The 144,179-nt window shown below is 43.8% G+C and overlaps 4 long non-coding RNA genes across 7 annotated transcripts; 3 read left to right on the top strand and 1 right to left on the bottom strand.

The window, feature by feature from the left end:
- Positions 1-33,076: 33,076 nt before the first annotated feature.
- Positions 33,077-92,743, top strand: LOC135910177 (uncharacterized). Its single transcript, XR_011507413.1, has 4 exons — positions 33,077-33,113; positions 84,923-85,009; positions 89,685-89,780; positions 92,548-92,743. It is a non-coding gene; the product is annotated as an uncharacterized lncRNA (long non-coding RNA).
- LOC139047990 (uncharacterized) lies at positions 51,165-60,397 on the bottom strand. 4 transcript variants are annotated; one of them, XR_011507411.1, is made up of 3 exons: positions 60,281-60,397; positions 59,147-60,144; positions 51,165-51,183 (listed from the first exon to the last, which is right to left on the bottom strand). It is a non-coding gene; the product is annotated as an uncharacterized lncRNA (long non-coding RNA). The 4 variants fall into 4 exon arrangements; XR_011507410.1 differs by lacking the exon at positions 51,165-51,183 and adding an exon at positions 52,403-52,542; XR_011507408.1 differs by lacking the exon at positions 51,165-51,183 and adding an exon at positions 58,745-59,015.
- LOC135910179 (uncharacterized) lies at positions 60,898-75,021 on the top strand. The gene is made up of 4 exons (XR_010566929.2): positions 60,898-61,247; positions 62,786-62,872; positions 68,984-69,197; positions 74,825-75,021. It is a non-coding gene; the product is annotated as an uncharacterized lncRNA (long non-coding RNA).
- An 18,454-nt stretch (positions 92,744-111,197) lies between the features above and the next one.
- On the top strand, positions 111,198-117,821 carry LOC135910137 (uncharacterized). Its single transcript, XR_010566918.1, has 4 exons — positions 111,198-111,279; positions 113,658-113,744; positions 116,951-117,058; positions 117,660-117,821. It is a non-coding gene; the product is annotated as an uncharacterized lncRNA (long non-coding RNA).
- Positions 117,822-144,179: the final 26,358 nt, after the last annotated feature.

Here is a 144,179-nt window from a genome sequence, read left to right as displayed (position 1 = left end):
ATGAAGCAACAAATGCGATGACAAGTTTGAATATCGCATAAAGTGGAAGAGTCGCAGCCTTAGTGGCAGTATGAATGTAAGCATACTTAAGCTGACTAAGCGAAAAACGAGCTGTTGTACTATGGTTCCTCTGTTTGAATCCTGCAGTCAGACAACTTTATTTATGGTTATCAGCTAAGCCAGCGTGTTTCTGAGCGACATCACCATAATTATTTTTTGAATCGGGTATGTTTCAAACCTCTTTCCTCTGCCAATCCCGGAGGCGCTAAACCTCGCCAAATGAGTTACCTCATCTTTAGGTTTGACTTCTGTTATTGTTACGCATTTCAGTTATTTAGGTCTTAGTACATTTAGGATAAAAGGCATGCGCTGTCCGTGTTTTATTTCATGGCAATTGTCTGTTGGCTGCTATTCCCAAAACATACAGGATTAATTTTTTCAAGAATGTGAAACCTGCTATGAGCAACATTAGTGATAGAATAGTGAGGCATTAAAACCAACATATGCCGCTTGTCATACAGCACGGCATGGTATATAGCACGCATATGCCTAAATATATACGTAACCTAACAGCGACGCCTAATTTGCTTACAGTGTTTGCAGATATAGAATTGCTATCCCAGTACAAATAAAAGTATGAATATGAGTGCGTTTATAACAAGGCGATGCTGCCAGCTGAACCATGGAAGCAGTGCAAGGGTACTTTTCTCTTTGTCAAGTTATTAAAGGAGTAGGAGGCATGGCAAGAAAGTTTTACAAAAAGCAGACACTGGTTAAAAAATTCACTCGCCATCCCCGACCGAATGCTGTTCTGTATCGTGTATACGCGATTCCGAAGAATGCATGCACTTTTCGTTCACTTTGCTGAGTGCTTGTAACCTGCTTCACTTCCACCGCACGTCAGCCGGGCGTTTCTGGACCTCCGTGATCGGCTCACTATTTTGCCCACGAACACCGACAAGAAAAATGCCGACCAACGAGGGGCTAATAGGTGCGCTGTAACATCTTATGGCTGGCACATGCAACGATTACTCGCATAAAACTAGCTACGGGGGGCCATGCGCTTCTTTAGCGTTCATCGTTTGCGGTTCGTGCGTTGTCGTGAATTCATCATCTATGTCGTGAAGTCTGGCAGGTTGTCCAACTTCTTCAAAAAAAATATATGTATATATGCAGTGAGGGCGTTCTGCAAGGCCTGGCCAATAGGACATAAACTTAGAGCATAAGAATGAAACTTACAAAGGTTCAATGCCTTCGCAGCAGGGGACCGAACGACGAAGTACATGTATAAGTGTAAAAAATGGTGACACCGTAATGTTGATCAGATAAGGAACGGCTACACCTAATAATATATTTGACCTAAAAGCAAATAATTGCTCTTCGCAGTGAAGTACGACGTAGTGTGCTTAAGAACTGCTGCATTAGATTTTAAAGAAATGTCGCTAATAAAGAAACCGTACAATCGAGTATCTAGGAAACCCATTTATCGCTATTTTTTTTAAATCTGCATCCATTTGATTGAGTTGGCTTAGACAACACTAGCATTAGTTGGCGTCAATTGAAGATGCTTTGTTTTGCACCAACTTCGTTTAATAGTGAGACAAAGTGGAATGCTAAAATTCTTTAGCCGCACACTTGTATGTTGAAACGCATTTTAGCATGCGCTATATTGCCCGTTTAAAAAAAAAGAAAACTCATGAACCCTACCCCTACCGAAAAATGCGCGTAAGCGAAGTTTGTCGTGCGTGCACCTGATCTTTGTTACGGTTAAGTTACCCAGAATTAAAGGTGCCGAATGGCTTCGGCCTCCCGCTTCCTAAGCTCGGCATCTTCTCGTTGTCGAATTGCCTGGACTTGGGCGGCTCTAACTCGGCCGTGAAACAGCGAGCCCTTTCACGGGCGAGCTAGAGCCACCACACGTCCAACGCTGCGTGTTCCTTGCGGGAACTCACAACGCGTGGGTGACCAATTCGTTTTCCTAGACTGAACTTAACGAAAACGAAGCCGGCCCAACGCGCGTGATGCCCTTCCTGTCCTTTGACTTGCCTGCTTGGCGGTTGCTGCGAATCTTACAGGCAGCAGCAGGTTTCCTGTGGGTACAGTTCCCAGTCTGTAATGGGGACAGCGCCAGCAAATAAGTAAGCTGAATTGGTGGTGAACATGCTATATAACTACATCATTGGCAGAAGACAAGCTGAATGATGGGATATAAAAGCGTTGTAATTAAAAGAGAAGTTTGAAGCATTTGGCAGTTGGCAAGCACAGTTTTCCCAACAAATTATTATTAATTTGGTGCTAAGTGCACGTAGCTATATCCTGCCGCTCATAGTGACATACTGCATCACAATATGTTATGTTTTTTCTTTCTAGAACTTGCTGGCTGCAACGTGCTATCATGCCCCTGTGGCAGACTCGCCTGCTTGCAGTATGGGGACTTTGGTGCTGGATGCAAGTGCAAATGCTGTAATTATGTGTTCCTTATAACTAGCGCATGCTTTATTGCCAAACGTATGAATGTTATAGCATGGACATATTCAATCTACACATTGTTATGTTTCTGATCGACATGGAGCGGATAACTAATGCAATAAGTGGCATTACTTTAGTAAACAGTTGTCGTACCGTGTTCGAAATTACTAGTCACGAGGGTCTCATAAGGCCAAATTCATTATTTATTTATCTGCTAGAGGAATATAACATGATAAACTATTATTATTATTATTAACACACCAAAAAGCAATAAATTATAGTTAGTGGTTACATGTAGTCATGTTGTAGCGTGGGTTGTTGCTTTGAAAAAGGCTTGACTCAGATTTGATCTTAATAAGCAGCTGCTACTTGCTAAGATTCGCTATAATAATGAATATTTCGAGTCCTGTTCGAGTGATAGTAGGAAGGTATGGAAAAAGGTCAATTCGCTACCCAGTCGTTCACCTGATGCCCTACTCCCTGTTGTTATTAAGAAAGACGGGGTTGATATTAGCCCTGAAATATTACCTGATGTTTTCAATGATTATTTCACCAATATTAATACGTTACCCACAAAGAGCAGTGCTTGCCGTCGTAATAAAGCCGCGCCTCATGACACCGTTTTTCTCCGACCGACTGATGAAGGTGAACTTATATGTATTTTTTCAAATTTAGAATACACTAGCACGTGCGATATAGATAACTTGCCGATGAAACCTGTTAATTATGTTCTCGATGTAATTGGCCCAGTGCTAACGCATATTTATAACCTATCACTCGCTAGTGGTGCCTTTCCACGTATAATGCAAGCTGCAAATGTCTTAGCTTTATTCAAGAAAGGTGACAAAACAGCGATGTCCGACTACAGGCCAATATCCATACTTCTGATCTTTTCGAAAGTGTTAGAAAAAAATATTGCCGTGTATCTAACTTCCTTGAAACTAAAAACCTCCTCACTGACTCGCAACATGCCTTTCGCAAACACAGATCGACTCAGCTTGCACTTCTTTAGCAGAAAGAATATATTTTACAAAGTTTTGAGGACTGCCAGCTTACTTTAGGGGTACTTATTCACTTTAGTAAGGCATTCGACTCCATCAGTTATGATCTATTAATAAATACACTTAACTACTATGGTACCGCGGTGTCGCCTTAAATTTATTTCAGACGCACTTGCAGCACAGATGCCAATATCTGTTCATTAACAACAAACCGTCCAAAGTTTATTGTATTATGGCAGGTGCTCCCCAGAACAGTATCATTGGGCCTCATTTTTTTTAGTCTTTATATCAATGATCTCGCTAATATTGATCCCGATACCAAATTCATAATTTATGCCGACGACACCACTGTCCTGTTTTCATCCAATAGTGCTCCGAAGCAAGTAACGTGGCTAACTCTTGTTTTGAAAAAAAGAATTTATGGTCTCCAGAAAATTATCTCAACATTAACGCTGATAAAACAAAGGCACTTTTATCTCGAGCGAAGAATAGGAATATCGGTCTTTGTAGGGACCTGGTGTTAGGGCCTTCTAAAATTGAACTCGTCCTTTCTGTAAAAACACTAAGGTTCTTTTTTTTTGATGAAAATATGAGCTGGAGCTATCACATTGATTTTTTTTTTTTTGCAGGCAAACTCTCCTAAATTACTGGACGCGCATTCTCTATTCGCTACATGCCTCGGAAGGTTAAAATGTTAATTTACAATGCTTTATTTGCTAGCCACCATCATTACTGCTGCCTTATTTGGGGCACATCTGTGACAAATATTAACCGTTTGCTTCTAATACAAAAGAAAATTGTTCGCGGTATTAGTAATATGCCCTTTCACTCCCCATCTGAGCCTCTATTTAAAAAACTTCGGGTAAAAAAGCCAGTGATATGTTCAACTACCGCCTTGCTCTTGGACACCTAAAATGAACCAAACAGTACTTAAGCCTTGTTTCATCTCTGACTAGATTAGAACACAACATCGCATTTTATAATACCAGGTCCCCTGAATACTGGCATGTGTTGCATGTGCGTTCAATATGGTAACGAGATTACTTGTTACACTCTCCCTACTTTGCTGAATAATCTCAGATCTGCGTCCATCGATGTATATAATTGTTCTGGCAGAGAACTGTGTAATTTTTATCGCCCCACGGATTGGGGTTTACCATATACCTAATCTTCTTTATTTAAGGGATGTGTGTATCCATAAATTTTTATTGTTTGTTGTTCGTGAACTGTTCGATGTGTGAAGTACATTTGCTTAAATGAGATTCTATTCGCTATATGTCCTTTCCTCTCTCTCTTTTCGTTCTTCCTCTTTCCTTTCTTTTTCTTCTTTCCTTTTTTTTCTGGCTTATTCCTGTCTGCTGCCTTTTTGACCTTCTGGTTATTAGGACAAGTGAAGTTGCTCTCTCTTAGCAACTTTTTTCCTAATGCCATGGCACTTTGTACCACTTGTTTTCATCAATAAATGTATTATTATTATTATTATTATTATTATTATTATTATTATTATTATTATTATTATTATTATTATTATTATTACACGTATGCTGCATTTTGAAAGCCATAATATTTGCAGCTGCTGATTAGCTGCTCTTCAACTCTTAAATTATGCTTAGCCCACCATGATGTGAAAGAAAAATTTAAACAATGTCGCAGTACATAAATTGTTATTGTAGCTAGATGCAATGAAACGTTATTCTTTGGAACGGAAAGTTGCTTTTAAGAGAGCTTGAATAAGATTTGAGATTGTATTGCATTGATGCTGCACTTTCAAAGCAATAATATCCGCAGCTTGTGATTAGCTTCAGTTCATTACGTTGCACATGCTGAGTGCAACCAGGAGGAGAAAGCAAAATCGAAACAATGTGGGAGTGCTCAAATTGCTATTGTATCTAAAGGAAATGAAAGAAATAATCAAAAATTAAATACTTCACCGAAGAAAAAGAATGATTCGATTGGCATTACAATGTGAACCTTATCGCTGGAAAACATCCTGCACAACGTTGAGAGCAATCAGAACTTCGGCATAGCGTAAGTCAAACGTCAACGCACTAACACGAATTATCATGTTGGTTCATATGGACACCACCACAGGGCAATCTTTTTTGCTTTGCTTTGAGTAACGTCGCTCTCTATAAATGTAGTTAGGGTAGCGCATAGTCTCATAGACGCGTGCGTTAGACATGGCAGGTAAACTAGCAAGATGACAAACGCGTTTGTCAAAGTTTATTGTCAGGACAGGTAAACCAATATGCTGCTGGGGGTGAGATATTACAGCTATAAATAGCCCCAGATATAGTGAAGAAGGAAACATATGTCATCTTCGCTGAGGTACAGAACGTAGTCTAAAACACCTGGATGCTGGTAATACTGACGAGGCTTATTGGAGTCGTCGAGTGATAGCCCGAAACACAGAGGCAGCTACGATAGCCCACAGCTAGACGAACTAACTGGCCGTGTGACACGCGATGGCGATGGAACTGTCTAGTTCCATTCTTATTGCTTGAATACTAATAACTTTTGCTTTCGAATTTACCACTCGTACTTTGTTCGCAAACGTTCCTAGAAATCACCGAAGGTTCTGACGAAGTACGACACTTGTCTCTAGCCGTCCGTTACAATGGCAACGTTTTCCTTAAAGAAGTGTGTTCCGTGTTTTGCTGATACAATTGGCCCACTGCTCAGCAAAGCTTTATCATAATAATCTCGGCATATATGTTATTCCGCATATTGTCACTTTGCAACCCTCGTACTTGTACACTACTCATTGGAAATGCGATCAGACGGAAGGTGGGTCTGGGTAATGTGCTGGCCATTTTAAATATGTAGCAGGCCCTTCAACGTTAGTTTGAACTAACATTACAAATCCGACTAGATTAAGACCATTTCTCTTAGTGTTGAGATATACTTGTACAAGTTTCAAACTTCGTAAAAGATTGCAATAGAATAAACTCTTCTATTCAGCGCAACCTTCTCGTCCCCTTTAGTGTGACCCCGTAAACACCAGTAATTTCTCTCTTGGTACCGAATAGCAAAGAAAACATCCACTAGAGTGCCATTGGAAAATTCCGAATCGAAGTGATTCTTCGACTTTGGATTTTGAGGTTATCAGTGCATTAGACAATGTTATTGCGCTGATTATTGCATCCTTCTTGTTCAATCAATTATTTCGCTCAATTACAAGTGCCCTAGTTTGATTATCATGTTTCTTTACAGTAACAAGCTCGGAAAACTGCAGTAATAGTCCTTTTGGTTTGTATGAGTGTACGCACTACTGCACTCCAGGCCCTCTTTGTATGTGCAGGTGTGGTAAGTGCGGTTTGCTCTTCTGCTTGCAAGTGCAGTATTAAGATATATCTTTGATTAGACACATAGCAGCTAATCGATGAGTTCGATGCGATGGAGCGGTTACACATTAGATAGCATTTTGTGATGAAGTGACTACCCGTGTCAACTGCACTTCCTCATTTGCTCTCTTGCATCTAATTTTCAAGAAAAATTAATATTCCATACAGTGAGCCAATATTTGTTTATCATTTTACCCTTTTCCTGTTTTGAAACTTAACTTGGATTATTTTCTTGTAAAAAGTATTGTCGCAAAAATGAGCGCAATCCGGGTGCATTAGAAATCTAACAGATAAAATTTGTGCTTTGGGCATTCCGTAGAATTCGCATGGTCATACATCTAGTTGCTAAAGGCCACAATCTAATGGTTCATTTCGTACCATACAATCCAAAGCTGACTCAGTATCAACTGAGATGATTGGACAAAGCATAAAACACCATTACACTTCAGACGTCCAGTGAAACATAAGCTTGGAATTTGTAAAATTAAACAAGTTGGACATCCTGTGAGCCTTGGCTATTCAGTTTATGTACACCACGTATCCACTGAAGCATTGTCACTGGCGCCACATAACCCGTCGTGGATGCTTAGTGGCTATAGTGCTGCGCTGTTGATAACGTGGTTGCGGGATTGAATCCTGTCCACGGCGGCCGCACTTCTATGGATGAAAACACCAGCCTAATTAGATTTAGGTGCACGTTAAAGAACCCCTGGTGGTCTAAGCTATTCCGGGGTCCCCGACTACGTCGCACCTCTTAATTGAATCGTGTGTTTAGCAAGTAAAGCCCGACCATTATTTTTTTTTTTCGGCGTCATATACGACTGCACAAAATGTGAGGAATCATAGCCGGTGACTGAGGTTCTAAACGGAGAACTCGTGCAGGCACTGCTTGCCTGCCATACAGGCAAGAAAGGCGCAGTGTTGATCATATTCGCGTCAGTACGCCCTTTCGCATTGTTTAACACGGAGTTTTTCTGAAGGTTATTCCCAACGAGCCCGCATCGGTACCAAGACACCGATGCGATGCGCCCGATCAATAACATGATGGTTACACCAAGGTTAACGCAGTGAGGCCATGATGTGGTTCCTAGCATGATGAATGCCTCATGCCATGCCATCAGGCAGACTAATAACAGTGATGCAACTGTATATATATATATATATATATATATATATGGTCACCTGGCTACTATCTAGCTTTCCCAAATTAATACTCAGCGGCATAAGAGCAGATAGCATGCCGTAATTAGGCGTGAAAGAAGTCAAATGCGGTAAAATGACGGTTATTCTGCACTATACTGATTAAACACGACCTTCTATAGCAGGATCCAGTGTCCTCGGTTTTAGGCCGTTACTTGCAACGTTTCACACCTCTAACCTTACCGTTTCTTCACGAGGAAGATCGCGTGTCTCCAGTACAATTATCTTGTTTAATGAGCAACACATTACCGTATCAATACAATGTTCTTATTGCTCACCTTCGTTTTCTTCAATATGGCTCATTTTGAACATACAACAACTGCACCTCTTCGCATTGGTAAAAATGTTTCTTGGTAGCTTAACATCAACATTCTGCTACAATTAAAATAATGTAGACCTTAAATACTTTGACAATACGTTAAAATACCTTAAACAACGAATACTTCAGCTGAAATTCCAGCGCACACCTTCTGTGCATGCCGTAAGCATGAAGGCTTATGTAGTGATCAGCCTTGCTATGATGTCAGTTGTAACCACTGTGATTTCCTGGCTAATTAGTCTTTTTTTTAGTTGTAGTATAGCCTTTTACACGTTGCATTTGCTGAACAAAGGTGGGCGGATGAGATTAACAAGTTTGCGGGGACAACATGGCCACAATTATTACATGACCGGGGTAGTTGAAGTATGGGAGATGAACTTGCCCTGCAATGGGTGTCACTAGGATTATTATTATTATTATTATTATTATTATTATTATTATTATTATTATTATTATTATTATTATTATTATTATTATTAACAAACTGGTCTTTTTATTACCCGATTTTGCAGTTGCTCCACCGCCATTTCGCAAACCTGAGACGACATGCTGCAAGCCGATCAACGTGTAATAGTTGACTTCTCACAGAACAGATGAAAGTCGTTTGCTTTGGTTAGCAGAAAATAAACAATTTACCAAGCACTGAATATCTCATCTCAATATAGGTATGGGTGTAATGTCTACGAATGAGTCATTTCATGTATAACCTGTCTCGTGTTGAGCAATATTCGTAGCGTATAGCCCCGAAAACATGCCTACCACTTACTGAGAAAATGTAGATCTCCCTACGGTTGACGGTGTCTTCCGACCGAGAAAACAGCGCAAAAAATAGTGACATAAAACGTTCCACAACGCAAATTTGGTCTGTGTGCTGTCCGGTGTTATTTGATATTTTGTGAATTTAAATGAACGAATACCCACTAAAAATATTCAGTAATTGTGTTTCAGTGCGTAGCACTAAATGGAACTTTCTCTAAATGATAGTCACTAACAGTAAACTTTCCCTACCGCATCTTTTTTTATCTATATATGGTGGCGGTGGACTTCAAACAAGCCAAAAAGAAAAAAAAACTAACATAAAGCTTTGTTTATCATGTGCCAAGCCCTCTGCCCACCACTTTCTTATATGGAATGGGAAACTGTGCAGAATGAGAGAGCGAGGATACAGTAATAAAAGTCTGCAATACGCACTCGGTCTATACATAGTCTCAAAGGGAAAGTAAGCAGAAGGAAATAAAATATCGGATCTTTAGCCCACGAGCATATAAAAAATTTTAAACATTCGTGCATGCAATCTTACCATTTTGCCATTTATGAAATAGGTGCATCTGTCAACTGTGCCCACACATGTCAGATCGATCTGTTAACATAAGTTCATTTGAGTATTATGTAGTGAATGTTGTCATTGTTAGAGGTATGACATGTTCTTAAATTTCAACAGAATCCTAGGCACAGAGATCTGCTCTTAAATATGTCCAAAGATTCATAAGAATACGAGAAGTACTTCTGTATTTTTTGTGTATGTGTAGGCATTTGTCTTTTCATTTTGTCTTCTTTTTGTCTGGTCTATCGCATTCCTTTCCACCTCCCCTGGTAGAGGGTAGCCAAGAGGAGCTGTTATCTGCTTACCTTCCCGGCGTTTCCTTTTCCTTTCTCTTGCTATCACTCAATTTATTTCATTAACACCAACGTGTGTCAACGTCCTTAACCTTTAGCGTTCTCACAACAGAAGGCATCCCTAAAACTCTTATCAGTTGCGGCTATGTAGGGTTTCAGCCATTGTAAAGGGGTGCAGACAATAAATTTCGACATGAGAAAAGCGGCCAGCAATACTTAGGTGAAATACAAACAAAACTAAAACTTTAAACTCTAATGCACATACAATGAGCGACATTAGTCGTTCAATTGCCATAGATATGCTTATTACATGGCATATGCGTACGTTCCACCGTTTACTTTGGTGGTCATCATTTTGCATTTTTGAGAAGTGCAGTGCAGCTGCGTTTACTTCTCTTGAGCTTTGCAGTGCAGAAATTTTGACTGTAAAGTGGCATAATATTTTTAAAATCGAAGCTTTTCTTGGCGAACCTCGCCAAGATTTCGCGTCCGTGCGTGGTGTGTGGTGGCACTCTAGCCGCATAGGCCAACTAATCACATCGGAGGACGCACGCGACATCGCTACTGAGCTCCTTGCACAACACCAGATGGCGCTCGCCTCCGAAAATCCACCTCAGGATGCCTTAGAACACGCACTCATAAGGCGAGATATAATAAGAAACAGAAGCATGTGCTCGCTGTAGTTAAGCTACGGAAACAATGGAGGTTGTTGCATTAGAATGTGAAGATATCTGCCCAGCCGTCGAGTTAGGAATCACTAGCCCCTTTGAAGTCCTTCGGTTTAAGCGAGAGGTGATGAAATGTGAACATGTCAATAGAGATTAGTAAGAGGCGATTGGAAAATTGGTCGAAGTAGGGAAAAGACAAACAATGGAGGCGTACAAAAATAGAGTTCACAATAGGGGTTCAGAAATTTTGGTTACGAGAATCCATCGTGGTATTTTTTTTCCTTTTCTTTCTTTCTTTTTTAACGTAGGTAGGACAAAAGGCAATAACATAACAAAAGCTTGGTGGCGCAAACCTCCAGCCCGTTCCCAAGGGGACGTTCATAACATCCATCCATCCAAGGCGGTGGTGGCGCAGGGGAAAGAACAAAAATGTTCGGCAGCATGTTACACTCCTGTTATACATGAATGCAAAAGCCGGCGGCACACTTGGTAATGCATTAGGTTATACGATTGGAGGGGTCAGACTTCTTGCAACACAAAACGCAAGGACAAGCAAGGACAAGGACAAGCAAGGACAGCCGCAAGGACAAGTACACGTGTGACAAACCACTCTCTGCGAGTTTGGGCCTTCTCTTTAAGTTGCCGTCTTGCATGGTCGCGTTGCTGCTTTCGCATTTCGGACACTTTGACTCGGTTGCGACGCTTGTATAGCGGGGTCACACTGGCGTCAATGACGTTTGTGTTCGACATTGCGTTGCAATCTTTCAGCCGCGCTCGCGGTCGAACGCCTTGCTCCCGCCGCTCCGCACGGCGCAACTCGTTTCTCACTTGGCGAGCAAGATAGGCCATAGCATACTTCTGAAGGGGGTACACAATGCTTTATTGGCTTGTAGAATGCTTGTTTTGAGCTTGATCTTTATTGAAACGTATGATGTTGTGTTTGTTGTACGGATGATTTCAGTGAAAATATGAGCCACTGCATTTTTGATTGCTTACGGAGGTATTAGCCTTTGCAGCTGCTGATAATTTTTGTACTACTCGACTGTAGATTCGCACTTTCACGAGCACCGAGGCAACCCAAATATAGAACTGGATCGGCCCTTCACAAAAGCAGAAATTGAGAGGGCCTTGAGCAAGCTCAGTCGCAATACGGCGCTGGGGTACGACAGAATAAACAAGACACTCTGGAACCTTGACGGATCATCTGTAGACGCACTCTTAAAATACATGAACGATTGCTGGGAACAGGGTAAAGTACCACCGGAATGGAAACATGCCGAGGTAACCACGATACCGAAACCCAACAAGCCCATCAGCGTGCAGAACCTTCGACCTATATCCCTCACCTTGTGTGCTGGAAAGCTCTATGAGCACATGGTGGACAACCGCATGATCGAACACCTCGAAGATACCGGACACGTCCCAAACACCATGTTCAGATTTAGAGCTCACCTGTCCACGTCAAAAGTCATCGACAAACTTGACACGCACAGCAAAACAGGCATTCTCGCACTTGACGTGATAGGGGCTTTCGACAACGTGTCACACGAAGCCATATTGCAACAACTCAACGTATATCACTGCGAGAAAAAATATATATATAATTACATCAAAGCTTCTTTGAAGGAACGGACAGCCACAGTGGGGATAGGCAACTTATGCTCTGAGAAATTCGACATACCACGTAAGGGAACGCCACAAGGCTCCGCCATTGCGCCGATGCCATACAATCTGGCGATGAGCTCGCTACCCAAACAACTGAAGCAAATAGAATGGATTGGTCACGCAATATATGCTGACGACCTCACCATCTAGACTACGGGAGGGTCGGCAGGTAAACAGCAAGATGCTCTGGAAAAAGTGGTTGACGCAACGGAGAGGTACCAGGAAGCATGTAGACTGACGTGCGCACCAGAAATGTCAGAGCTCTTGGTGCTAAGAAAGCGAACAAGAGGCCGACAACCACAGTAGATACCAGACCCGGAAGTAAAGGTGGGAGGTATCATGATTCCGCAGGTAACGACGCTCCGCATCCTCCGACTCCTGATTCAAAAGGTCGGCGTCGGGGGAGCAGAGTGGGAAAAAATTCAGAGAACAGTACAACAAATAACCCACCTTATCAAAAGAGTGACGCGCACACTCAAGGAGGAAGACTGCACAAGAATGGTACAAGCGCTGCTCACGAGGATCGTCACCTACGGTACCCCATACGTTGACATGAAGAGCTGTCAACGAGACAAAGTAAACGCCCTAATAAGAAAATCTTACCAAATTGAGTTTGGCCTATTCCCCTCCACGTCCGCAGTGAAACTACTGAAAATGGGAGTTCACAACACCTGGGAAGAGCTCGTGGAAGCACACGTCAACCAACTGGAAAGACTAAAGATAACAAAAATGGGAAGAGCCCTGCTCCAAGATCTGGGCTACCAAGTCGAGTATGAGAGGCACCTACCTCAGCGTATCCCACACGGATCAGAGAGAAGCTACAAATAAGTACCATTCCCAGAAACATGAATCCCGAGTACGAGAAGGAAAGACAGGCGACAATACAGGCGCTCAAGCACACACTGGAACGCACCAACAGCAAAGAAGAAAATGGGAGATACACGGACGCAGCTGCGTGCAGAACAAACGACCGATTGCAATCAACGTAGTCGACGAAAAGGGCGAACAACTTACAGCCAACTCCATACGTGCCAAGGACGCGAGCACAGCGGAAAAGCTGGGCATAGCCCTGGCCATCGCAACGTGTAAGAAGACCCTGGTTACCGTGGTCACGGCTCCGCAAGAAGCATGCAGACGGTATGTGAACGGAAGGATCGGAAAGGCAGCACTTCAGGTGTTGATCAACACTGAGATAGAAACAGCACAAATCATCTAGACGCCGGGAGACGAGTCTCTGCGGGGAACCAGGTGGCGCACGCCGACGTTCGAGATCATGCACGCCGAGCCATCTGCAACATGCAGAGAACACGGACCAACGACTGTGACGAGGATGACAAGCGAATATCTAAGATGTACTCTGATATCTTGGCTCACTAAAGGAAGCAGAGGCGTCGCAGCCCGCACCCGCATAAGACGATGAGTAGGGAAGAAGTGGTAACCTGGAGAAGACTCCAGGCTGGAACCTACCCGAATGGAACACTGCTACACGCCATGCATCCGGGCACCTACGGGCGAGACTGCATGTCCTGCCCGGCAGACTCGCCCAACACCTTGCGCCATATGGTGCTGGAGTGCAGGAATAACGGCGAAGTACCACCGTCATCATCACCACCAGGCGATAACATGCAGGAAGAAGCGGATTCAGAGGAAGAATCAGAAGACCAGTGGGAGGCTCTGCTGCTGACGCAAGACCCTGACAACTAGCTACGGTTGGTGAACAGGGATCGGGCGGTGGCAGCGAGCCATGGCTACCTGGACTGAGGAGGCCACCCACCTTTGTGCTCAAGAAGCCTGGTCTAGCAATAAAGTTTATCTCTCTCTCTCACTCGAGTAGACGACCCCTTAACCCGGTATGAACCATTGCAAAGAGCCACTTAAGGTTTCGCCTTGAAAATAAACAGTAAGCTAGCCTTCGTGTTGCAGTAGCAGCTACGGCGGCATTGAACTAGCCTCTGTAAAACGCCTAAATAAGGTCTTTCATGTGACACTGTGCGGACATTCAATAAATGCAAGCTCCTGTTTCGACCACGTATGGGCTCACACAAAGATTAGCTGTTCATATATTCCAACTCATTGGATCTGCTGCAGTTTCATTACTCGCAAGTGACGTAATTTCACAACGCTTCTTATTCACTTTTCGTGGCGTGCTAAGAAAGTCTGCCAAAGCATTCTGTTACCGGCGACATTGTCGCCCTAGTTGCGAAGAGCGCTGAAAAGTTAGCGGTATAGTTGTAATACGAGCATGCACTTAAGACTTGTCCAACATCTGCGGTAATTTCTCAGACGCGGCTGCATAAGACAAAGTAAACATTGTCATAATACAGATATAAACTGCAGCGTATATACGCAGGTGCAAAGACGACGTTCGCAGCGAAATAATTCCTAAATAAAGAGCAGATGAGGTTCAGTTTAGGTCCGTAATAGTCACTGAACTATACGCAGGTGCAAAGACGACGTTCGCAGCGAAATAATTCCTAAATAAAGAGCAGATGAGGTTCAGTTTAGGTCCGTAATAGTCACTGAACCATACGCGTCCTGAAGTATTACCACAATGTGCAGAAGTTTGAAAGGAGAGTGCGTAATAACGAGACCAACCCATTATCAACGGCTTGCGAATATGAACCACTTGCAAAATTTGAAAAGGTATTTCTCAATATTCATTGTGATCAGTAATAAAATTGATTGCAGATCAGAAGCACTGTAATAGACGTAAGCGCAGCTTTTATGAGACAACACAGCACGCCAAAAAAGAAAGCTGCAGCAATTTTCGGCAACGAACACGTCTGGTAACTCAGCCGTAGTGTCATCCTTTCTTTCGCAGTCATGCCAGAGTAATCACGCTGTCACCGCCATTCGACAGTTTTCATTGCTGGTCGTCTGTCCTTGCCATGTCATCATGATCATTCTAATAATGTCATTCCAGAGTGGTCATCGCATTGTTTTCATGTAATTGTTACGCTATTGTCTTCATTGCATCATCGTCATATCGCCTTCGCCAGTCGTCTGTCGTCCTGATCGCTTACTGGTTGTCATGCGACTGTTGGCATGACTACAAAAACTACGGTAATTTACTATCATCATTCTAGCATGGTGATTACATGGCCCCCATACTTAGGTCATTGTCCTAATGTTACATTGCAGTAGTATCATTTCATTGTCGTCAAGCCATCGTCGTCCCACCCTAATTATAATTCTAGCACATTTATTCGCTTTACGTCACCTTATATTTGTCATTGCGTCATCGTCATGCTATCGTGCTTGTTCTATCGTTATAGTTTTGCCGCAATGGTTTTTTGGTTTTCTCAAACAATTGTTGACATGGCGCTGTCATCAAAACTTCTAATCTTTGTTATCCTTCCGTCCTCGTCATTTCACATGCTTTATGGATGAGGTCCGTATGTTGTAGTGCCACGAGTTCGTGTTGAGTGATGCGCGTCGGGGTAAATATGTGCCCACCTTGGTCGTTCGGTCAATACTTGGAGATGATCGCCACACAAGGGCAGCGTTCTTCGCAAACGCCAGTGACACGACTGTACTCCATCACAAACAAAGTATTAGGACTGGAGAATTCACGTGTAGATTACACACACACAGCGCTTGTGCTACGTGTGCCTGGTCGCCTTCCGGTGCCTAATCTGCGCTGGAAGTCGCTCGTTCCAATATGAGCAACCAACAAGCCCATATCACTGTTACAGATCAATGTTTTCCTTTAACTGATTCCTGCTGAACATCGGGTCCGCATAATTTGCTTGGTTATCTACAAAAAATTTTGTCTTAGAGGTACCCTAGCGCGGCACATACAATCTGTAGAGCAACAGACAATTTCAAACAAAGCACCTATGGATATATGTTTGTATTTTTGTATGGCATGTGTGCGTAGTCCTAACACTGAGAGCCAGAAATAGAGCATCATGTATTGTTCAGCAGGGACGGCTAGAACGAGCGGACTGCAAACCGTTAAGCAGATGAAGTCTTCAACGCCGTCAGTAGAACCGCTTATTTAATGGTATGCGTTGGCAATAGCCCCGAGTGCCAGGTAAAAAACAGGATATTTATTTTTAGATTAACCATTCTGCATTTCGCGCCTCGTTTATCTCTGTTCCTGTCTCGGCAATATCCTGTGACAACATGCGAAGGCAATAAAAGAACAGGGAGTGCGAATAGCCATTGTGCTGGTTGATGAAAGCTCAGCACAAGCATGATCGCATGTGCACCGATTCCAGCAAACAAGAAAATTGCCACTAACTAAAAATAAAATGATTTCCCAACAGCTTCACTGACGTTATCGCACTTGCGCCTCGGGGTTAGAGGATAAAGAACGATGTGCGAAAACATGCCATTATACATTATTCTAGCCGGCACTGCAAAAAAGAACATCTGACATGACACACCTTAGGAAAAGTATTTTCTTTCTTTTTTTGCCACTCCTGTACAGAATGGACAATGAGACTTTAAAGAGAGGAATCATAAGTAGAACAAAATCTTGACACACTTGCAAGTTGCCGCATATAATCTTAAGTGCAGAATATCTGAGACCATTTTCGCAGCGCATCGAAAGCATTCTAAAGTATGTATAACCTAATTGGCCCCTAGATATTTTAAGATGCTGGAATTAGGTACTAATTCAGCTGGTGTTTTGGACAATTTCATGTCATCATATCATTTGCACCTTGCGAATTTGTTTTCTATTGTCAGTGCTGATGCCCTAGATCCTTTTGTTCGTTGCTCACACACAAGACTACTTCCTTATTTCCAACGTACACGCTAAATATGCTTACGTAATTTTTTTAGTTGTTGAAATAACGCAAAATTAGGAAATTGTGCGTGGAATATTTCTATTTCTAGCAATTTGGTAAAAACATTGACGTTTTGTTTTGAACTTGTGCATTTAAGGTTGTTTTGTTGACAAATACATACCTGAATGTGTAAAGTTTGCAGCCACAAACTTTTACTAAGGCGACTTCTTCATTAATTAAGTAACCCTTTCGAAATAAGTGTAACCGTATTGCTGAACAACACAAACTCCCAGTATTCTTGTAACAACTGTGGAAGGTGCAGCTCTTTACCGTTCAGTCGTCAGCCTGACATCTTTACGACAGACGATGCTGCATCGACGTGTTCCAAGACATACTTGTACATTTGAGACACCGCGTTCGTTCATCACGCATAAGCTTCTCGCGTCGGCTTTTATTCTGCAAGGAAATGCCTGTCGTCTGTATGACTCAGGCTTCAGTTCGCATGCCGCACACCAGCAATCGATACCCTCGTATGCATCTCTGGTCCCGTTGTCTAGCTGGGTGATCTCTCTAGGAGACCTTCTACATAAAGAAAGAGGAAGTCGCCCTCCAGAATAAGGAAGCTAGCATCATAAGCATGCCTCACTTCTCGTGACAACTTAAAGCCATTCTGCACAAGGCGGCCTGCATATAATTATTAAGTGCCTCTATATATTGTTTGAGCAGAACGAACAATAATAAGTCCCTCTCTTTCTTTCGTTCAACCACATACAACTGCTGAAGCGCATGCGCCTCCAATTCGGGCACATGTTAGAAAGGGAACCCTTGCATTAGTCCGAATTTCCTGCGGTCATCAATTCGGGACAAGTGAGAAAGACACCTCTCTGACACTGAATGACTCTACAGTTCTTGAAATTTGCCGAACGCCTTGAAATATACTGCTTAACTTACTCACTCAAGGTAATCGGACAGGCGACACATACAGTAGATTAATTAAAGAATGCTAAAGTAATTATTTCATAAATCCTGGAAACATAACGCAAAAACTGGATTTAAAGTGGGTAAATACATTCTAGGTCACATAGACTTCCATAAAGAATGTGACTCAGATGCCTTTCTTTGTAACCAGGCAAAAAACAATAGTTCCAGAAGAGAAATCGTCTATGGTGCTTGTTGGCTGCAGATCTAGAATAGCATGAAATGCTCCTTATCAGTGCGTAAGCGTTACGCACTTTTCAACCACTCAGCCATCATTGACATCTACAAGCGAAAATTCTGGAGTATTCCTCTCGAAAATCATAATAGATAATGAGGCACGCCGAAATAGGGAAAACCAGAATCATTTTGACACTCTGGGATTCTTTAACGCGGACCGAATGCAAGGTACCATGGGCATTTTTGCGTTTCGCCACCATTTAAATGCAGCCGACGTTGCCGGAATCTTATCCCGCGACCTCACGCTTAGCATAAGTATGCAAATGCCACCAAGCAACCACGCGCGGTTGCACCATGTATTGAATCTGTTTTACCTAAAGCGCCAATAGCTTTATATCATTCTTTGATATCAGTTACAATGAGAATTCAGGAGCCAATAATGTACACAGTTTTCATGTGGAATGCCACGTGTCACACTATGACGTGTTGATCCTATTGTGATGTGTCTTTGCTGTTTGGCTTTGCCATTGAAACTGGCTCACCTCCGGCCCTAATTTTTTATGTGTAGAGATATTGTGACTGCACAGCCGAGACATGCTGACTTGCATTGCAAAAGAAAACATCATGCTTTTCTAGACACGATGTATTTTTTGCAGCTATTTCTATTGCACTGTTACACTCCAAGGTAAAATTGGGTCCATTGCTATCGAAGGCTTGGACGCCAACCCTTACCGAGAGTGATAAAATAAACATCAGTGTTCGGAAATTCAGAACAAGAGAGTTTTAGGTGAGCGGTCCACCTCACACATAAGTGGTGAAGGAATGGCAGTAAAAGTATATGAAAGTGTGAAACGTGGTGAGCGTCGGCGAGCCTGATACATGTACAGTAGCTGTACGGAGTGATTCGGTTGCCCCATTTACACCTAGCATGACGCCTGGCTTATAACTGGGGTCTAATGGTGTGGATTTGCATTGTTTTCGGTGTTGTGTGCGATTATACCATACAAATTGCACTACCTAATAGAGGTGCTCACCATGTGCATCGCGAGCTAGGGATTCAGCCAGCTCCTTTCTTCGCATCAGCTCTTGTCGTGTACCAAACGTAAAATGTATTTTTGTGTGTGTGTGTGTGTGTGTGTGTGTGTGTGTGTGTGTGTGCGTTTGTGTGCAGGGGGGGTGGGGGGGTGGGGAGGGGGTGTGTGAAAATTAAGCTTTGTTTGGTCGAGGAGCACTTTGTGTTCAAAAGGTGGTTGAGGGCTGCAGATGTGTCAAAGACGTACACATTGAGAGGTGCTGGTAATGTCTCCTGTATTCAGAATAAGCATCCTTGAGACGGTGGAGCGCATGTCGTGCCGTGGAGTGGGTTTGTAGAGTGGGCTTGTGGAAGTACTGATCGGAACCTAATTCACCTAATGTTGGTCAATGGTAGAGATTTAACAGGAAGCAGTGCAAATGGGAGAGTGTCATTAACGAGGGTAAAAAACATTGTGAGTTCTGAAAAGCAGGCGCTCTCAAAATACTGGAGCGATTCCTTGAGACATAGTACCCAATATTAAAGATTTACAGGACAGACCTGCATTGGTTGCTGTTATCAAAAGAGCCATACGATAGCATGCGGATGCATTATTAAAGCGTAAGAGACACATATTCCTCTCTTCCATCACGCACATCAGTTGTCCTAAGATGCTAGACCAGGCCACGGACATTCTCAGTAGCGGACTCTCTTGTGCCATCAAGAGTGGGATCACGTTTTCAAGCAACTGGTCATCAAACCATTTGTCCCTCAGCAGGCCTAATGAAAGGCGTGAGTTCGGCGTTAACTGAATGGTCGTAAAGGTCCAAGTTAGAGCGTGCCTGGAGAGCCTTGACGCACCGACATCCTGGGCACACCCAAGAATTTCATACACTGGTCCGGCGACCATGTGTAGAATGTCCCTTGAACTTTTACGGCTTTTAATCCTTTAACCAGGCTTATAATAACAAGTCGGATAATGCTTGCAGCTGCAGCATATGAACTTTATAGTACCTCAGACGTAGGCTTACGGACAACGTCTAATTTTACCTAAAGCCCATGGATCTCCTCAAGGTATCGACCACTGCTGGCAGTGCACCTTTGGTTGTGCCAATATTGGATTGGCAATATTGGAAAGCCCTGCAGGACGCACGTCAGCGCGCGGTGGGCGTCTCCCACGCAGAGACCGACAGGGAGTACCTGCCGGCCGCTGCGCGAGCCTGCTGGACGGCCCATTGCTGGTCTTGTAGAAGCGGACTTCGTATGGTCTTCTCCCACTTGTCGGAGGTAGAACCGGGCGGAGCGTTCCTGCCCTCCCAGAGTAGGTGTGCGAGTGTCGCCATGGCCCCACACGGGGGGCATGCTTCGTCGGGGTAAACGTACCGATATATGTGTAAGGTGGCTGTGGATGATGTGTAATGTAGCTGGGTTTGGATAAGTATGTGTCTGTAACAAGTGTAGCGTCAGCACCTGCAGCCTGTTCAGTTTGGTGTGCGGGAGCGGTAAGAGACGTTGTCCCAAGTAAAAGTGTTTGGTGATTTCATTATACGTTACTGGGGCATCCCCGTTCGCCTCCAACACGCCGAGTCGTGGTCGCCGGGGGTGAGGGCGCCGTCGGTAAGCGCGCGCGCAGCGTCGAGGGCTCTCTCGTTGAGGGTGGGCGGGGCGCCCGGGATCCGTCATGGAACCGTCATCTGGTTTCCCGCCCACCTGGGTACGGTTGTGCCAAGACATAACTATTAGTTTGCGCAAAAGCTAAGAGCACCGCTACTATAAACAGCTTTATGACACTTGGTGGCAAATCCCGAAATTAAGTGTCTCTTTTAAAGGCATTCCGTTTGTTCGTTTTGCGTGAATAACTGGAGAAAAACCACGAAACTGAGAAAGTCGTTATCGCCTTAATAAAACAATATGATATCGAAAGGTACGTCCGGATGGGCGAAAACCTGCCCCTGTTGGGAACTTAAAATTATGCACGCGAGGTACGTGTTATTTTTCCGTTCCATCTGGCCCAAATCAGGGGACACGCTGGAGTTAACGTCGAATCCCATATCCTTGGTTGCGCGATCAAATCCTTTTTCTACATTAAGAACATCCCAGTGCTTTTACGTTGCAGGTGCCAAAACTAGAAATAGGGGCGTAAAGAGTAAACAGCAAAATTTAAGCAGCGTGCTACGGTGAGGTTCAGTGGGTGGAGTGCTGCGGGCGCCGCACTAAACAGTGGTAGCACTTCTAGCGCAAACCGCTAAACAAAGAACCGGAGCTCCGCAGAGGCTTTGGAGGGAACGCTTTTAGTGGTTGCCATCGTTGATTGTAAATTTGCAGAATGCATTTGAATGCTTGTTCGCTGCAAAATATGACTAAACTATTGTCCTTGATTAATAAATGCATTTCATGACTTCGGAAAAACGCGTTGTAGAACCGTTTTCGGCAACGTTTCTCAGTGTACGGAGCAAAGTCTACGTTGCACAAGGTTTATATGTGACGCTAACAAGCAGTCCGTAATTGGTTCCGTGAAGGCAACATTCAAAATCTTTCGTTACTTACAGCATCTGCCGTGAGATACGTATGCTATTATTCCTGAGAATCTATGATTGTGTGGCACAAATTTGCCATGCATTTTTGAAACAAACCACTTCTAGTTGTGCAACATCTTAAATTGTATGGTTTCTTTACTTTCCACTGAAATAATTATTACGATTGGGTTGTCATCGTGAAAGATCGCACGTGTCATCTTCTCATGTTTTTGATTCAATCTAATGTAGACTTATTTTGGCCACTTTCTTCATAAACAAATACATTTAGTTTTCCTGATTGCAGCCAAAGAAATTTCAAAGACAGCGTTTCCCCCTTTGACGCTTTTAGACTTCCAAACAGCACATGCGCTCGACCTACCAAATTATGACAACGCAGTAGCTTTCAGACCATCATTCAATAATGAAGGTGTGGTCCTCTTTACAAACTACTCGAGAGCTGCATTCAGAAATTATGTATTTATATCGTCATTTTATTTGTAGCTGAGTGTCCGGATTATGCTTTCCGGTGCAATTACGGTTTATAACACGACGGAGGTCTGGAACGATGAAAATATTATTCATATTTAACGTGTGCCGGAAGCATTGTATATAATCATCCTGACAACTCACCACCTCCAAAATTACCCACAGCTGCTAGTATTGAGCTCGTGGCCTTGTGGCCTGTAAGAGTGCCTCTACACCTTGAGCCAGCAGGCTGGCTAGTATCAAACCTGACACAGGCAGTGTTTGTTTTTCCCAATGGACTCACGTTTCACATTTTTTATTCCCGAAAGATACAAGAACATTCATGACAAAATTTACTGAGGGTATCTCGGCATAGTGAAGTTAGGTTGACGAAATAAGGTGTAGAGCTGTGTTTTTCTTTAAGAATATATATTCCTTTATGTCACTGAGTTTTACATAATCCCAAATAATGTTCCCATTAAATACTATGTTTCACTGTTGTCGTTTTCTGCAGGAGACCATCAAGATGAACCAATTTATCTGCATTAGCCTTCCACTCATGCTCCTCATCTTTTCTACAACATGCAAGTATATTCTACTGGCAATATTAGATAACACATATAACGATTGTGCTGAAAGGCACTAAACCAAAGCGTTAGGTAGGTATTTTGGTTCCCTGGACATGAGAAGGTAATGTTTCCTCTAAAATTGTGCCCTAATCACACCTCCCAGGGAAGATAAAAACTAAGGACATGATTCCAGGACAACCTTAAACATGCGTTCTACGCCAGCGCGTTTTCATCGCACAGTTTTTTTTTGTGTTTTTGACTGTTTCCCTGAGTTTTCGGGTGCTGACTGTTGGCGTCTGCTATCTCTATGAAAATAGAACTTTGCTTCCAGGCTATGTGCCATTCGGTTTGTGCCTCAATAAAGAACCTCTCACTGGGTATGTATTCGTGGTACGTCACTCTGCACGTGTTAACATTCTTAGCCGATCTCACCAAATGTGTGTGGGTCATTGACAGGTGCCCAAATTGGCAGGCAGAATGAGAGGAAAGAAGTGGGGGTGATAAAGTGGGCCGCGAAAAATTGCAGAAGTTGTGAATAGAGACTTGCAGATGCACATAATAGAAACAGATGAGCGAGAAAAAATAATGTTTGGTTCGTGTATGTTTTGTATGTGCGTCATGCACTATGCATATCAATTGATTTTTCATCACACCTATCTGGATGGAGTAGCATGCTTGGAGTGCTATTAGGCAAAACTCTTGGTGATAATTATATCGCTTATCTTTCTGTCTCTTATCGAAATCAGACCAGAGCATGCATTTAGCGAGGAGCATTTTGCGGAGTAGAAGTGAGGAAGGAGAAAATTAAAAGACGACAATGTACCATTCAGCATAACAATACTGCTTATAACGGCAGTAAATTACAAACTTATGGGACTTCTAAATGTGGGACCGGTTATATGGGGTGCAGTGAACCAGCTTGTTGACCCTCAATGTTATACAAAATATAATATTTAGCGTCATTCATGGTTATATATACTTCGTATATATAATAATATATATGAAGTACACATGCCCTTACGCTTCCTTTCCAATAAAGATGTTAGTAGCGCATGTGAAATGTTCCGTGTCCCTTCTTTGCAACTGTGCCTTCGCGGTACATTGTGTCGGTAAGTGTTATTCATGTGTGTGAGCTTTACGGCGATATCCTAAATCTTTCTCTCATTATTCAAGAAGACCTACTTTGCAAACTGGGTACATCTGTACACGATTTTTACATTTGTTGCAGGGTCTCTTTTATTAGACAACTGCACACACGATCCTCTAAAATGACAAACATACACTTAGAGCGCCTTGTCATATGCTACAGAGAAACAAATCGCTGCTAACCAGAGCACTCGATAAAGATAGACGAATTCAGATTGTTCAATACAAGATGAACGAGACTCGAATGACAAACTTCGTGCGCATCGGGAAATGCCACGCCCTGCTGTACTTACTAGCAATTGTAAAGTAGCATACCGGAGTATATTGCATATAGCTGAGGTAACAAATCATGGGCAATAAGCACTGCAAACATGAAATAAACGTAAGATCGAATATACGATGTGTTGCTGTGTCGCTTGAATGATAATCGCATTACCGTCGACAGAAATGGTGACATGCGTTCTGCCATAATTTCTTGCATCGCGACCGAAACTAGTATGAATATCACCAACCATTTTTCAAGAGTGCAAGGTCTTGTGTCGTTGAAGTTAACTATCGCAAGTATACTACTAAAGATAAACCCAATAGCAACAGCGGGCTGTTTGAGCGCAGCAGCAGCTACATAAAAGCGTGTACAAGTGCGTGCACTAAAATGTTATAACAAAAAGGCATTATTAAAGTTAGGTGTCTTCGACTTCGGTCTACTACTACATTCACGACTATATCTAGAGTAAGCTTCGATATATTTACGCAGAGATTTGGCCTAAAACATATGTCTGTTGTTGTTCCGGAAAACCGGTGGTGTGCTCTTAATATTCATAGGCACTGTTGCCACAAGCCCAGATTTAAAGTGGTGATGTCTTTGAAACAAACCTCCGAGCCTTATTGTGGCTGGAGACGTGAGTCACATTGCAGGACTTACATAATTTATAGCATGCCGGTTGAAGCATGCCACGATACCGGCCGAAACAGGTGTAAATTGAACTTTATTAACACAGCGAATTAACACAGGTGCTTTATTGGAAACATTCCAAATTATTCCCCAGGTTAGCAAAAGAAACATAAAAGTGCGATGCGCTATGAGCCATTTCATAGGAGGTCATAATGCGCCAGACCTACGAGAGCGGGTAAAAGAAGGCTGTTGAAATATGTAGGAAACACTTGATGATAATGATGTGCAGTAAATTACTATCACCATCAATATGGATGGCACTTTGATCTCTAGTTTGAAGAAAAGTGAGGCGCAAGGTGCACAACAAAGTCTTTTACCGTGTCCTTTAAGCGCGAAATCTACAAGCATTATGCATGATGCGTTGTAAATAATATAAGGCAATAGATTTGTTAAACGGTCAATTCTGTTTCGAAAGCGTTTCCAAATTTCATTAGGGGGCCTGCGTACACGTCCTAAATAAAGCTATGTGCAGTCACTGTGCAATGAACATGTTCGGTGTCTGTTTAGATCGACGAAGAATATTTTTACATAGAATAAATTTTAAAACGTTGCTGGTTTCCTTTTCATCAGAACATACTATTATACGCTTTTGATGCCAAAGAAACGTGTTTTTTTTTGTCAAAAACTCGTAGTTCATATGTCACTACCATGAATGTAAGTAAATATTGGTTAGATAATATAGGGTGCGTAGATTTGTTATGCGTTGCATTAACTATAAATTGCTGGTGCACTGCAGCTTCGGGTTCTTGCGACGACACGTTCGCATATTATAAATACACATAATATTATACCGTGGGAAATATTTATATAACTATGTTACGACAAAAGAAACATGGACAATTTCTGCTAGTTTCATTACAACTTTCTGTTAATAAAATTTTGCCTGTGTTTTCTCCTTCTAAATTTTACATTGTAGCGGCAAGCCCGTGCTCAAGGAGACTGATGTGCGGCTTCAGGGAGCAACCAATTTGCGCAAACCCCCAACGCCCATGTAATTGTACATGTGGTAAGAATTTTCTACACAATTTTATAAGTCATCCATGCCTAGTAGAAGCACCGCGCAATTCTATATATGATATATGTAAAATTCTCAAATCTCAAATCAAATCTCAAATCGTACATAGCCATCCGACTTTTAAGCCTTAAAGGGACCCTGAAACGCTTTTGACGATTTTCTACAAACGTACTGAGTCGTTAGAGTAGGTCCTTCTGATCATTAATTGACACATCTAAGTGCTCTGCGTAAAGCGTGTAATTTATTATAAGGTTTTAAAAATGCACATCGCTGCCGATCGCAGCGCACTGCTCGGCGGAATTTTAAGCCGCCCCTACCCATATGACCGAAATCACCCATATGACGTCAGTGGGGCGAGCTATCCGATTGGCTGACCAGGGCGCGTGATCGATAATTTTTCCAACTTTACGGTAAAGAAATGATCTTCGTAATAGTTGGAATGTTAGTTAATTTGTTTTATAAAGCGAAAGTAGCAGAAAGAGAATGCACAAGAACAATTTTTCAGTACACTTAAGCACTTCCGGCACACAGCGAGTGTCGTCTGCTTGTGTTACGACGTACTCCATTTTGACGAGAGCTCCGTGGTCAGAGTTGGTCTCAGTCTTTTCGCGAGCCCTATGATTCGACTTTGTTGCCTTGTGTACTGCAAACGTAGCGACTGGCAATATGTCAAGCTGCGACATCGTGTCCCTCTGCAGGGTAGCGTACGAGCGAACTGGCTGCTGCGCATCGGACTGCCGCTATCCGATCGGCGCCAGGATTTGCACGTTTGTGGCAGTCACTTTACACCAGAAGATTACTAACGCACTAGCGTTTCGCGAGTCCCGTATTAGGGCAAACGTGAGCGCAAGAGGACAGGGTCTGGCCGCTTGACTGTGCCATAACGGGATGAGCCGAGACGAGCAGAAGGGCAAAGGTGAATGGTCTGCACGGTGCAGCTACCTGGTGGCATAGAGCTCAACCATACACAGTAGCAGCAACGAAACGTATTCTTTTTTGCTGCTGGTGCGTATTTTTCGCAGGAGTGTAATCACCAACACGTTGTTTTTATAAATGTTTAAAATGTTTTACACTTGGTTAGAGCAATATTAGCGCTTTGTTTGGCTGGTTAAGCGCTGCGCCAACAAGTGTCTGGACCGTGCAGACCGATCAGGCCGCTCACGTACGTCTGCCCCAAAGTTCCTTCATCAGCTTGAGTTTATGTCTCCAGTCATTTGCCGATATGACCAGCCTACCTGTGGCTAACGGAATACCAGACACGTTCGGCGCTACGACAGAATGCTCGCAAAGCACGCTGCTTCGATAGCTCTCGCTTGGGGTCGACAGCCAAGCGGCTAGCGGAGAGGTTTCGCGCGGGCGGGGGCGGGCTTCAAAACAACCGGAAGTGGATGATGTGACGTGGCATCGTGACGCAGGACCAGTGAAGGTGGAGCTTAGCCCCGCTCGCTCGGCGAACGAGTTGAGGAGGAAAGGCATGGTTGGGGAGGAAGGTAATTTCTAATCGCTTGTAGCTCCATTAATACGTAACGCTTCACTTAAATTGTGGTGCGAATGTTCTACTTAAGCTGTACCCTACGCGTCTACAAAATTTGTCCGAACCGTTTCAGGGGCCCTTTAAACAGTATCATTATCGCCGTATGACTACATATGTCATCGAAACTTCGTGCTGTGGCAGAGTTTCCTAAACTTAAGACACTCAAGGAACTCCGTGCCTTAATCGGCATCTGTTCTTAATTCAGACGCTTTGCTCGCAATTTTGCGTGGATTGTGTCACCTCTGATACAACTCTTCAGTGGCGCCAACGACCTATCCTCCTGGACTCCTGCGTGCAACACCGCGTTCATGACCTTGCGCCGTATCCTGACGTCTCCGCCTATACTGCGACACTACGACCACACCGCCCCAACTGAAGTGCAGACCGATGCCAGTGGTATTGGTCTTGGCGCTGTCCTTGCGCAGCGCAAGGCTGAGCTACTCCGAGTACGTCGTTGCTTACGCCAGTCGCGCGCTGACTAAAGCGGAACACAATTACAGCGTCACAGAAAAAGAATGCCTGGCCATGGTTTGGGCACTCAAGAAGCTTTGCCCTTATTTAAATGGCAGGCTTTTCAATGTGGTTGCTAACCATCATGTCCTTTGTTGGTGATCCTCTTTAAAAGACCCGTGTGGACGCCTTGCCCACTGGGCTCTGCGCATTCAAGAATACGACATACACGTCATCTACGCTCAGGTCGCAAGCACACTGACGCTGACGGGCTGTCTTGCTCCCCGCTTCCAGCCAACACGGCTCCCCTCTCCACCATTGAAACGGTATCCTCGGTCGACATCGACGCCTTCGCCTCAGAACCGCGCAAGGATCGTTGGGTGGCGTTTCTTTTGGATCGCTTTTCTGGCTTGCCTGCCTCTCGCATTTCCCGCTCCCTGCGTCGCCAGGCTGCCCATTTAGCTGTCTGGGATAACCTCTTGTATCGACGCAACTACCAGCCCGATGGTCGCAAGACGCTCGTGGTTATCCCTATGACTTTGCATTCCGACATGCGCGCTTCTTTCCATACTGACCCACAATGTGCACTCGCAGGCGTTTACAAGACGTATGAGCGTCTGTGGCAACGTTACTCCTGGCGAAGAATGTTTACATTGTCCAAATGTTTTTGAGCTCATGCTCGCAATGCCAACGCCGCAAATCTCCGCCTCATCCGGCCCACGGTTTATTCGAGCCGCTTCCGTGCCCTGCTCGTGCCTTCGACATTGTGGCAAACCTGTACGGGCCGCTACCACTAACACCCGCTGGCAACCGATGGATTATTGTCGCAGTTGATCACCTTACACGCTATGCTGAAGTGCTCAACCTGTACCGACCGCAAGTGACGTTGCAACCTTTCTGCTCCATCGTTTCATTCTTCGTCATGGCCCACCTCGGGAGCTGCTGAGTGACAAAGGCCGTGTGTTTTTGTCGCAGGTGGTTGAAGCTCTGTTTGCTCAAGGCCGCATAGTTCACCGGACCACCACGCCGTACAATCCTGACACTAACCGGCTTACGGAGCGTTTCAATCTCACCCTTGGTGATATACTCGCCAAGTATGTTTCATCGGAGCGTACAAACTGGGACGTCATCCTCCCATTTGTCACGTACGCTCATAATACGGCTACACAAAGTACTACAGGATTTTCTCCATAGTTTCGTCTCTACCATCGCGATCCTTTCCATGTCATTGATAGGGTTTTGCTTTATACACGAGACACGTCAGAGTGCGTTCCGCTTTCCACTGTCGCCCGATACGCCAAGGAATACCGTCAATTAGCCAGAAAGCTCACCTCCGGCGGCCAACATTGACAAAAAGCCAATCGTCATGGCGACGCTACGAATCCGAACGTCGCTCCCGGCAAACTTGTCTTGTTGTTCGTGCCTTTTACCAAGACTGGACTTTCAACAAAACTTCTCTCGCAGTATGATGGACCATACCACATCGTCGAACGCACCTCTCCGGTCAACTATGTCATAGAGCCGCTTACACCGACATCCAACAAGCGCCGCCGTGGACTGGATGTTGTTCACGTTCAGCGCGTGAAACAACTCTATGACCCGCTCGTCTCCACGTCGTAAGTCACCAGGATGACTCCGCTTTTGTACTGCGGGTAATTGCAAGTAAAAAGAAGAGCACAAGGACAAGGCCAGCCAGATTGCATGTACCATGCCTGCAGTGCAACCAGTGGGCCAGCCGGATCACCAGTGCTTAGCACGGGTGTGAGCCGTTCGGGCAACCAGCCGTTCCTGCTCCGCGTCGCCTGCCTTCTCGGCTGCGAACAGACGCAACCATCTGAACTGTTGAATACACCCCATTACAATATATATATATATATATATATATATATATATATATATATATATATATATATATATATATATATATATATATATATATATATATATATATATATATATATATATATATATATATATATATATATATATATATATATATGTATGTATAGTGTAAGGAAGAGAACGAACGTGCGCACGGAGTCAGCAGCATGGGCACCATCCAGCGAGCAGCAGAGGCTCCAGCTCCGGAACTGCTTGGTGCATCCTAGGACCGGCGATCGCTACGAACTGCAATACATCTCCTTTATAAGTGGTGGACCCGTGCGGGGTAACGTTCCATTCTACCATCCTGCAACTCCGTTCTCGGACGCTACCCTCCACCATGCCGGACGCCGACCAGCAGACTCTTCCATCGCCACCCCTCCGTACCGCTGGCACTGTTCGCCAACGGGAGCTTCCTATCTTCAGCATAACTGGCGACAACGACGTTGAAGGGTGGCTGTCGACCTACGAACGGGTGAGCGTTCACAACAAATGGAATGACTCGGACAGACGGGCCTACGTATCATTCCGCCTCGTAGGCGTGGCCAGTCTCTGGTTGAGAAATCATGAGCAGGATATCCGAACGTGGCTGACGTTCAAGACGTCGATTACAGAATTATCGTTGCTGTGAGGAGCTTGCACTCGTGACGAGATGGGTATAGCAGGTTTGCAGAGCAACACAAATACAGCAAACACATGGTTTACAGAAAAAGTGACGCGTATTTAAAAAATGCATGACGTGATGTTCATAAGAAGTTGCTAGGGCAACACCATGTTAAAAACCCCGATTCACCTGGTTAAAAAATGAAGGAAAACACATTTTGACTATAAGCTGACTGCACCCTTCACCAGTCATCAATATACATGTAAAACGTGGTAAAAATGCACCAAAAATGCACAGCAGGTTCGTACGGCAAAAATTGTAACAAAGGCAGGGTATACTAAACATATACTAAACATATACTAAAGCTTAGCCAATAAAGTCTGTCTACATGTTTGGACAAAAGTCTGACAACGATTATTCGTGACCATCCCTCATCCTAGGTCAAATAAAATAAAATGTCAGATCAGCAACCACAAGACTGTTTGGGGCGAATGGCACGCGTGTGTGTCAGGTGGGAGAACAGCTATTCTGGCGATGTGGCATAAAGGAAGCGATGAAAAATGAGTTGTTGAGTATGAAGGGAACGACTATGCGGTTCTCTATTTCGCGGACAAAAAGGTCAATGTACCCAGGTGCTCGTTTATCCCAGAAGCTACAGCAGCAAACTTATGGATTAGAAATGTTTCTCGAACCTTCCTTTCTTGATTCAAGTGTGGTAGCGGTTAGCTTGTCAAAACAGCGGCCTAGGATAGTAATATGTTTGGACAGCGGAAGAGCGGAAAGCTCACGGCCAGTGAGCTATGATTGTTGAAACGCAATCTAAACGCGGTTTGCGTTTGTCCAATGTACTGTAGTTTGCACGTTGAGCATCCTACCATATAGAAGACATTAGCCGTGTCACAGTCGAAGTCACCTTTTATCTCCAGGCTAAATTTTGACGCCGTGTTCATAACACTTAGTGAAGTCGTCATGTGAGAACGAACCATGCACCGTGATTTGTTGCAAAGACGACAACTCGAATTTGTCAACAATTCGAGGCAAAAGCAAGAGTTTGCCGTAATAGTCAAACTAAAATATTACCTCAAACGCTTCCCTTGGTTTCGAATTGTTGACAAATTCGACTTTGCCCTGCCATCTACTAGCCGCCTGGTTGGCTCAGATGGTAGAGCGGCTGCCACCGAAAGGTGGTGGTCCCGGGTTCGAGTGCCGGACCAGCACAAATTTTTCTTCAATTGCGAGGCTTTTCTTTCGAGAAACCCGTATGGGTTTCCTCTGTAGCAACTGCTAGAAATGGGTGAATATATGATATTCCCTTAATTATTGATTCAATGATGTTTGTAATTGTGTCATTGCCAGTTATTTCGGTCAGTGGGAACATGCCACTGTAGTCCAAAATTTCAGTGCTGCCAAATTACGCGAGAAAGTAGCGCGATATAACTTACCAAGTGAAACAATTCAGTCAAGCAGGTGCCCTTTCTCAGGAAGTCTCGCGGAATTAATCTTGATTCTGAACTTGTTTTAAGGGCCAACAAATAGAATGTTAATTGTAAGTTCGGTCAGCTTATTTTCACAGAACTTCAGAAATAAAGCTTCTGAATACGAGTGCCGGCGTATTAATGTACTGGACACGCCTATGAAATAATTTGCGGGTGTGTAAATGCAGAACGTTGCAATTGTGGAAAGTATTACTGCTATTTCTAATGACCACATTACATCATTTCTTTCAACTGCATGGATGTCCAATGTAACCCTTCCAGCAACACCAGAAAAATGAACGTTTGCGTTTTAACGATATCTTAACAGTATGTTCGCCTCCCAGCGTATACACAAGCTAAAACGCATTTAGAAGATGCGACGCAATTGGATATATGCTACTGAACTTCGTCGCAGCTTCATTCCCATTCTGAGTTCAAGAATTGTGCGTCTGCTATTCAGAAAGTAAGGAAAAAACACACGAACACATTTAACTGAAAATTGGAACACTCGTACTGTCGAAAGTCCTTTATTTCTCCAAAATCGCTGAATTTTAGGAACTACATCTAATAATGCCTTTATTTAAAAATTTCAGTCCAGCCTCCACCTGTGCCTCCCCCATGCAGGGGAGGGATGAGTATTGGTGAGTAAAAAAAAAATTGCTGTGAGGTAATCTTTTGCCGCAGATAATCTTGAAGATAATCTTTGCTAAGATAATATTTGCCGCAAGATTCAGGAAATTCCTTTGAAATGGTCTTTTCAGAAGGGTAAAGTCCATATTTTTGCATTTGATGTCATCTTGCTTGCTCGTTTCGGAAATATTTATTACAATTTTTAGCGTTTAAATATTGCAGAGAATGACGCTTCATTGGTATTAATAATCGTTTGATATCTATTCCCTAAATATTTCATATAACGGGACATTCAACGTTATGACACATAAATGATCAAAAGTATTCGTCATTACGTATTTGATGATTTCAAGATATGTTAAATGTTCTGTAATATACTGCTTTCTTTTTGTTCAGTGTTTGGTTCAGGTGAAGCATCATATTGCTTCTCAAATTGCTTCCATTTCTGCCAAGTCTAGAAGACATACCAAATGAAAATTTTGCCTGAGAAATCCCTACGTGGAAGTTCCAGCTTTTAAAAATAACATTGAATTAGAGTGACCTTAGAGAGCTGACATTTTGACGCAGATGGCGTGATGTATGGAACTGTGTCGTGCTCTGACAGTAAGCTTCTGCCATGAAAGTTTTATTGCATTCACGTTTTTTTATACTTAGGGATTGAATCTGAAAGCTATATTGAAGACAGCCTTGGTGAGTGTGTTATAAATCTTCTTACAAGTTTTTGCAACTTCAGTAAACAAGATGCAATGTTCGCGCACAAAGTCTGAAAAAAAAACTATTCTCAAAACGTTATATGAAGAAAATACCAGTAGACCTGAAAATCCCGCTATATCAGGATTTAGGTATTATTACAACAAATCTCTTCGTGAGGTTTGCTCGATTTCGGAAAAAAGCCTTACGAGTAGATTTTGGATAGTTTAACCAAAGCAGAAGCAGCAAGCAACCCGATTGAAGGTTCCTAACTTCAACAGTAGGTGCTGACAAACTCGATAGTGAATTTGTCCGGATTTATTTCCTCTACGTGGACGCAAAGCGATTAAAGGAACAGCTATAGGTGGAACCCAATTAAAATGGCATCACTATGGATAGGAGTCGAAGTCACGACCTGTTGCTTAGGAGCACAGCACTGTCGACACTAAAAAACAGCCTGTTTACAAGGAGGTGCTAGTGGCGGGTATGTCACACAAATGAAGTGCACTGAGAAGCAAATGATGTGGTTATTTTTAAAGATAGGTGCTTCCGCGCCTGCTCGGAGCCGGGAAGTTTTTCTTTTTCAGGTGGAACTTTACGCAAAAACGCGGTAAATAATATTGGTTGCAGAATGCACATGGCATGCATAGGAGGAGGAGGAGGGGGAGAAAGTAAATTTTATTGCTCTAGAAAGAGTATTTCAGCGGTCGGGCCGGATGTTTTCATCTTCTATGGTGGATGACGATCTCCGGCCTGCATGGTTGGTACCCCTATTCCAGGGCACCAAAAAGCCTGCTCCACCAGCCGAAACGTCAATCAAATGTACTGTGGTTCTTGAACGTACGTGGTACTCTTCTTCATTTTAATACCGCGGCCAGCGCGATTTCCTCAGCCGTAACTATATATATATATATATATATATATATATATATATATATATATATATATATATATATATATATATATATATATATATATTGATTGGGTGAGGGAACAAACGCGAGTTAATGACATCTTAGGTGAAATCAAGAAAAAGAAATGGGCATGGGCGGGACATATAATGAGGAGGGAAGATAACCGATGGTCATTAACGGTTACGGACTGGATTCCAAGGGAAGGGAAGCGTAGCAGGGGGCGGCAGAAAGTTAGGTGGGCGGATGAGATTAAGAAGTTTGCAGGGACAGCATGGCCACAATTAGTACATGACCGGGGTTGTTGGAGAAATATGGGAGAGGCCTTCGCCCTGCAGTGGGCGTAACCCGGCTGATGATGATGATGATGATGATATATATATATATATATATATATATATATATATATATATATATATATATACGGGTAAGCTTCTGTGAGCGATGTTTATTGTTTTCCACTTTTTTTCGTCACCTCTAATGGCATAGGACAGCGTTGTTGAAAAAGCATGCGCACCAAATACCAAGCTGTAGGAATGTGAAACAGTAACACAGTTCAATAAAACCAGTCCATTCGTGTACGATGACGTCCACAGATAAAGCACGATGTAGATAGAATTCCAAGTAACCTAAAATAAATGACTACGCATGTAGAAGTTGATGACGTTGGGCAGCTTCTAACATAATCACAAAAAGCCTGTAGTTGAGAAAAATAATCTAATACAACCTCATTCATATAGTTGAGTGTCTATCGGTCGGGTTAGTCACTAATCTGTGAAAATTACAACACAGATCGTGTGGTATATGGTTTGTTCTGTAGAGGATTCAATCAGCAGAAAAGAAACTTAAGAAAAAATGCTTGCTCTCCCGTAACCGAGAGTAGATGTAAGCATGAAATGGTAACCGGCAAAGCAGGTTGGTTGGAGGTACTAGCCATAATCGTAAAATAGGTATAATGCATGTTCGCAAAGATAGACTCCACCACACTACAGCGAACCATGCCACACCACCCCATATTGTGGACAGGTTAATATGGATGGTGCCCAACTAGTAGAAGAAACCCGGCTGTACGTCGCACGACAGACCCCGAAAGAAGCCACGGAGACTGAGCATACTGCCAAGCTAGAGAAGAATGAATTGAATTCTGGGATTTATGCACCAATACCACTCATTATTATGAGGTGTGCCGTACTGGGCTACTCAGGAATAATTTTCACCACCAAGAGATCTTTAACGTACCCCCAATGCACGAGACACGATCGTTTTTACATTTAGACTGCATGGAAATGCGGTCGCCGCGGCCAGGATTTCATCCCCCGACCTCTTCCTTAGCAACACAACACCATAACCGACAAGCCACCGCAGCTAGTAGAATCGCATGAAGGAGTCGGCACACTGCGGGACGCCAATTTAGAGGTGACGCAAAAGAAGCGTTGAGCGCCAAAAGATGGCACTCACGTGTGTGGGGCCTTTTTTACTGCCTCTTAAACGTCACTGTTAGGAATGACAAACAAAATTCCAGCTTACTATAAGTTACAGCTGGAGTGACATTATACATAGGCATTAGGAATAAGTTCTAAGCCATACTTTTTAAATCTTGTTGGGGCAGTAACTAGCGCATGTAATGCAGTCCTTTGGAACGTGTTTGGGGCCACAGACCTCAATTCCTCAAGCTTTGGCTTGTGCCCGGGTAATCTCGTTTCGTTTCGCAACTTGCCTCGATGTTCTTGTTTTAGGGCCCGGGTTACAGCTCTAGCTTTTGGCTCAAGGTCACTTGAAAGCCCCCGACAACGAGAGCTAAAAGAACTTCATGCTTAAAGTTTACAACAGGTCGTACGAGTTGGAATCTATATGTAGAGAAGCTTTGTGTGAGAGTAAAAGAGCCGTAACTTGAGCGCACGGACACGCGCACACACACTCAGCCGAGGTATCACGAAAATTATACCGAGCCCTTTCTTAAACGATAATAAGATAATAATAGTAATAATAATTGAGTGCACATCAATAACTTATGACGAAGACATAGCACAGCATTTTAATGAGTACTTTCCCTATTGAAAATCCCAGCATTGCCCATCATGAATTTTATGCTGGGCATGATGGAAAATGTGCTGGGCATGATGGAAAACATGGTGGTTATGGTGGAATTCATCGTGGGTATAATGGGTGGATGGTGGGTACAGTGGTAGATGGTGGGATGTATTGGTGGGATACACACTGGGTGACTTGTCTCAATGGTGGGCGGGCTGGGTGAATGGTGGGTGTAGTGGGTGGATGGTGGGATGACTACTGGGTGACCTGTGTAAATGGTGGGTGAATGCTGGGCGTGCTGGGGGGATGGTGGGTATATACTGGGTAACTGTGGGAATGGTGGGTGAATGACGGATGTGCTGGGTGAATACTGCATGTACGTACTGGGTGAAATGTAAATGGTGTGCATGCTGGGTGAATCGTGGGTGTACTCGGTGGTTCGTGAAGCACATAGTGAAGAAAAATTTTGCTTTATAGTACGATTTCTACAGCTTGATTGCTATGATATTTCAACCACACTAGAGGCATTTTACTGTCAAGCAGGAACAGGGCACTTATTGAAGAAGGCAAAGAAGACAAAATTAGTCACAATGTGAAGTCATGTCCCACTTTGAAAACACAACCTGATGAATATTTAATTAAAAATTGAGAAGCCTCTTTAAGAAAATGTAAATTTCTTAGTAAAAAAAAGTATAAAAAAAATATTTCTTCAACCGGGATTCGAACTTGGGACCTTAGGATTACGAGCCTAGCATCTTACCACTGCACCACGACTGTGGTAAGATGCCTGGCAGCTTACCACTGCACCACCATGCTGTTACGTTTTAGCGTGCATTTTGTCTATGTCAACAGTAAAAACCGATGTCTGCGTTTCTGTTTACATTTGTATTTTAAAAGCCAAGATGCAGGTTCCCTCCACAGCGCCAGCTGCCGCATCTCTAGAAGAGCACAAGTGTTGTTACCATCGACAGGTAGTACATCGTGGAGTGATAGAACATCGCTTTTGCTGTACGATATGCATATTGAATAAGAAATTCGGAAATAGACACCGGTGACAGGGGACATAGCTAGGGTTGTTACTGCTAATTTCGACAGTTGTCTCTCGCTCTTTACACTTTTGAGCGCGCACATAATTCGTGTGCTCAACGCAAAACAGCTACATAAACACTCGTGGATGAGTCTTCATTCTGACAGCATACTGGCTTCTCACGGCAGCGCTGTACCAGATTAATGAGACTCGAGCGAGACAGGTTTTCACGCAACTTTGTGGAACAACCGAAAACTTCTTTTCCGCTTCGCATAAGCTTGTGCAATAATTCTGGGAAATTAACTAATGTGACAGTGTAACCACACATATAAGTCCACAGGCTTGTGTGCCACATCTTACCAAATAAAACAAAACGGATACGCAGCCATTCCCGCAGATGGTATGATTTTGATCAGCGGCCGATTTTGAGGAGGCGGGTAGGTGCCGCGTCGTCACAGCACAATTATAACAATTGGCCACGTCGACTTTAATACCGGTGTCGGTGCTATCAGCATTGCCGGCTTGAGAGAAGCACGGTTGAATACCGCGCAAGAGAAAAGTACAGTGCACACCACCGATGCGAAACTGACAAACAATTTTAAAGGGCAGCGACGGAAAGCGCTTCTGTTGCGACTTCAGGACTCTTGGCCGTCGCGACCGGATGTTTCTGTTGCGACGTCAGAATTGCTGTCGTAATGTCAGAGTCGCTGTCATGATAGAAAGCTGTTGTTCCGACTTCAGAACTCTTGTTGTCGCGACAGAAAGTTTCTGTTGCGACTTCAGAGATCTTGGTCTTCGCGACAGAATGCTTCTGTTGCGACATCAGACTTTGTCGTAACGTCAGGAATGTCTGTCAACTACGGAAACGTGAGGAACTTCTGTCGTACAACAGAAATTTCTCTAGTTGCGACATGAATTCCTGTTGTCTTTTTCAACTGGTACCTTGTGGATTCTATCGCAGACGCAAGTAAATCACAAAGCTAATGAAGAAACACTGAATAAAACCGTGCATAAGCAGCCGCGTCTATTCGCTGGAATGCACGGTAGCACTTGGCTGCGAACATATTGTACACCGCCGCACATATCTGGCACCCACCACATAGGACACATTCACGCGGCAGAGACATGCGGTTTTTTCCAGGAATATTCGTGGGCCGCACGATAAATACAGAAGGCATGGACGACAGGAGCGCAATACGCACACATTCACCACACCAACACGAAAGCAATGCGGGTGACACGGGTGTAACCCGCGCCAACCGAGTGCTTAATCCTCGTAGATTTGATGCTTTCTGACTGAATAAGTTACAACGCGCACGGAAACATCGCACACTGGACGTGTACCTCCGAGATCATGTCAACAATTTCTAATGCTACAGTAGAGGGTGACGAAAGCAACAAGTCGTTTAAAACGAAGTGACGGCGCAGGTAGCACGGGTCAATGCACGGGCAGTAGCGCAAGGCGTCGTGGGTGGGCATGGATGGGCTTCAAAACAGCTGAGAGTAGGCGGCAAACTTTCCGGAAGGGAGCAAAGACTTGGCTCGCCAGCCTCGACCAGGCACGGCGGACCGCACAAGCCAGTGGAGTTCTGGGCTAGGGGCTCCACCCCCTCGCTTTGGCCGGCGTTGGGCGTACCCGGTGGTTCGAACGAGTGCGTTGGGCGTACCCAATGGTTCTAACGGGTACGTTGCGTTCACCCAAATAGCCAACTTATTACTGATTTGGCTTGGCTCCCGTTGGATTTTTAAAAGGCGGCGGTAGTGCGCTTTGGACATTTCTTGAATTTCTTGTGAGCGTCTGTGCAACAAGGTGTAACCTTTCTCTATGGTGAAAACTTTACGAGGTGCTTCTGCGTTGTATGTTCGATTTAAGTGGTCTTCGCTGCCGTGGTTAGTTTGTTTGGCTGGTTAGTACATGTGCAAACGGTCTTTTGTGATGTTCTGGAGTTGTGGAAGGTCGTCGCCCCTATTGCAAGTACTTGCGTTGTCGCAAACAAGTGCTGTAACCTACCCCGGTTATTGTGTAGGCGTCAGCTCTCGAAGTATTGGTCAATGCACGGTGGGAGCCCGTTTTATCTGCGGATGCGTGCTTGCACCAACTCTGACGAAACTCTGATCATTCGGGACCTATGAAAGCAGTGCTGTGTTGTTTTTGTTCCCTGCTTAGTTCGCCTGTTTACATACTCGCCTGAATGTGTGCTATTGTGGTTTTTAAGTTTTCCCCCGTGGGTCTGTACCAGATACCTCGCATTCAGCTGCTTGTCACCTGTGGTCGTTTATAACTTTGCTGCAGAATTTTGTCCTTAAGTCGAATAAACTTTGGAAGGAAATCGTGAAGCTTTACTCCCGGAAAGCGCTTGTACGTCCATAGAATTTACAGTTCAAATGCAACACATATCCTCATTTAAATTTTAGAAGAATTTATAGTTTCCGTAAATTGAAATTGCAGATAAACAGAATTCAATAAATTGAAGATTTCTATATGCACACCAAATAAGTTCTGCAAAGTAAAACGGTTTGTTACATTAAAGTTCAATATATGGAGGTCTAATTGTACAAAATTGATTGATATAGGGGTTGATTGGATACAGGGTGTGCATATTCACACGCCTGGTTCCGTAGTCAGTCGTTACGTGCCGCTCTACTTGGGCAATAAACCAAGCAACAATGTTAATGTTTTCGAACTGTTCATATATCGGGAGCACACCAAGAAGGTGATCTAAAACCTCCAGGCATATGGTGACTTTCTGTTCCAAAAGAAAAAAAAGTAATAGTAATAATGTGTACAGTAACATAGCAGAGTAAACAAACAAAAAATCTGTCTTTTTACGACAATGCTACATTTTTTTTTCCTAATTACAGCAGCTGTGCAAGGTGTTCTAGACCAGTTAGAATATTTGAAAATTCAGTGTGATGGGCCAGTCTGTTTCCCTTAGTGTTATAATGGCCTCATATTCTTGCGAAGTTAATCATATGACTCCTTTATCCTTACTACATTGAACTCCTGAAATGTTTTATTCCGGCCACTGCTCCTCATCCACCATGCCGCTTCTGCTTAATAGTTCTCAAGGCAATTATATTGCCCTCCTCTCCCTATTATTCAGGCAGAGAAACAGATCCACATGGCCATCACAAACTAATTTTCACTTGCACATGCCCTGACGTTCAAAACATTGCAGTTGAGCTGGAAGCTAGAGTCAAGCTAGAAGCTAAAGGGAAGCTAGAATTAGCACTAGTGAAATGTGAAGGTTGTTAGCAAAAGTGCCCACAGTGTGTGAGGCCACAGTTTATGCGAAGATAAAAGTTTTGAGAAAAATTGTATAAATTTTGCAGTTGATATTGTTGTTTTATTAATGCTGCTCTTGCTTTAGTTATCCTTTTTTTAGTCACCATATGTGTTAAATGTCACAGCATTTGATATTATAGCATTGACATATATCAGTGGGGTGGGGGGTCCTCATCTGGATAGTTCATTTCTAATGCATACACTTTGCATGGCTTGTTCGCGTTGCCAACACCTACTGTATTACTTTGCTATTAAAACCTTCACAATTGTTTTTCACACATAAATAAAACAAGCAGTCTAAAAATGCTCCTTTGTCTCGTGCAATATAGCGCTCCTCTCAACTAAAGCTGTATGTTCTCGAGACACAAGTTGACAGCTACATGTTAGCTGCAAAACCTCTTAAATTTGCAACAATATTGAATATATTGAGACAAAAAAGCTATCTTGGTGAACATAATGCTGCAGATGCTGACCAGCACATGAGTAGTGCTTCTTTTATTACAAACATTTAATCACATTGCAGAGAGTGTGTACCACTTAAATCACAATCATTTTATTGAGATATTTTTGTGTCATTTGCATGTGGCAGAAGCAGGAAATAGTAAGCTGACTCTGCCTTAAAGAAAACATATGCATGAGAGAGCGCTTAAAGCATTACTTGTTCAAACCGAGGCTTTGGTGTTTAGATTTCACGACGAAGAGAGTAAAATGTGAAGTCACTTACCCTGTATTCTGAAACCATCTATGACTGGAAGCTTCATTCCACTGAGATGAGCGCAGTGCCACCCCTTGACTGAAGACGACGCTGTGTTTCACAGTAATTGACATGAAGTTTAATTAAAGCTAAGCAACCGCCTGTGTCAAGGAGTGGGGCTGCTGTGCATTTGAATCCAGGTGGAGGGTTGAGTGGAGAATACAGAATTTAGTCATCTTTACCGATCCTTGAGCCTCTTAAGAGATTTCCTACAACATCTAAGCTCAGCCTTTCTGTTTTCTTACAGCATGGTTATTACAGGTGGTACAAAACATTCCATTGTACAGTTTCTATAATTCTTTGGGAAAACATACATCACCTCACTAAACAGGAATAGGCTCAATAGGTTCACTGGTATCATCTATAGTGTTTCCATCCAAGACCTATTGCTATTACAAGGCATTGCAGACATTCAGTGACGTAGCCAGAAATTCATTTCAGGGAAGGATTCTCCACTGGTCACTACCACTCCCCCATCACCTCTCTCTCTAGCACTATATAAATGTGTGGAGGGTTTTACATCACACCAAGACAAACTCCTAGCACTCCCCGGACAGGAATGCTTTAGCAATGAGGATGCACATTCTTACGTTGCCAAAACTTTGCTTAACTTCTGACAAAAGTTTTTCATTGCTAAGACTACGCCTAAAATTATGCTATCATCCTTGTGCTGTTTTTAAAAATGACTATATTAAAAATAACATTTTGTTTACAAATTGATGTATTTATATAATGTATATTATGACCTTGTTGGTACATTACTTAGGAAAGTGAACTGTGCTAAAAACATGACAGCGCTCTGTCTTGTGTCTTCTTGTTTGCAGCCCAGACTTGTTGCAGCCCAAGTAATAGTGAAGGTCAGCGTTATTTTCTTACCAGATTTGCTAGTGAGTGGTTCAGCCATGGCTGTGTATGGAAGAGAGCGGGCACTATTTTGCAAGTCTCCTATTACTTAATTGCAGGCATTATGGGCATGCTTCCCTGACACTTGCCTATTCTAAAGACTGCAAAGCAGCAAGCACAGCACATGCTATGACAGGGTAGGTGAATCTCAGCTAAGGCAACTGGCCACAGCTATCTGGTGTTGAGCGATCGAGCAGTGATGAGACAATCCCCCTATGTTCCATAATTTTTCACTTAATTCTTGATGCCCTTAATGCGTGTCACCACCCTAGCCCCCTTACTGTATCATCCTCCCCACTCCCTGGAGCTCTCCGAAACTCTTTTCAGCTAATCACTGTCCCACTTTTCAACATTCACGGGGTTGTTGAATGACACAGCATTCTATAACATTCCTATATTTATGTTTCTGTGTGGACATCGAAGCCATTCACCTAGCTCCCATAGTTTGTTGTGGCGGCTTCTTAGCTTCCCTGGTCCAGCACCCCGTCCTTGATATAGATTGCCGCGCGCAAATCAGCATTCTGTAGGCCTTTCTTTCTTGTCCCGTTTTCTCTCCATTTTTTCATTCTTAGCAGTGTGTACAAACTAGCCTGAGAGCAAGCTCTTCTGAAGTTTATTAGCATAATGAAAGTCAGAGTCAGTGGAAAGTAAAAGAAGAAAGAAGAAGGTGGGAGGAATGTTTTTTATGAGTTTTCTAAACAAGCAAGTTGATATAAGTAAGTTGTATAATAGCAAGCACCAAGTATGAAAGAATAAAAAACACATTTGCGCTTCTCGTCTGACGAAATTTACTGTGCTTTTACAGAAATGAAAATCATTGAAAAGGAAGTAAGTGTTTACGTTGAGATACGAGCACGTAATCTGTAAGCCTCGTAAGCTTATGTCAAGTAAAACAACATGAAATCCTGAGAGATTGAGCTTCTTAAGTACACGTGTTATAATAGGAACACCAACCTTCTTCAGTATGATAAAAGCACTGTAGATCAAGGTTCTCCACGTAGTGGAAACATTGTTAAATCTGTTAAGATGTGAATATGGGCAAGTTGGTAACAAAGTTCTAACTTGCTAAAGCACATTACTGTCCTCATCGAACTAATGACTATAGTTTCTTGTACATGTGTCTTGATCACATTCAGCACAACATTATGCATTTTTAGCTTTCTTTAATACATTCTGTAGCCCCTCAATGGATTCAAGATGCTAGAAACCTATGTTGAACTACAAAGTGCTTGCCATTAAAAAAGACAAGAAGTCAGTTCCTGTGTTAGAAATATTTATTAGTTAGAGAAAGGCTAAAATTTAGTATGAACATTAGCCATGTCTTGAAGTTTTCATCCTACTCATTTTACAGTTGAAGCTAGCTTGCTTCTCAGGTTACTTGTGCTTAGAATTAAAGCACAACAAACAGATGAATGGCTTGCCGGGGCGTTATTCACAGAAAGTGGTCACTTTTCTCACTCTCTCCATAGAGTTTGTGCTACTGCTGGTACTGTTGGCCACATAGCAGCCAGTGCAGAGCCACTGAGTGTCGTGTGCCGATGTGCCAGTTTTTCTTAGCATGTGGACACTTCTCCCACGAGTTTCTTCGATGTTGTCTTGACGAGGGCCAAACAGTGAATGAGCCAGTTCATCTTGAAATTTTATAATTGGCGTAGAGTTTCCTTCAAGCATGCCACGAATGTTCCACGCATTTATGATGACACATCCAACAAGCAACTCAACAGCTACCTTTCTGTACCACTTGAGTCCTTTTCTAAGGCAGTTGTGGTATAACGTCATTTGGTCACTATAGTCGACGCCCTTTTTTGCTGCATTGTAATCGAGACCGGCCTGATGTTTCATGATTGGTGCACCGTCCCTTGTTTTCTTCCCACTGTCCACCAAAGTTGCTTCATATTTGGCGACAGATGTGAGTATCAGAACAGGCCTCTTGTCCATCCACTTCAGTGCCTTCACTCCATTTTTGGACTGAAGTTCGGTAACACTGCCATTTGCAACCTTTACTTCAGTGAGATCTTTTGGCAGCCCTTTCCTCACTGAGCGAACTGTGCCACGAATGAAAGTGTCTTCCTTTAGAAGGCGAAAAGTGAGCGGCAAGCTCATGTAGAAGTTGTCTACGGACAGCGGGCACACAACTTCCTTGTAATTTTGCAGGAATTTCAAGCATACATCTTCGGCATGTCCGATGCCAATTGTTCAGTCACACTTTCCGGCATATACATCAACCTTTAGCCTGTAACCGTCTTTGGTACATGCCTTGAACAGCCTGACTCTGTAAGAATGAAAGTCTGCCACACCATGGCACTATTGTTTCATCTATCACAACCTCCTTTCCTGGCTCAAGCACAGTGGCAAAAATTTTGGTTCAATTTCTCTACCAGAGGATGGATCTTAAAGACATGATCCTGCAACTCTGCAACCAGTTAATTGTCCGCAAAATGCCGGAACCTCAAAAGTAGGGAAAAGGCGGTCACGGCTCATATTTTGATGAATGAGTTCAACACCATACAGGTTACTTTTTGCCCAGTAGTGACTCGGATAGGAAGATGGACGAGATTAATACAAATTGGTATTCCAACAAATGCTTTCGTTTGTTGCAGATTGGTTTCCATCTAATTTTTCAACTTTGATTTAGATTTGGGAGTAGGAAGACGGAGGAGACCAATACAAATCAGTATTCGAATAAATGCTTTAATTTCTTTGGCATTGGTTTCCGTTCAATTTTTCAAGCGTGATTTAGATTTAGGAGTAGTTGACTTCAACACTTGTGTGAACCTGTTTGTTTCATTGACCATCATTTGCCAAATGTCATCCGTAATAAACAGTGAACATAAAGATGGGGCATAATGGCTAGATGGCAACTGAATGATAGTGGGCGGCCTAGAGTACGTGTGGTGTCACACTAGGCGAAGTGGTTGTTGCCGGTGTCCATTTCTCTAGAGATGGGCTGAGAGAAATGAGAGCATTGTATCCTGAATCATTCACCTCAGAATCATCAGTCAGGTCTGACTTTCCATTCGACATGCTGGCTGAGGTCTGTGATGGTTCGTAAACACTATCTTTGTCACTGATTTCACTGTCCACTGCTGAACATCTGACACTGAAGCACTTGACTCATCCGCTGGTGATCGCGAAGTTGCTGGTGCATTCTTCTGGCCCAAAACTAAGTTTATTTGTTTCCTCTGCATTGTGCTTTTTTTTTCATCCGTAAGGGGCATGAGGATCTATCTATTAGACACGCTGAAAAGTTTGGGAGTAGCAAGAAAAATGCAGGTACTTATTCCAATGGCACGTATTTCAAAGACTGCTGCGAAAGTTTGCAAGAAACCCAACTGAGAAATGCGCCGCCACTCCACTCTCCAAAACAAACATGCCACCCCATGTCCAATGCAATAAAAATATATATTAGTTGCAATTTCAAACCTCAGATGGCAACACAAGAGCAAGAATTCTTGTGTGTGGGTCACTGGTGAGTCACGCCACACACAGCATAAAAACGTTTTCGTTGAGTGCATCGTGGATTGCCAGTGGGTCATAACATTTAACATCAGACAAGTAGTCTACTGGCTATCTATAATCTCACACAACAAAAATCGTACCTCTGAGTTAAAGTGTCATAATGTTATCGCAGCAGCAAGCAGATGAATGCCCGTAACTTTGCTGCTGCATAGGAGCACAGGCTGTGCTGTGATGGCACTCAGAGTGACACGTGACTTAGATTCAAGGCAGCATCAGTTATTTGTTGAATCTGTTGCTGCAGTGAACTAATTAAAGTTTAGAGAAATAATGAAAAATACAACCCAAATGTCTGGGTGCTTTTGTTTTACTTCGCACTGTAGCAAGAGAGATGAATTTCCGTTTCGTCTCCTTTTCCCGACGTTTGCACGCGCGCAGAGAACGAAACTATACGTCATTGTCTACATGTGTTCCAGCATTGCGATCATGAATGCTCTTTTATCCTCTCGCGTTTGCCTCTGTGCTGGGGCACTGACTTATACCGCTAATCACGTGTTCTCGTGTAGAGCGCGCACTATCGTCCGCTACAGGAAACGAGACAAGCGCAACAGCTCGCGCGACACCGTCACCGGAAGTGTGCCGGTGACGGTGAAAAACAGAAGACGGCAGGGTATACCCGCCGCGACCCCTCGGCTCCGGTATGGGAGAACGCAGTGAAGGAAATTTGCTTACACAGGCGAAACGGGGAATGTCGAGAGAGTGTTTATATAGGCGGCGACGCTCGCCTCCTGAAATCATGCGTTCGCGGCACTTCAATCATTCTCTATCTGCTGTTATTGAACCAATTTGAAAAATGCTTGCGGTAGAACACTTCTTAGAGGGCACGTAACAACTTTCAGTGTATAACCAAAATTTGTTATGTAGCCTGTGAGGGGCCCTTTAAAACAAACTCGGTAAAAATCGGGTGTACTGTGGGATGTTGTTACAGCTGCGTCGAGCTTCACAGCCCTCTACACAAGCATTGCTGTGAAGCCTGTGGCAGAAATAGAGTTTTATTCAATCAAAGGACTGCATAGAGCGCGCTCTCGTGTTGTGCTACGTGAATTAAATCATTCGTTTCCTGCCTGCACAAACGTTTGCATCTCGAGTGGATTTCAAGCACACCGTATAATAACGTGCAGTTCCGTCGTGCTTCGCAGCACTATACACAAGCACTGCCGTAAAGCTAGTGGAAAAAGTACGATGTCATGAAACCAGATCAATGCTCGCTATTTTGGTGCGATGCGTGAATGGAAACATTGCTTGCCTGCCTGCACAAACGTTTGCATCTCGAGTTAATATCAAACAAATCATATAATATGTGCAGTTTCGTCAAGCGCTTCACCGCACTGCATGCAAGCATTGCCATAAAGCCTGTAGTATAAATAGGGTTTCATGAAGTCAAATTAATGCGCAAACCTCGCACTTGTGGTGTACAAGGTAAACAAAGAATTCGTTGCCATGTCTCCGCAGTAGTTGGTCACGTTGATTTGTGTGAGCATATTGGTTCATGTGCCCCATCTACCTCTGTGATGAGAAAATAAGCAAGAATATCAGCTGCTATGTGTCGATGCATATGCTTTTTATTACAAGGTGTAGGAGCAGTACATCTTACTGCATGAGTAAACCACTCATGGAAACAGTACGTTCCTTGAACATTGTAGCTATTTAATAGCCTAGGAAGCGCGCTATATTGGAAGTTGCAATTTTTTTTCTGTTCGCAAAATTCAATAACTTGATGCTTTTTCTAAAAGCGAAAAATTATAAATTTCGCAATGATATGTATGCTGCGTCAGTAAGTTAAGTAGGCAGCACATAATTAGGCTAAACCAGAGGAATATCCGCAGGCATTTATACAAATGTACAAAGTATTTAAAAAAAATGTTTTCTCAAATGTTTGTGTGGAGTAAGGAGTTGCATGTGCGTCCAGCGCTGATTTCCAGCGCTTAATTTTTGTTGAACCTTGATGTAACAAAGACGTAACACTCAGCACTCTATTTTGTTACATCAATTTTTTTTTTACAATGGAACACTGCATTCTACTATACGTGCCGCTCATGCGCCCCAAAATTTTGGCCCCTCTAAGGAAGTCACTGTTCTCTAAGTTTCGCCCGAAACTTAGATATCGCTACTTCCAATTGACACTCGTGAAACCAGCAGCCACGTCGGCTTGCCGCCTTTACACCGGCCGCAAATTACTTTTAAAAAATGTGGCACGCGCGGGCCGTGTATATGCACTCTGCTGCGCGCGGACAGCCATATGCACGGGCACGGCCAGGCAAGAGACGTCGCGCGCTCTCTGACCCTAGCGCGCACTTGATCACGGGACGTGGACAGCGCGCATAAAGCTGCCATCCTTCTCGGCTCACAATCGCACCCTTTCATTCGCAATTATCCCCAGCATGTGGGATGCAACGGAGCACTATAATTTTTGTCACACTTGGACTTTAAACCAAACATCAGAGCGATGGCGAAAATTCGCTTAGGGTGTCCAAAAATTGCTATCGCAATAATACACTATGGAGAAAGGTATTATGTAAATTATCTGTGGATGGGTCGAAACCCCCTAATTGCCCAAACACGCACCCATCCACTGGCACGCTGCACACATGGATCCCGCGCGGCACGCTGCATCATTAAGGCGTATCGTTCTTCGCCAGCTCTATGATCATTTATGCAGTAGTCACTTGGCGAGAAGCTTATTTTCCAACCTATGCGCAAGTGTCGTAGCTGAATTTCGAAAGTACACGGACCATATATATGTTGGCAAAATAATCGGAACTCACTATTTAGACTCGCCAAAATTATAATTAGCTGCTCACTTGAACTCATAAGAATATACTACTCAGCCGAGCTCACTCGGGCTCCAACTCGCCAAAATACTCCTCAGCTGGGCTCACTCAGACTCATGGGATGATCTCAGGGAGTTGACTCATCAGTGAGTTTGCCAGCGTATGATGTGTGCTGAACCACAAACCTGGCTTTCTTGAATAAAAACAGTTGGTCGCTGCAGCATATGGATGCACATAAGTGTAATTCAGAGAGCGCGGCATTGTAAAGGCTGCCACAGTTACCATGCCATGCTGCAGCTCATTTCAATCATGTCAAATGCAATACCCCTGCCAGCTTTTAGTCAGTCGATCAAATGTGATTGCTATTTATCTCATCACAACACCTCATTTTCCTGCCTAAGGCTTCGGGTGAATTTTCCTTGGCATCCATTTTGTTACTCTAACAGGTTACCAGTTATCTGTTGCCTATACGAAATTTGAAGTTGTGCACATGTCATGTGGACTCCATGCCAAACTCGTAGTACTGCATGCGTTTTTGCAGTTAGGTCTAGAGTTACAGAATCGCATGTGGGAGTTACTTTAGTTAGCAGCTGTAGCTTTGGAACAAACACGTGCATGAGAGTGTGCTTAAGTGTTACCTGTCAAGACTGGGAGCACCAAGGCAACTTGTGCAGTAAAGGCATGGGCAGTACGAGCCCACAGATTTTACTAAGTGTGGCTGAGGTGATGCATCTAGATTTCACTATGAAGAGAGCCAAATAAAAGGTTGCCTATCCATCATACCTATTCTGGAGCGTTTTCTTGAGCTTTTCTAAAACATTAAGCTCAGCGTGTACACTTTATCACAGCATAATTATTACATGTGATATAAAACATTGTATTGTGCAGTTTCTCCAACTCTTCGTGAAGGCATCTATCCATACATTAAACAGGAATAGGCTCAATGTTGACATATCTCCACAGTAGGATCTCCAGGACCTCGTACTGTCACAATGCATCACAGACATTATTTAAGTGAACTCCAGAAGTGAAGCTCTTCGTTAACATTGGCTAAAATTGTATTTTTATATAGCAAAGTGATCATGCATAAATCTGTATGTCATGACAGAACACTTTGTTTCTCACGGACTTTAGTTTACAATTGTTTTCACGATCAGGAAAATTGTGCAGTGTGCTAGTTGGTTCAACATACTTAACACTGTTGTGCGGAGTGACGAAGGGACAGGACTTGAGCGAGAAAACAATAGACACCTGAGCACAAACTATCAACTGGTGATTATCACAAGGCAATGATTCTGCTGAAAAGTAGGAACCAAAGGAAAAGACAAGTCGTGGAAGCATACAACCTCAAGGTGGACCCACAGGGCTCATGTGTCAGCCCGCCGTCTAATTCACTCAGCAATAAAGAGATTAGCATAATCACTGACAATAGAGGGTGTAGATAGACCGGGAAGAGGACTCCTGTGCATGCGTGTAGGCTTTATGTACGCTTCACTTGCAGAAAAATAAACCAGTTCATAGTTTGCGCTCAGGTGTCATGTGTTGTTTTCTCGCTCAAATCCTGACCCTTTATCGCTCTGCGCAACAGTGTTAAGTTTTCAGGTTGTTCACTATGTGATGTAGGAAGGGTAAAATTGATGGGAAATCCCAATATTCTCGGGCATATCGTGAAAAATATGGCCCAAGTCAAGTGTCATTTTAGGCTTCACTGTCCCCTTATATAGGGCAAATAGTAATAGTTTGAATTCTATGGACGCTGGTTGCTTTTTCTGACTTAACCTAGGCAGTGCTCAGCTCTCAGTTGAAAGGAACAGGTAAACAGGAGGACTTGCCACATAAGCAGAAGGTAGCACTCCAGACTTAAGCTTAATATCCTGCGTGTTTCCACAGCCCTAGGGGGCTAGTCTGTAAGTGTTGACTAAGTGGACTGTCCATTCCAGTACACGCTGAATGAATAGAGCACGAGAGCCCATGGTGATGATTGCCACTTGCTCTACCAGCTTATAGCTCTACCTAATCAGTGTGTGCTGAAACAGTCCACTTAGTGGATTCTTACAGAATCCTTCCCTAGACTGATGTTTATGTTGGTAGGTTGCAAGTATTGCACTTTCTTTCCTTTGATGTGGGCAGTTCCCACATATGGATGCAATTTAACATATTGTATTCATATTGCCTTTGGTCTATACGTATCTAATTCATGCTTATAACCAGGCCTACAAGCTCTTGTCCTGCATATTTATATAGCCTTCTCATGGGAGAATGGAGTCATTTTCCATTATACCCTCAAGCACTTGAAGTAGACACTGCAATAACCCCAAGGGAGGGGGGACAGTAACGCAAAAACCTTACTGGGCTTGTGGTGCTGCTGAAGGATGCACACATACCATTTATGCTAAAATTCCCAGCAGACATTCCAAAGTTTGTAAGAGTTCGACTTTAGCTGGCTAAACTGAATGATTCATATTGAAGGCAATTCTTGCAACATTTGGTCAAACTGAATGAAACTGGACAGCACAATTAGCTGTGTTCATCTACCATTTATACGACTGCTGCCCCGAGCATTTTGCCTGTTACTTTGCCTTTCGTTTCTGTACTATCAAGTTCAAGTACACATGTACTTTATCACTGTACAAGTAGAATGGCTTCAAGGCTTTTCCTGGGCATTCAACAGTCACTATTTATTCCTATAAACCTTCCTGCATGTGAAGGCAAAAGAAACTTATTAATTCATGCTGGAAGTATAAAAAGACAGGTATTTGCACAGAAAATGTTTATTTTGAGCACCGAGGTTCTTGCTGATGTAGATATGGTGCTGGCTCCCTCCTTGCCCGAAGCATGTGCTTGCTGTACGCAGCACCAGATGATGGCTTCCTAGGTCAAAAGTTCAAAGTGAAATAAGAGGCATTTTGTTTTAGCCCCGGAAATAAAAAGCAGGATTGAGACATTAACATGTATAAAAAATACTTGCCTAAAGAAAAATTAATACACAAGCAAATTCACTAAAGAGGTTCACTTTCAAGAGCGAAAGTATGGTTACGATGAAAATTACAAGGAAGCTTCACTGCTCATTGAGGTTTCGGTTCAGTAGTTGTTGAGCCACGAGGGTTAGCATGCTACATCTTGCATATTATGTTTTGTAGAACAATATTGCACTTTGAACAATGTAGTGCCTATTTAAATGAACTGACAAGGAACGCTGAAACTCCAGGCTAGTTTGGTCTGCACAAGATATGATACAGACACTGTACTGCATTCATTTAGTGTTTTTGTCACTGATCTCGTGCACAAAGGTCATTCACACCTATCCTACATGAAATGCAGTTACTTCTTTGAAGCTTCATCTAGTCCTTAAATTTGCTGCATGCTTATGTCTAAGGGAGTTCGTTTGGTTCCTGTTAATGTAGTACATCTAAGCAACTGTTATCAAATGCCCATAGTGTTCCCTTGCATGTACAAAACATTTTTGGCCCTTTCAATGCACAATACTCATTACATTTGACACTTGGGACTCGTGCAAGGCGCCATTTAGTATTATATGCTTGTCCACATCTGATAATACTTTCATAGCTGGGTCATTCCCATGCCAAATGCCTTGGTTATTACTGTGACCATCTCACACTTTTCCTTTAGAATCTTCTTGTCCACTTTTAAGGAAGCACCCCACGACACAATGTCTCCATCCTAGTGGTGCTATGGAGTTAACTTATGTGCTAGTTGTAGCAGATGACGTCAACTGAAGGCCACTGAAGATAAAACTCTCTGCGACAATTCCTTTTACACAAAAAATGCAAACAATACAGAATAGTCAAAATGTAGTTATCTGGCAAGACTGGCTGCATCCATCATCTTTGTTTGGCGCAATTCTGAGGTGGCTCCATGTTACAAGACGCTTGGCGATAATTGCCATGTGACTGTTTGGGACTCTATAAAACACAAGAATTGCCTTACTCCGGCCTTTCTCTTTGTGCAGCGGCCAAGGTTATTATTCGTCCAATCGCACCGTGTCCTGTTCGTGTGTCCATAGACTAAATTCTTCACCACATTGTTTTTGCGGTATTTCGTGAGTGACCCATGAACTTATCTTGGGGTGGGACTTCTTATCTTTGGCGTTTGCTTCTATCTCTTGTCGTCAGCGCCTCACACAACTGGATGATGCCACTGGCAATTCTCTTCCTAACCACGAAGAATGCATTCGTCTCGTCACCTCTTCCGATTACGTTCTTTGGCCACCTAGAGAAAAGATTATAGGTGTCAACTCCTGTAACATTGTTGATGGCGGCGTATTCATTCTACCCTATGACCATACCCTATCTCGAGCAATTCTGATTACCCCTGGCCTTATTCGCTTCTCTGAGGGGTCTGCATTGCTTACTGCAATAAACCAAATCGAACCCCAACTGTTGCCTCGTGGATCAACTGTCACTTGAGCTGTTGACACTCATGTCGTTGCAATTGTCACGAAGACAGCTCAGTGTGTTCTTGCGTCTGTTACCGTGCGCTGAACAAAATCGTGCGCAAAGATGTTCACCCCGTGTCACGGATGGATGATGCAGTAGATTCACTCCACGGTGCTGAGTATTTTTCTAGCCTTGACTTTAGACCAGGCTACTGGCAAATACTGATGTCCAAATCCGACAAAGCAAAAACGACATTTGCTACCCCTGATGGGCTCTACGAGTTCAGTGCGATGCCTTTTGGACTCTGCAATGTGCCTGCCACATTCGAACGCATGATCGATAAGTCTTGTGTGGCTTGAAATGGAAAACCTGTCTGTGCTATCTCGACGACATTGTGTTTTCAACCATGTTCTCACAACATTTGCAACATCTTGATGAAGTCCTTGCCTGTCTTGCAAATGCTGGTTTGTAACTCAACACACGCACACGCGCGTGTGCGCGCGCGCGCGCGCGCACGCACACACACACACAAATGCAGTTTGGCCAGCAAGGCCATCAAAGTTCTGGGGCACATAGTCTGCAAAGAAGGTATTCGTCCGGACCCCGAAAAGCTTACTGCCATCCTCGAATTTTGTGTCCACTGCGTCAAAAATACATGCACAGTTTTCTTGGACTTGCTTCTTCCGGCACTTCATATGCAACTTCGCTACACTTACGTCCCCGCTCCATCAACTCCTCCCCAGTAATGCACCCTTTGTTTCGTCCGACGAATGTGAACATGCTTTCCTGCTTTTGCAACATGCCTTGACGTCAGACCCAGTACTGCGCCACTTTGATCCAACCGCGCCCACCATCTTTCACACCGACGCTAGCAGTCAGTCTCGGTGCCATTCTACTACAATGCGACAACACATTCCGCGAACGAGTAATTGCTTAGGCTAGTCGTGCACTAACCAGTGCAGAAAATTACTACACCATAACCAAGCAGGAGTGCTTTGCTGTTGGGCCGTGCAAAAATTTCACCCATGTCTTCATGGCCGCCATTTCACAGTTGTTACCGACCATAACACACTGTGCTGGCTTTCATCGCTAAAGAATTTATCAGGTCACCTGGGTTGCTGTGTGCTTCACCTACAGGAGTACGATTTCAATGTCACCTACAGGGCTGCAAAGAAGCATCAAGACACTAATGCTCTCTCTTGCTACCCTCTGCCGAATCATGACGATTCACCATAACCTCTCCGTGATTGTGTATGTCCCGAGTCCTCTTCATCGGCTTTACCCATTGTAGACCTCGAATGGCTAAGACACAACAGCCCATCTGTCCTTGTGTCCCACTAACGCATCGACCCATACTGCTGAACTATTCTCAAACGCATGGAAGATTCTTCGTCACCTCCAAACGCCTGACTTCGTCGACAACTTAATCAATTCAAGCTGCACAATGGGGTTTTACATCGCAACATGTATCACATCGATGGCAACAAATGGGTCCCGGTCATACCATGTTCTCTGCAATGCGAGGTGCTTGAAGCCTTTCACGATCATGAGACGACTGGTCCTCTAGGCTACCGCAAGACTTACAACAGAATATGAAGTTGCTGCTCCTGGCCTGGCCCATCTTCAGCCGTTGCGAAGTATGTTGCACCCTGCGTTCATTGTCAAAGCAAACCCAACAGCTCCTTCTGGCTCTTTACAACCTCTGCCTTGTCCCGCTTCGCCTTTTGAAGTAGTTGGAATAGACTTGTACGGTCCTCTTCCCACGACCTCACATGGAAATCGTTGGATTGCAACGGCCATAGACCATCCAACACGCTATGCGGAGACAGCATCTCTACCATCCTGGACTGCTGCTGAAGTCGCCGATTTCTTTCTACACAACATTATCTTACACCGCAGCGCTCCGCGCGTTCTCCTCAGTGACCGCAGCAGTCTTCCTCTCTTCTATCCTTACCGAAGTTCTGTGCGCCTCTAACACAATTTGCAAGACGACTTCCAGTTACCATCCGCAGACCAACAGCTTGATGGTTGCGATGTACAGTCATGTGCAATATGAATTGCAACACCGGTGCCCGTGGTCGAAGGGGTTCCAAGGCTGTACGGCTGTGCAGACACATGGTAAGTTCCAGACCGAAACACAGCTTCAATTAGTGGTGTCTATTAAACTGCTATGTCGAATGTCAGAGCTGCTGCGCAGCCGTGGAGCCCCTTCAACAACGAACAAGAGTGTTGCAAGTCATATTGCATGCGACTGTACATCTACCCTGGCCACACGAACGGGGATGCAATCCTGTCGTTCATGACATTCGCCTATAACATGGCTACGCAACGTACCACTGGATTTTAACATTTTAGAGCGCAGCTCTTTGGCGTCCGTTCCTGGGTTTCGCGTCGTCGTCGACGTTGTCGGCCTCGTAACCAGCTCCGCCCCCCTTCGCTGGAGTGGGAGACGAAGGACGCGAGCCGCGAATGGCGGAGACCAATGAGAGCGGCCCCTTCAGTGACGTGCGCGCGCGATGCTGGTGTCATGCGGACCCTCCTTACGGCTCGATGCGCACTCGTGTCTGGTCTCAGCCGATCCGCTCGTTTCGTACTATCGTCTGCTCGCGCCAAAGCTCTCGCCCGCGCCTGTTTGGTTCTGTTGGGTCGGTCTCGTTCGCGCTTGTTTTGGTTGTTATTGTGCGAGATTGTTTCTTAATCTGATTGTATGCGCTATGCGAATTGTATAGTACTTTCTGGAAGCCATGCGGCACCAGCGATCACACTGGAACCTTTGACGAGTCATGTATAAACGCCGGCTCGCTTGATCCGCAGATCAGATTTTCGACCATTACCGACTCTGCTACATGTCTCTCTCAAATTCCTTGCTTCAAAATATCGCGAAATGGAAACACGTATAGAGCTGCGCTCAAATTTCGCATTAGGGAGTATCGTAATTGCCGGATAATTTTTTTTCTTCATCTATGGCTGTTCACCAAGTTTCATTCTTGATGTATCATTCCTTTCGACTCCAGTACCCCCATCAGTTCCTTTCTTGGAACAGTTTGTGTCTCGCCTCGCAGAGTGCACACGCCTCGCCCCGCTTAACACCGACGTCTCCCAGGACACTCGCAAGTTTCGTTATGACTCGACCCACTGTGCTGTAACTTTTTCTCCTGGTGACAAAGTTCTTTGGACTCCTGTGTGCGTTCCTGGCTTATGCAAAAAATTTTGCAACACTTCTTGCTTATGCAACACTTCTTGAATGCCCACACCACCGTATCGTCGGGCAGCGAGCTCAACCTGCGACACCCATGTGGCCACAGTGACGAGAGGCGGCCTGCGCAGCTGGCCGGTTGGGGTCATCAGGTTGTCGCCGGCCATCCACTGATTATATTGTTCACGGACACGGTCTTTAACAGGCTTGTTGAGCACGACGTCCAGTGGCTGAAGTGTTGACGTCATGCCTCCCGGAATGACGGCGAGTTCCGTCCTCCCGTCGCTTCAATCCTGCGGTCAAGTGCCCGCGAAAGGCATCCAAGACGAGCATGCTCGGACACCGCAAGAGTGCCCCTGGTTGCCGATTCCAGACGGTCTTAATCCAATTGAGCATGAGGGCCTCGTCCATATAGCCCTTTTCATTCACGCGAACGACATCCCGTGGGAAAGCCTCTTTCGGCAGCGTCTTCCTCTTGAATATTATGTATGGGGGCAGCTTTCTGCCATCTGCAGTACACGCGAGCATCACCGTGAATGCTCGTTCCCCGTAGAAAGAAGCTCGACTTTTGTGCCGCGTTCGCACACTGTGGTGAGCGACGGCATGTCGAACCACACCGGCATTTCATTAGCGTTGCCGATCTGTACCAACATGTAGCCATGCTGCTGCCGGAGACGGATAACATAGCGCTGGAATTCGACCAACTTGTCCTCGTATGCCTCTGGCTGCTTCTGCCAGATTGATTTGCGCTGTCGAAGTGCGAATCCCTTGCGTTGCATGAAGCGACGAACCCAATAAATGGAGCCCTTGAATTGTTCCTTGGGCCGTCCGGATTCTCGGGCGATCTCAATAGCTTTGATGCAGATGAGTTCTGCTGTGACTGGCAAAGATCTGGCACGATGCTCGCGGACAAAATCCGCCACCCTGTCTTTGAGCTCCGGGTGCACTGTGCCATAGAATAAAGAACTTCGTCAGAATAAAGAACCGCGCAGCGCCCGCGAGTTGGGCCGCGTCGGTCACCAAGGGGGCGATAACAATGTGGATGCCGAAAGGTCTGCGCTCCTACATGCTGCCAGACGACTATTCATGCTGTGCCAAGGGCCGGTATGTAAGTCAAGGGGTGAACTTTTAGTAATATTTTTGGGAAAAAACCTCAACCTATATTCCGCACTATACGGTACTCGCACTGCTGGAGACATATGCCGTGGCCGAGAACCTACGGCTTCCCGACTACTCGGGTGCCACCACCTGTGCCACACGCAGTTGCACTGCGGCACCCTGCCTAGATGGAGTCCATAAGCCTGGAAAGCCACGCACGGCAATCTATGTCCGCAGCACCCTGGCGCGTGCTGTTCTACCTGTTGCTGACATCGCCGGTGGCCCCTTGGAGTGATGCGCCGTTGTGGTACGCCTTGGCAGCCAGGACACGGCTGTGGCGAGCATCTGCATCCGTCCAGGAAAGCCGTGGGATCCCTCCAGCCTCATCCAGCTGGCTGTTCGCCTTGGTGGCCATGCAGTCCTGTGCAGTGACTTCAACGCACACCACACGGATTGGGGAAGCCGCAGCTGCACCCGCTGAGGCAAACGCCTCACAGATGCCATCAGCTGAGCTGGCCTGCTGACCTTGGAACACCAGGGAGCCCACCTACGTCTACCGCAGAGCTCGCACGGCCATTGACCTCTCCCTCAACACTGAGCAGTGCTCCTACTCCTGGGCCACAACTTCGGACAAATGGGGGTCTGACCACTTCCCTATTGTGATCAGCCCCAGGTCTGGGAGAAGGCCTAGGTCAAGAACTTACGTCACAGACTGGTCCCTGTTCCGGAAGCACTGCAGCAAGTTGGACGATGGCCGTGACTTCCTGAGCGCCATCGTGGATTGTGCTCAGGCTGCCACCGTTCAGTGCTCTACCCAACCAGATACCCCCGCTCCGGACCTCCACCTGCTCAACATTCGTGCCTCCAGGCGCCTTATGGAGCGTGGAGCAATCCGGACGGGCAAGGCAGAGCATTGGGCCGAGTACAGACGTGCAGATGCCCGCTGCAGACGCCAAGCCCGGCGCAGGAGGAGCCTCTGCTCTGCCATCGAGGGCAGGTCCAGGGGACCCCTGGCTTGGAGACTGCTCAAATCCCTCACCAGCAGGAGAGGAAGCCTACAACCTGTCCTCGCCGTGGCCATCATGCTGAGCATCAGCGAAGAGGCCCTTGCGGAGCTCCTCGCCAACCAGTTTGCGCTGGCTGTACCACGCACTGCAGCCATCCTGAAGGTAGGGCAGCCTTCCGTCAGCCTGCCTAGCTTCCTGCACAACCACCACACAGGGTCTTCGCTTCTGTAAATGGCCTGTCATCCAGTCTTGGGAGCCTGGCCTCACAGTTCATTGGCCCAGAAAGCAGTCCGAGCGCTTTTTCGCTGCCTGAGGGCAACAGACTTGAGTGCCCGACTATAGACATCCTACACTTAAGTTCTCTCTTCCTCTTTCACTCCCCATTCCCCTCCCCACGTGTAGGGTAGCAAACTGGACTCAGCCTGGTTAACTTCCCTGCCTTTCCGTCTTCCCTTCTCTCTCACCACCCAGGGTGGCCATCGAGCCAGGTTATGGCTATCTACCAGGACCCGCTGACGCTGCACGAGCTCCAAGCATCGCAGTGCACCAGGAACCCAAATGCTTCGCAACCTGGCCGCCAGCGAGCAGCTGCACCTGCTTGACGGCTTAAACATCTGGCAGTCAGGGCAGGTGCCGGAGTCATGGCGCACAGCCTTTGTGGCCCCCATCCTGAAGGCCGGCTGAAAAACGTGAGCTCCTATCGGCCAGTCTCACTCACCTCTGCTGCTATGGAGGCCATTGCTTTCTGGCCGATGAGCAGATAGGCTTCCGGCGGAGCTGATGCAGTGCGGACTCCATCGTGGACGTGGTCTCCACGCTGGAAGAGGCCAAGGCCTGCGGTGACGCCGTGCTCCTGGTGCTTATCGGCATGAAGGGGGCCTTTGACAGCCTGCCCTATCCAGTCGTTCAGCAGGCCCTGGACCTATTTGGTAAAGGGCGTTCCACAAGGATCAGTGGTGAGCCCTTTCCTGTTCAACCTGGCCCGCCTGCCTGCTGTCCTGCAGACTGACCCCCACAACCACGTGAATACCTCCATCAACGCGGACCACATCGCCCTATGTGTGCGAAATCCACCACACAGCCACAGCAGTGCGCGCTCGGCTCTGCAAAGAGCCCTCGACACCGCCGCTGCTTACCTGAGCTGCATTGGCCTTGCCATCTCGGCAAGGAAGACGGAGGCCATGCTGCTCCACCCAAGAGCAACCGCCCGCTGCACAGCTGCAACTGGAAGGCGACCTTGAAGCCCGGCAGTGACGTACCCGGGGCTACACGTTCATCACCGGCTGACCTGGCTGCCTGCTGTCAAGACCCTGCATGTCCAGGTCCTCCGGGTCCACAAGGCAGTCTCCCAGCTTGTTGCCCGAGGACAGAGCTGCACCACTAGGTGGGCTCTGCGGCTGTACCATGCAGTAGCCACCTCACGCCTGCGGTACGTCCTCCCACTCGTGGCACTACCACGTGCCCGTCTCAAGAAGCTGGAGCTGCAGCATAGGGCCGAGATTAGGTTCTGCCTGGGCGCTCCCTGCAGCTCTGAAATCGCTGCAACCTTGGCCGAAGCAGGAGCATGGTCCCCATCACTCCTGTCACAGCCCACATTCTACAATCAGCCACAGCAGTGCACATCGCTGAATGACACTGCGTTCAGGAATATCGGTCACATACCGACCGCACACACAACCCCCATCACATCTGCACTGAGCATTACGCTGCGGAGAAAGCTTATCAGTGAATGGCTACTGACAGCGCAGCGAAATTTTGGTTCTAAAGCAATTTTTCCCGACCGTGCAATGAGGCCGCAATGCGAGACCGCAACGAGGCCGCAATTTGGTGACTTTATTCACTACCGCCCTTAGCCGGCAGATCTGAACCATGCATCAGGAATGTGCATTTCCATTGGGGAACAATAGAAACTCTTATTTAGGCTAAACAAGCGCGCGTACGTACGTACTTACATGCCGCACTCGGGACATCTGCCATTCAAATATTCTGCCATGTAGCAGCACCGTAACCAAGTAATGTTACTGTTACGTGCTTCTGACAAAGACTCTAAATAACTCTGAAGGAGCGCAGTTCCGTGTAATATACGTTCTCTGCATTAGGACACTGTAGCACTGGCTGGCCGGTGTGGCGGTCCCTGCAATGCACCACAAGCTCGTGAGGAACCTGGCTATAAAGTATCATCACAGAACACCTATATATGGCATCATGCAGTCGAAAGATTAGCTACGCGTAGTAGATGCACATCTAACGCAAAGACGAAGTATACTTACGAGAAGCAAAAGCCCGAAAAATAAGCGATCCACCGCTTCGTGCACTCCGAGCCTGCCATATGCCATATTATGCCGCCAAAAAGGCCGGATGTGACATCACGGACGTAAAAAAACAAAGACCGGATGTGGCGTCCCGGACGTGACGTTTGGGTGAACCTAACGCTTGCGCTGCGTTCACCGGGTGAACGCAGACACTTTCCCTCGCTTTCCACACCTTTTTTTTTTCTTTTTTACTAAACCTTTTTATACACATTTCTTCAAATTACAGCCCAGAGAAGGCTTCCTAAGAATGGCATATGCGAATCTCGAAGGCCATCTTTTTACTGCCCGCATGCGGCGGAAGCTCCTAGAAATCAAAAATACGTCATAGAATTTCTTTCTGCGCTAAAGTATAGCGGATAATATAAACTGTGCGACGGTTGTTTATGTATTGCAACATTTATATGCAGTTCGGTGCAACAAGGTACAAAGCAAGTGTGAGCTGGTTATTATTTTAGTCATCGCGGAGGCCAACCAAACTCCCAAGTTCACAGGTGGCGCCACCCATCACCCCATTTCAAAGTCGTTGCTCATAGTATCCATCCACCAGTCTTGTTCCCTTGTTTACATGTGCTGTCGGTCGTGCGAGTTGCTACGATGTGTTTGTTTGATCGTGTTTTTGCGTTTGGTGTAATGAATTGTGACTTAGTTCGCGTGCACAAAAGTGCCAGAAGATAGCTTGTGTCTCGCTGCATACTCGCGGTATGCGTGGTGCGCCAGGCAAACGTGGACCAACGATTTTCATGCCATGGAGTGCGTTCCCTTTGTCCGTGGTGGTTGTGGAGAGTTCGGTGGACGCCGCAAAGAAATGATGCGCATTATTAGCGTTCCGCAGGTCGTCCACTACGCAACTGCACGTATGCGGGAATAACTTTGCAGCTCCGGCAACTTGGAGGGCGCTTTTCGACCGCATCGTACCATTTAAAAGGTGAGTACAGGCATGCTGTGCTTGCTTCTCGTGTGTGCATAGAGTGCCTTGCGGGCGCAAGAAATCGAACTCCCACGACGACATTGACTGTGCCGATGCTTGCTGAGCGTTGGTTGACATAATTTGCTTGCGCAAGTTTATTGGCTTAATGCTAAATTTAAAGTCTTGGTGAGCGCTTCCTTCCGATGAGAGGGATTAGGTTCGGCAACAGTCCTCATTTGCGCGAGCTGCCACTTTTCTGCTGAAGTTGGATAATAAAGACTCATCTGCCTCTTTACCTATTCTTACTGCAATGACGTTTCCTCTCTTACTTATGCTTCGAGGTTGTAAATGTCTGTCTAAGCGGTTGTTGGTTTGTGAGCAGTTATTGGGAAAAAGTATAAATACCATGCAAGTGATCTTTCGCGCGACGCGATATAGATGGCTGTCGCGCTCGCTCGTTCCCTACAAGTCGTACCCCATGCGAGCGGTCTTGCGCGCGACAGAGACGCGATGTAGATGGCTGTCGCGCTCGCTCGTTCCCTACAAGTCGTACCCCATGCGAGCGGTCTTGCGCGCGACAGAGACGCGATGTAGATGGCTGTCACGCTCGCTCGTTCCCTAGAAGTCGTACCCCATGCGAGCGGTCTTGCGCGCGACAGAGACGCGATGTAGATGGCTGTCGCGCTCGCTCGTTCCCTACAAGTCGTACCCCATGCGAGCGGTCTTGCGCGCGACAGAGACGCGATGTAGATGGCTGTCGCGCTAGCTCGTTCCCTACAAGTCGTACCCTATGCGAGCGACGACATTGAGAGCCGTCTCCCCGGTGTTGCCGGTATGAGGGCAGCAAATACGCGCCAAAAGTGTGCATTATTAGTTTAGTTTGCTGTGTTTTACTCAAAGGAGCAGCGTAAAACATTTCTTTAAAGTCTTGCAGTAGGTTCTTAACCTTGCACGTATGAAAATAGTCGTTTGCTTGCTCCGGGCAACAAGCGGTAGTACTCGACTGATGTAGTACATCCAGTTCCGGCTTCGCGCTATTGTCTGTTCGCTCATAGCACTTCTGGGCGACGAGCGACGAATTCTAGATTTCCAGAACCAGGCGACAAAGAATGAGCGATATGTTCGCGCGACGGCCCGTTTTCTCGCCCAAAGCCGTCGCGCGTCGCCGTTGCGCACAAAATCTCCCTCATAGGGTTCGGGCAAAAAAATTTAAGCAATTGCGGCTTGCTACTACTACAGCTTACGTTTTGAGACAAGGTGTTTTGACATAACTAGAGATGGCACGGGAAAGTTGCTTAACCGATAGAAAAAAATGAATTGTTACGTAAACAAACATTTGTTTGTAATGTGCTGTAGCTGTAGGTCTTAAAATTTTATTGTCATGAAGAGGTCCCTATTATCACAACATTCATCAGTAACTTTGACCTTGTGCTTTGTTTCCACCCTGCAGTGGTGCAAACATTGTTTTTGTGACTTTTTCTGTGCTCCTTGCATGTGTTCACAATGACTTCTTTAAAGTGCCACTGCTATAAGTTAACACAGAACCTATCTTGCAGTGGCAAGGCCGTGACCAACAACAGTGTCCACGTCAGGAAGGAGCTATGGCTGCAGCAGCACTGTGTGTAATCGGATGATCTGGTCAGGTATTACTGAAGTGTATGTGTTTGCAAAAGTGGGATCTCGGTATCATTCCTCAATAAGTTTATGGACATATTACTCAGCAGTGCTTACTAAATAGGCTAAATATCTGCTCAACTTTATTCAACTTGCTGCTTATTTGTGTTTGTATACATTATGTACACATTACCTTGTTCACTTTAAAGCTAGATCTAACATGTCTTGAGGTATATTTTTTCTTGCATCAATCACTTCGCTGTGCGTTACATTTTATTTTGCTTAGTACACATTATATCTACCTCTTGTTATTTTGTTTTATTGATTTGAAACTTTCCTGTGTTATACCTTTTATATCCACTTTTTTTTCGTTAGGCTACACGCTTGTGCAGTTTCTGCACACATAAGCATTAAAAGTGTAATGGGCCAAATATTTCACAGGTCTAAGTATGCAGCATGCTTACCATTGTTTAACATTGGTATTACAATCATTGTGAGGGTTACTTGCACGAACAAGACTAATTGAAAAAAGTTGCACAAGACAGTGCACTAGACTTCAACTTACAAGCTTTATTCAGAGAACACGCAATGAGGCCCCACCTTATGCTCAAAAATATCTGCAGACAGATGCATAAAGAAATGTGCCACATGGGAGGAAACCAAATGCACAACAAAGCCAATACCGCCCACCACAACAAGCCATTACAAAGCATTCAGCAGGTTCTTCTCAAGGTACAACAAACACTCCTTTATCAGTGAGTTCCAGTGAAGGAGTGCTTACACATTCATCAACAGCCTTTGAAATGCCAAACACCAAATATTTCCTTATCTAACTGCCTGCCAAACCATCTGAACACTTGCTTGTTTTGAAAACACAGGTAGCATTTACGAGCACATCTTCGGCAGTGGTCAGCCAAACGGGCAGTGCCTGCTAGAGCGTTTACAGCGTTCCGGTGCTCCCTAAGCCTCTCATTCAAGAACCTGCCCTTTTGTCCAATACAGCACTTTCTACAGGGAAGTGAAATCCTGTATACCACCCCCACATTGCAGTTAAAAAAGTGGATGACATGCTCCTTAGTGCATGTACCCTGATTCCCGGCGTTGCTTACCAACCTGCACATTCTTGCGAGCTCTAGTGGTGCTGAAGAAAACACCTACACTGCACTGGTTTGCCACGTTGTTTAGGTGGTGGGACACCCCATGTACAGATGGCACAGCCACAGGGCACCCACTGGGACGTGTGTTATTGCACCGAGCAGCTGCCAGATGTTTTTACCTCTTTAATGAGGCTCCCACTAATTGACACCAAGGTGTTATCGAGATACCCGGCCCTACATAAATGGCTCGCTTGTTGCTGAGCGCTGCAGGAAACCTGGTGCACAAGATTTAACCAGAACAGCTCTCGGGCAGCTAGGAGCTATGCATCCTTTAACATGGAGTATGCCAAACGGTAGTCGAGCAAGGGCTTCTTTTTCCTAAGAGAGTATATATAATAAAGGAAAGTATGATTTAAAATTATACGAATATCGAATGATTGCAGGCGATCATCTTCTGGCAACTCATGTGTGAACTTGAGTCCTACTGAACACTGTTCGAAAACACCCACAATGTTTTTAACAGCAAAGCCAGCACAACAAGAAAGTCATTGGCACTACCACATTGCCCACTGGATGTGCAGTAACGCATGTCCCAGTGGTAGCCGTGCAGCGCTGCCATACGTACACAGGGTGTCTCACCGCCTAGAAGAAAGGTGGCGAACAAGTTTGGTGTAGGCATTTTTTCAGCACCGCTAACGCTCACAAGAATATGCAAGTTGGTAAACATTGCCGGGCGTCAAGGTACATGCACTAAGGAGCATGTCACCAGCTTTGTTAACTGAAATGTAGTGGTGGTATACTACATTTCACTTCCCTGTGGAAAGTGGTATATTGAACAAACAGGTGCCTGAATGAGTGGCTTGGAGAGTACCGGAACGCTGTAAATGCTCTCACAGGCGCTGGCTACTTGGCTGATCACTGTTAAAGTACCCATAAATGCTCCCCATGTTTTCATAACACACCAGTGCTCAGTCAGTTTGCCAGGCAGTTATATAGGGAAATGTTTGGGGTGTTTTGCATTTCGAAAGCTGCTGATGAATGCATAAGCACTCCATCACTGGTACCAGCTGATAAATAAGTGTTGTGTCTTCAGAAAAATCTGGTGAATGCTTTGTAATGGCTTCTTGTGGATGCTTATCAGCTTCTATGTGCATTTCGTTATCCCCCTATGTGGCACGTTCGTTTATGCATCTGTCTCCACATTAACTGAGCATGCGGTGGCCTGTTTGCGTGTTTCTTCTGAATAAAGCTTGTCAGTTGAAGTCTACCGCTTTGGCTAGTCCGACCTTTATTCCATACACCTTGTTTGTGCTAGTAACTATGTCACAGGAGCTGTGTCAACGCCAACTAGCCCAACCTTCTCCATTAATTTCACAATTATTTCTCAAGTTCCCAGAACAATGGACACGAGCTTGAATTTCTTTAAATGGTACATGAAGGCCAGTATTCACTGTGCTGTAAGTACTACAGCAGTGAGGAGTTTTCTAGTAAGCTTGCTTTCTTTCTCTACATTTTTTTATATTCTTCTTAAGCTATACCCATTCATGCAAGTAGGCATTGTGGCAGAGTCTGTGTCCAGTTGCATCGTTTTCGACTTTGTCTATACTGCATAGACCACATAGTTGGTACATAGTTCAATCTATTGATGCACTATCATTAAATAAGCATGCAGTTTTGCACGTGCAAGATTGCCTGCTCGCTATTGCTAAAGCATTTGCTGGTTATTGCTATGTTGCTCATCAAGTGAACTTGATTTCAACAGCAACACACAGAACATCTGCTTGGCAGTGGTGTAATTTTAATAGTGATTATCAGCCAACAAGCTCTAACTCTACAGCTGTCCAGAAATAATTCTATTAGTTTGGGTCTCTCCACATATTTGGTTAGCACAGTGGGCTGTTTTCTATTTATTCTGCTTGGTGCTGTTCAGGTGAGAATATTTTCAACTAGCAAGTACAAAGTGTAATGCTGTCAAATGCCTTTGATTACTGGGCAGATGAATTGAAAGCATTGTACGTAATCCAAAAAGTATTTTTCACAAAATACTAGTGTCATGAACAAGCATCATATGCACTGCAACTCATGGTTTTATGTTGGTATGCAGGTATTTCAAGTTAAGGGTGCTTGTGCATGTATTTTCCACATATTAGCTAATGCTTTAGCTATATGAAACTGCCTATGTTCTGGCTGCTGAAGTCAAACTTGTGGTTGATGAACCTGCTTGTTTTTGCTGTGCACACACATTTCTGTTGTTTCTTAAGCGTTGTAGCCATGTGACAGCTGATGTATTGCAGCAATGTCAAAGGTAGCTTCCACCCATTATTGCTACAGTGTGTCAACAGACACCTGTCGCCGTATTTGTGCATTTTCTGAGAACCAGCCGTATCCTCTAGGTGAAATTTGTAGTGTCGTTTTGAGTTTTCCAGTGAGTTCATATAACTCTTGAGGACAAAATTTACACAGTGAAGGAAGGGAGACCATACAACATGACCAGTAATGACTGAATTTGATAGAAGGAATAAAATTAACACTGAATGTGTGCTTATATTGTGCACAAGTTCCTTCAGAAGGAAAATGTGAGTTGTAATACAAAGGTGAAAAATCACAATAAACAGTATTTGCGTAAAAAAAGGTGAATAGTCAGACTAATTTCTATCCCTTGTCATCTAGAAAGGACGCCTTTTTTCATGCATTCATAATGGGGGCTTGCTCACACGTCTTGTGGTATGCCTCTCTGATTTCTCTTGTCAATTTTTCACCGTGGGTGGAAATAGATAAACTAATTTAATCTGGCCTCAAGCCCCATCGCGGCAATGCACGGCCAAGTCAGACGAGCATGCCGGTCTTCTCAGTAAAATGTGGTGATTTCTTTGGTACATATTTACTAGTTCCTAACATTAGAATGCAGTACACTGCCCCTAACACGCACTAGACATATTTCGTGGTATGTTTAACCAAGCGTACCTCGCTTGCCTGCTCGCTTTTCTCAGTTCACTTGTGGATTGTGCTGCATACCTGCCTAGTTTATTTTTTCGCTCGAAATATGTGTGCATAGCATTCCACAAGCGCATTGAGAAAGGCGTCCAGACAAGGGAGATTTGTATAAATTACCACTAAATGTCTTGTGTCCATCATTAGTAGTGTAGTCTATGCCTCTGTTCATGTGTATGTTTGGTCAAATGTACAGGGTCGTCAACTCTTGGCACGAACACGACTCAGCGTGACCACGCCCCGCGGAGTGCCAGCGTGCATGGCGCAGGGGGGATGTGGAGCTTCGTGTCATCTGCTAAAGTGCGGGAGCATGCCATGCTTTAGCGGATGACACACGACATGAAGTCCCACCTCTAAGCCCCCGTGCGCCTGCACCGCTTAGCTCCGTTGCACAGCCATGCCATGCGCGCTGGCAATCCGCGGAGTTCGGCCACTCTGCACCATCTTCGTACTAAGAATGGACGGTCTTGTACATGGGGCAGACTGGCCGGTGTATAAGCATGTGCCCAGGAGAGCACCATTATTCACTCAAGGGACAAGCATGCTCATCCCACTTGACAATGCATTGACACAACTGGTGATGTACGCCAGATTTAGATTGTTCATCTCTTTTGTTTACTTAAGGCAACCGATTGATCAACAATATCACTGAGGCATACCATTTAAAAAAGAGCCAGTGCTCATTATGATTGCATTACAAAGAGGAATACTCTCTAAAGGACACAGAATAGTGATCACTCTGTGCTTATTTGTTCTATTTTTATGCAAGTACTGTTTATCATGATTTTATACATTTGTATTGCAACTTGTGCCCTTTGTTTTAAAAGATCGCTTGTGCAGTGCAAGGGCACACGCAGTATAAATATTATCTTTAATTTTTGCATCAAAATTAATGTTGAATTGGTAGTTTTCGTGTCTTGTTGTCTTCTTTCTGTCCCTTGTGTCACTCAAAAGGTAAACAGTAACGTACACCAACTTTCTTAATTACTTGCCCGTCAGTGTTGATAAACATGAAATGTTGCTTTCAGCCAGAATATTCTTACTATTTCTCATTTCCGGTCAGCATAGTGCTAATCCTTTGGCTTTTTATAAAGCGTGCTAATATGTACTTCTGATTAATGCAAAACTTAGTTCTAGTTGGTGGTAGCTGAACTTGGACATCATGACAAGTGCAAGGGCACACACACACACAAAGAGACACAGTCTGAACGGGCGCTAGGCATCAACTGAAGGGCTTAATGACAAAAGGCAGCAACGCACATATTGCGCAAAAACCTACAGAAAGATGTAGAAGGTGCAATTGTCCCTAAAGAGAATTCCGCTGCCGCTGTACTAGCGCTGTACTGTTACAACAAACATTTCAAACCTGGTCGCAGTAAAAGGAGCGTGCACACCGAGTTCTGAAGTTTGAAGTTGTGACGGGACTTGGCGCATTCATCGCTGCAGTTTAGTCATGACGAAAATATAACTGCTGAGATCAGTGAGTGGTGCGAGTGGTTTTCAGAGCCCACAAAAGAATTAACTTGTTTTCAACCATGCAAGGGTAATCATACTTTCAAGGCATGTCTCCAGTGTTCTTTAGAACAAGGCCATGTAGTGTGTGATGGTGGTGGATTTTGGAGACTGGCGCGCGTAGGTCTCTAGGTAACATGTGCTGCACTGTTCTCCGTGTGACACTGCAATCTTGGAGGCCTTGACGTCACTCGTTCTTGCACTGTTCTCTGCATGGCGGTGCGCCTATTTGAATCAATTGTTTCGCTTTCTCTGTTAATTTCATTATTGCAAGGTTAGAATGTACGAGATATGAGTGTTTGCTGCCCTTAACATGGAAAAATTTTATTAGTTTATACCTTTACACAAAAATGAATTTCTTGGTGAGGTTGGGTTTAACCCCAGTGTCTTTTAAAACTTGTTCGAGGGGCAGAAATTGGAAATTATAGAGTTGCATCAGAAATTGACGGACCTAATTAACCTATATCATATTGTTTTATACAAGTGCGTTTTAGTGTTAAGAATACTGCTCAGGAAAAAAACACTTCATATCTATTGCAGGTACAGATTGGTGTGGGATTTGTGATGCCACTCAACAAGTGGCATTACATATTCAAGTCTGCTTCCGACGGAAAGTGCCCATTAGAGGTGGCATGGCACCTGTGGACACCAGTGCAAGCAGGTGAAAGCAGCCTGACTGGACAGGCCTGCCGAACAATGTGCCGCGCATCTGGGAAGCTTCCGGCAACACCGGAGAAAGTGGCTGCTTTGAAAAGTAAGTCAACAGTCACCTCATTTAAGAAACATAACTGCATATCTGCAAGTTATCTGAATGAGTTAGCATTACATGATGTATACAGAGCGACAAGAAATGCCAAAGCAAGAATGAGGCAAGTGCCTATATATTATATCTTTTTCTTCTGCTGTATATGCACTGTGTCTCGACACACAATTTAAATGTCTCTGTGCGTATGAAAAGCAGCACAAGATAATTTCGGGATATGGGTTTCCTGCGAAAACCGCCCACAAAGCTTCCCCCATAATCAGTTTCAATTAAAAACAATCAAGAAAGTCGGGTGGCTACACGAGCGGTTAATTTTGACAGGACCTTAACAGCTTGCATTCACCTGCTGCTCATTGTCTTAACAGAAGTGAACATTTAAGCACCTCATTGTCTTTGAAATTTCTAATGTAGACATGGCATGCGTTATTGTAGCTTTTCACGCTTCAGCTTTCATTTCACTTTTTTGAAATAATGCTTCTCAAGAAAATTGGGTTCCGACACAGCTTGGCAAATTATATGGTCTAAAAGAAGCTTTTTAAACCACTGCCTTCTTAAGTGTTGACTGTGGTCACCTGATGTGCTGCTTTACAATCTGCAGCGTTCACAGCCATGCAATTTCAAAACACTATTCTCATTATTGGGATGTAAAGTTATAAACAGGGATAAAGTGCCTCAGAAAGGGTAGCCAACGTTTCGTTAGGAAGACCTATCTTCTCAAAGGCTGCCTCGTCATCCTCGGCATGTTAGTTTTAAAGTGTTAGTGGAGTGACGTCACATGCAGTTATCGGGAGTGGCTGGTTGTAAAGGGAGAGACTTGAAGGAGAATGAGCGCAGTCACTTGATGTCTGTAAGCATGATTCCTAAGACGTAGGAGCAATAGTGGGAGTGGGAAGGCGGGGAGAAAAGGAGAAAAAAAGAGACACCAAGAGGGAAAGAAAGAACAAGAAAAGAAAAAGAAGGGCAAAGGAAGGTGTTGGGGAAGCAAGAGGTTAGGGAGCATTCAGGGGTGTCTTTGGCAGCATGTTCTTGTGGCTTTAAAGGAGCCGGTGAGGCGGTCAGTGCTCGAGTAACAAAAACAACCCGAAAAGACATTAGTTGAAAGAATGACTTGAGTAGCATAGCAGCAATGCGTCGGATAATTTAGAAGGAGTTAAGATGGCAGCAAGGAGTCCGGAATGCAGTGCATAGGGCAGCTGGAAGGCAGCGGCATGGTCTTTCTAGGGACGTTAGTCCCAGTAGCTCAACGTACGTGTCGTCACAGCGGTACACAGAAGTGGCGATACCCTGTGTGGCTGAGGCACCGAAGAAGGTATCCTGGCGCCTGGGACTTTGGAGTGTGTTGGTGAGGGTGTTTCGAAAAAATATAATAAAGAACAGACAAATATGGGGGTGAACTGAAACTGGAATAACAAATAAGAGGGTGGCATGAGCAAAAGCGTGCGGAAGCAGATGTACATGGGAAAACATATTTATGCGAACATATTTATTGGGATTTTACAGACTTCCTATTGCGCTGCACTGACAGGCCCCACACATACCTACGATACATAGACGACATATTCATAATATGGTGACATGGTCAAGACAGCCTAGATAAATATGTAGGATTTCTAAATTCTTTTCACCCAACAATAAAATTCACATCAAAATCTTCAATGGAGCGCATAAACATTCTGGACACAACAATATACATTGACACTGGGACACTAATGACAATGCTGTATGGAAACCTTTGACAAACAACAGTACCTAAAATATACAAGCCACCATCAAGCCACATTGCAAAGAAGGCATCTTTAAAGGCCAAGCACATGGCTACGTCACATGTGTGTTGAAAACCAAGACTACATAGATAGACTTGATCACCTTAAAGAAACCCTATCAAACGGGAACCACCCAAAGAGTCCCCTTCAGAAAGCCTGCACCAATGCAACCAAACCTGACTGAGCCGAGGTGCTCAAGCCCCACCCTAGGATCACAAAGAACAGCGCCTCTTCTTACTACTAAATTCTCAAACACACTGCCAAACATGAACAACATCCTCAATAAATACTACCCAATTCTCGCCAGCAACCAGAAACAAGATTTTTCCCGCCCTGCCCAGAGTAGTCTTGAGATGCAACACTATAATATTAAGGATATTCTTGTACGTGCCAAACTAAAAACAACAACGAAGTTGGGAACCAGTCCCTGTGGCTGCCCGGGTGCTCTACATGCAAACACATTTAATCTACTACTACAGTAATAAGTACAGCATCAAATTACTCAAACAAGGTAATTTCGAGTTTCATCTGCACATCAAGCAATGCAGTCTACTGTCTAGAATGTGCCACTTGTAGCAAATAATACATAGGTGAGACAGGACAAAAAATTCATAAAAGACTGAACGGTCATCGCGCAGATACAAAACAATTTACCTAAAGCAGTAGCCAGCCACTTCAATGAACATGTCATATGTGACAAAGCAAGGCTCTATAGACTACAAATTTCCGCTCACCTCGCTAGAGGAAATATATGGAATCATACCTCATACACAAGTTTAAATGCCTACATCCAATGGAAATCAATTTAACACATAGCAACTTAGAATCTTTAAAAACTTTAAAGCTGTAACTTAAATCGGAAAGCCTCATGTCATCAACCAAGCCACAAAACACATTGTGCCACCACCTAAACTTAATTCTTAACCTCACCTATTCCACCGTTACTAATTTTTACCTGCTTACTACTCAATTTATTATATTCTTTCATGTTTTAATGTTTATATCAACTGTATGACCCCTTTTCCCATGTACACTTGCCTGCGCCCGCTTTTGCTCATGTAACCCTCCTATTTGTTATTCCATTTTCAGTTCCCCCCCTTTTGTCTGTTTTCTATCATATTTTTTTAACACCCTCACCACCACAATCCAAAATCCCAGATGCCAGGATACCTTTTTCTGCGCATCAGTCACACAGGGTATCACCAGCTCTATATACCACTGTGACGACACCTGCATTGAGCTACTGAGGCTGACATCCCTAAAACACCATGCTTCTTCCTGCCAGCTACCACATGCATTGCATCCCAGACTCCTTGTCGCCATCTTAATTTCTTCAACATTACCCGACGCGTTGCTGCTACGCTACTCAAGTCATTCTTTCAACTGATGTCTTTTGGGGTGTTTTTTGTTACTCGCACACTGACTGCCTGACCAGTTCTAAAACGGCAGAAACATGCCGCCAATGACACTCCTGAATGCTCCCTAACCCCTCACTTCCTTAACACGCTCCCATGCCCGTCCTTTTCTTGTCTTTCTTTTTTTGCCTCTTGGCATGTCTTTTTTTTCTCCTTTACTTTCGTTTCTTTTCTCGCCGCCTTCCTATCCTCACGGTCTTGTGCCCTCGTCTTAGGAACCATGCTTACAGACGTCAGACAGCGCTCATTCTCTTTAATGTCTCTCCCTTTACAACCAGCTGCCACTGACAACAACTGCACGTGACGTCACCCTACTAGTCCTTTAAAACTAACATGCCAAGGCTGATCAGGCCACTTTTGACGAAGATAGCTCCTATCGAAACGTTGGCCAGCCTTTCTGAGGCACCTCATCCGTGTTTATAACCTTCATACCACAGTGTGCTATTCCATCTGTCAGCCGCTTTCTTGATTTTAGATGTTCTGATTATTGAAGTTTGTAAGACATGGCCTATCAGCATTTTCGGCATACTTTCAGTGATCTCATTTTATTTAAGCATAAGAATGAGGAAAGAACTGCTACACAAAGAAAGCACCTCGTACATTATTCGCATGTACGCTCTGATCTGCATAGCTGATCTTGTTCTAGGCAAAGCATCCTAAAATTTTCATGCCTCTCTTCGGTGCCAAGAAAAGCAAGGTGCTGGGCATCATGCGGAATTCCAGCGATTTCCGCCAGCCTGGATTAGAAAGGACTGTATAGTGTGGCTGTAACTGGCATTCTTCTGCCAAGATTCAATTGTTTTATGGATCAAAGTACCAGGTACTCTTGTAGTCGCATCAACACTCTGCCGAAGATTTCATTTCCTACAGAAATATGCTTTTTTTTAAACAGACGAGCATGAAAGATTGCTCTGTATTACGTTAAGATGCTTCTTTAGGCTTTCTTACATTGAAGATGTAGGTTAGCTTAGCAAAGTAGCAATGTGGAGATTGAAAAGTAGAAAAAAAATGGCAGATCCCATGCCGTGAGAATCGATGTACACGAAGCACACATTGTTTGCATTGATTGACAATAATTAACGGTGATGTTAGTAGCAAGTTTGTAATTTTTTCAGCGTTTAGTCCAATACGAAAGTGGCGAGTTGATGTTAAGCTTTACCTTGCATGCACCACTTCTCTTTGTCTGCATAGTCCGCAGAACACACAGAGAGATGCGTTTGCTTGAGGTGTTGTTGCGAGTCATTGTTCATAATCTCTGAGAGGGAATTGAGCGTTGTCATTGCCTCACATGGCGCAGCGCATCATGGCAGAAATATTAAACTTTAATTGAATTATGAGGCTGTGCATACTTCAATTAGGTATTGTAATTGTATGTATACATAAGTTCGCGGTCTGCACTACATTTCACTGCATAGCGAAGACGCTCCTGTTCTGTGTGACACTTCTTTCAAGTCTGGGTGTCCTCGACGTCGAGTGCACGCCTTGTTGGCGCGTGTTAATGGGCTCCTTCTACATACATGGCCAACACACTGTTGAGATTCCAGCTCAAAGTGCTCTCTTCAGACTAAGGACGATTCTAATGTTTACACTATCACAGCCCAGCATCTGCATTTTTCTCGTATAGAAATTAAAACCAGCACAGTACGTGCAATACACCCTAACGGTGAAATGCTGGGGCAGCAGCGCCGGTCAGGATGTGCAGAGGTGAGCGCCATCTGGTAATGTTGCAAGAAATCCAACGGCATGCATGACAAGACCATAGCAGCTGCAGCGCCCGCAATGTTGGGAGAAGAGGAAAAAAAAGCTTCACTTTAAAACATTAGTTGCCATCATTTGGAGCTAAATAAAGCTTGCAAGCCAGCCATTATACAGCTTTTACATGAAATCTTTTATGCCTATATGGCAAATGCTAAAGTTACGACTTCCTCACCAACCGCATGAGCAACAAGTAAAGCTAACAAATGATAGAATGGACAAACCAGACAGCTTGCACCTTGCAGCTCTCCTGCATGCGTTAGAGACAGTGTAGCCAAATTGTGGTTCTCCGAATTTGACAGGAATTTGGGTGGTCGAAGAGCAGACAAATTATGCAAAATCAGAAGCCAAATATCCACCCCATGAGGCTTTGAGTACAGCTTCCATGTGTCTAAATTTTGCAGTTAAGCCAACCTCCAGATGAGAAGAGGCGTGGCTTTGGCAAAAAACATACAAAAATTCCATGTAAATCTGCAAAACAATGTGATGCATGTGTATGCATTCTCACTGCAAATAAACCTGTGCCTGCTTGCGCCCTGGGTAGCATGTTTGTGTGTGACATTTGCTGCATTTTGTTATCTGAAACTTTTTTTGAAGTGATAAGAGCATATTTTCTTCATTCACTTATTGCTGGAAATCATTGGAAAAACAATTTACTTATATATTTATTGCACTCTCCTTTTAGACTGCCTGGAGAAATACATAAGTGACCATCCAATGATGCCACCTACACCACATCCGGAGAACCACCTTGCTTCCCTGCGAAAGCACCTTTGGAGCTTTCTTTTACACAAGCAGGACGCCAGGGCAAGCGAGTGGAAAAGTAAATACAGTACAAGTCCAGTGATGCTTTTTCAATAAAGTGTGATGATATGCTACGTAGTATGGTGCTTTACAGATTGATTCGTTATGGCATGAAAATAGCCGCATCTTGGCAACATGTATATACAGACTGTACACTTCATAAGACTCAACATCACATATAAAGATAGCCCGTCATGAGCTTCCGTATAGCAATGGCTGCTCCTTCAATTCATCACACAACTTGCCTTTGACGTGCTGCGCCCACGATGATATCCAACCAAGTGCCCACCGTGCCACCCATCACCCACCGTGCCACCCATCACCCACCGTGCCGCCCAGCACCCGCTGTGCCCAGCAACCAGCATGCTGCCCAGCACCCACCATGCCACCCGTCACCCACCATGTCACCCAGCACCCACCGTGCCACCCGTCACCCGGCATGCCACCCAGCACCCACCGTGCCACCCGTCACCCGGCATGCCACCCATCACCATAATCCACCATGATGATGGATGATGGATTCCACTATGCCCAGCATCGGGCAAATTTTCAATAGGGTTCAAAGTGTCATTACAGTGCCAGATGGTAGCGTTACTATGCTTCCAGCGAAACAGGTATTTGATGTGGATTCTATTTCTTATCCTGGAATTGCCAACATATTGGTAAACCTGAAAACCAAAGCTTCTTGTGGCCCTGACGAAATCCCAAACATCTTTCCTAAACGTTATCCTGAATATACTGCCAGCTTTCTTGTAAGATTTTTTTTTGCTTCTCTGCTGTCAGCACAACTGCCCGATGAATGGAGAGTGGCCCCAGTTGTTCTAGTATTTAAAATAGGGGATCAATCGAGGTTACAAAATTATCATCCCATTTTTCTGACATCACAATGTTTCAAGCTCTTGGAGCACATCGTCGCAGACTATATAAAAGAATTCTTGGCTCAAAACAATGTGCCCACGAAGTTTCAACATGACTTCAGAAAGGGTTATTCGGCTGTAACGTAATTGGTATCAGTAATTAATTCGTTTGCTTTATCTCTGGACCATATTGGCGAAATTGATGTAATATTTTTAGATTTCAGAAAAGCCTTCGATAAGGTTCCGCAGGACAAATTAATCTTCAAACTTAGAATTATTGGCATACCTGACATTTTCATAAACTGGATTATTGCTTACCTGATTAAATGCACTCTGTACGTCACAATTTGTGAACATAGCTGGGCCACTCTCCCAGTCACATCAGGGGTGCTCCAAGGTAGTGCCTTGGTACTTCTACTGTTTCTAATGTATATAAATGACAGCGTTAAAACTATAACTCCTAGAGGGAAAATTACTGTTTGCCGATGATCGTATTTTGTTCAGTGAAACAACTTGTCAGAATGATCAGACTGTCTTCGAAAGGAATTTAAATGACATACTGAAGTGGTGTAATGAATGACGTATGTTTATTAACACCGCTAAATCCGCATCTCTTCGAATTACTCGTAAGAAAGAACACTAACTTTTTCTTATATGGTAGGATCTTGAGCTCTGCGTGAGAGTATCAAATACAAATACTTAGGTGTTATTTTGATTTCTACATTGTCGTAGAACACGCACATTAATTATATGTGTTCTTCTGCTTTCCGCTAACTCTGTTTCCTAAGACACAAAATGAGAAATGCCCCTCATGATGTGAAATTACTGTCTTATTTTTCATTTATTAGACGAAAGTTAGAGTATGCATGTATATCATGGGATCCTTCCAGTTTGTCAAATGTCGCGCGTCTTCGAAAAATACAATAAACGGCAGTTAGGTTTATATTTTCTAAAATTCGCAAGACTAGACTCTCCCTCTAAAATTATGAAAGAAAATTCCATACCCATTAGTGAATCACGCCGGAAGCCGCTAAGGCTTGAATTGCTTTCCCTTCTTCACAACAACAGTCTTGAAATGAAACCATCGACTTACATAAAGCATGCAATAACACTGCACACAAGACAGCACCATCCGTACTCACTAACACCCTATTATGCTCGAAGTGAAACATGAAAGTTTCTTTTTTTCAAGAACAATATCAGACTGGAACGACAGTTTACAGACACCGTGTGACTAAGAATTCTTTAAATTAATGCTCCCTTGTTCCTAATTCGCTCACTTTTGTTTGTATGCATTATAGTGCCCCTCTGCCTGGACCGAAAGGTCTGCAGTATGTACTAAATAAATAAATAAATAAAGTAAGCGCATCTGCTGACTACTAGCGAGTACGACGCAGATCTTGTACGCGTAATTGTTTCAAAGACGACCTGCGAATACGCATGTAGCTCAATTCGAATCCATTTTATTCGCAAGATGCATTTACTTTACCCCGAACCCGCGGACGTGTGAAGGCGTGCGGAAATCGTTATCCAAAATGCGATCTTTGATTGCCTTCACTATTCTGAATTTTTAAGGGTATAATGTCAACCTTTGACGTCAACGCTGAAGGCTGTGCATTCTGCAAACACCCTTTCCTGTAAAATTCTAATGACTTCTTCAGACTTTCTTACTTTGAATGGGCTTTCTGCCCGGAGCACTGTAATGTTCTTTTAAAAATAACCAGAGACTAGGTACTGCGAAGCGTTTCTATCAAACGCACTTGTACGCAACAACTGCTGAGGTTTGTGGCTTTTTATCACGAACAAAATTTAAATGTTCAGCCCCTGACTTTTGTATACTGTACTGCATAGTGCCTTTTAGGCAGAACGTGGAGTCTTCCAGCTCTACTGATTTTGTGAATTTCTTAGATTTGCCCGTGAGCTGCTGTTTCTTCCTTAACTGCGATGGAGATGGAGTCTCCCGCGCGTCCGCCGGACTCGACAGTGCCCACGGCGGCTGCCTCCAGGAAGCGCAACGGCACCGAGAGCGACACTGATAGCGATGACACCATGCAGTACTATGTCAGCAGTGAAGATTCTTGTGACGACACCTTCGAGCTGGTGCGGAGTCGTAAATCAAAGTGAAGATTTCTCGGCGCATCATCGAATTCAAGTGAGTCCACCGTGAGATCTTTGCCGAATACCGAGGAGCTCACAATCCTGTTCGCGAGAGTTCTCGCAACTGACAACCTGAGACGCCTCGACAGGCAGGCCGCGTCTTCACATCTAGAAGTGCCGGTTCCGAATAAGATCAACGACATTAGAGTGAACACCTGTAAGAACCTGCTAGCGATTGACGTAGAACACGCAGCTGCAGTGGATTCCTTGCGTAAAGTAAGGGAACTTCACGGGATGAAAGTCCGCTCCATATTCCGCTGGGCAAACAAGTTAGTACTGGCGTAATTTATGATGTTGACGAGACCATTCTTGACTCCAATCTGTCAATCCTAATCAAACCAGCTAAAGAAAACACCATCATCACAAACGCGTTCCATCTCGGCACGTCATGGTGTGTTAAGATCGTATGTAAGGGCGAGTCCCTTCCACCGCATGTATACGTGGGCCACTTCCGACACGCAGTTCGCCCCTTTAAACCAAAACCTTTGCAGTGCTGAAAGTGCATACAGCTTGGCCATGAGAGCAGTGTGTGCAATAACACTATTGTCTGTTCTCGCTGCACTGGGCCCTACACCACTAACACGTGCGAGGCCAGTGCGCTGAAGTGGACAAATGCAGCGGCCCTCACGATGTATCCTCGAAGGAATGCCCTTTGATTCGAACGAAATACCAATAATGAAGAAAATGGTTAGAGACCACTCTTCTCACCGAGAAGCAGCAACATCTATTAGGCGACGACGATCACGTCACCAGGGTCGATCCAAGAGCCTCCAAAGCCTCTGCAGACGCCATCCACGTACATTACCACCCACTCTTCCACCCAGGCCAAATGCAGTAAGCTCAAAGGACACGGGTGCATCGAACAGCACGGCTGCTGACGATTTGCTTGCATTCCTGATGCTACATGCCCCTATTGAGCAAAATCATACTGCTACAGCAGGGGACACTTCGTCCGTTCATGATAAATTGACGAACCAAGATCAACAAATTGTTGTTATGATCAGCTCTCTGGTGAGTGCTATTCGTGTTCTTCTCGACACGCTACAGACACCAACAGCTCGAAGTGCATTGTAATTGCTGGATGCCATCAATCCGGTTCTGGCGACCCTTCAGAAGTCCAGTGCTTGAGAACTTCTCTAGCAGAACCATGGCTCATCGACAACAACAACCATCGTTCCGGGATGATGTCAGAAGTGCTTCCATATTCCAATAGAATGCGACGCCTGAGGTCACGTATTTCAGATTTTCAACAGTTCGTGTTTGAGAACCACTTTCCTAAACTGGTCATCTGTGAACCGAACTTATCGGCCTCCATAAGACTATCAGGACATGAACCTTTTGTTTCAAACACATGCGTCCATAGTAGTAAGGGTCTGGTTTACATTCGCAAGAACCTTACTTATTTTCCCAATAAGTCGTGGCCCACGACGGTAACCAATACATCTCTATTACTGTGAAAAAAAAGCTGTTTTTTACTCTTATTAGCGTGTACCGTTCCCCAACAAGTGAGTTTGATAGCAAGGGACTGGAGATATTATGGCTGCTACTCCCGGTCATTGCATAATAATAGGGGCTTCAACGCTCACCACCAGATATGTGGAAGCTCCAGGATAAATTCGAGGGGCAGGTCACTAATATCCTTTGCATCAGGTCACAACATGTGTCTTCTAAATGACGGATGCCCGACATTTGTGCGAGCAACAACGTACAGCAGCTGCCTTGACTTCACTTTGGTGTGACATTGCCTGACCTTGAGCGTGGAGTGTTTCACTGATATTGAAACCTATGGAAGTGATCATACTCGGACCTATGTGAGAATCGATGTACTAGACGCCGCATCACTGGTTGCGTCTCACTATATCGACTAGTCAGTCTTTCAAGATCGTATAAAAGACATATGCACGACACACATTACACGCAGATTAGAATACCTAACTGCAGACGCAATGCAAGATTGCACTAGCTGCTTCACACATTCATCAAAGCGTACAGAGAATGACATTGAATTGGAAAGGTTTCGTGCACTACGTCGCCGAGTTGAAAGGAGGTACAGGCACACGAAGTCAATTCATGACCTCATAGAAGCTCGGCGCATGCAAAAGAAGGCCAAACGCCGAATGGATAAGCTAGCGCATGAAAGATGGAAGTGCTTTTGCGACTCACTGGACCCCCGCAAGTCATTGTCCCGTGTGTGACGTACCCTACGGCGTCTTTTCTCAAGTCCCATGCAGCGACACCCTTTTAACGCCCTTGCTCTCTGTCAAAACCACCATGAGATAGACGTTGCAGGAAAATTTTGTGCGAAAGTTGCCGGCGGCACAGTTTTACTCCATGACATGGCTTTAGGTAACATCCCCGGTCTACGGGATGCGAGTATGGACGCTCCATTCTCTGTGGAAAAGTTAGAAGATGCTATGGCGCTCTGTATGTGTTCGTCTTCACCAGGGCCCGATGGTATAAAATATACTGCTTTGCGCCACATAGGTCGAGAAGCACGAAGAGAACTCCTCAGCCTTTTTAATAGTTCATGGCAAGATGGCGTCGTCTTACAGGAATGGAAACGCAGCCGCCTGGTACAGCTTCTAAAAGCAGGAAAGTCACCACTCGAACTGACATCATATCGGACTATAGCTCTTGACACCTGCGTTGGGAAGCTCATGGAACGTACGATCCTAGTGCGTCTCGAATTGTACCTTGAACACCACAATATTTACCCTGACTCTATGGCGGGATATTGACGCGGTCGTTCAGTGATTCTCAGTGTCATCGATATAGAATCCTCTGTAGAAAAGCAAAAAGCATGGAAGCGACTATAAGTAGCACTCTTTCTTGACATGAAAGGCGCTTACGAAAACGTTGCCCATCAAACCGTTCTAGACTTTAGACACACATTTGACAATAGCACTAGGAGGGCAAGTATATCGATGGATCAGAAGACCACTTGACACGAAGGTCCTTGTTCGTAAGTACGGAAGATGGTCCGACTACCGACCACTACACATGCCGAGGCGTTCCCCAAGACAATGTTCTAAGCACCATTCTATTCAACCTCGCGCTTCTCGGGCTGACCGAATCCCTACCGGAAACAGCGAGTGTCTCAATCTACGCCGATGCCATCTGCATCTGTATATCAGCGGTGACTCGCCTGCAGGTTCGCGCACGGCTACAGAAAGCAGCAGCACAGGCATCTGACTATCTTCACACACAAAGCCTTACCATCTAAACAGAAAAATTTGCGTTAGTCGCTTTAACGCGAAAAGGGATGACTCATTATCCAGTATGCATCAATGGTCAGCCTATCTCCAACAAAAGAAATCGTCGGTTTTGGGGCTTCATCGTAGACCGGGACATCTTTTGGAGCCCTCAGGTTGCCCACTTGAAGAAGCTCACATCTATTCATGTCTTCAAGTTCATCGCCGGCAAAACTTGGGGATCGTCGTCAGGCTCCATGCTACAGTTATATCCAGCATTTTTCATCGGATTCCTATGATATAGCTCTCCCGTGCTTGCTAAAACGTGCAAGTCAAGTCTCCGGGAGCTTCAGAGCATGCAGGCGCAGGCACTGCGTGTTTGCCTAGGCCTTCCGCGGAGCGTCTCAACAGCAGGAACCATTATAATAGCTCACGACCATCCGATCACGACCTACATTAGCACCGAAATGCTTAGGGCCCATGTTTGTCATGTTTCACGCATGCAATCAAGCTCTCTTGCCTGCCTGCCAGAACAACGACCACAGGCGTCTTTCTCCAACAAGGGCAGCATCCATCCTGCCTTCGTACCGTCGGGCTTCACATCCTCAACACGTTCAACCTCAGCTTTGCGGTGGTTAAAACAACCTCAAGTGCGTCTTACGGTTCCAGGGATAAGAACGAAGACCGACTGCCCACTTTGGCCTTGAAGCAAGTAGCTCAGGATTGCTTGCACACTTCCTACTTTGACCGAGTCCACATATATACGGATGGCTCTTCCACTCAGACCAACTCCGCCGCGCAATGGTTATACGAACACGATCACTAAGCATCCGATAAAAGATTTCTCACTTGACAACATCGACCGGTTAGGAGCTTGTTGCCCTCCGAGGTACCGTTTAATATATTAATAACCAACCGGCTAATCGATTGGCAATATTCTGCGATTCGAAGGCGTCCTTACAATGTCTTCTGTCATCTCTTCGTCACGGCTCATGCGAAACGCTCGTGTCGGAGATAAAAGAAATGCACCATCACATGATCGCGAAAAGTCACGATGTCGTGTTTCACTGGCTGCCTGGCCATTACGGTATCACCGGTAACAACCTCGCTGATGAAGCTGCTAGGAAAGCACACGAAGCAGCAACCCTTGTTTTTATCATGGACTGACACAGCCCAACGCTTAGGCAAGCTAGCGCACCGTATGACATTAGAGAAGTGGCACACACCTAAATTCACTCAACATCGATTGCATTCCCTCGAACCATCTATGCAACTGCGGCTGTTACGAGGTCTTCCGCGTAATGTGGAAACAGTGCTCTGCTGCTTACGCTTGGGCATCGCATTCACCAATGCATATACATTTTTGTGCAATGCCTGCGGCATCGAGGAAAACAGAACATCTACTGTGCTACTGCCCATCTTTTGAAAATGAAAAGCAAGACCTCTGCACAGCTCTCAATCAGTTAGATAGAAAGCCATTTACCTTGAACAAGCCATTGGGACCATGGCCCCACATATCGCAGCTACAAAAAGCCACAAGAGCGCTGCTGCGATATTTGAAAGCTACCCGATCGTGTCAGCGTATGTGATCCAGACTGAGTCACCGAATAATATCCCCAGTGGACTTTCTCTTCCTTTAATCTTTCCGTCCCCATTTCCCTTTCCTGAGTGTAGGGTAGCCAACCGGGCTCAGTCCTGGTTAAACTCACTACATATATTTACCATTTGCTCTCTCTCTCTCTCTCTGGATAGAAGCTTGAGGTTCAACACCAGCAAGAATTTCTTTGCTTGATATTTGACTTTCTTAGGTTCGACGTATACCATCTTCGAGTTTTTGTTAAAGCAGTTGACCCTTTCTAGAAAGACTGTCCTTCTGTATAAAAGGATGAAGTACCCTTCTTTATCAGGAGGGAATGCTACGTCTTTGTTTTATTTTTGATATTGCACAGAAGAATTGAGCAACAAAATTGAGAAGTGATGAAGTTTCATGCCATGTCCAAATCCAATAGTTTTATTAAGGATGGTATTAACACCTGTTAAGTACCTTCAGTGGCATGGCATGGAGATTACAGCATTGCTCACGTTTTATCGTTTACTTATCTATATATCATGTTCAGAGAGATGCAGGAACCGGTATTGTCCACCGACAAAAGTAAGCTTTCTGGTCTGTCTTAGCCAAAGTGTTTTTACCGAGGTGTGACAAATTTCTCACCACAAAAGTCACTCAAGTGCAGACTCAAGAAGAGTTTTGAGGGAAAATTTGCATGCCTTTAATGCCTCTACAAAGCTGTAACTCCTATTATATAAGCAATTTTATCACTCCAATTCCTAAGCCTGCTTCGAGGAGAAAGCACCGCCAGCAACAACATGATTTGCTTTCAGGTAAAGATTAATACTCACTTAGTCGAGTCGAGCTCAGAGTATTGCTTTCTTCAAGCTAAATTTATTGTTTCACACACGCATAGAATAGCGTGGCAAAAGCCCAATGAAATTGGATAGGTCCCGCATTCGGGAGGTTATGTGTGATTCAGCCCTGAGCACGTACTCAGTAGATCTTTCACCTCGACCACAAGAGGTGGACTAGAGCTCCTGCAAGAAACCTTCTTATAGGTTGTACAGAAGCGCATGAAGGTCACGGAAAATATTTGGCCATACTTTTATTTGCTTTTACTCTTCCAAAGTATCAATGCCGTTAGAGTAGCAACACGGATATAAGTGCATGGAAGAACCATTTCAAAGTAAACGATGAGGTTCACATATATCATTGCTTTTAACTTCTAGTCACCATAGATGGAGCTTGCATTCTAAACAAACCTTGAACACAGCCCCTTGAACTGTCTCATTATCATCATCAGCAGCAGCAGCCTGGTTGCGCCCATTGCGGGGCAAAGGCCTCTCCCATACTTCTCCAACTACCCCGGTCATGTACTAATTGCGGCCATGTTGTCACTGCAAACTTCTTAATCTCATCTGCCCACCTAACTTTCTGGCGCCCTCTGTTAGGCTTCCCTTCGCTTGCGATCCATTCTGTAACTCTAAAAGACCATCGGTTATCTTCCCTCCTCATTACGTGTCCTGCCCATGCCCATTTCTTTTTCTTGATTTCAACTAAGATATCATTAACTCGTGTTTGTTCCCTCATCCAATCTGCTCTTTTCTTATCGCTTAACGTTACACCTATCATTCTTCTTTCCATGGCTCGTTGCGTCGTCCTCAATTTAAGTAGAACCCTTTGGAAGCCTCCAGGTTTCTGCCCCGTACATCAGTACTGGTAAGACAGAGCTGTTATAAACTTTTCTCTTGAGGGATTCCTCCAATTTCTCTAATTCCTCCAATAGCACTGCTAAACTCGCCTCACTAGATCACGTTCTAGCGTTAAACGTTGCCAGGTTCATATTACAATGTCGGCCTGTCCGGAGGTGTGTCGCAGGTCTGACCACCGCCCTGGTCAGTTGCTTCGCAGCTGCTGGGGACTGAGGGCCCGGGTTTGATTGTTGTGTTCATATAGGAGGTTGCGGCCAAGTACTGCACCAGGGTGGCCAATCCTGTTCTGGTGAGGGAGTGCGTTGCCGGTTCTCGTCGCCGTGATCAGGCCACACTCCAGGCCGGCTTATGCAACTTCATCAACACGCAGATTTTTTTTATCGGGTGGAAAATTACGCGGCTCCGGGATTCGAACCATGGACCTCTTGCACGCGAGGCGGGTGTTCTACCTCTACGCCAGCGCTGCACCACCTTCTGTGCACTGTCTAAATCACCTTATCTTAAATGTAGGTTTGTCCCGTTGTCCGAGGCACAGTTGCGGCTGCAAAGAGAAAGTTACTTGTTTGCATCTTGGAAGATCCTGCATATGCAAGTGCGGTAAGTGGTAAAGTATTCTTCAATGTACTCTTCCTTTCTTCAACAATGCATTTGTGTCGCGTCTGCATAGCCAGCCAACAGTTATTATCATAGTATATTTTGGCGCGTGCGTTCTTAGCACTGCAATTCAGTCGCAACATGTAGGAACCAATCATCAAAATACCATCAGAGATGACTGTGTTTGAAGCGTCACCCCCTAGTGACCCCTTACAACACCCCCTAGTGTGAAATACCTCAGCAACCAAAAAGTCGTAGTCGAAAACACTTATGCATAGCCTCTTTGCAACCTACATCGAATATCTAATGACTCCGTTGCAATTTTCACATTCTCCGATTTCTATAAATTGAGCATGGAAAGAAAAAAAAATTTTACGCAATAAATCAAAATTAGTTAACGTAGATGCAACAGTGACAACAGCTCATTGTAGTGGTGGTTTTTAATCAATGCACTGTGCTTCGTGGCCCGACTTCGCACAGCTGTTGTAGAATAGGGTTCCTTCCAAAGGAGAAGAAATAGATGAAAATTTTATTACCACTTTCTTAGTGAAAAAATTAAGAAGTTGCGAGGCGCTCTATTTTTTGTTAGTCGCCAGCATTCATTTTGTTTGATTTTTCGTCCTCCCCTTCTTGTGTAGCATGGAAGGCATCGTGCCTCGCAAGCTTTTTTATTGTTAATTTTAAAACAACAGGTAGATCCAAAGCATCTGGTTTAACCTGCGTGAACAAAGCTTTCGTTAAACGCTCATCTAAATACTATAACTTTGACCATTTCATTCCTGCGTTCTTGTTGGAAAGTAAACTTGTGTGCACATGCTCCAACATATAGTAGCCCTGCGGAATGCGAGAAATCTGACGCGTGGCTGTTTTTCTTCATTTCTTGCTGTTTATTTTCAAATTTGCCGGCATGTTCCCGGCCTGTTCCCCGTTGCGAGTATGGGCCGTAGTGTGGAAAATTATAATCATACACAAACGGTGATGATCGAATAAGAGCTAATGGGCGTTTGCACTACAAAAGTGTACGTGCAGTTGTGGCCAAAAGATTTGAATTTTTGGCTGCTGCGCTTGGCGAGCGAGTTTCGAATCCCACCACCAGACTTTATTTTTTCAAGGGAATGTAAACTGAATAGGTGAGAGGCGCACCAGTGACCAACCGAGTAGACTGACCTAGTACAGTAGAATCCGAAAGTTCCGCTTGAATATCCATTATTCTTGTCTAACAACAATGGCAAACTAAAGACCTTCTCTGAACAATAAGCTCCTGTCAGGATTAGGAAAACAGTTTATATATCATGTAATGCGCAGGAGAAAGTTCGATATGGAGTTTTGTATGGGAGTTTTTGCGATAGGGAGTTTTACAAGTTTACTCAAAATATTTCTTATAGGACGTTCAATAAATAATAATAATTTATTGTATATCTAGGCAAAGTACAAATAAAACTGATCGGCATTTTCTAATAGTCAGCAAACAACATTACCTTGGCTCTGTCCAGGTACTTGGCACAAATATAATTTCATATTTCGCAGAAGCATGGCAAAACCTTCATATGCAGTCAAACGCCTTCACATGGAAATGCTCAGGACTTCCGAAGTTCTTTGATATACAGATCCCTTTGTTCTATAGGTCGCGCGCCGCAACACTCACAAAAGAGCTGTCTAAGTACGTTCAATGAAAGCAAACCTTCATTTAACACGATTTCTAATATCAAAGAATGTGTGACTGCCGCCAACACTATATTGCATCGGGGTCCAGAGCATGATGCGCGACGAAGTGGAGGAAAAATACCCCATCGCCTCTCGCGCATTCAAAACCATTTGTTCGTTTACAGGATATTCATCACTGCCACCTCTGGTAACAATAGCGTCTTTTCCGCATTATCTGAATTTGAAGACGTGGTATGTCGTCACCTTCAGTCGCATCGTCAAAATCTAATCGTCAAATACAACCGCCACACTCCTCGATGCGCTGAAACGAACAGAATACTAGCTTAGCCATTCCTGGTGCAATGAAGCTGTACTAGTTGTGACATCAGCAAGCTCCTCAATTACATCAGAAGCGCTGGCGTTAGCAATAGCACAGAGCGCACTCAACTTCGTGAAGTCTTCTAAAAGCAGTGTTGGCCCTGGTACGTGGAAGTCGTTGTATAGCAACAAATCATCTGTCGGGGAAGCCTAAACTTCGCAGTAAAGGAGAAATCGTTGCATCAGTCTTGCTTGTATAGCCATTCATAATGCATATGAAAGCTAGGAATTAGGCAGGGACCTAATGAGTCATTCCTTATACAGCTCCATTCACTGTAATGGCGTTAGTTGCAGAGGCGTTTGATTGTACGCATGTACCTTTTGGATTCATATGCGCTCAACTAGTTTGCTATTTGACTTCCTCATATTCCACGCCACTGAGGTGGATGTACATGGATGTGAACTATGAGAGGAAGGTATGTGTGGTATGGAGCTGTATTTTCAGATATGCAGAGAGAACTGAGCATTCACTGGCCTCATGATGATGAGTACTCGAAATGGGCGGAGAAGCTTAACGTACTTACATAAAAGCACCACCGAGATTGCTTATTTCAGTCAGTCTAGTCTGCGCTGCATGATCGAAAAAAATACGATAAGACTGTAATATCAGTTTCATCAGAGTCAGCCCGTTTGGCTCGTACGAAGGCCTCTCTCAGAGATATCCCATTACTCGTGTGTTACGCTAGGTGATTCCCAACTTGCGCTTGCAGATTTTCCAGTGTCATTACTACACCTTCTTTCCTGCCGTACTCGACTGCGCTTTCCATCCCATCGCACCCATTCAGTAAATCTAAAAACCCAATGGTTATCTGCCCAACGTATAACATGCCTGTCCACCTCATTTTTTTCATGTCAACTAGAATGTCAGCTATTGTTGTTTTCTCGTTGATTCACACCGATATCTTCCGGTTTCTTAAGGTTACGCGAAACGTTCTTCATTGCATCGCTCTCTGTGTCACCCATAACCTCTAACATCAAGAACTGTTACCTCATACATTTTGTTCATATAAGAAGTGGTGCATAGTATCATACATTGCCCAAAGCTTCTTGATGTATGTTGAGCTTGAAAGTCGACGGAAGCCTCGCGATCTTGACAGCTTGGCTCACTGCTTTACTCGAGGCATTAACTGGCGTCTCAGTACGAGTCACAACACAAGGTCAAACAGATACGGCTGCCGCCTTTTCATAGGCAGCGCACATCACCGACACGCACATAAGCGCACACAGAGGCGGCATGGTTGCCGCATGCACTGATCTTTTCTACAGACCGCATCGAGCCCGCGCAAAACCAAACGGCCCCATACGTCGGTATATTCGGATGTATCATCCCTCCCATCTTAAGCCAAAAGTCACGTTACACAAACACCAAAGTTGTTATTTTCTCTTAGAAAGCTTGTAGAGCTTACGTAAAAGAAAAAAATATGCAATTGCTCATTGCCTTCTTAGAGTATCAGTCGTGCATCATCTGGTCCGGCGCCCGTCGCACTCGGGTGTTTCGTCGAGGTGAGACTTGAAGGGCAGCATGAGTAGTGGCTGTTTGTGTACATGCATCACTGCTGTTATTGCTTTCACACAAACCTGCCTAATCCAGTTTCACATATATATATATATATATATATGTATATATATATATATATATATATATATATATATATATATATATATATATATATATATATATCCGAAAGTTCACTGCAAAGAATATTGAAGGGCGCTTGCTGTTATGTGCGCCTCTTTTGGTAGAGAAAGGGGTTGTACTCTTACCCTATTCAACCACAGTGAGCCGAATCAACTTTTTTGGTTACCTTCAAGGTAGAACTACGCGGCTTTATCACAGCTCACCAAGAGCACAATGAGCGTTGCGACGTTGGAAACTACGCAGCCGCGGTAGTAGTGCGCTGCACAAAACAGTCTCGTTTTCAAATGGCAGCCACAGAATTAGACATATTGCGCGAGATTGGGAGAGAGAGAAAGCAAAGAGAGGGATATCAGGGAGATCAACCAGACGGCCGTCTGCTTTGGTACCCTACACTGGGGAAAGGGAAAGGAGGAACATGAAAGAGGAAAGTGGGTTAGAGGGAACATTGTTTGTGCATGCAGCAAAGCAACTGGAAATCAGTCAATTCCAAGTAACTGCTCCGCCGATTTGATAGGCTGCCGTCATTCTGCTGCCTGAAGCTAATCTTGGCGCTTCACCATAGCTCGTGATGCGATATTAGGAACAGCCGATACGTACTACAGCACGTTAGAATAATATCTAAATCTGCATGTCAGTAAAAGAAATGGCACTAGCTTAAATAACTTCCGATAGACTATTTGCTGCTGCGAGAAAAGTGATAAAGTAAGTGCTTTATTTGTACTTTTTTGATGCCTTGTGGCTATTATGCTTTTTGCTTTTCTGATGTTCGCTATTGACCTATAGGAAAGCAAGATGTGCGATACGCGCAATCTTTTCCCATCGGGATAAACTTGTTTTCTGCACCATTATGTCTTTCAATAAACCCGAGTGAGGAAGGGAACCGTGCCAAACTGATTTTACATGATGTGTAACAGAAAACATCGCCATTAACTACATTACCATGTATTCAGTGCTGTGGTGGGCGCATGCCGTAGACCTAGACATGTCGCTAAATAATTTATGTGCTCTTACATGCAGCGACAAAATACGAGCACTGTTCGCGTCCTTGGAAATCTACTTGCCCCGTCGTCTATTGCCGTGGTGAACACACAAGAAGGTGTTTGTGCACATGCGGTAAGTGCGCTAGTGTCACGTTCATTCCAAGGAAAGTGTTGCGGCTAACGTTAAAAGACGACATATTTGTGTTCTCGTGCCATCCGTACAGATTTCAGTGCGTATTGTTTTGGATACCAGAAACGTTGCAGAGATTAAATGTCACATTAGTTGGTAATGCGCTGGGACAAGGACGGGGGATGTTCGTAGTCTTTGTTATGCGTACCGGAACTCCATTATAGTTTCGCAAGTTGTAGAAATCACTTGCCTTTTTTTTGGAACCCACGTCGTCTTTGCAGCAATACCTATTTCTTGGGCATAAACGCACCTTGTTTTTAGGATTTATATACCGCGTCTTATAATGATGTTTAGGCCCCTATGGGTTTCCTTCGAAGCTTTGTGGTATATTTTGGTGGGTGACAAGCTTCCCTTTAAGAAACCTTGTTCCCACTTCCCTTAAGAAAAGATTTGCCGTTTTTCGATGCTTTGCGCATTTGGTATAATACAAACCAAATCAATGTCTGACTTTTTATTACTTATAAGTAGGAACTCATAAGGAACTAGCATGAGATGCTTACAAATTCTGGCATTATTTTCATTACGTTGCATAGATCAACCGGCTAGAGTACGTGAAGCTTTTTCTTTTGTGTCGCTCTGGAGGACATCGTGATGTATACAACTCGGTTGTTGCCTGCCCAAATTATGCGTATGGCAAGTTAAATTAGGTTTGCAAACAGTGATACCATTCAAGAGACAAACTGTGATATTTGAGGCCAGCTCACTGACGCTATTGTGCTTCTGCCACAAGGTTTTATATGCGGCATTTCTCTTTTTGAGTTGCGCTAGCAGAGTATTCTAACGTAGGTCGTGTCGCATTGCACACACACACACACATGCACACACACACGCATATATATATATATATATATATATATATATATATATATATATATATATATATATATACACCTTTCTAAAGCATTTGATTATGACTAGAACAACTAGAACAACGTCTGCTTTAATGCAAGATTTTCCTTTCCGGCATCATACATATTTGATATACGCAGGCCACCTGTATTTGCGTAATGGTTATGTCCTAAAATGGTCATATGCATCTCGTGGTACCTTAGTTTTTTGTTCTATTTCCTGTAAATTCCTTCCCTATCAAATTTCATACAATATATTGTCATTTGGCTGATTTGAACATGTAATATATACGCTGTTTTACCCTACTTGCTCGGTACACCATGGACCATAATATGTAACTGGAAAAAGGCTATCTTTGGGTTTGTTACTCTGTTTGTTCGGCCCTCGCACATGCGTTATTAAGGTGCATCACACGTCTACTATAAGACGATGAGCAAAACCAGAACAAGGTGAAAGCAGGAGCCAGCGGTTCGAGAAGTGGACGTGTCTTCTTCAAGGTGGGTATGTGGCCTTAAAGAAGAGAAGTCCACTTGTCGAATCGTGGGCTCCTGCTTTCACCTTGTTCTCGTTTTGCTCATCGTCTTGAATTTCCATTTCCCTACTTCCCTGTGTTATACCTACTATAATAAACTCGTAGTTTTTTTTTCATGATGGCATACTGGAGCAAATATTTAGATCAATGGAGCATGAACTTTGAACTTGAAAATCCATGTGTAGCTCATGTTTAGGCCTAGAAAACTTCAGCAAGGTTGCAAAATTAGGAACAACGCACATTCTGTCGTTAAAGTAGTTCAAGATTACATGCAGCTGTGTTTGCTGTAAAGAATTCTTATTGTTGAAACCAGAAGTATCCCCCCCCTCTTCCGCACACTTTGAGTAAAGTGCAACAAATGAGGCCTCTGGAAGAGTTGGACGCTTTATCTAAACAATGTTCGTCAATGACATTCCGTTCTTACCGCCTTAGGCACGTCAGTAGCTTTCAGCAATATCTCGATAATTTTCGACAGCCTAAATAAACAAAGAGAAAGAAAGTGTGCGCAGTACTACAATATTTATACGCAAAATGTAAATAGGTTCAATGAGCCAAGACAGAAATATTACTTTTTTTAATATAACAACACGATAGGTAATACGATTGTGTTTAACCAGCTTTCCAAGTGTGAACGTCGTAAACAAGAACGAGGTTCACAAAGTGATGGAAGGTTCTAGTGAATACCAATTTCAGACCAACCAAGGTCGGTCATATGGTGAAAAGAATGGCTTCTGTGGCATGCCTCCTCCTACCACCATCGAAATATATGCTAGACATAACGCACAAGTAGCGGGGGGGAGGGGAGGGGGGGCTCAGCGGGAGCCCCGCGCCCCTGCGCAAAGGCTGGTGAGGTTAACCGAGACCAGAAAGTTTAGAAACAACTCCTGATCCAGGACATCGCCTGCAGAGAGAATCAAGTGCCGTGAAAATGTACTCGAGAGTTCATCAGGCATTTCAAAGAATGTATCACACTTCAGTAAAGAATTTTTAACTCAGATGCAACTGAGCATCAGTGAGTTCCTTTGTTTTGAGCGCACTTCAAGGATGTATGCCCTGCCAGAAAATTGAACTACTCAGCAATGTGCGCAGCCAAATGTGCAGAAACAGGAGGACGTTTCGTCATTTTTGAGATGATGACGTTTCTATGAATGCCGGTCTGCGCACGATGCTCTGCCAAGACAAATATTCACTGGAATTGACTATTGCAGTGAATATTCAATGTTGTATTCACTGCAAGGGAAATACGTTCCTGTATTTAGGTTAGACATTTCAGAACTTCTACATATCTCATAAAACTCTCACCTATGTGCATTTTTTCATGTTTAACAGTTAATCCGCCACCTAGCCATTCCCCGAGCCGGCCCTGCTGTAACCAAGCAAACCAAGTACCCAGACCATATCCAAGTTCACCTTGTTGCCAGAACGGGGCCACAACCGCCGAAACTCCGGCTCAACGCCAGCCCTGCTGTAAGCCAATTGTTGGGGAACGTTGATTTGTCGAAGAAAATGCAACAAGAAATTTCAATAAATGTGCACCAAAGGAAATTGTTTTGCGCGGTTTTCTCTTTTCGAACATACCGGTACGTCTGAAAATACCCTTATTTACAGCCGAATCTTATATTACGAAGGAGTAAAACGGTCTGGTTTTTATAGATCTTTTTTTTCTTTTTTAATAATGGTGATGTCACTTTTTGGCAGCAACAGGAATACGCCAGTGCCGAAAATTTACATCAGTAGTGAAGTAAAGTACACTCGGTTAGGGCGATTTCAGCTGTTTTTGTCTGTTTGAGCTCTGCGTCGCCAGGTGGCGGCACCACGCAGGCCGCTCCCGCCTATACCTCCGCCCCAACGGTCCAGGCCCCGTCCTCCTGCGTTTACCCGAATACAGGATAAGCTAAACTCTCTAGTACCTGCGTTCGCAAAGTGCACATGCGTGAGCCACGGTTTTCGACAGTCTTGGACGCAGATAATAGCGTGGCTTCACCCGCCTGATGTCTCAACGATGCAATTCAGTCGACGCTCGCGCGTCCGGGGCATCCTGATAATACCTATCCATTAATGCGAATGCCACGAAGGAAGCTCATAGCGGAAGCAGCATGTCGGTATTGAGAAAATTATCTGGTCAACTCATTGGCATAGCGGAAAAGGTAAAATTCTTTCCACTTTGTTTTATGAATGAATAGCATATAATATATAAAAATAGGCGCGAAAATTCAATCAGCTTCTTTAGATCAGGGACACAATTTCATTTTCCTCAACCACTCGCCTTGCGCTCTTTCCTGGTGAAAGTTGTTCTTCATCGTGCATTTGTTGCAAGGATAAACTTGCTGCTGGTAGGTCAATGCAACAGTGTTGGTGATATTATATTATATATCAGCCACCTTATATCATATTATATATCATATATTATATATATATATATATATTATATATATCATATTTATATATTATATATATATCATATATTATATATCACCCGCCTCGCGTGCAAGAGGTCCGTGGTTCGAATCCCGGTGCCGGCAATTTTCCACCGGATTAAAAAAAAAAATCCGCGTGTTGATAAAATTGCATAAACAGGCCTGGAGTGTGGCCTGATCCCGGTGACCAGAACCGGTAAAGCACTCCCTCACCAGAGCAGGATTGGCCACCCTGGTGCAGTACTTGGCCACAACCTCCTATATGAACAACACAATCAAACCCCGGCCCTCAGTCCCCAGCAGCTGCGAAGCAACTGACCACGGCGGCGGTCAGACCTGCGACGCTGCAGAGGGTGCTAAGAATCACTGGCTCCGGACAGGCCGCCATTGGAATATGAACCTGGCAACGTTTAACGCTAGAACGTTATCTAGTGAGGCGAGTCTAGCAGTGCTATTGGAGTAATTAGAGGGCAGTAAATGGGATATAATAGGGCTCAGCGAAGTTAGGAGGCCAAACGAAGCATATACAGTGCTAAAAAGCGGGCACGTCCTGTGCTACCGGGGCTTAGAAGAGAGAAGGGAACTAGGCGTCGGATTCCTGATTAATAAGAATATAGCTGGTAACATACAGGAATTCTATAGCATTAACGAGAGGGTGGCAGGTTTTGTTGTGAAACTTAATAAGAGGTACAAAATGAAGATTGTACAGGTCTACGCCCCTACATCCAGTCATGATGACCAGGAAGTCGAAAGCTTCTATGAAGACGTGGAATCAGCGATGGGTAGAGTGAAAACTAAACACACTATACTAATGGGTGACTTTAATGCCAAGGTAGGCAAAAAGCAGGCTGGAGACAAGGCAGTGGGGGAATATGGCATAGGCACTAGGAATATCAGCGGGGAGTTATTGGTAGAGTTTGCGGAACAGAATAATATGAGGATAATGAATATCTTCTTCCGCAAACGGGATAGCCGAAAGTGGACGTGGAGGGGCCCTAACGGCGAGACTAGAAATGAAATAGACTTCATACTCTGCGCTAACCCTGGCATCATAAAAGATGTGGACGTGCTCGGCAAGGTGCGCTGCAGTGACCACAGGATGGTAAGAACTCGAATTAGCCTAGACCTGAGAAGGGAACGGAAGAAACCGGTACATAAGAAGCCGATCAATGAGTTAGTGGTAAGAGGGAACATAGAACAATTCCAGATCAAGCTACAGAACAGGTATTCGGCTTTAACTCAGGAAGAGGACCTTAGTGTTGAAGCAATGAACGACAATCTTGTGGACATCATTAAGGAGTGTGCAATGGAAGTCGGTGGTAACTCCGTTAGGCAGGATACCAGTAAACTATAGCAGGAGACGAAAGATCTGATCAAGAAACGCCAATGTATGAAAGCCTCTAACCCTACAGCTAGAATAGAACTGGCAGAACTTTCGAAGTTAATCAACAAGCGTAAGACAGCTGACATAAGGAAGCATAATATGGATAGGATTGAACATGCTCTCAGGAACGGAGGAAGCCTAAAAACAGTGAAGAAGAAACTAGGAATTGGCAAGAATCAGATGTATGCGTTAAGAGACAAAGCCGGCAATATCATTACTAATATGGATGAGATAGTACAAGTGGCTGAGGAGTTCTATAGAGATTTGTACAGTACCAGTGCCACCCACGACGATAATGGAAGAGAAAATAGCCTAGAGGAATTCGAAATCCCACAGGTAACGCCGGAAGAAGTAAAGAAAGCCTTGGGAGATATGCAAAGGGGGAAGGCAGCTGGGGAGGATCAGGTAACAGCAGATTTGCTGAAGGATGGTGGGCAGATTGTTCTAGAGAAACTGGCCACCCTGTATACGCAATGCCTCATAACGTCGAGCGTACCGGAATCTTGGAAAAATGCTAACATAATCCTAATCCATAAGAAAGGGGACGCCAAAAACTTGAAAAATTATAGACCAATCAGCTTACTGTCCGTTGCCTACAAACTATTTACTAAGGTAATCGCAAATAGAATCAGGAACACCTTAGACTTCTGTCAAGCAAAGGACCAGGCAGGATTCCGTAAAGGCTACTCAACAATAGATCATATTCACACTATCAATCAGGTGATAGAGAAATGTGCGGAATATAACCAACTCTTATATATAGCTTTCATTGATTACGAGAAAGCATTTGATTCTGTCGAAACCTCAGCAGCCATGGAGGCATTACGGAATCAGGGTGTAGACGAGCCATATGTAAAAATACTGAAAAATATCTATAGCGGCTCCACAGCCACCATAGTCCTCCATAAAGAAAGCAACAAAATCCCAATAAAGAAAGGCGTCAGGCAGGGAGATACGATCTCTCCAATGCTATTCACAGCGTGTTTACAGGAGGTATTCAGAGACCTGGATTGGGAAGAAATGGGGATAAAAGTTAATGGAGAATGCCTTAGTAACTTGCGATTCGCTGATGATATTGCCTTGCTTAGTAACTCAGGGGACCAACTGCAATGCATGCTCACTGACCTGGAAAGGCAAAGCAGAAGAGTGGGTCTAAAAATTAATCTGCAGAAAACTAAAGTAATGTTTAACAGTCTCGGAAGAGGACAGCAGTTTACAATAGGCAGCGAGGCACTGGAAGTCGTAAGGGAATACATCTACTTAGGGCAGGTAGTGACTGCGGATCCGGATCATGAGACAGAAATAATAAGAAGAATAAAAATGGGCTGGGGTGCGTTTGGCAGGCATTCTCAGATCATGAACAGCAGGTTGCCATTATCCCTCAAGAGAAAAGTGTATAATAGCTGTGTCTTACCAGTACTCACCTACGGGGCAGAAACCTGGAGGCTTACGAAAAGGGTTCTACTCAAATTGAGGACGACGCAACGAGCTATGGAAAGAAAAATGATAGGTGTAACGTTAAGGGATAAGAAAAGAGCAGATTGGGTGAGGGAACAAACGCGAGGTAATGACATCTTAGTTGAAATCAAGAAAAAGAAATGGGCATGGGCAGGACATGTAATGAGGAGGGAAGATAACCGATGGTCATTAAGGGTTATGGACTGGATTCCAAGGGAAGGGAAGCGTAGCAGGGGACGGCAGAAAGTTAGGTGGGCGGATGAGATTAAGAAGTTTGCAGGGACGGCATGGCCACAATTAGTACATGACCGGGGTTGTTGGAGAAATATGGGAGAGGCCTTTGCCCTGCCGTGGGCGTAACTAGGCTGATGATGATGATGATGATGATATCAGCCAGCAAAGAAGCATAATCACAATACACAACGACACGATAACTTATGGGTTAAAAACCAATACTATTGTTTAACATTGCTGGGACAAGGGATGGTTATGTAGCCGCAGTTTCGGCAAACGTACTTTTCATCAGGACAAGAACTGTTTTTCTTGGCAGTGTTTTTGTGAATGCATAGCTCACTCACCCCTACCCTTACTAGGATAGAAGAAGCTAGCGCATGTAGTAGGACAAGAGAAGCCAAAGTGTTAAAAAATGTAAGATGGATATGTTTACCTGTGATTGTGATGGGCCCTGCGGTCAGCCCTTACAAGAGCAGAGGTGAGCAGAATAGTTAACGATCTACACATGTAAGCAAGCTATAATCCAGCAGACCTGGCCTTCCCAGAAATCTAATCTGAAATTAAGATAAACTTTTTCGACATTATGACTACAAGCAATGACGCATGAATTCCAAATACATTTTTATCAAGTTATCTTTTGTTAAGTTCGTCACAAATGAGAAATGAAGGCAGGTTATGAATACACATTTTGTTGGAAGCCGATAAGAAAACATCTATCAAATATTAACTAAACAGGGGCATCAAAATTGCACTGTGTACGGCCACAAAATAGAAAGGAACAGGCTTTGAAAAAAGAAAAATAAGAATGGGACGGGAAATGTGACAAGCAGGCGCAAGATAGCGAAAAGTTGAGCGCATTTTATGTGCATGCCAGTATTGACGACTTCAGCTTTCTGTCTTCCTGTTTCACCTCTGTTGCACTTGAACAAGAAAATGGGTCATTTTTCAAACAAGTCTAAGTTTACATGCTGTAGAAAGCTTTAATTTTAATTTTATGGGAAAAAAACCTTAAGGACAATTCTACTGGGTAGAATTCATTCAGCAGTACCATTGATAGTTGTAAACTTAAAGTTTAACAGTCTCAATGGACTTTAGTACTCGCTGACCATTCGCCGGTTTTTGTTAAAAAGAGATGCCTTTGCTTTACACAGGTTGGCAGGAGTGCTAGCAAATATCTTTCTTGTAACAATCAAAAGTGAAGTTTAGTAACAGTGAACGAAAGGTACAGGCAGCATTCTACAATACTGATTCAAGAATTCCAAAAAAGTTGCTAAAGTAAAGTACCCTCCCCCATACACACAATAATTACACTCCACATTGAGGCTCATAGTGTCGATCACACTCTTAGAACACTGAGCATCAAGTGATGAGAATAAGGGCACCGGAGGGTTGGAATATTTTTGTCAGAACAGCAAATGTTCTTAGCATTAACGTTGAATTGCACCTCCAAGGGGAGCCCTTTCTGAGCCAGTGGCCAAGGCACATGAAATCTCTTGACATCCTATGCAGCAGAACGTTGCCGAAAATGTGTCGTGCCCACAAATGCACTCTTTAACCTAAACAGACATCCTTCAGTCAAACCTTCTGCAGACGTGCCAACCTTAGAATTCTAGAAACACCACAGTGGAAGGCAAAACGTGTTAAGTTAGTTAGAAAATAGTAAACATTATTTTGTTACTCAACATGTTTACTGCTCGTTAAAGAGTCAGATACTTTTTTTCTCAACGGGTGCTGCCAAGAGGCACCTTGGTTTGCCAATCGTAGCAACAATGACACGTGGCACCGACAGGGAGAAATGCTTCTATAGTTTACTCAGAAGAGTACGCCAGATTGACAGCCTGCTTCACATTCCAATCCGGTGGAGGATGCAAATTCCAGGGTAGGCAAAACTAGAGTACCTAACGATTGCTGCTACCGACGACTGTGCACAAACAGGAACGTATAACATGGCAGTCGTAATTATATTTCCCCAAGCAGCAGTTACTGCAAGATGTTGCCAGCATATACGTAAACCGCCGTAATACATTTAGGGCATGTTGAAACCCTCTACTAAATTTATCTCAGATGACAGACATTTGCCGCCAAAAATTCTTAGCATGGGATGCTGCGGTTGGAAAGCAAACTTATCCCTGCCTCGAAATTAAGTAATAAACAGTATGACTACAGCACTTTCACTGCTGTTTAGCATCGTCAGGTCTTATATTTCGAAAGTGTGAAATAAGTACAGGATGCATAATTGAGTAGATTGAATTGCAAGGATTCTAAAGATTTACATGAGAAGACACATTTAGTTCCACTGGAAGGACTGCATTATCCCAATTCAAAAATAAGCTTGTAGGTAATACCAAGAATTTTCTCACCAAAAGCATATCTACCATTCGCAAGATTCAGAGCTCTTAAGCGCGTATCTATGAAAGCCTAGGCTGTTTGCCGCCTTCTAATCTCAGCAGCAAGTTTCCGGAAATCATCTACAATGTTTATTGTGATCAATGTAATGTTGCTTGTACGGGAGAAATATGGAATTCAAACAAGTAAATTGTACAATATAAGTATGAATGTCAGCAATAAGCGGGATCCAAGAAGTTCTCCCGCTCGGCCCTCACAGACCATCGAACACAAAAATTACTAGGGTGATTTACAATGCAGGCTGTTAAATAAAATCCGTTTTCCAGTCTATAAGTAAGATTTTTCATTATTCCGTGTACTACGACTACCTTCAACAGATACGTTGATAATCATTCTCACATCTATGCCAAATCATTCCCACCGATATAGAAGCCTTCATAATCTGTTTTTTTTTTTCACTGCCAATTCTCTCTGGAGAAGAGGTATTCATGTCAAGACCATGCCACCTATTCATTTCACCCGCCGTGGTTGCTGAGTGGCTATGGTGTTAGGCTGCTGAGCACGAGGTCGCGGGATCGAATCCCGGCCACGGCGGCCGCATTTCGATGGGGGCGAAACGCGAAGACACCCGTGTACTTAGATTTAGGTGCACGTTAAAGAACCCCAGGTGGTCGAAATTTCCGGAGTCCTCCACTACGGCGTGCCTCATAATCAGAAAGTGGTTTTGGCACGTAAAACCCCATAATCATCATCATCATCTACTTATTTCCCGTTTTTGCTAAAGGATAACAGAAAAATTGCATACTCCAACTCTATTGAGCTTGACCAAGTTGTGTGCTTGAGCTTGCTGATTCCATTCCCCTTCGCCATCTTTGAACAACTAGGTTAGCTAAAGCACGTAGAAGAACTGCAGATTAAAGATGGCGGCGTCAAGTAAGACTTGTGCCTTAGAGAACCTTTTCATTGTCATTGCAGAAACAACTGCTTGTTGCATGCAGTGTCTCAATCATTATGAGTTCACTTTGGAAAACCCGGCTGTTTAAGGCTGGCCTAGCTTTACGAGAACAAGAATGAACATTTCAAAATCTGAGGAGGTCTTGGCTTCTTTATTGAAGGCCCTAGCCATGTTGAAGAAAATTGACTCCACAAGCTGCGTAATAAAGGATAATAATCTGAGCTACGTCTTTTCCAAAAAAGAACCCATTTAAATTTAATTCGTACGTTTGCGACACTTTCCTGATGACTTTATTGCACAACGCCATACTCATGACTGTGCTGTGACTGTTCTGATACAGCTTGCCAGAAATGAGAGGACCATGTAAAATAACTATAAGATTGCCGTCGCTTCTATATCTCTCACTATTCGAATGAGCCACATGTAGCGCTCTTTCAACGTGAGTAAACTCATTTTCACGTAGTTGACTTTTTATGGGAAAATTGCCGCGAGCTAATCTGGGAAAAAAGCAGCACGAACATTTCTGTATATTCTTTCAATTGTCGCATCGTGCTTGAATATCAGGAACCCGCTGGACGCCGTAGGCAGAGCTCCATGTTTTTTTAAAAAAACATTAAAGATCAAAGTACAATACTACAGATTTTATAATCATGTCATGCTAGCGCTATTAGCGGCAATGCCTGCTTCAAGCGATTTTTTCTATTAAGGTGGAAGTAGTGTTCAAATGTTTTGTGGCAAGACTGTGCAACATGATTTTGGCTTCTAGCGCGAAGTGAAACACGGACACAGAAAGGAGCAGACAGGACGAGCGACAATTCTTTCTGTGTCCGTGTTTCACTTCGTGCTAGAAGCCAAAATCATGTTACCTTACCAGCTCTCCCAACTGTCTATCCTTTTGCAAGACTGTGCAACGCAGAAAATCAGGCAAAATGATGAAGTTGTGTTCACTATTTGGATGTCCAGTTTGTTTAGGATATGTGGCTAATTATATTCCATCCTGAAGTTCACGCAGTACTATTACCTGCCTCGATCGCCATTCTATGCACACCTGCTGGTAAAAAATAGCAGTACAACCGGAGTATTGCCTAAAGTCTAGATTTCCTCACATTTAACTGTATATTGAATTATTAGTCGTTTCTCCATAACTTGGCGTCTCATATATTTAAGTGCATCAGATCTGAATAATTCTTTCCTAATATATACATTTCTACTCCAGGTATATAAGGAAAGAGAGGAAACAATCCATAGTCCTTGGACAGCGGACAAACGAACATCACTGTCCTTCTTAGAATAAATATGACAGGCTGTGCATATTTTGAAATTTATAGCAGTGGTATACTTCATCATTGTCTTCGTATAAAGAGTATTGTTCTTTGTGCTACAAGTTGCGTTTTTGCTGGCGTTGTATGCAGTGCACGAGAATATTTAAAGGACCTCTAATTCTGTAGTATCTACAGTTCTAGTACACGCTATCTGCGAGTGTCTAAGCCATCACGACTATCTACAATAGGAGGGTTGATGAAAGGAAACAGCAAATTAATTAGCACCGATTGAGTTGGGTGATAATATTCAATGTTGGTAGACGCATAGGCCCATTTATGAGCTATTTGTCTTATTATAAAAATGATCAGTTGTAACTGGAACTGCTATATAGCTGACGCCAGTTGTTGTTGTATCGTTGCAAAGACATATTTGAGCACCACCTCTTAACCTATGTCCGAAACGTTAAAGCATTAGTGTCGAGAAGCTTTCATGCTGTCTTTCTTGCAGACTTAGATAAATATTCATGTCTATTTATGCTGCGTCGGAAAGAGTAGAATGCAGGAAAAACTTCTCTTCAGCCTATTATTTCATTGCTGTTACAAAAGCGGTAAACTGTGTATGAATGACGTGAATGACGGAGACAAGAAAATGATAATGAATGAAGTACTTAACGGGGCTGACTGGTGGCAATTTAGTTTTTCCATCAATACATCATTTACAGATTTACTTGAATGAGCTGCAAAGGCTCCTGTGTGAACTACAATGCCTACTCTTTTTCCAACAGAAGCAAGATTTTCTTTTCAGTGAGCTTACTGGCTGGGCTATAGACTTAGTTGAAGAAAAATGGGAAAAAAGGGCGAATTGACATAGTAGATCCAACAGGGCGTCGCATTGACGTACAAGTTCTGCAGAAATGAGTTGTCACATTCTATGTCATTTTGCATCAAATTTCCTTCTTATTTGCTTTGGCTCTATGATTCGCTATCCTATTGGATAGCACAGTGGTTAGAATGAATGGCCCGGAGAAACGTTAGTCATGGTTTCGGTCCCAAGACGAACACAAATTTATCTTCAATGCACAAAGGTTGTTTCTTGGAATTCCTTCATAGCTTCGTGCTACAGTCGGGCAGATGGAGGAGGAAATAACTTTAATGTGTCCTGAGGAACCCCTCCCCACCCACTCTTGGTTTAGTGGGCGGCAGGGGTCGCGGGCCGCACCCACGTTGGGACGGGAAGCCCGTGAGCCTCCGCCCTTTCGTGAGCCCTCTGGACGGCCCGGAGCTGGGTCTGGTGGTCGTCGCTTTGCAGGGCGTCCACCCAGTCTTCTTCTTTAGTGAACACGGTGCCGCTTAACGCGGAGCATTGCCAAAGCATGTGCGTTAGCGAGCAGTAAGATTCGCAGATGATAGATGATAGATGATAGATGATAGATGATAGATGGCAGATGATATTTTTTTCTTTCAAAAGAACCTGCCATTCATACAGAGTTAAGGTAGAGACGACCAACCACTGTGACACGGCTGAATGACACCACAGTAAACCCTCGAATTGACGTTTTCGTTGACAATGCGCTGCAAAGATACAAGAACGCCACGCTGTTGCTGGCGTACGTGGGCGTGAGAACCTGTGCAGAGATTGTTCTGACAGGCATCGTGTGACCGAAAGGAAGCTGGGTGCAATCTAAAATAAAGCTGAATGCCTAAAGAAATCAAAGAAATTCGCTGCTATGGGTCGGCGAGAGCTCGGCTGCAGCAGAATGAAAACCGCCGCAACTTGTACGATTAGGAGTCACTATTTGTTAGTCACTCAGTGCAAAAGAGCAGGTCCTTTGAAGGGCCCTTGAAGAAGCCAAGGGGCCAAGAAGGTCGACAGGTTGGTCATGCCTGCAAAATTTTCCAGAAAGTACGTAAACTGATCAACAACGTGAGTGGTCTCGAGACAAGAATCATTTCAGCACTGTATTCAATGGTAAGGATGCAAACGGGAGCTGTATGGTGCGGGCACGATTACATCCGTTGTAGGTAATGGCAGAGTTCAGCCTTTTCCGTCTGGAGGAGAGAGGATCTTAAGTGTTAGTGTTACAGCAGATATGCCAAAGTCGGCAGCAACAAAGAGCTTGCGCTTGTCAAGCTGAGTTTCTATTAAAATAGATCTGCATAGCAGAGAAAGTGCTACTTCCGGCCGAGCGAAACTATGGCGCCGCCATTCGCATAGAGGATGCTCCACCCGAGGATAATCGTCGTGAGAACACGAGGGCAACCAAATAAATGCAGTTAGCATTGACGAAACATATGGATGCACTGTTCGCTAACCGGTGAAGTGCGGTATGTAGGAGGGGCGTACGCAGCGTGGCTGTTTTCTCGCGCTTTCCTCTGGACGCACTGGGTCATCTAGTGCCACCGCCGCAAAGTAAATGCGCGGTTCGTGTGTGAATATACATGCAAACAAGAATGTGGGAGTCTAGATGACACGGGTTCGACTCCCGCGAGCACCGAAGAAATACATAGTAATTTTTAGCCAATGAAGAGCCGCACACACCTAGTGACTTAAATTGGTGTCAAGGAGGTTAATTGAAGTACGGCGCAATCTGTTCGGTGCATACCCAGTTACTCATAGCTACTGACCCAAGAGGTCGTAGGAGACGTTTATTGAAGGGCGGTGCATACCTTGTATCGCACATCATGTGTCACATCAATAGTGCCGCATGCCCAGTGACGCAAGTTGTTGGTAAAAAGGTTCATTAACGAGCGACTTACCAGTGACGCAAATAGATATGAAAGGTGTTTATTGAGACAAGGCACATGACTAGTGACACATATACATAGTTTCAAGTTGAGTTTAAGCAAATCCTTTGAAGAGCGGCACACAAAAAAGGTAAGTTGTGACCGACGCATTCCTAGTGTCACATACCCGTCACCAAAGTAGCCTCCATGACGGGTATCGAGCATGATTGCCTCACCAGAGCTGCCCGATGTTTTACCCATTATACAATTGACAACCCAGTGCCCTAAGAAGGTGGGAGAACGGTTAAAGTTCATAAATAAACAGACAGATAGCCAGGCAGAAAGACAGACTGCACCTGGAACGTTAGTGAAGTACCCTAATAATGCTAAATGAAATAAAATTCGATGACACATACCTCATTCTGAATTAAACTGCCCTGGGACATCAAGGTGGCGGCGCATAGTACTGCAAGGTGGTAGTACAGAACAGCGTTAGTCGTTTTTCACAATATACGGTAACGGAATTACCACGATAGCAAGGGCTAGCGCCACGGTTATTTCATCACTTACTGCTTTATTTTCGCGCGAAAAAAGATGACGGCCCTGCATAGTTTGAGTCGCATGCAGTTCCAGCGTATGGAACTCCAGCTATCAAGGTCCCTCTTCTGAAAAAGCGAGGTGATGCATGGGTGGCATACCGCATGGTTGCGTAGATGGCAATCGAAAGGTTTTTTTCAAGAGGAAGAGGCCTTGATTCAGCGTACGTGTGGTGGCTGTAAAAAAACGCATGCAAACTGTGTCAAAACAATGGGAGAGCGCCGGTAACAACCGTGGACAATCTGTTTGGAGATACAACCAGCGAAGTAAATCGTTATGGTGTTACGGTTATGGCATGCCTTTTGGCAGCGACAAAACTGCGGCCGGAGAACTAGTGACGGAAAGTGGTCCCACAGTCGTCGGTAAAAACAAGGAACAAAAAGGTGTACTGGACGAGCATATTGCGGAGACTGTGGCGCCGGTCAACCTGTAATGGCCAGCCATGAAAGCAGCACGGTGATGAGCGCCTTTTGGCGAACAGGCGGGGTTAGGGTTAGGGTTAGGAAGTTGTTCCAGAGTTATACACTGCATGGTTCGGCATACACTGCAATAAATCTTCATGGTTTTCTATCAGAACTTGTTTAATGGCCGATTCGCTTAGCGAAAAATGTTCATCGTGAACCAGAATCTTCTGGTCAAATAGGCCCCACTGAATTGCCCCAAAACATGCACTCTCTATAAGTCATGTGAAGCGACATCCCTGTGGAATTCAGTGACGCGCCTAAATTATCTATGTAATCTGCAGCAAATACAATGTTTTGTAGGCCCGTAAAGCGACCACCCCAAGGCGAACGGAGAATGGCTACAAGATAAAAGCACGTAGGTACAACTACGCGGACCAAACGATGACCATCTGTCGACGACCAAAATGATAGCTGCAGCATGGCATCTACTTCCTCGGAAGGTGATGACTCTCAACATTGCCTTGACGGTTATTGCACTACGACGAGAAGCTCAGGAGTTTCAGGACGGGGGATGATTTTGCGGAATACGGTGCGTGGGGCGTGGAGTGGTGCTGAAAGCCTTAGTGGACTTGTGAGCTTACCAATGCTCTTTTTACGACGGCTACGGGCGCGGCACAACTTTACACACACAATGCGGGTATCAAATCACATGTACATTTTTACTTTTATATTAACGTAACTTTAAGTTGCAACACACACCGGGAAAAGTACACCAACTAACGAAGGCAATCACTGTTTTGTCACTTGACTTCGTTGTTTGCTGTAATTAACACGGCGTGCGTTGAAGTTCAAATTAACGTGAAACATGAACTAGGCTCGTCTCGAATCTTATTAAATTTCAGTCACATTATCGTCTACCTCGTATTCGCGCAATATATATGCGCGCAGGTAGACCTATGCTTCAGATTGCTGCTCATCTTTTATGAACTATGAAACGTTGTTGCATTTTTCTGTTTTTTGAGAAGCCACAGCAGCTTCCCACTCGCTAAATATAGTCATGAGTGATGTCCGTTTTTGTTCCTGCAAAAGCTAAGAAGGTATTGAAGTCAGTCGCCCTGCTTGTAGGAAACAAATAGGCCTCATCGTTCCTTGAGAAAAGGTATGACATCTCATGGTTAAGCCGTGCACACATGAGTGAGTTGGGCAAATACAATGGACAATGCACATTAAAAGAGTTAGGATGGGAGGAACAACTGTGGTATATTAGGGCGCATCGCAGCCGGCACGAAGTTCGGTGTTTAGGCATCTACAAGTAAGTTTTTCTGTGAGTGGCTTAGGTAAAATGATTTGTTAATCATGTAGGCACAGCCACAGTAAGCCGCACAGAAATCCATTGCAATGCCTGTTAGCATCGATGTACTTCAGATTAGTACGAGTCATAATTTCCTGCAGCATAAAGCAGTGAATTCAAGGATATCAACTTTTTTGGTATCTAGTATGGTCGTATTTGGTGTGAGACGTCAGGATAATGATTATTAGTGCCGACATTTTAGTACCTGGGAACCGACTGTAGAAATTCATAACGCGAACTACTTCTGTTTTCTGCAGGCTCCTTGGAGTTTTGGATGTAGGCAATAATTGCGGATGCAGTTGCTGGGTCCGAAGCTACGCAAATTTTTATCATGTTCGCATTAGTACAATAAGACGTAGTACTACAACAATTCAAATACATATTTCTCAGATGCGAGTCTGAGAGATGTTGCGTCTTCCCCATTTGCGCTATATACAAGGAAATAGCGACCTGTAGCACCAGGTTTTCAATTTTAGTTTTCTTATAGTAAAAACAAAGACCGTGACAGGTGTTGTGCTTGGAAGGAGCGCGTGGTGGGCAACCTTGACACTATCCATAGCAATTGTGCTGTTGCGTTATATAACTCGTATGCAAGCGTGGTGACACGACAAAAGTTACATAGTTATTTTTCAAGAAATATTGTACTGAACAGGTGGCTTTTAGATCCGGAATAGCAAACCTTAATTGAATTGGTTTATGCCATGTGAGCGCAGTTTATTTAACAGTTGACAATGTCACAATGTAGAATGCTGCTCCAGTAATGTTGAATATTTAAAAAAAAACGCTAGCATATTCTTCTATGTGCTACCTTGCTGGTGAGAACAAAGTTGACGGCTAAATTGCCACAAACTGTTGAGCAGTGCTCATTACATTAGGCACAAAATCCCAAGACTCCTTAATTTAGGGCGTAAATCCGAAATTCCACGCTTTAACTATAATTAATGAGCCAGCCTTACCGCATTGCACTCAACATTTGACAAATGGCACATGCATATTTATTGTGGTTACTCGGTTCTTTAAAATTGACAAAACATTCAAACAAATTGCGCGAGCTTTAGACATTTCGTAATGAAAGGTTGTGAATGTAACTGATATTTGTTTAACTATTTGCTCTATTTTAGTCAACCAGATATGACGCCGTGCTACCTTGTCTTCGGATTTCTTATACATGTGACCCTTATATGTACAACGACGGGTAAGTGCATTCAGATTTTAATATGAAATAAATAAATGCAATATATTCACCAGAATAGGCTTGTCATGTTATGTCCTGCTATAGAAGTCATTTGAGGAAATCAGAAGCCCACCTAGTTGCTAATATCTCCTCCTTCGTTATCCCTCTACTGCCATGTATATCTTTGTTGTCCTCTGCTTCGAAAATAATAGCGAGAGAGAGACAGAAATAACATTTATTAGATCCAAAGGAACTAAGGCTCCTGTCTGCACCTCATGGTAGGCTCATGCCTCCTGGCCCAGCAGGTTCTTGACACAGTGCGCTAGTAGAGGCAACCATTTTTTTCCAAATGACGAGACAGCATTATAAATCTTTTAGTGGATACCTTAGGTACTGGTAATGTGCTCAGCTAAAGTACCCTTTCAGTTATCGTCAGTACTCGGCTAATTCAGCCAGATGGTAATTACAGCACTGGTGAAATCGAATGTTTCATTTGTGTGACGCCCTATGCTGTTTAATGACTTGTTCTCATACGTATCGAAATGTATATCACAGACTTTATTGCTGAATTCCCCGTCTCAAAAAAAGTGCGTTTGGTTCTACAAATAAGCGAAACAATTCAACCTGCAAAAAAGACACTTGAAATATATCTTTATACAAAATGACATTAACATCTTCCAACAGCTGATATCACTGCTTCTTCCAATGTGGTACGCAAGTGCTTTCTTTTTCTTTGCCTTTTCTGCAATTCGGCTTGATTTATATAACCTAATCAGTCTGAACGTTCGATGTCCTTTTCCTGTGTATTATCGAAAATTCATGGCTTTCAATCACAGCAAACTCCTAACACACTGTCCTGCCACTGCCCATGGGCCTTGAAAAAGGTGTCTAGTTGTCGAAATGTTGGCTCCTGTTTTCACTGTGTTCTCCCATTTTTCTCCTCCTCCCCAATTGGCATCTTCCGCATTCCGCGCATTTTCCCTGTAGTCCTACCTTTAGCATTTGGAACTTTATTAATTGTGGCTGTTTTCTCACGTTTACAGGTAGAATCGTCCGAAAAGGCAGCGAACTGTGGTGTAAGCGTCTTTTCTTAACAGATATGTGAGCTGTTTAATTACCCCGTTTTTTTGGATGAAATGTAACCGATGAAACCATAGTTCACCTATAGAATTTTAAGTTTTGCGATATTTAATGTACTTTTGTTCCGCCAAAACTAAACGAGAGCATTTATAACTGGTGATTGAAAGTAGTGTTAATTTCATTGTGAGGAATTCACTTGAGAGTAATAAGGTATTGTATAAGGTATAAGGAGGCTCTTTGTCTGCAATAGTTTTTTCATGTTGTGAAACTTGACAGATCACTTTCTGAAAGGATATTCCTTTGCACACAAATTGTATTCTGTGCGCTAGAACCACAATTGAATACGCCATGTTGGCCTACATAGAAAAGCACTCATGACAATGACGACGCGTAAAGCCCATCACAGACCTATTGGAACGTTTGCGATTAGACGGTTGTCGTAGATGTGAACATTATGTGCACAGTGTTTGAGTGATACAAGTTGCATAGGTTTTGCGCATGTTCTCGGTACCAATATCTCAGGATGTATGAGAATAACTTATTCCATTGTCGCTGACAATGTTTTACACAAGGTAAATTTTAATAGTTGCTGGATAGGCGCTTTCAAGTATTATGGACGTATTAGAGTGGACTTTGTTTCATAGTTGACATTCCGCGTTAGACGTCAAACAAATGCAATGACAGGATATATGTAATGGTTCTTACGATGCAAAAATTAAAAACTAAATGCTGCCATTCTGCGCTACATAAAAATGCTATGATTAGGAGAACTTCGGAAATACTTTTGGAAGCTGGGTTTAACGTGCAGCCAAACCGCGGTACACTGGCGTTATTGCACTTCGCTGCCATCAAAATTTAGCCACCGTTCGTCGAATTTTATTCATCGTCCGGGCGCTTAAAAGGGCTACGGCATAGCTACTAAACCGCTACACTGCGCATGTCCAAAATGTAGTTAAAATAGGCTTTTAATGACCACAACTTACTGATAACTGCTAGCGTTAAGGCAAGTTAAAAAAACAGCACATGTCATTGGGCTAGTTCAATTCTGTAGAAATGGTAGCGTGTAATTCACAGTGAAACGACATTTTATAAAATGACAGCACAATTGCGGTCCTGTTTTGTTTGAATACTGAACACAGGTACATTTTGAGCTACCTGTTTCCGTGTAACAAAGAACTTCGCTTCTTTCGTACATGAACAAGGCCAATGTTTACTACTCTGCCAGGCGGAAAAATTTCTACGAGATTCTACGTCGCTTAGTGTATTCAGGCAATACAGGGCATGAGCTTTCCGGTATATCAAATGTCGCATATGAATAGGTTGATACGTGCGCATTTGATAGATGATGCAATGCAATGGGACGGCAGGAGTGACTGTTGCGCTATAGCAAAAAATACTTTCACCTGAAACGCTACATATATGAAATATGTGGTTAGTACTTTGGGTACTTATTTAGGCTGAAATGATCATACGAGTTTACACGGCATTTTCATCATCCTTCTAAAAAATAGAGTTTTCTCTCCAAAAGAAAACACATTTATTCTCTGTTTATTTGCTACGATAACAGATGAGCGCTTTGCACTTCCTAAATAAAGTGTTTTTTCTCAGTTATCGCAAATACAGAGAGAGTGTGCCCAACGGCCTCCACTCTCATTTGGTAAAAAGTTATCTAACTAGATAAGAAAGAGCTTCACAAGTTCAAATACAGCAAATTCAGTGGCACCATAGAACCGAAATTGAGGACAATAAGGGGAACGGAGACGCGGAATTTTCTATTAGAACATTGCCTAGCAAACAGTGAAAGACCCACGGAATGCATATATCATAAAAGCTTTTTTTAGACATTTTGTTTCAGTTTGTTGTCTCTTTTCTTCGTATAGTTCCTACTAACACAAGACGGAGCCATTTTGTTCCCCTTATTATTGTCTCTTATGGCTAGAGGATGCTCCGGCATTTGCGCACTTGATGCCACGACGTACATAGGAGGATTTAGTAGTGGCTTAAGTTGGCAGGCAATCTTGCGGTGATAATATTAATGCACATCCAGCGCCATGGCTGCGAAGTGGCACTGGCTGACCCTCCCAAGGCTAATATTGTGCAAACACAAACATATCTGAGCAATTTGATGGCAGAGTGGTCATTACGGCAATAGTTACGTAAAATACCACACGTCTAACGTGGAAAAACAGGGCTCGGCTTCCGCCTGGATCAAGCAGTACTTTCTCAGAATTTTTTTTCTCATTTGGCTTGCGCATTTTCCGCAATTTTTCAAAAAATATATAAATATACCTTGTTTATTTGTTACACATAACCATAAAAATACAGCCCCTTTGAAGAGCATTACACAGCCTCTTCAACCGCAATACAGACTGCAGGCATGACTTCGTTACGGGGGGCTGCCTTCCACCTATGTATCCCGGGGTTTCGAAATGTGTCGTGTCCTGTGATTGCTGTCGCAGCCGGCCAAACAACACTGGTCAACTAGTTTTGCAAGGTGGCAGCAAACCTCCCAAATTTTCGGGACCATATTTAGCACAAAGCTGGTAATGGCTGCTAAAATCTGTGAACCGCTAAAAAGTTATTTTTATTTCCAGACGATCAAGATTGCAACGTTCCCAAATGCCGCGGTCAGAAGCTGGTTTGTCCAACGAAGGACACTTGTTCTTGCTTCTGCAGTAAGGCAATTGTTTCTATTTTCTGACTAAGATCTTCATTTGTTAAGTCTACAATACATTGCTCATTTAATACACAACTGCTCAAGGTTAAAGGCGCCGTCCTTGGTTTATGGGGCGAGCGCGATTGTATTAGTCGTCTCTTGAACCGCACAAATGAATGAAGTAAGTTTCGTAGCAATACAAATTGTTGAGAAAAATTGCGCTATAGTAATCAAGAAGGATATGAAATGAGGTACGTGTTTCTTGATCTATGAGTGCGTCTATCAGTCATAGATCAGGTGTGGGCAATCTATCAGGTGTGGGCAATATTAATGAGACATTTCATTCAGTGGCCGTAACAGGTAAAATATTTACCAAGCTAAATAACCCCGGCTGATAGTTTATGGGGACATCTAGACATAAATGGAACCGAATCTCGGATAGTCTTTATTAGGACATAGTCTCTATGGTCTGCCATAAACTTCTATGAAATGGTCGACTACAACTCAGCAAACTCGAACATCCGAATACCGCAGAACTTCTACGAACTCAGTCTACCTTGTATTTTATATGTTGCTGATGAATGATACGGATGTTCTCAAAGGAAATGTGTACTAAACAAAATGCACCTAACCTGTGCTCGATATACAAACGAAATTGTTCGGAGACAACCTACTGGTGTTTAACACGCGGCAAGCAGAACGCGTTGATGGAAACCATGCTTCGCCAATTCTCACGACGGTTAGATTTTAAAGTGTTAGCATACAACATACGCAAGCGAAACTAAGAATAAAACGCCGTTTCTGAAGAGTCCCAAAACAAAGCAAAAATTCTTCAGACCTAACCCATATATTGTAATGTACAATGGTGCGTTCCAAACTAGGAAATCAGACTGCTTGTAAAGCTTATTCCACAAGTCGGGCTAAAATGCACCACGTGCTCGCACATGATTTAAAATGCCATATAACGTGGAAGGTTGCTCGTAATAAGTTCTGCAAGCGCCTTCAAAACGCTGATGGATAAAAGCAATGCGCCGGTGAAAATACTGGTGCGCTTGATATTAGTCGCAATAATGAAACTGCATGCACTCTTTGGCATTCACCGATATTAGAAACATCACTGAAAGAACGAATGCGCGGGATCATAAAATTATACAACCCCGCAGAAATTCTGCTCCTTCACTACTGCTGTCAAATACAACGTATGCTTCAGAGACAACTAAAGCGAAAATATTGAGTTGTTGATCCGGCAACACATTATAGTAGTTTAGGCGATACCTCATGTCGAAGTTTGATATTGGCAGGTTTTCCAATGTACCAAAAAGTGTAACCCTTTACACTTTCGTCGGGATTTTATATGATGCATTGAGCTACCCGTAGAAGTGCTCTAACGGAAGTTCTTTGCAGCGTGTGCAGAAACTGGGTCAAATTTAACGGTATATTTGGTGCCTTTACGAAAACAATGAGAAGGGATTCACAATTGTTAGCACCGATAGAACACAAAGCTTGTTGCAATGTGGCATCTGCTAGTTCAGTAATGACAGAGTAAACTAATTTTAGGTGCTGTTGATTAGGTTAAGGAAATGCTTGGAGTTGTCACGTTTACTAAGATGTTCTTTTGAAACGCAGGGATCAAATTCTCAAAAGTTAGATTTCAGCATTTGGATCAGGTTAGGTAAACCTACATTAGAATGACTTTTGCCAAGACCAGTGTGTATTCTCGCTTGGGCGTTTATTCACGTTTTCATTTATATGCGCAACTGTATTATGTAGAGAACTGCTTCCTTAATTTTAAACAGGTTAGTACAAAGTGGTCTTTCGGACGTTGAAGTTTACTCGCTCTATTCTTGACTGCTCACAAGAAGAGGAACAAAAAATCTCTAGGTGTGAGAACATATTATCCTTTGTTCTGCGATACCCATATATATATATATATATATAAATATATATATATATATATATATATATATATATATATATATATATATATATATATATATATATATATATATATATATATATATATATATATATATATATATATTTATTTATATATATATATATATATATATATATATATATATGTGTGTGTATCACAAATATATTTAGCAAATTATAGTTAACTACGAATCATCGTTTTCTTGGTTCAATATTTTCCATAATACCACGAACGTAGGCCCTCACAGTACCGCCAACATGCATATAAGCGAAGGAAACTTCGCCAGTTACTCTATAGAATAATTATCGAGGCTGCTCTTTGCAGAGTTGTAACACGGTAAGTTAGTCTAATCACATTGCATGCAAATACAATGAATATTCAATTTCTCGGCACAATTTCCTTAAGTAAGCTTCAAGTGCTGCTAACGAAAATATGCCTGACACATTTGCTTTTCTTTCTAGAGGATGTCCCTTGCGTAGTACCACGGTGCTGTGCTGGAATGAAAAGCACATGTTTAACGAAAGCTGGATGGTGCGAGTGCAAATGCAGTAAGAAATTTGTTCTACCTCAAATTTATTGTGGTATTGTAGACAGTGCACTTCCATTGATATTCTTTTCGGTGGGCGAGATGGCAGACTTCTTTTCCTACATGCGATATATCCTGTGCTGCTAACCTCCACAAGAAAATTTTCTCCTAAAAGCGATAAAATATTTTTCTAGATTTTACTAGATTTTCTAGATTTCTCTTGTCTTTTACAAAATATGGTTGTTATGCAGGTTGTCAACATGAGTTCTGTAGATATATATTCTGAAATATTGAAAATGAACTACAACATTTGATGAATAGGTTTATTGCTAAGCTCGTTCAAAATTCTCAAATAATGAAGTCACTATACAGCACCTAAATGATTTGACAGTACAAGTTATGGAAACAACACAGCCTCCTGTTAAAGCCATATTTTCAGTAGAATACATCAGCACGCGTACGATTAGTGGTTGTAGAAAATGCGTTGCAAGAGCAAAATTCGAAGATTACACGTAGCGTTGTCTAGATGTTAAGAAAGTCGGGCGCCTCACCTTTCCTATAGAGTTCAGAAAAGTCAAAGTAGTATGCCCCTTCACGACACCAATCTAAAATACGTGGCTACTTTTTGGTGCATGCTAGCTGACTGAGTAACCACCATCTCATTGACACACTCGCACAGCTTTTGCAGCAAAGCACTACAATACACGACAAATGTTTCCGTTTCCTCAAAAGCGAAACTCGCCTAAACGCACGAAAAACATAACCACTGCAACGCTTCCCAAGGTTCTGCCTATGAGGGGCTCCCACTAAATTTTAGTATGAGTCTGAATAGCCTCCTGTTTTGCACCACGTTCAATGAATTCTAATGCCAGAGTGAATCTACACACTACAATGAACTTGCGAGCAGCACAGACAACAGCCCATTACTCCTCAAAAACATCTTCGCAACATGAAAGTAACTCGCATAGCGTTTAGGGACGTCATCACCCGTTGCAAAGTTAGGGTGCTGATGACTTTATCTTAAATGTCATTTTAATGGCAAACAATTCCTTCTCACTCATGTGTTTACAACAAAGATGCAATCACACCAGGAGTGTTTTCACCTCCTTTCCCCCATACAGTCTTTTGTTTCAATTGCAACTACCTAATATTTGTTAAAATCCAAGTTATAAACCCGGCCTGGCACAGCAGCACAGCTGCTATAGGTATGAGTAGATGAGAAAGTGGTCATGATCGTTCCTTGTACTGAATGCCTTTTGAAAAGTAGACAACATTCAATCAAAGTCATAACCACTCAGTATGTTGCCTCATAATATTGCGTACGAAGGAGCTCCTCATGTTCCAAGTCATACTATCATTCTATATTATAGTGATAATCTACGAGCAAACAATAAGACACCATCAGCTATCTAGATGGCTTGAAAATTTGCGACCTATAAGAAGCAGGTGTCCACATTGAAGAGAAATTAGTGCTAAAGCCAATATGGTTCTTTACAAATCTTAAGCGACAGATTATTTGCGGACTTCTGGCCTTGCTTTCTAACGCATAGAAATAAGCAGAAGTACAGCATGACAGGAAGAACATGTTGCGGTATACATATCTACGGCATATATTTTAACACAACACTTCCATAAATATGTGCTTAAACGTGATGCAATACTGTGTAATGGTGGCCAGAAATGAAGAATAGGTCTCATAACTATTAGCCACAATAGATGAAGAAAGACGGAGTAGGCGCTAGGGAATGTTGAGAAGTAGTTTGAATAACTAGGGCAATCCCGATTCATCTCAACTTTTGTTAATGCGGAAGGAGTGGTTGCCTTGGTGATGACGCCATCAAGACACCAACACAACAAAAATGTTTTAAGTGTTAAGTGTAAATGGCTGATGCATTGCGAATCGTTGAAATCAAATTCCGTGTGCGAATATTTTGAGACCAAATAGATCACGAATTAAACAACGCCAGAAGTGCATCGAATTGAATATGTAATAAATTTCAAATAAGCAATGGTTGTATTCTATATTTTCCTAGTACACCGTTCATATTCTCACCTTCGCTACATTAGAGTGTTTATGTGATAATGATGCAAGCTATGAAGCGCTTTTTCGCAAGTTGTATGTTCGAAGAAAATAACCACTTTGCACACCCACCTTTCTTTCGAGATTGCTATAACTGCAACTTAATAGGAAATATTTCTCACCCTATGTGATTTAAGTGCTGTCCACAGTATAACTTCTGGTCTTTTGTCTATAATCGGGCAGTCGGCATGAAGTTTATTGCGTATTTGTTTCGATTTTATTTTAGACTTGGGGACTAGAGCACGCTATCAAAAAAGTATATGCAGAGTAATCGCAAACAATTGCAACTTACGAATAGCTACAATTTTGATTCGAAGAACATTGAATATCGCACCAATTAATTTTTTACTGAAAGTTTTTTAACATTTCTACAGCCCTGTTTATTACATTGTATTGGATTTCGTCTACCAAATTAGAGGAAATAGGTTAACATTCATATTGGGGCATGCTGCGTCAAGAGCAGCACGGAATCCAATTCGGCGTCCACGAGATCCATTAAAAAGGTTCCCTCCACGCCTTCGGCTCCACCTTTCTTCTCATCACTGACGCCTCAGTCTGGCTAAGGACTAATAAGAACGCGAGTCATCAGAAGTCTCGTAGAACACGCCGGACCCCAAACCACTGTGATTATTCCGAAAAAAAAAAGAGCACGCAAACTTGATGCGAGCTGAGCGTTAGCGGGTACACATGCTGTTATGCTGTTATGTTATGTTATGTTATGCTGTACACATGTTGTTAGCGGGTACACATGCTGTAATGTGAGCGGATACACATGCTTTTAGCGGGTACACGTGGGGTACCCTGCGTGCACGTGTTACTTGGCGCATACTTGGAAGATGGCGCTAGCAGGAAACTTACACATACTCTTGCTTCTTTTCAATTTTCTCTTTTTTTATTTCGGTGCTGGGCAAGCATCCTGACGAACGTGGCGTTTCGGTCGCAGTATATTTCGGGTCGCTATAGACGCTCAATACTTCATTACGAATGTTTCATTGAGCAATGGTAGGGAAAGTCCGACATGGTGTGTTATAATATTTACTGACTCAAAGGCAGCATCAGCTCAATTTTATTTGAATCAGACACGATGCCTTATTTACGAGAACGTGCTCAACACTGACAGACTTCATTCATTTGGATTACTTTTGCAGTTCCTCATAAACAACATTGCTCAGATCCTTGGGGCTCATATTGCCCAGTATATAACGGCTTCCAGTTGGCTGTGTGTGTTGGCAACGGACCCTGCAAATGCAACTGTGGTGAGTCCTTATTCTTCAACTTCTAGTGGAAGCTTTAGTGGAATGTTTTCAGAAATTATTCTGCAAAGTTTATATTTGCTGACATTTCCGACATTTTTTCTACCACACCATTCTGGTTAATTATTGCTGTACAGTGTTGCTCAGTATGGTCCTGAAGCAGATTCTACCACACCATTCTGGTTAATTATTGCTGTTCAGTGTTGCTCAGTATGGTCCTGAAGCACTTGTTTTACATTATATCTATATCGAAGGTGTTGTACCGAAGATACGCGGGGATAATTATATAAACTGGTGTCAAGGTTTTTCTCATAGTCTCTAAAAATTGGCTACTGATATCTTGATCAGTAAAATAAGAGTAAGTTAAGTTGAATGCCCGTGACAGAAGCCAAATTGCGTATGGTGAAACAAGTTGCATTTTTTTCGAGATAGCTAGACAGACGAACGAGGATTAGTTTTTCAATATCATTGTTCGCTTTGTGTGTGTCGTGAAGTATGCGATACATATATATATATATATATATATATATATATATATATATATATATATATATATACGTAACACAGCATTTCCCATATGCGTTCCATTTTCTCTCTTTTTCAGTTGGCTCTTACAACCCGCATGAGAAGCGGGAATACAAATACTTGTGACGACTTCACCTTCCTACCGTCACTGTTCGTTGACGACCATCCGTTGTAGCAAGTTTCGGTATTTCTAGAGCAATACTTAGACTGAATAAATATGTGAACATAATTTACAAAGATACCCAAGTGCACAGGCGCTAAATGCTTCACACATTGCCTTTGAATAAGCTGCACAAGAGTGAAACGATCGTAGGCATTTAACACGTATTCGAAAGAGCACATATTTCACGTCTTCAAAATGGCGCAATGTTTAATCTGATTACGAGCCTCAATGCCTTCTTTAGATTACAGTTTCAAAATACTAAACAGCCTTTTTACAATTATTATTGAGTTACATACTTCCTATCCATGTGTTCAAGCACAGGCAATGATGATGATGATGTTCAATGTCGTCTATTCGAGTTATCATTATTTTAGACAGACAATTTTGCGACAATAGAATGTAATATTTGCACCGTTATGTCACTAAATTCAGGCAATAACATATCGGCTATTAAAAGAAAATTTGCGGTTTGAAATGTAGAGTTCACTACGCTGTATTTTGGCCGGTTTATGTTGTTATTTCTTCTTGATAGACATTCCACAAGTTACAGATCACAAAGGCGTTCGAAGTCCGACGGCGTTTCTTGGCGAGCAGTACACTGTAGCGTGCAATTGAACATTATGTAGAAGAGTCCACAATTGCAGCATTTTTTCGCCTATTCAGAGTTTTTATAAAGTGGCTACGAGTGTATCGCGAACGTGCTGTATTAAGGCGAAAGCCTTTCTAGGCTCATGGTAACGTTTATTTCAACAGACCTGGCCACCGGAATGTCCGCTGAAGCGTCATCACGCCATATGAAGACGTTAAAGACAGATTAAAGACAGATTAAAGAGCGAAAAATGTTTGATAGCGTCAGTTAGTGAATGATAACGTCATAATAGAGATTGGTAGACGTTAATAATGAACAATAATGACGAATAATGACAGGCACGTACCCAGGATATTTTTTCGGGGGGGGGGGGGGGCGCAACCCAAGGTAATATTTCTCTGCCAATGAGGGGGGTGCCTTTACTACGTACTACGTAAACGTGAATAATGCCCACGGTTCACCATAAAAACGCGTCAACCCGCAGGACAGCAATGAAATAAGGTGTACCTCACAGATAGACCTCTCCGTTGCTTGAGAAACAAGGAACCATATCAAATGCACTCGCGCAGGAAGAACAGTGCCAAGAACAACTAAACAAGCGAAAGTGTAAAACAAACATTTCTAGTAGCGTTTTGTTAAATTAGCTCCAGATGAAATACAGATAAATATATATTTTAGGAACAATCACAGTTCTTTTGTGTCCGTCGTTTACTGCTCTACCAAGTTAAGTGCAAAGATCGGCTCGTATTGTTATTTGGGAAGTTGAGTAACGATACGTTGCCGCCAGCCCCGTACACCCGCATAGACCGCAGTATTCCGCTGTTCTAGACGTACTGCGCCCACCGCGGAAGGTTATAAAAACACCCACATAAGCATAGCTAAGAAGTGGCTACGTCAGGCGGTTAGACTGATAATGACAGATGTGTCATTCAAAACACACGCAATCATTCTGCACTTGTGGCGCTGTTTTCTACACTCTTTTTGGAATAAAAAGTTGTTGCTCATAAATAGTTCCACACGCAACGGTTAAATTTGGTAATTTTCGTTTTTTCTTCTCATTTGGATGTTGCCTCGGCTCTCTCCCTTAGTGTATGACTTAATTTCTCATTTCCATGAGACTCTTGTTTCCAGTGGCCAGTTTTTCATGAAAAGTGCTGTACAATTGCGGAAAAACCAGACTAAGTAACAGGTGATATTCACATTCCTTATGAAGCAATCAAACGACAGACACTAACCAAAAGAAGTACTAAATTGGAATAACTCTGAAGGACGATCCGGCTTCCGGCAGAAGCCGGAACGGAAAATTCTCGGAAGCTTATGTATACTTCAGAACAAAGAGTTTCGAATGCCCTTGCCGAGCACACGGATGCAACGGGGCACAAGATTGACTGAGATTGCTCGAGAGTTATCGGCCAAGAAAGAAACCTGAAATCGTGGCTGTGCCTGGAATCTTTGGAAATACAGAAAACACGTCACATGCTAGTCGCAATGCGGTAACGTTCCCCCGCCATACACGCGCTGCTAACGTCACGTTCTGCAGCATACATAAGCTTCCGTAAACTTTCCTTCAACGCACTGTGAACAAGGCTTCCGTGGGGAAGTCGAAACGGCTTTTAGATTTATTCTTTTTAGTACTTCTTTTGGCCGGCGTGCGTCGTTTTATGGCTTCATGCTTTATCCCGACCGGACGGTCTTCCGTCGAACCTTCGACTTCATATTCCTTACGGGTTTAACGGTTATTGCAGGTTTTGATCATGGACCCTGTTTCGCATGATTTTATTTTGAACCTTATCTAACCTATATCACGGGTACATGGTTCCGAGGATATTTCAGCGTCGCGGCGAGCCATCACACAAGGAAATAATGAAGCATAAGGAAAAGTTAAACACAAATGGCATTGTCTCTGGCCGCAACTCGCTCCACGAGCATACAGGCCAGCTGACTACGAACCGAAACCTTTTTCTTGGTCCCTGGATCAGTCCAAACAAAGTTTCAACTAACGAAGCAACAGCGATGCGCGTGACTGTTCTTATAAGTGATGATTACAACTGAAGGCATGTCGCGTTATTCACGCGGGCACCGAATTGATGCAAAAACTGGCCTTCACAGCCAAGGAAATGCTGATGGCTACCGCCGCTCAAAAGGAGTGAAAAACGCAGCAAAATGTTGACGGCCGAATATCTGTCAAGTCTCAACACTGATTTGGCTGTGCATTAGCAATGTATTGAGGAGTGTTGGTGCGGGTAGGGGGGTGGAATTAGTTTCGAGGGGGGCCTTTCTGGGTCCCCCCCCCACCCTGGGTAGGTGCCTGAATAATGACTTTTAATGGCTACTAATGACTAAGAAATGACCAATATATCAAACCACAACTTCTAACGACCACAATTCATTGAAATGACTCAAGGTGCTCAGTAATGACCAGGAATGACTAATAATGACTGATATGATTTGTAATGACTACTAATGACTACGAAATGCCCAGTATGTCTAAGCACAAATTGTAACGACTACCATTGCTTAGAATTCCCTAAAAATGCTTAGTAATGACCAGTAATGACTAATAATGACTGAAATGACAAGTAATGACTACTGATGACTATGATATGATCAACATGCCTAACGACGACTTGTAATGATCACAATTGATTACAAATGATTAAAATACTTAATAGTGAGCAATAATGACTAAAATGACTGAAACAACTAGTAATGACTACTGTTGCCTATTCTATTACCGACATGTCTAATGACGACTTGTAATGGCCACAAAAAATGACAAATGGCAAAAATTATTATTATTATTATTATTATTTGTTTTGAACACATATACACATATACACACGTATTAGGAAAGGGAAAGCGAGGGGCAGGCTGGCAACTGCCACCGGAAGGGGCACAACGCCTGCCTACTCTTCTGAAGGGAGGTGACAGCAACACAGATATAGAGGATAGGAAGGAGGGGAGGAAAAACGGAAAGAGGAAAAGAGAGCAACAGGACACTGCAACAGGACAAATCTAAAGACTAAAGTAGAACTCAGCATCCGGAATTAAAGTGACGCCGCGTCGAACAGCCTCCACAATTATCAACCACATCCATGGCTAGTTCGCTATGCGGCTAATTGTGTTCTCCACGATGAGACGCCAAGTAAAGCTGCACGTAATCACCGTTTCACCGTTAGTCGGTTCACAATATACACTATAAGGTGTTTGAACACGCCACCTCCCATCTTCGAAGGAAGAAGCCTTAGAACACAGTACAGATCACACACAGTAGGGCCGGTCACTGAAGGTCACGCTACTACAGAATGTTCAATGTTCATGCTACAAACGTGAACCTAAGTTAGTTACTTCTATAAAGGTTAGTAGGGCGCGATGGGCCTGATCACGTTTAGATGCACAGCCACTGGGGTATAAACAGTCCTCGAGTGTCGCACACCGCAGGCCAAGGAGATGATAGTTTCTCACTAGCGACATGCGCTGCGCACTGAAAGCGGGATACTCAAGTATAAGGTGCTGAAGTGTCTCGTAGCAGCCACAAGACGTACACAATGGACTTTCCGCACGCCCTTGTCTGTATAAATGTTCGTGCACGTTCACGCAACCAACCCTTAGCTTGAGCAGTTGTGCTCTAGCGCGACGAGGCAAGCCTCGACCACGAACACGGGGCGGGAACGTTCCATTTGCGACGCGCTGATTTGGATGCTGCTTGAGTAGGTGGCGACGAATCAGCAGACGAGCGTCATCAAGCTTGCACAAAATTTCTTGGCAGTCACAGTTGTTATGAACGCAACTTGAAGCGAGCCGATCAGCCTCTTCATTTCCGGTGATTCCTACGTGTGAAGGTATCCATTGAGCAACGAGAGATACCCCACGTGATGTAATTTTGCTCGCAGAGTCATTAATACTGCGCACAAATGGACAATCAAGTTCACTGCGTTGTAACCTGCTAAGGGCAGCACGGGAGTCCGTAAAGATGACGACCTTCGATGTAATTAACTCCTCTAGCACGTATTTCAATGCAACATTAATCGCTGCTAGTTCCGCAGTTGTTGACGAAGTTGGATGAGGTATCTGAAAGATACGTCGTACTTGAGTTGAAGGGCAGTAAAAAGCTGCAGAGGCGCCTTGACCGTCGTTGTGTACAGATGCATCTGTGAAAACTTGAAGATGATCTGGAAACTTTTCGAACAAGTGTGATTGAGCCAATTAGAATATTGCCGAAACAGCCATATCAGACTTTTTGTGCATGCCAGGGATTGTGAGGAAAATGGGGAATACATGTGTCGTGATAGCTTTTGGAGGCGGAGACGTATCTGAAGCAGCATGATCAGAAATGGTAGTGATATCCATAAATAATGCCGCCATTTTTCCCATGCGAGATAATGGGCGGTGAATCAGACGATCAAGGAGCGCTTGACCATTCGATGCGCGGTGCAGACGCTCAATATGATATAGAGCTCTCTGATCTGCTTGCAGCCTCAGGGGTAACTGATGCGCTTCAGTAAGTAATGCAATAGACTGCGCCTCACGAGGTAAGCCAAGCATTAGTCGAAGGGCAACGCGATGATCTCGCTCCAGTTGGGCCATCAAACTAGGTGGTATGTTCAAAAGTGGTAATGCGTACAGTATGCCTGAGAGTACAGATGACTGGTACACCTGAAGAGCCGTTGTTTGGTCGCAACCAGCACCTCGAGCAGTCAATGCGGCCACATACTTAAGAAGGGAGTGCGATTTGCGTCGTACAGATTTAACGGCAGGACGCCAAGAGATGCGATCATCCACAATTAACCCCAAATAACGGTGTTGTCGCACCCAGTTTATAGGCGTTTCGTCAAGATACAGTCGGCTCATTGTTCGACGAGCGCGTTGTTTAGGGTGATATGCTATTGCAGCCGACTTAGTAGGTGATATGAGCAGGCCAACTTCACCCAAGTACTCCGAAGTAGCGTTGAGAGCTCTTTGCAAGCTTGCACGAAGCCGCGGACCAAGGTGCGAAGGGCCGCTTATCCACAGAGCAATGTCATCTGCGTAGACAGCTATGCTCACAGGGAAGTCAGTGTCTCGAGGCAAACGACTTGGAAGCGCGGCGAGTACCGCGTTAAACAAAAGTGGCGATAATACGCTGCCCTGTGGAACACCGCACTTCACATTTCGGTATTCACTGGTTACTCCTCCGACACGCACTTTCATGCGGCGCTCCGATAGAAAATTATGCACAAACTGGAGTAGACGACCCGAAATTCCCGCGGTTGCAAGTGCGAAAATAATCGCCTTATGAAATGAATCGAAAGCTTGCTGTATGTCTAGGAAGAGCATGTAGGCGGAATGCTTGTTTTCTTTAGCAAATTCGAGTGCTGAGACAAGGTATGATATGCTGTCCAGAGCCGAACGGCGGCGACGAAAGCCACTCATGACATCAGGGAAAAACTTCAGCTCCTCTAGCCTGACATCTAAGCGAAACAAGACCATTCGCTCCATTAACTTGACGATGTTTGAAGTTAGGGATATTGGTCGGTAGGACTTGAGGTGTCTTGCCGGACGCCCGGGCTTTAAAATTGGTATTACAACGGACGATTTCCACTCAGCAGGGATTACACCGGTTCTCCATACTTCATTGTACTCGTCCAATATACGGTCATGGAAACTCTTATCAACGTTCCGCAATGCTTGGTACGTCACACCATCTGCGCCTGGAGCAGTGCGGCGTTTGGAGAGGCTCAGCGCGTGTCGTAGCTCCTCAACAGTGAAATCTGCCTCGTCCATCTGGCAAGCTGGACCATAGGAAGCGGTTACGGTGCTGTGAGTTGTCAAAGAAGGAATATCGCTAATTGTGGTGTCTCTGGATGCAGGAGAGACGAAAATGTCTGCAAATGCCTCTGCTATTACCTTTGGTGACTGGCCAGTCGCTATGCTCAATGTAGCCGTTGGATTCTTGCAGATTTCAGGAGTGCGGAGAGCCTTCAGTATGCGCCATACATTTCCAAAACCACTTCCAGTATGCAACGAACTACACAAAGCTTCCCAGCTCTTGCGACGAAGCTGTTTTGTATGGCGCCGTATGGCTGCATCAAGGCGATTGTATATAGTCCAGTCGGTGCGTCGTTTAGAGCGCTGTGCCCGTCTATAAGCGCGCCGTCGACATGCGCGGAGCCGCAAAAGCTTGAGATCGGGGTTTGGTTTGCCGATATTCCGTCTTCGTTGTGCTGTAGCTTTTTGTAAGCACTCACTCAAATATTTAAATAGGCTGTCTTGAGATGGTGCCTCTGAGATGAGCTGTCGGAACTTGTCCCAGTTAGTAACCGTATAAACGACATCCTGGCGACCCGCAGTATGTGTTGGTGTTAACCAAATGGGTAGGTGATCTGAGCCCCACGGGTCGGGTTCACATGACCAGGCTAAGCACACATCTCTCGTTGTTATCGCAAGGTCTATAGTGGAATGCTCCTTTCCTCTACCAATAAATGTAGGTGAACCGTCATTCAGTATTTGGAGATCGTTCTTGATAATGAACTCGTTAATCTCTTCCCCACGATTGTCTTGGGGACGGCTACACCATCGTGGATGGTGGGCATTAAAGTCTCCGCATAACACAAACGATGCACCACACCGAGACACTAAGCCCTCAAGTAGCGAGGTATCGGAAGAACGTGTAGGCCTGTTGTATATGCTTGCCACCGTCGTACACACACCTCTGAGGCTCACAGTAACAGCTACACACTCAAATTCATCGTCACAGAGGCCGTCTGTGTCTATAACCGCGAAGTCCAAGTCAGCACGAACGTACACTGATGCTTTTGAAGCATTGCGCGTATGCGCCGCCTCCACACACTGGAAAGAGCCACAAGCTGGTTCCGCGCATCGAGTGGTACTGTGGATACCCACGAAGCCTGGCAATCGATATTCGTCTTTCCTTACGTTAGTCTCCTGAAGCGCTATAACGTCCGGAGGAGTCTTCATAGCGACTAGTCGAAGGGCTAAATCAGCGTGCCGTGGTCGCATCGACCTGACATTCCATTGCAGCACAAAGGGGCGAGGCTGCTGACAACTGTTAGAATTATTTCCGGTAAAACGTCTAGCGAAGGCCGTCGAGGACAGGAACGAGTGCCTCCAAAAGTTGCTCTGCTGCTGACGCTGCTGGTGTCTGGCGACCGGAGATTAGAGATCTGATGACGTTGACAAGCATCTTTAGAAGATTGACAAGTTGTACATCGTCGTAGGCTGATACCGGTTTAGGTACTGTGTTTGCAGTGCTTTCCACTATGGTCGAAGTCTTTGTAGATACTTGTTCCGGCGCTTTCGATGGAAGCGCTGGCCACGATGTGTCTGAGAGGCAAAAGGTCCGCCCCCCTACTTTCTGATGTGTTGTTTCTTTGTCACTCTTTGAACGCGCTGCCTTTCCAGTTGCTGGGGCAGCACTACGGCGACGGGAGCTCTCATCTCCTGCTGCCTTCTTTATGGCTTTCTCTTTTAGTGCCTTTAGTTCATTCTTCAATGAGGGACATCCTTTATCCGTTGCCAAATGTTCACCATTACAGTTAGGGCACCGATATGCCTGACTTTCACAGGAATCTACATGGTGATTCCCACCGCATTTGGCACAGACCAGATCTCTGGTGCAAAAGCCCTGAACATGACCAATCTTGAAACATTTATGGCATTGCAAAGGCCGTGGTATGAAAGGTCGAACAGGGTAGCGCACAAGTCCAGCCTTTATATGACTAGGCAGCTTTCCAGAGGCGAAAAGTATCTTCACGCACTTTGACGTGCCCAGCCTTCGGACGCTAATTATTTTGCATGGTGGCGTGCAACCGATCATGTTCTTAAAAACGTCGTCCTTTAGATCTAAGTCCACATCAGATACGACACCAGCCACTATATTTGTACCCTGTGGTATGTAGGGACGCGTGTGGACCCCACAGATTTCAGACAAACCAAGTAGTGTTTGCACCATCTTATCATCAGTCGTGTCAACGGCAATGACATTTTTCCATGGGTTCACGCGAACCTCTTGGATTAGTCCAGGGGCAAGTTTGAAGAAGAAATCATTAAGTTTCTGTCGAGAGATAGCATTCAGGCTTACCATCGCGTCGATGGGAATGAAAGCTACGGTCGTAGTCTTGATGGTGCTGTATATGATAGTCCCTTCACTTGAGGACGATGCCGGAGACGTCCGTCGTGGGCGGCGGTGTTTGACAGGTATGAAACCATCCGAATCTTCCGATCTTGAGTCAGAAAGCTCGGAATCAGTAGCGTCGGATCCTACTGCCGAACTGAGCCGCTTCCGAGCCGCAGGCGGTCTATGCTGACCGCCAGACGCGTCCAAGACCATATCTTCCATGGCAAGCTCCGCGGGGAGGATCTCCCAGCAGAGTAGAAGACTTCATGGTTCAGCACAAACGTCGTTGCCTGTTACTGATGCACGAAAATAATGTGAACAGAGAAAACTGCAGCACCAGAGGAAAACCAGCAACCGAGCACAGTAACTTCGTCGTCCGGCAAAAATGGTTAGCAGTGAGCAGTAATGCAAATAATGGCTGAAATGTCTGGTACTGACTAGACTGAATAATATGAGGATAATGAATACCTTCTTCCGCAAACGGGATAGCCGAAAGTGGACGTGGAGGGGCCCGAACGGTGAGACTAGAAATGAAATAGACTTCATACTCTGCGCTAACCCTGGCATCATAAAAGATGTGGACGTGCTCGGCAAGGTGCGCTGCAGTGACCACAGGATGGTAAGAACTCGAATTAGCCTAGACCTGAGAAAGGAACGGAAGAAACTGGTACATAAGAAGCCGATCAATGAGTTACCGGTAAGAGGGAAAATAGAGCAATTCCAGATCAAGCTACAGAACAGGTATTTGGCTTTAACTCAGGAAGAGGACCTTAGTGTTGAAGCAATGAACGACAATCTTGTGGACATCATTAAGGAGGGTGCAATGGAAGTCGGTGGTAACGCCGGTAGGCAGGATACCAGTAAACTATCGCAGGAGACGAAAGATCTGATCAAGAAACGCCAATGTATGAAAGCCTCTAACCCTACAGCTAGAATAGAACTGGCAGAACTTTCGAAGTTAATCAACAAGCGTAAGACAGCTGACATAAGGAAGTATAATATGGATAGAATTGAACATGCTCTCAGGAACGGAGGAAGCCTAAAAACAGTGAAGAAGAAACTAGGAATTGGCAAGAATCAGATGTATGCGTTAAGAGACAAAGCCGGCAATATCATTACTAATATGGATGAGATAGTACAAGTGGCTGAGGAGTTCTATAGAGATTTGTACAGTACCAGTGCCACCCACGACGATAATGGAAGAGAAAGTAGTCTAGAGAAATTCGAAATCCCACAGGTAACGCCGGAAGAAGTAAAGAAAGCCTTGGGAGATATGCAAAGGGGGAAGGCAGCTGGGGAGGATCAGATAACAGCAGATTTGTTGAAGGATGGTGGGCAGATTGTTCTAGAGAAACTGGCCACCCTGTATACGCAATGCCTCATAACGTCGAGCATACCGGAATCTTGGAAAAACGCTAACATAATCCTAATCCATAAGAAAGGGGACGCCAAAGACTTGAAAAATTATAGACCAATCAGCTTACTGTCCGTTGCCTACAAACTATTTACTAAGGTAATCGCAAATAGAATCAGGAACACCTTAGACTTCTGTCAAGCAAAGGAGCAGGCAGGATTCTGTAAAGGCTACTCAACAATAGATCATATTCACACTATCAATCAGGTGATAGAAAAATGTGCGGGATATAACCAACCCTTATATATTGCTTTCATTGATTACGAGAAAGCATTTGATTCTGTCGAAACCTCAGCAGTCATGGAGGCATTACGGAATCAGGGTGTAGACGAGCCATATGTAAAAATACTGAAAAATATCTATAGCGGCTCCACAGCAACCGTAGTCCTCCATAAAGAAAGCAACAAAATCCCAATAAAGAAAGGCGTCAGGCAGGGAGATACGATCTCTTCAATGCTATTCACAGCGTGTTTACAGGAGGTATTCAGAGACCTGGATTGGGAAGAAATGGGGATAAAAGTTAATGGAGAGTACCTTAGTAACTTGCGATTCGCTGATGATATTGCCTTGCTTAGTAACTCAGGGGACCAACTGCAATGCATGCTCACTGACCTGGAGAGGCAAAGTAGAAGAGTGGGTCTAAAAATTAATCTGCAGAAAACTAAAATAATGTTTAACAGTCTCGGAAGAGAACAGCAGTTTACAATAGGCAGCGAGGCACTGGAAGTCGTAAGGGAATACATCTACTTAGGGCAGGTAGTGACCACGGATCCGGATCATGAGAATGAAATAACCAGAAAAATAAGAATGGGCTGGGGTACGTTTGGCAGGCATTCTCAAATCATGAACAGCAGGTTGCCACCATCCCTCAAAAAGAAAGTGTATAACAGCTGTGTGTTACCAGTACTCACATATGGGGCAGAAACCTGGAGGCTTACGAAAAGGGTTCTGCTGAAACTGAGGACGACGCAACGAGCTATGGAAAGAAGAATGATAGGTGTAACGTTAAGGGATAAGAAAAGAGCAGATTGGGTGAGGGAACAAACGCGAGTTAATGACATCTTAGTTGAAATCAAGAAAAAGAAATGGGCATGGGCAGGACATGTAATGAGGAGGGAAGATAACCGGTGGTCATTAAGGGTTACGGACTGGATTCCAAGGGAAGGGAAGCGTAGCAGGGGACGGCAGAAAGTTAGGTGGGCGGATTAGATTAAGAAGTTTGCAGGGACGGCATGGCCACAATTAGTACATGACCGGGGTTGTTGGAGAAGTATGGGAGAGGCCTTTGCCCTGCAGTGGGCGTAACCAGGCTGATGATGATGATGATGATGAGACTACCAAATGACCAATATGTGTAACGACAACTCTTAACGACTACAATTCATTAGAAACGGCTAAAATTTTGAGTGCAGACTTAAATGACTTGTAATGAATACTAATGACTATGATATGACCAACATGTCGAACACCAACTTGTAAGGACCACAGTTGATTACAAATGACTAAAAATGCTTAGTAGTTAGCCGTAATGACTAAAAGAACGAAGAAAAGGAGAATAGGTGAATATAAAGATGCGAATGATAAGAGGACCATGAGTAGGCTCTCGCCATTCACCCCTTAATACTAGGGGTGAACGGCGGGGGCACGACTAGGGGCACGACACTGCTCTGACCATGTTCTCACACCCGTTCTACGCACAGGTCTTGGCGCTGTCCCTCCTGAAAGCTTCCTTCGGGGGCTTCGCTACGCCGGGCATTCCCTTGCCACTGGTGCGGCCTTCGACGAGTTTCATCGATGACGATGTGCTGGCTGAGTTTCGCCGCTCCCAGCCAATTCCTTGCCAGCATCCAAGACTGACTGCGACATCTGCTCTCACCTGGCAACCAAAGCCTTCCAGCGTCACGCGATCCGAGGGGCGGATATATAAGCAGCACTTGTCAGCTGAGCGTCCGGGGCACGACACTGCTCTGGCCATGTTCTCACACCCGTTCTACGCACAGGTCTTGGCGCTGTCCCTCCTGAAAGCTTCCTTCGGGGGCTTCCCTACGCCGGGCATTCCCTTGCCACTGGTGCGGCCTTCGACGAGTTTCATCGATGACGATGTGCTGGCTGAGTTTCGCCGCTCCCAGCCAATTCCTTGCCAGCATCCAAGACTGACTGCGACATCTGCTCTCACCTGGCAACCAAAGCCTTCCAGCGTCACGCGATCCGAGGGGCGGATATATAAGCAGCACTTGTCAGCTGAGCGTCCGGGGCACGACACTGCTCTGGCCATGTTCTCACACCCGTTCTACGCACAGGTCAGTTACTTACAAGCTGCTAAATGTTATCGTAGTTCTAATCGCTGTACAGTAGCGGTGTCGTGCCCCACCAACTTTCTATATGTTTTGCGAAAGTGCCTTGTAGGGTTGGTTTCTGCTTTTGATGCTGTATCGAGTGTTCTGTTAATGCTCTCGGGAGATATCGAGAGTAACCCTGGCCCCAGAACCAATGCTGCACCTACAGGTTCTGACAGTGCCAAAATCGCAGAAATTTTTGAAGTTGTTAAAGGCTTGGAAACGAATCAGGCGAGGTTTCTTCAAGAAATACAAGTTGTTAAAGAACAGCAAAATGTGCTGAATACGTCAGTCCAAGCCCTTCTTAGCAGGGTGAATCTTCTGGAAACTGATATGCATTCTCTCAAACAGATTGATACGCTCAATGCAGCCTCAGCTCCGTGCGCTCTCGACGCCCTTCGTCATGATATGATGAAGCTTAGGGCGTCACTTGATAGCGAGAGCAACAGATCCAGAAGAAACAACCTCATCATTTACGGCCTGGATGATTCAACCGATGAGACATGGTCTGTATCGAAGGAAAAAGTACTGTCTTTCTTCGAAACGCAACTGAATGAAAAGATTACCCCAGAAAGTATAGAGCGTGCTCACCGGATTGGTAAATCCCACGGAAGCAAAAACAGACCTATCATTATAAAGTTTGTTAACTTCAAGGATAAGGAACGTATCCTATCTCGTGGTATCAGGCTCAAGGGTACTAACTTTGCGATCCGTGAGGATCTCAGCCCTGACGTCAGACTTGCGCGATCTAAACTTGTAAGTTACGGAAAAACATTGAATTGCTCTTTCAAACTTCGATACGATAAGCTGCTCATTGATAAGAAGTGCTACGTTTATGATGGAACTCAGGATATTGTTGTTGAATTGAAAAAGTAGCAGAAGGGGCGGTACCCGAACAATAAGTCCTCAAAGCAATGTGTGCCCACGGGACGTTCCGCTCATCCAATTTCAGAGCTTACCATTTTAGTCATGAACTGCAGGAGTGTAAAAAACAAAACTGATGAATTTGCTACTCTGACCTCTTCAGTAAAACCCCACGTGATTATAGGTACCGAGTCTTGGCTCGACGAAGCTGTTGGTAGTTCCGAAGTATTTCCGCCTGGTTTTCACGTCTACCGTTCCGATCGCAATGCGCATGGCGGTTGTGTCTTTCTACTTGTTGACTCGTGCTTGCAATCATCTCCCGTGTTAATCCGAACTGATTGTCCCGAGTCAGTTTGGTGCAATATTCGATTTGAAACTGGGCAATTACTGACAGTTGGCTCCTTTTACCGTTCCCCCGCTTCCACATCGCCTGAGACCTTCACAACCCTATCCGAGTTTCTTTCTACAACAAATAATGACTATATTATTGGCGGTGATTTCAACATGCCTGACGTGAAGTGGGTTCACTATAAGCCTGTCCTTGCCAATTCTTCCGCTCTGTCTATAGCATTCCGCGAGGCAATAGTTACCAATGACATTTATCAGTTTGTTACTGAACCTACTAGGTATGGTCCCAATAGCTCTTCTATCCTAGATCTGCTTTTTTCAAACCAGCCATTGCTTGTGTCTGATAACGCCGTAATTCCCGGTATTAGTTACCATGACTGCATTGTGGCGCATGTGCAGATTGTCCCCTTCTCATGTGCACATGATCACCCAAGGAAGGTATACTTTTTTGAGAGAGGCAATGATGTTTCATTGTCTAATGATCTTGCTATATTCCTGCAGGAATTCAGTCATTTAGCTCAGTCAGCAGATTGCAATACCCTATGGGATACATTTTGCTCCACACTAAAGCACCTGTTGACACACATGTTCCATGGAAACATTTGTCTGCAAAAAATCGTAGTGATAAGCCTTGGGTAACTCGGGAAGTCAAGCAATTGATTAATAAAAGACATCGCCTTCTGAATGCTTATAGAAAGCAGCGTAACCCTTCTGTATTTGTAATGCTAAAAACCCTTGGAAAAGATATAAAAGTAAAAAACAAGGTTGCTAAGGAAAAATACTTCTTAGCATTGGGCCCAAAGTTACAAAATAACCCGAAAGAAATGTGGAGGTATTTAAAAACGATTAGCAAAGAATCAATTGGCATCCCGAACTTAAAAAACGGTAGTGTACTTCTTACTAATGATGTCGATAAAGCTTCCTGCTTCAATCTTTATTTCCAATCATCTTTCTCAACTCCCCGCCAGAATGAATTACCGCCTATTCCCGACAATGTGGTTGAACCTATGCCGGAACTGGTCGTGACACATGGTGGTATACTTAAGTTGTTTGACAATATAAATGTTTCTTCTGCAAGTGGTCCTGATGGTATACCTTTTCATGTGTTAAAGGCTTGTTCTGACACAATTGCCCACTATCTGGTTATTATTTTTGTTTACCTAAGGAGTGGAAAGTTGCAAACGTGGTACCAATCCATAAAAGTGGTCCAAAAAAATATTGTCTCCAACTACAGGCCAATTTCTTTAACTAGTGTGTGTAGTAAAACACTGGAGCACATTGTATACAGTTCCCTAATAAAACATCTAGAAAACAATAATTTTTTTAGCAAATATCAGCATGGTTTTAGGTCTGGTCGTTCTTGTTCGACCCAGCTCCTAGAATTCAGCCACGATCTTTTTCATTCATTCGATCTCGGTGTACAGACTGACTGTATATTTCTAGATTTTAGAAAGGCATTTGATTCTGTTCCCCATGTTTTACTGTTGTATAAGCTATCATCCCTCGGTATCTCTCCTTCATTGCTTGATTGGATTAAATGTTATCTGCAAGAACGCATGCAACGTGTTGTAGTTAATGGCTCACAATCTGATTATGTTGATGTTACATCGGGAGTTCCCCAGGGATCTGTTTTAGGGCCATTGCTGTTTTTGGTCTACATCAATGACATTGCTCAGGTTGTGTCATGCAAAGTGCGTCTGTATGCGGATGATTGTGTGATTTATCACTGCATTAGGTCTGGCACTGACCACGAGTATCTGCAACGCAATTTGGACTGTATAACACGCTGGTGCGTTAGGTGGCAAATGTCTTTAAACCCCAGTAAGTGTCAGTACGTGTCCTTTACACGTAAACAAAATCCACATCTATTTCATTATACACTAGACAATGTCCAGCTATTGCGAGTAACTGAGTATAAGTATCTTGGTGTTTATTTTTCATCGAATTTAACTTGGACTAAGCACGCCGAATATGTTACAGCGAAAGCCTGTAAAATGCTAAATTTTGTTAAACGCAACTTCCGGCTAGCTCCTCCCAAAATTAAAGAACTACTTTATTTTTCGAACGTAAGACCCATATTAGAGTATGCCTGTATGGCCTGGGACCCGCAAACGAAAACTCTGTCTAATATGCTCGAGCATGTACAAAACCGCGCAGCCCGTTTTGTCTGTAATAACTATGACTTTACTTCTAGTATTTCAGCACTTAAGGATAACTTGGGGTGGGAATTATTAAGCACACGCAGACAAAACATGAGGTTGGAAATGCTTTTTAAAATTTATTTCGGCCTGGTTAAAATAGATAGAGAAACTTACCTTTTACCTCCTCATTTCTTGTCTCACAGAAGTGACCACTATTTAAAAATAAGAGAACTTATTTGTAGAACAAACGTCTTCAAGCATTCTTTTTTTCCTTACACAATATCACAGTGGAATCAGCTACCGCAGGAAATTGCTGATTGTCACACTGAAGCATCATTCAGAGCATTTCTGCAGAGCATATAGTGGCGTGAATTTTTTCTATTGTTGTGTTATTTTTGTTTGACCAGTTCTGTATTTTGTCGAGCTTATGTACACTGTATATTCCCCCCCCTGCAATAATGCCTTCGGGCGCTGCAGGTACTTGAAATAAATAAATAAATAAATAAATAAATAAAAGAAGACGCGGTAATTTTTTTCCAGTAGCTTTAAGGGCAGGTGGACATACTTTGCCATTATTTATGCAAGTTTCAAAATAACAATTACATGTTTCGTATTTCATCTCGTCTGTGACATAAATTTAACTGTCTGTTATGTTTATGGAAGTTGAGATGCAGCCACCATTTTACGCATCCGCATGAAAAAAATTTAAACACCCACCTATTTTAAACATGAACATTGCTATTCAATGATGAATATCTCAAACGAGTTGCTATATTACAGGCAAAATAAAATTAGGGTACAATATAAGCTCACCTTTTCCATGTTCGCTATATAAAGAAATGGCCCCGAAGTTTTGATAAAACTTATTAATAGCTTGATTTGGTTAAGCTTGTTTGTTTTGGTTAAACCCAAACAAATAACAATCTAAATAATTCGCTCGCCATTCCGGCACTGCAAAAGTGGATGTCAAGCGCAGCTGTTCAAAACCACCACTACAACTCCTGAGGGGGATATTCAGTACCTTATGGGTTTAGAGAAAACGTAGTAATGCTATTTTAGAACAATCCCAGTAATCGGAGTAATATTCGTTTTGAGAGCACGTCGCCGCCTATAGTGGTGCTGCAACAACATTGAAATCAGTTGTGAGGTTTCTTATTTTACATACGAAAGGCTAGGGACGTTACTCCCCATGTCACAAGCTGTCATCGCCGCTGCAGCTTGGGCAGCAGTAATATTTGCCTGAAAACGTACGCGGGGAACGCTACGTGCTTCAAATTGCACGTAGCCGCTCGAACTCCTTGTCACAAGTTATCTGGTTTGAATGCTTGTTTTAAGCTTGTTCTTTAAGGAAACGTATGCTGTTCTCTATGTTGTATGCGTGATTCCGGAGAGTGTATGCATCGTTCGCTTCACTTCTCTGAGTGCTTGTAGCGTCTCACTTACGGGGGTGTGAGCCATTGCATCCGAGTCTGAGTCACTGATTATGATAGTTTTCTGTCTACGTTACGCCGCGAACAAATTCCGGGATCTTACCCATTAACAGCTTCGTTTTAAAGCAAGCGAGACCGGTATAGACACATGAAGAGCAATGCCATTTATGCTCCCCAGTATATTTCGCTGAAGCGTACCTTAAAAGCTTAATTAGACGCTGTTGTGCAATATTTCATATATTCGGGAACTGCATATATATGTACCCGGCATATATAACCGACCAGTAAAAATGTCGACTGTACGTTTTCGAAAAGTGAGACCCATGGTACATTGTTCGTAGTCGTTCTCAGTTACTGCGAGTGTATATTGAAGTGAACCTAGTGAATAACTTTACGCAATATTAAAACTACTCAATATGGGACACAGGTCGCATTAGATCAACCACAGAGCATGCTCAGACACGCCCAGTTAAGTTGCTTGCAGGCCGCTACTTCTATTCGTGAGCCTTATTCTTTGGAGCTTTAAAGTAGAAACAAAATTGGTAAATAGTTACTTGCATGTAACTATGCGTCTAGACGTCTGAATGTAGGGTTTTGATTTTCCTATAATATAACGAGGCCTGCACACCCTTAAAATAGAAAGCGATCCACGGTGCTGAGCACATGTCAGCACCTTCATTGCGAATATGGGAATCAGCCCTGGTTTTATATAATAAAAGATCGGACAGCACCGAAAACACACCACTTAGTTATAACGAGCATCTGGAATTCGACAAACAGAGCTCTGATTTGTTCATCAGAAGATCAAACACGCAAATTGGCAATGTGACGCAATTTTTTTTTATACTCAGTGGCCTTTCTCAGAGCTATACAAAGAACACGCTCGTAAATCATAACGTCATGAAAGCAACCTAAATTGTGTTTTGGGAACATTCTCCGCAACTTACAGAGGGTGTCGCGTACCCGGCAGACGCATATTGAACATCATCAACTGATGCCGAGCACGATGTTTGGTTTTGGGCCCAATTTATCAACGCAATACGTGCTTCTGCAGCTCAAAGAGGAAGGGTTGAATGCAGCAAGGCCCTACTGCCCGAAAGCAATTCTTGCTATAGACTTGAAGGGGACCTTTGACAACGTGGGGCACGAAGAAATACTAGCAAACCTCAGTGACACGATATGCGACCGACGAACGTACGACTACGTGAGGGCTTTCATCACAGATCGTACAGCCACAATAGGGCTGGTAAATGTGAGGTCACATCGAGCAGACAAATCTAATACAGGAACACCACAAGAAGCAGTGCTGTCGCCGACTCACTTCAACGTAACCATGGTACAACTCCCAGCCCAACTCGAGAAAATACCGGGGCTCAGACATGCCTTGTATGGAGACGGCATCACAATGTGGACGGTCGGAGGGTATATAGAAGAATAAGAAGCATTGCAGGAGGCAGTGGACTACGCAGCAAGATACGCGGAGACATGCAGACTGCAATGCGTGCCGTAAAGTCGGAACAACGCATAATGGAGAAGCGCTCGCGATAACCATCAAAAACCCAGGCCCCAACCATGCGCCTGCGAGTAGGCCCTAGACAAATCCTCAAGGTGGACAGATTTTGTATCCTCGGCTTGTGCACAACACTTGTGTTCTGGATTGAGCAATCCAATGTGAGCTTCTCAGGAGACTCGCATAACTAACATAAATAAAATTAACATAAAAATGTCAAGGCATAGAAAGGCACAATATTTGTACGCTCGTTTGAGAAATGCGAATTGGGCTCTTCAGGAGCCTAACATAAACATAAGCGACCATAAAAATGCAGAGAGTTACAAAAGCACAGCACTTGTGTTTTGGTTTGAACTGTCCAACTTAAGCGCTTCAGAGGCTTTTGGTCCGATGCGAGGAGCGAGGCCAGAGTTCTTTACATAGGGCACGTTGGTACCAGGAAATTTACGACACGTAGAGCCTGCAAAAACAAGGAAAAGCCAGAACAAGTTGTAAAAAGCAACTACCACATGCAAGAGCGTGGCATACAATACGCCCTCGTTATAATGTAACCAAGTTATGCATTTATCTTGCTTTATTTTACCTTTCCGCGGGTACAGGTTCACAGCATGACTATTCAAATTTATTCAATGTGGCGCAGGACTCCACTAAGTTTAAAATGCAGAAAAGGACAAAGAGGAACAACACATTAGCAAAATCACTATGAATATCCTCAATGTCAAAATGTGAACTTTGCTTGCTTAGCAACAAGACGGCGACAAAAATTTCGCGTTGTTCCTAAGGAAACCTAAAATACTGACAATTAAAATTATTTCTTGTATATTTTATGACTAAAATGTGCAGCACTTCACTATGTTTTTCCATGCTCCAAAATACAATACTGTCATGTCACTAGAATTGAGTATCACTTCATTTGAAGTTAGGTTTCACGAGTTTACATGCAATTGGACTCTACTTCTCGCCTTACAATGGCTTAAGAATCTCTACATTAAAGAAAATATCGCTTACAACTAAGTATGTTTTCTGCCTCAACGACTGAGTGACTGTTAAATTGAGGATTCCTTGTGGTTGTGCACCAAGCTATTTACCATGACAGATACAGAATGGGAGAGATGCGAAGAAATGCTCAGTCTTCTAAGAGCCATACGCCAGAGGACTCACTTCTTTAATACTTCGGGGTTCACTGCCATACATCTGTCGCTGCGATGCAACATTTCGAAAAAATATGCCTTTCCAGAACAAAGTGTTGCTTAGCATGACACTGGAGGTGCTGCAACTTTCCAGGGCTTCTAGAAAATAGTATTGTTGTGCTGTGGCCCCTTCCATTTCTCCAAAACTGCTTTTTAGCTTCTTGGTGTCTGTCATAGCAGTAGTTTGGGAGTGTTGCCACTTCACCTATTTTACTATAAAGCAAGTTTTTGTTTCATTAGAGAAAATAATTATGCTGCTTTATCCTGCACAGAGAAATAAAACTTGTAAAACTGCAAACACTAAAACGGTTTCGCCGCTTTATTGCCACTTAAAAATTATTTAGCTGTTTTTTTTTCGAAAGGTCACTCTGAAAAACTTAAATCTGCAATAAAAACACTAGAGATGTGCGAGTAGTGATATTTAAGACGGAACCGAATAATGCCAGAAGCAAATCGAATATTGGATAGCTTCTGAATAATGAGCAGCTGATATCGCAATTATTGCAAAATTATGTTCACATCCTAGTATTCCTAAAATTAGCAAGTTTCCGTCAGTGCATAGTGTGTTATGAAGAGCTGTTTACTAGAAGCACAAATAGAGCAGCAAAAACTTTCTTCACATGCACGGGACTCTTCAGTAAGCATGAATGATTTCTGCACAGCCTTTAAAGCACAGCTACCTAAGTAACGTAGCCTGGTCTGCTATTCGTTCAAGTTATCACATTTTATGTCTATACTATGTTCTAGGAGGTGAAAATTTACCCTGCTATGGCTCAACTATTGTTTCATTGGCATTTTGAAATATTCCAATAATATTCGCATTCACGAATAGCAACCATTCAAAGACCAAATCGAATAGGACACTATTCAATTCAAGAGTATCGAGTATTTGCACACCACTAAAAATATATATAACTCCTAAATTGGAGAGTGACGGGAAAGCCCATTTATCTTTCGGATAAATTTAAGCCCATAATCTACGTGGCAATGGTTCATAATAACCCTTTAAACTGCAAGTGAAGTAATGAAGCAGGAAACAATTCCAACAATTTCAACATGGAGTAGCGGACATGTCCGATGGTCGGCGAGAAGCTTTATACAGTACTTGCCAAGGGACTATTCTCAAATTTATTTAAGCATATGGGGAAAAGCCACATAAATGTATATTTTTTTATATCTTACAATAAAAGTGATAAAGTGGATGTAACTAAATTGGTTAGGTGCTTAGAATGAGTAAGCGTTCACTAGACATAGTACTCTGGGCAGTTGATGCAGGCAACTCGGCCCTGTAACGAAAATTTCCAACTCATTTTCCCGGTGCTGAAAGGCTGCTGTCTGGTCTCACATGGACCTCCTTAAATATAGGAGCAGCTTTAATTTAATGTGGTCTGTTAAAATTGCTGAAACTACTATTTCACAATACAGAACCTGGAGAGCTGTTTTGACTGCCGAAATTGGGTGAACGTGCTGTTCCTCCAGCTGAGCAGTAACCACACTTCAGCATAGCTTCTCTACAATTCATGTAATAGAATAACACTTTCAGACTACTTTAACATGTCTTCCTTGCCACTAGATTTGGAGCATGCTTCTCAGACAACTATTCATTGCAATTACAGCCAACTGGCACTGCTAATGCGCAAATGCAGCTCATCTCATCTGGTGGAGCCGCCAAAAACTTGTCGCAATGAAGGCAGATTTGAAATTTTAGAAGCATTTGAGTATGGTGGCATTAGGCACTTAAGGTCATGTGAACACTCATTCCAAATAGTAGGCTATTGTAACATACAACTGCACACACGGGCTACTTGAAAGTCGTTTGCTATGCCAATGGCAAGTTTCTAATTTTAGATACAAAATGTAAATGTAAAATGCAATGGGAAAGGATATTTGTTACTTGCCTATAACAGCATGGACCCTGGTGTGGTCAATACCCTCTTTTGTCCCTTGGTTTTATTTCCAAAGAGCAAATGACCCATGTGCTCCTTCTCTGTGAACTTATCGGGAAGCAAGGCACTTGCAAACTTTCCTGGTCCACCTTGGCAGGCCGTGGTTACCTGTACCAGTATAACCTTCTCAATGTGCACTCCTCCAAGCTGTGAACCTGCATGTTAAGGCAAATGCTAGCAAAGCAGTTTTAATCATTTCATGCAAATATACACAACAGCCCTACTGCAAATAAACCACAACAGTAGCTGCTGCAGACCTATGCTAAACACACTTTACTTCTTGCTAGCTTCTTATGCTGTCTGGATGCCACGTGTTTCAGAAAAACAAGGATTTATCTAGCACAAGCAAGAAATATCATAAATAAACCAAAGTATCTAAAACACCTAGTTTAATTTAGGGTGATAAGCATTCTTAGGATACTGCATATGTTCGGGTGTTTTTTCTTATTTTCTAACCCCTTTGTTTCAATTCGTAGCCCATGGTCTAATGCGGAGAGACTGACCTGCTATGTTGAGGGAAGTGGGTTCCCAATCAGCTGTCGGAACAGCTTGGGTCACAGGGCCTGTGTGACTTTTCAATGAATCTAACGCCAACTTGGGCAACTGCTGCTGCTTGTGTTGGCAAGCAGCATTAAGAACTCAAAGAGGGACATGACTCAATCCTTACTAAGATTACCACTGCGCAACAGGCTCACTTGCTGTGCTTCAGAAGTAGTATGCGAGATTCCACTCGGCCGTATGAAATGTACATAAGCCACAAAGGCAGTATAAGTCAACCACCACCTCATCAATTAAATTATTCGACTCGCAAAGCACAGGCTGCGCAATATAACGGAGGGAACTGAGAAGTTTGTAGACAGTCATTTGATGTTCATGCCAGGGACCTCTAGGGATACTCAGTCATTTCCCTGATGTGCGTCATCGGGCCCTCACGCACTGTATTATAATTCTGTCTGTCTCGTTAGTGCAATGATTCTAATAGTCATCACGTATCATAACTAATTTAAATATAAGTACACACTTTTTTCTCATGTTTAATAAATATTTACGGAGAATACTTTGAGCATGAGTTTTTGCTGAGATAGTTATTACTACAGCCCAGAGGAGCACAAAAGAAAAATGAAATTTAATAAATTCTGGCGTTTTACGTGCCAAAATGACAATCTGATCGGGAGGCACGCCATAGTGACGAGCTCTGGATTAGTTTTGGACACCTGAAGCTGCATGGTACATGTCCCGACGTGGGAGCAGCCGGCATCTGTCCCAGATTGATCCCTCCGGACCTAAATAAAGTTCTTCATACCATACCATATGGGCAGTTTTGCATTTCACCTCCATCAAAATGCGTTTGTTTGATCCTGCGACCTTGTGCTTAGGAGCGCTGCACCTACAATTCAGGGGATTCACTCGTACCGCTGCAAGAGGCTGAGCCGATTAAAAGGCGCAACAGGAAAGATTGGTGGCACTGCTGCCTTGAAGTCGCCAGACCAGCTTGTTCTCACATAATGGATTTTAATAGTCTCTGCTCAGGTGTAGTAACTTTTTTACAAATTAAGGCGTTTTTCACTGTATTCCAAAAAAGCCAAATACCAAAATTAAAAAGCTTGAGGAACTTTTACTGAACCAAATCGACGCAAGTTTGTAAAAAGACTTAAAATCCACGATGTGACAATGAGGTGTCAGCCTGAAAATATTAGGGCGATACCCATAAAATAGAACTTCGAGCTTTATTTTCTTTAACAATTATTGAAATACCAAAGAATTAACAGAATTAGATACTCAAAACGATGCTTTTTTACTTTAAATTGATTTGGGGTGTCATTAGTGTCCCTTTGACAGAAAACAAGGAGTGCACTTGGCAGCCATAATAGGATAAGATGCATCACTCGTTCTCATTCCGGTAGGATCGTCAGTATAGCATAGGGCATGCAATGGCTTCTCTAAAGGTGAGCCCAGCCACCTTGCCTCAACCTCTCAATTTCCAGTTGTTTTATAAGCAGTAATACAATTTCTGCATCTCAAAGAGACACAATGCGAAGAAGATTCATGGCTACATCATGTAGTGACCGGCACTGCACACCGACCAGGTCAGCATCAATCTTTTGGAATTTGGCCGTTGAAATGCAGAAAGCCCCAGTCACGGCTCGTTCTTCAACCAACTTGCTCAATGGGTGCTGCTGTTTTGGTTTGATACCCCTAGCAGAGCACTGCTGTATAGCATAGGTTATATTACCTTTGTTCTGGTAAAATTAGAAAGACGTGCACTCATGCGGACCACTAATGTGCACACTAAGCTTCTGAACGCCCCTCTTCTATCAGGAATATACACTGAAAAAGACACATTCTACGTATATGTTCACAAGTGACACTTCAATTCACTCCCAGTCCCAGTGCAGTTGCTGTCTTTTAGCTGGGTGAATAAAGGCATCATGTCTGCTACTGAAAGTACTGTGCACGAATTGATCACTGGTGGAAATTGTTACACTTGCATCAGCAATGTTTTTTTTTCTGTTCCCTGCAATGCATTTTTCACGGCATCATTGCATTTGATCATGGTGACTCTACAGAATCAATGACCAAATAATTAATCATGCATGTTCCAGCTGGAGTGTCTCCGAGCTGATTTGATTGTGTAAAAAGATGTCAGTATTAAAACGCGAAGCCGCGATGTACCAAAAGCAACAATGAAAAGAACTACATGGGCCATTAGGCTGATATAAATGGACTGATATAAATGACTGATTGAAAACACTAAAGTGTGGCTTCTCTTGCCAATGGCAGTGTGAGCTGGTCAATATGCCAAAAAGCGTGTGCGAGCGTGAGTCAGCCTTCAATTACATTACTTAAGGAAGAGATTAAGTGCCTTAACATTTATCTCTCACGTGGAGCGGCACATGTACTCGACTGACACGGGGTGATACCATTCCTGAGCTTGCGCAGATGAGTTTTGTGTCTTTCTTTTTTCGCCTCAGTGCTTCCTTCAGTTGATTGTCGGCGTTCATACTGTCCACTTGTCTTATGTCCTGTCTGCACGCCTCTTTTTTACATAATGAATCCTTACGAACTAGGTCAGCTTTCTCTCGTTCTGAGCTGGTCAAAAAATTTATTTTTCAGTCCTCTCTTTGTTTTAAAAATTAGTTCTGCTCATCTACTTAACTGTTATGGCCACATCTTAAAGGCAGCTCCTTCATATAAAACTACAGTGTTGCATTATTTTGCTCCCCGTCTACCTAATGCTGCTGAAGTTGTGCTTACTCTCAAAGAAAGTATTTCACAGAACTGCTCCGCTGAAAAAGCATTATTCCAAGCTTGTGGCCAAGCGTCATTTAGTTCACAACCATGCGCTCCCCTTTCAATCTGTTCTCTTTATAGTGCTAGATTTCAAAGCAAAAATAGCTTTTTGGCATAACTAGATACTTCTATGGTCACAAGAAACTTTGCTATTTATCGACGTTTATGTTACCGTTAACGTATACATGCCGCCTGGAAACACAGCGGGACGACACGGCAGATATGCCAAGGCATCTATATATGCCAAATATGAAATTTCAAGCTACTGCATTATTTTGAATGTTCTATCCCAGTAAAGTAGGACCTAGAGTACCATGGAATCTGCCTTTACCGTGAATGCAAAGAGCGCCTACACGAAGCCGTTTCCGCGAAGCACTCGATGGCGTCGAACGGAGAAGATGAAAAAAGAAAGCTGTGCGTGCGCGAACTAGTGGAAAACCCAACACACGTGGTTGGCAAGGGGCATAACTCGATGGCATCGCAGCACTCCGTGGCACCACCAATATTTTATCCCACCCATCTCATAGAATCGCATGTCCACCCTTGAAATTCTTTATTATTAGCGCGTCATAACCTCGTATCTGTTTTCTGAGCACACGAACATCGGCCGCACGGTGTGCCAGTGGCCTTGCTGCAACGCGGGGACACTCGATCTCGAAGCGAACAGTGCAGCATAATATATTTTTACCGATTTCACTGTCCCTTGTTGCAACAAGCCCGCTCACGCGCCATGTACTAGACTGCGTGTCACAAGCGCAATATCTTCGATTACAGCACAGTTCGGTTGGTTTAACGACGCATTGTTTTAAGCTCATTAATAAGGCTAGCTCAATCAGTGCTCGAACACGGTACCAGAAATCGTGGCGTACAATATGCCCTGTTTTCGCTGGCACCGCATAGCTGCCTTACATCCGGACAAGCGGGGGGTGAAGTTAAACCAGGACAAAACTCCATGTTAAATACCACAGATCTAATGCAATATAACCAATTCTCGGAGCGCAAGAATAGTACTAGGAACGAAAACTAGAAAAGAGGAACGCGGCAGGCACGCAAAGACGCTGTACGCATTTTCGCGCTTTTGTTCACCGCGTCGCAATGGAAGAATAAGAGGAATTCAAAACACTCGCTCACCAAGATGTCTCTGGCGATCCATGGCAATCTTCGAGGAAACAGGCCCATAAAAAGTGAGCAACACGCAGGAATATTCCAAAGAAGTCACAGCGAAACACAGAAAGAACGCATAAAACGCAGGAAACTCTCA

This window comes from Dermacentor albipictus, chromosome 7 (genome assembly GCF_038994185.2).
Source record: "Dermacentor albipictus isolate Rhodes 1998 colony chromosome 7, USDA_Dalb.pri_finalv2, whole genome shotgun sequence".
In the NCBI taxonomy this organism is placed as follows: Eukaryota; Metazoa; Arthropoda; class Arachnida; order Ixodida; family Ixodidae; genus Dermacentor; species Dermacentor albipictus.
Note: the sequence above shows the minus strand (reverse complement) of the source record. Positions and strands in the feature narration are given on the sequence as shown.